The 144,179-nt window shown below is 38.6% G+C and overlaps 2 protein-coding genes across 7 annotated transcripts in view; one reads left to right on the top strand and one right to left on the bottom strand.

The window, feature by feature from the left end:
- Positions 1-32,989, top strand: part of SORCS2 (sortilin related VPS10 domain containing receptor 2) — a 612,056-nt gene extending 579,067 nt beyond the window's left edge. Inside the window, exons 18-28 of the mRNA XM_026054819.1 lie at positions 1-83; positions 1,540-1,711; positions 5,184-5,370; positions 9,403-9,536; positions 10,645-10,768; positions 12,609-12,721; positions 14,411-14,536; positions 19,421-19,520; positions 20,996-21,098; positions 30,134-30,237; positions 32,925-32,989. The exon at positions 1-83 is cut by the window's left edge and continues 46 nt beyond it. Coding sequence (XP_025910604.1) covers positions 1-83; positions 1,540-1,711; positions 5,184-5,370; positions 9,403-9,536; positions 10,645-10,768; positions 12,609-12,721; positions 14,411-14,536; positions 19,421-19,520; positions 20,996-21,098; positions 30,134-30,237; positions 32,925-32,989 — 1,311 coding nt within the window. The remainder of the gene's footprint in view (positions 84-1,539; positions 1,712-5,183; positions 5,371-9,402; positions 9,537-10,644; positions 10,769-12,608; positions 12,722-14,410; positions 14,537-19,420; positions 19,521-20,995; positions 21,099-30,133; positions 30,238-32,924) is intronic.
- Positions 32,990-47,248: 14,259 nt separating this feature from the next.
- On the bottom strand, positions 47,249-126,623 carry AFAP1 (actin filament associated protein 1). Of its 6 annotated transcripts, none has more exons than XM_026054775.1 (18): positions 126,404-126,621; positions 113,519-113,647; positions 108,774-108,871; positions 95,932-96,040; positions 89,626-89,837; positions 86,485-86,664; positions 76,798-76,890; positions 75,012-75,096; positions 71,375-71,524; positions 68,132-68,343; positions 66,112-66,257; positions 62,434-62,551; positions 60,664-60,921; positions 58,950-59,064; positions 56,934-57,098; positions 56,150-56,340; positions 55,461-55,533; positions 47,249-50,745 (listed from the first exon to the last, which is right to left on the bottom strand). In XM_026054775.1, exons 2-17 carry the CDS (start codon positions 113,643-113,645, stop codon positions 55,498-55,500), a joined length of 2,295 nt encoding a protein of 764 aa, XP_025910560.1. In that variant the 5' UTR covers positions 113,646-113,647; positions 126,404-126,621; the 3' UTR covers positions 47,249-50,745; positions 55,461-55,497. The 6 variants fall into 6 exon arrangements, with proteins under 6 accessions (XP_025910560.1, XP_025910556.1, XP_025910557.1 ...); XM_026054771.1 differs by having other exon boundaries at positions 55,461-55,622; positions 126,404-126,620; XM_026054772.1 differs by lacking the exon at positions 126,404-126,621 and adding an exon at positions 122,574-122,685 and having other exon boundaries at positions 55,461-55,622.
- Between the last annotated feature and the right edge of the window lie 17,556 nt (positions 126,624-144,179).

The raw sequence follows: 144,179 nt of genomic DNA, 5'->3' as shown, positions 1-144,179 counted from the left end.
AAATGTTTTGCTGACTTTTGGTTTAACCCAGAAGCACCTCCTGAAGACTGTGTGCTGGGGCAGGCATTTACAAGCAGCAGTGGGTAAGCTGATTTTATGTTCTACCGGCTTGCAGAGATTTCCAGAGTGAGGGAAAATATTCCAACCAAAGGTCACAAAGTGATTTTAAGAAAATTTAAGTAAGGCAAACTGTAAAAAATGGTAAATGTGGTAAGCTGTTCTGAGTCTGACTTAGATCATGTGCAGAAACCATGAAAGAGAGAAACATTACTTTACATGTTCACAGCGGTTCAAAAACTAACCCATTTGAAAAGAGGGAGGATGTTCTTGTTCCCAGTAGTTTTCTGATAGTAATGTCCATTCAAAGCCTTTTATTTTAGCACCTTGCTTTGGTTTAGACCAATTTCCAATATGAATTCAATGAATTACAGTGAGGAATAAGTAACATCTCAGAGAACTTCCCACTGCTCCTCTCTCACTTCCACAGGAATAAAGAGTTCTATAAAGAATAGATTCTTTTCCTAACCATATGGGACATGCGGAATCAAAGGAACACTTTAGAGAACCGTGAACAATAGCTCATAGAATATACACTACAGTGTAGTCTGACGTCAGTGCTGAGAATAACTTGCAGCTGGCATCTATTCTGGCTTATCATAACTTCATCTCTGTCGGTTGTGGAGATGAGAACCAAATGATGAAATGTCAAATCTGGCRATAGAACCACGGTCTCTGTGTATATTTGCCTTACAAAGGAAAATGATGCTTTTTGGGTTGTGGCTGACAGCTGTGATATACAAAGTTTGAATTCAGAAAAATAAAATCTGACTCAGATTTTAAAAGGATGCTTAAAAATAACATACCTGAGTTAAACCAATCTGTAAATAATTACTGTACACTTCGAAGTGTTTCTTTATTAGTTCTTAAAAATGCTAGGCTTTTTGCTCTTTTAGACAGTTACATAAAATAAATGCTTTAAATGTTTTAAGAAATGCATAGATTTGAGAGCAGCAGATAAGTAATTAGTTCTGGGGAAATGCAGGAGTTGCTTGGTCTAATTTCTTCCTGATCTTTAGGATTTGAGCCCACCACATTTAATGCACAAGTAGAATAGGATAGGATTAAGGCCCGAGTCTGCTAATAAATAAGGGCAGCAAAATCCAGCAGCCAAGACCTCTGGAGCATTAAAGAGTGTTGAAAGATAAGAAAGGGTATAGCAGAGAGGATGGTGGAATAGCTAGTTCCTGGTGGACTGATCAGGCATGTTTCTAAATTTGAAGGGACAGACCCTTCCAAAGCATGGAAGCAAAATCCTCATCATGCTCCATGCCCTCTTCCTTCAACAGATTTGACTTAGTAGAGGCAACATCCATCATCGAAGTTTTTGCATTACAAGGTGTGTTCAATTAGCTGCAATCTTGTCTGTTGATGAACCCAAGTATTATTCATTAGCAACTGTCACACTAGCATTCAGTGCCTCTGGAAGCATTCTTCTGCTCRTCTCCAATTCACTGTGCTCGCTGCTTACTGTTTTTGCAGGTACAGAAAAGTTGTTTCTAATGTGTGTGAAGGTGGTATAGACCTGCAACAGAACTTAGTGCAGCATATGTGTCCATTGATTGCTCCCAAGGGACTTCAGATCAGCATCAGAGGAGAAAGCCTGGCTGTTAAGCCTGGGGAAGACATCACCTTCATTGTCAGACAAGAGCAGGTAGTAATGAACACTTTGTGAAAGTTTCCTCRCTGTGTTTAGGGTTCATTGCAGACTCCAATTTCTCTCCTACCTGCTTTGCTGATGTATGAGATTAATTAGTGCTTGAGAGAAAGATGAACGAGTCTCTAAGTATTGCAACTTCTGTTCTGACGATTCAGTAAACTCAGTGAACCATGGAGTTCTGTCCACAGGACAGGATTTGTCTCCTCTGCTGCATGTCCAGTCATTGTTCCCTAAAGGCATTAAATTCTTGGAAAATCCCCGTTCAAAGTAACTGAAGTGCCAAAGTCTCCTTGGAGTGAAAATTTCACCAGTTGTATCAGAGAACTATATAGAAATGCACTTCATATTGTGGTTTAAGTGATTTTTAAAATCTGCCTTTCAAAAAGGAATCAGGCAAAGCTTTACAGAAATCAGCAAATAGCACAGCATAAGAACGTGCATTATGTATTAGTTGTGTAGCCAAAGACATATATATTTTTTCTGTTTATTAAGAGAGACAATGCCCTAAGGCCCTGACCAAAGGCAGTATGTAACTTCAGATGTATTGCTTGTCCTGGGTACGTTCTTTAATGCTTGCTTTTTAGATACTAGGTTCTAACTGTTGTGCTCAGGCGATAGGAGTATTGTACATCCTGGCTGACACCACTGATTTGCAAGAACTTGAAGTAAATTCACACATTTTGGCAAGCCTGTGTGATATAAATCAGGGACTTGGGATTTATTTCTGTAATAAAATCAATAAAATAGGGTTATGTGCAGAACACAGTACTGCTTAACACATAGCAGGTTCTGGATCCAAATGCTTGCAGTGCACTGACAGTTGCATGGCAAGTTAAACTTCCTTCTCTTTTCTTAATTAGTTTTGAAATGTGTTTGCTGTAAGAGTAGAGCATTTGATTGTAATTTGGAATCTAATGATTTTGATTGGCAATTGAACTTTTTTCCCCTACTGTATAGATTCTGAAGCTTTCATGAATCTCTCTGTCAATATGTAAAACATTTATAACTATTCAAAAATCTTCAAAAGCCAGGAGTCTGAAAGGGAATCCCATGCTTGCTTTTCTGGTGATAGCTTACTCAGTACATAGAACTGGATGGAGATTTACAAGAAATGTAACAGTTTGCTGCCCCCTATGGCTAAGAGTCAATATACTCAAATGTCCTGCGCATTGTTTAAGATTTTATATATAAAGCAGTCTCGTGAGAATTTATAACAATTAGTGAGTTTAAGAAGCAGGTCCACTAAGATAAACCAAAACATGCTATCTCTGTCTGAAGAACAGTGTTAAATTACTGGTTTATATGAATGCATGTTGCTAGGTGCAGGAATGCCAGGCATCAGGGAGTAAAGAAAGCAGGTGTCAGTTCTTTTTGGGCTCTTTGTGAAAGTGACTTCAGAATTAATAAGAATAAAATTATTTTTTCCATATTATATTGGCTGGATGTATGAATAACGAATGCCATGAAAATAACTATTTTCAGTGGAATTGGAGGGAAGGCCCAATTCCTGTTAGATTTAGCTGCATTTTTCCTATGTGACTCTTTTGTTATCTGTCCATTACTATCTTTCTTCCCAGGCCAGGGAAACAGAAGTGGGCTTCGTGTTTTGAACACTGCACTTGCATCTTTACATTAGGAAAGGAGTTAGAGCAAAACATAAGGAGAAAGTTGCATCTACTGGCTCTCAACACTATATATTGTTCCTCTCTCACCTGGAGAAAATATGCATGTGCACTTGCTGGCATAAGAAACAGCAAGCAAGAACTGTTTGCAAGCTAATGTCATCTAAAGAGATTGCACTTACCGGCACATTGCTGGCAAGAAGACATCTCTTGTGCTTTAAACTAATAATATATTGTCTCGTCTGCTAAATTCTACCCGTCTGTTGTCAAAAGAAAGATGTTATTTGGAAAAAAGATGCTCACATTAAGGCACTTTCAAGGTCCTTTGTGTATGTTGAAACATGGGGTTTAGATATTTGATAACTGTACAGGTTCCTTATTATGAGTATTCTCTTAAATTACAAGCATTGCTCTTTCATATGGAAGAAAATCAATGAAATTGCAAAATAATAAAAGTAGAAAAAAACCTCCAAACAAGTATTCTTTCCTTGTGTGATACAAGGGTTTGAAAGTTCYAGGCTTTGCTGCCTACTTTGATTTTACGTTAGTGCTGCCTTTGGGGATGAAGTTCTGATGTAGACTTGTTTCAGAGAGCAGCTCATGTGAAAGTAGTTTTTGAACACTTTGATGGGTTGCAATCCTTCTCTAGTCTGATTGCCATTCAGGTCACCTGACAAGTGTATGAATGTATAAATTCCTTTCCTGGAGGCAATGAAAATTGTAAGACCAACACTGTGTTTTCACAATACAGAGAATTTTCTACCAACTCTGGCCCCGCAACCTGTTTTAGTTGCACAACTGTGATGGCAATGTACTGTGGCATAAAGAGCAAGAACATATTATAGACAGCAGAGGAAGAAGGGAAGCATGCTAAGCCAGCACTGCTGCTGGAGCCACAGTATTAAGAAAGCATTGCTTTTGACAGCTAGAATGAATTTTCCTCAGGCTTCATCCACATGGCCAGTCCACACAGCACAGGCCTGACTTTACTCCACAGCAGCCACACTGTAGCAACATGAGTGATGGTGCCTCTGACAACAGTATCAGTCGTTGCAGTATTTTAGGGCCAACTTTTGGAAGACAGTGTCATTTAAAGGAATATTTAAAGGTATTGTGAATTATAAAGCATATGAGATGCTTGAAGTAGCAGAAATACTTGATTGGATTTTTAAGTTCTTTTCCAAACTCAGCTCAGTTCTCTGCTTCATTAAGCATGTATCTAATTTTGCAGTARAACATATTAGTTCTAAATGTGCTAGTAGTTCTGTATAATGCAGTATACCTCTGTGCAAGCGTACTAGGTTGGGTCTTAAAGGCCATATAGAGAGGCTGTAATTACAAGGTGCTGTGAAGATGGTCTAAACCAATTAATTTTGCTTTATATTTGCGTAGGTTAGAAGTTCACGGTTGGTCAGTTAACACAGGCCACTGGATGAGTGGTAATTTGCTAAACAGCAATACTCAGATGTTTGCAATCATATGAGCATAACCCTAGAACTTGGGGTTGCTTTGCACCATTGTGCTGGTTAATGTCCAGACACATTAGGCAAAGGTGGTTTCTGTGTTGYGGAATGCTTACAGCCTTGTTAGTAGTCTGGGGTGTTTTATTTTAGGACAGTGCCTTATTGAGGATGATTAATATTATCCCTATTAATGCGCACAACATCTGTTGCTCCAAAATCTTTGTAATGGGTTTCATGGTTTTACTGCAACTGTTGCAATCTAGTTAAAACATCTGGCTGGTGCTGGAAATGCTGCTGTTATTCAAGAAATGGTGATAATAATGTATCCTGTCTATTTGAGTTCTGGTCATTTAAAACACTGTTAATATATTCTCCTTTTAGGGTGATATATTGAATACCAAATACCAGGTAGATCTTGGAGATGGCTTTAAGGCAATATATGTGAACCTTACAATGACTGGAGAACCGATTCGTCACCGTTACGAGAACCCTGGGATTTATCGTGTCTCGGTTAAGGCTGAGAATGTTGCTGGACATGATGAGGCTGTGATGTTTGTCCAAGTTAATTGTAAGTCATCTCTTTGATTTCTTGCTTTTATAGCTTCATAAAAAGTTTATGACAACTATGGGGCAAAAAAAATTACTAGTCACAATTAGGAAAAACACATTTTTTTCAATAATCTCATACAGTCATGCACTGCTGTATATTCTTAATGCAGGGGCTTGTGAACCTAATGTATTAGGAGATCAGTGTTAGTTTTCTTTAGATTTGGGAGAAGAACGGTCTATTAGTCTTTGAACAGCATTAAATAGCACACATGGCTCAGTTCAAATCTCAGGTTTGACCTTTGTCTTGACTCAAGACCCCATTGGCAATCTTAGCAGCTAAAATATAACACTTCAGTCTACATCCACTGTGTGAAGCAAGTGAACCGACATACTGAAAAATGTATCTGCTCTTACATGATTTTCTAAAAGTAGGTATTGGTGGAAAAATCAAAGTTTCAACATTTCTAAAACTCAGGTTACTTATTAAAGTACTTGAATCTAGATTTAGATAGTTAAATTTATTCTCACAGAGTTTTAATGTATTACTTGAATTTAACTATATATTGGCAGGCAGTATCACTTGACAGAGAAATCTACCCCTCCCTTCTTAATTAAGATCCAAATAAAAACTATCAAGTAGATTTAAAAGAAAAGAACTGCACAGCACTGGGAATATCATGCACCATCAGAAGCTTAATGTACCTCAGTCATCTCATAATTAAAATTAAGAAGGAAACTCATAACTGGAACTGAATTTTTCTCTTCCTTCAAGATTCAAGACAACTATGGCTTTGCCTTTTTTCAGATTTGTCAAAAACTCAGAAACAAGTAACATCAAAAGAAAAGATACTCATCTTGTGTTCTCCAGGTATCTGTTTCCCACCGTTGTGAGTGGTATCTTCTATCACTAATCTCAAAACAATAGAAAGCACTGAAACCACATACAAAGCTGTGCACAAATCTGTGTGTTTTATGCCAGCCTGTCTAGTAACTGCTGATGTTTCTGTATTTTACTATTCAGTGTCCCTGAATCCAGAGTTTTTCCAGTTCTGCCTCAATTAACCGGATGGAGACCAATCCGTTAATGTTAATGGCAAAACTGCTATTGAGATCAAATGGAAAGGATCAGAAACTAATTCTCTGCCTCAGTTGCATTATATTTTTCTTTGTTGTTTATTGTATTGTGTTTTGTTTTTTAAATCTAGTAATAGCATTTTACAGCTCCGGAGTTGGAGAATTTACTTAAGGCTTTACTTTTACTTTTTAGGGCTTTACTTTTACTTTTTAGGAGCTTCTAAGTGCTGAGAGGGAGATTAAGCACCGAAGTAGTTGGTAGATCTGTACAAGCAATGAACAGCAAAAACTGTGTAACATTCTCCAGGGAGAATTTCTTCTTATTGTTCAGAGAATGACAAGCAGTAACAAGCCCTGATGGAAAGCTGAACAATTGCTTTCTCAAAATGTGCTTCCGATTTGGCCTACATCTGGATAAACAGTAAAAATAAAAGATGCCAATTGTGTTTTATGCAGTGGATTTACAAATTGCAGAGCCTGTGGCAGTTTACAAGAATAAAATGACCGCTGCCTTAAAGGACTTTGGTGTTGAAATACTCAGACAGGATGGACTGCTAAGAGCAGATTTGTTGGTTAATTTCTGAGCACATCTGGAGCTTGCCCTTGGATATTGCATACGATATAGAAGGATCATGGAGAGATTATACCCTTCCTGCTTAAATAAATGTTTGGTATTTGATTTACACAGTTTAGTTTTCTAAATAAATTACAATATTTGAGGAAATTAACTATCACTAATTAAACCGATATTTTCACATTCCAGAGAAACGTTGGTTCAAGGTAATTTTTCGTTGTGGAAAATCATGAAAGCAGAATTGTCCGTAAATTCTTAAGTTTTCACTCTCTCCTCCTGATGTATTCCCAGTAGACTTTATGAGGGGCGAATGATGAAGGCGTTGTTTTTGGCTCCTGTCAAATTCTGTCAGTATGGAATGTCCTGTATTGAAGAACAATTAAATAAACTTTGGTTTGTGATCCAGATTATGCTTCCTGATGCAGAGCACAAAATCTACAGCACAAAATCTACAACTTGGTAATAAACTGCAAGAGAAACTAGAGCAAGTTTGATAGTATAAATATGAGTAGATAACCCAGAATAAAAAAAAAACTGAAGAAGGACTAGGCATACATTTTCTTTTTTGTGTGATTGAAACCATGATCCCTGTAGTCTGTGAATGTGAAAGGCGGAGGTTGTAGGAATTGATATGGAGAATCAGGAAGCTTTGAAAAATGTACTGAAATTGTAGCTTGGTTAAACAGAAATCATATAACTCAATTTCATTCCTAATTATACATTCAAGGGCACTATCATGATTTTTACACAAAGAAACCCATTCAAATACATTCTGGAATTGTGTAACTCAGACAAATGGAAGGAGTCACAATAATTATTATTAGGTCTTTACTGTATAGGAATGGCAAACTGTAAAATCGGGCATGATTCAAGTGCCAAACAGCTGACCCTGTAAAAAATTTGAAAAAGAAACTGACCTTCTTCAGGACCAAAACCATATCTCAAAATGATCAATTTCCTCTTAGAAAAAGTAAATGTATTGCAAAATCAAAACAGTGATTCAGATTCCTTCCAGGCTTTTTTAATTTGTATTATCAGAAAGAAAACTTATTTTGAGGAATAACAGATTTAATGGAATTCCTACAGTTTCTGAATTTTCCCCAAGACACCAGCAATGGGAGGAGTGTTTTAATTCAATTTCACAAAGAAGGTGCTGAAGAAACCAATTGTTTAAACACCCAGTATTTCTTGAATTCACTTAAATGTTTAGACAGTCATCAGAGAAAACGCAGAATAAAAATAGAGTATCTTATGTTCCAGTGAAGCAGCAAACAGTCTGGTAGAAGTGAAGTGGAAAAAAGCAGGGTGTGTAGAATTCAGGCTACCTGCTCTCAGAGAGGTTTAATCTCCTAGTCAGAGTGAATGGGCAATGATTCAGTTAATGAAAGAGAGTAAGAGAAAGGCCCTGGACCAATGTGAGTACCTTTAAGTTTGAATTGAGATGAAAGGCCTTTGAATGAGTTAAAAGATACTTAGAACAAATATTAGTGGGTTAGTATTCATTCTATGTAATAAATGCATTTTGGACTGTACAGTACTTTGGTATCCTGAATAGAATCTGCAACTTAAGTTAAGAAATTCTAGTTATCACTTTATAATATTATAAATCTTTTACCTTTGGACATTCTGAAAAAGATATAAACAGAGAACTCTTGAGACAGAGCTTTTCTTTCAATAGTATTACTGTACTGTGAAGCAAACTACATGTACAACATTAAGAAGCACGTAAAAACATTTTAGTGATGAATTTCTTTTATACATTTTATATAAATACTTATAATAATGTTTTCAGCCTTCGTAGGCAAAAGTTCAGAAAGGAATAAACTTATTCTAAAAGCCCGTTTTAGTGTACAGAGGTTATCTCTTGATTTGCAAAGAAATGCTCCCACTGTACATATTTATTTTAAAGTATGCATTAATGAGAGATTATGTATGATATGAGCCTAACAGCTGATATTTTGTAATGAAAATGAACAGTAAGCAACTTTCTTTTTCAGTTTTCTGCTTTTCCCTTAGCAGTTTGAGAGGTTTGTTAGATTTCTGTTCATTTGATCTTTCATTGCTTAAATAAAAAAGCTGAGATTGCCTTTTCCTCTTTTTAACTGGAGTATATTTGATTTTTGGTCTCTAGAACTGGACATGCACACAGAAAAATACGTTGTAGAAGTACATTCATCTGTCACATTGCTCTAGGATTTTGTTTGTGATTTTTTTAAGTTTGACTGAAATGCAGTCCTTCCAAACATACCTTTCCAGACAGTTGTAGAAGGAGGAGGGAAAAATAAGTTCAGGACCTAGTGAGGTCCTTGTGCAGGCCATTATGGAGGTGAGAGGCATTTAGTGAAAGAGGCATTGGTAAATTGATGGATTCTTGTTTAGTGATATTTTGGGAACTTTTTCCAGCTCCATTGCAGGCTTTAAATTTGGAAGTGGTTCCAGTCATTGGCAGAAACCAGGAGGTGAATCTGACAGCCATCATATTGCCCAAGAACCCTAATTTGACAGTCTTCTACTGGTGGATAGGAGACAATCTTCAGGTACATGAATAGTTTGACTGAGATTATTTTCAACCTCTTTCCAATAAAGATGGAGTGACACTTTTTACTCTAACAAAAATACTCTCACCTTACATGACTTCATGTAGACCATCTTTCATTCCACGTAGCTGGTTATATTCTCTGACAAACAATACCTGAATCCCATTGTTTAATCGCATATTTTAGGCTGTTCATTTTGCTTTATTGCTACTTATGTGAAAATGGAAATTTCCCTTTTAGAATTGATTTAAATTTATGGACCATTTCCTGTCTAAAAGAGTATCAAAAGAGTAAGAGCATTCAAACAAGATAATGATATTTGGGGATAGAAAGACTAGATGCAAATACCCTCAAGCAATAAATATCCAAGTATTTCTATCTGGAATGTTTCTTCTCTAGCTGGGTTAATTCTTTTTAAGATTTTTTTTTTTTAATAATAGATAAATAAAATATTTTCCTCATGAGAGAGAGTAAGAGCAGTGTCTGAGACAGGAATACTTTCAGATAAGCACAATGAACTTTCTTCTTGTAAATGTGCTATCTACCATAATCCTGGCCTGTATCTGTTTGTTATTATTGGCTCGGCCACAGTTAGAACAGGCACGCCAGTGTTGTGGAGGGTTTTGTAATTCATCCAGGTGTGGTCAGGAAACAATATCTCAGCTCCACCTTAAAGTTACAGTAGGCTGATGAACTTCCATGGGTCATGCTGGAAGCTGACAGAATTAATCCATTTGATCTTAACTATAGCTCACATTTTTTGAGGCAAATGGCTCATTGAATATGATCTTGTAAAGCTTTGTGAGCCTGATTCAAAATCCATTTGTTTCAGTGGGATTTGAATCAAAGCCTAATGCTCTGCCAATTATTCTAAAAGAAATATTTGCCCAATCTGGCAACGATTCTGTATATAGAGAATCCATTAAGAGAAAGGAATTTCCTATGTCGAAAATTGTAATTGAGCCATTTAATAAAATATTGACTAGTGTTCTAGAAAATAATTCATGTGAAATCTTTTTTGCTGAAAATTTTTGATGAYTGCCACTTCAGACACTATTCTCATGGTTCTTGCTAAAAATCTACTTTGAACTTTTTCTTGTTTTTAAAGCCACTTCTTACACTGGAGAGCTTTTTGGTGGCAAGGTTTGCTGAGACAGGTGAAGTCAGAGTTACAGTGCAAGCTTCCTGTGGGAATTCCATGCTTCAGGATTCAAAGGTTGTCCACGTTTTTGGTAAGACACTTTACTTCTGTTCAATATTTTTGTTTGTCGCACATACTTACATTGTATACCTCTTAAACCAGCACTTAGCAAATGGAACCTGTGGTAAAATTATTTCTAATGCCATGTTTAATTTCTAAATTTAAAGGGCTGAACTGTTCTTTAGGTAACCCTGCGAAGTTGAATAGTGTGATTGTATGGAATGGTTTCCTGTGAAATCCTTTGTTTCTTTTGCTTATGGAAAATGTTACTGTAGCTCCCAAACCCTATATCGAACAATAGCACTAAAGTAGCATTTTGGCTTATGACTAGAGAATTTGTTAGAATCCCTAAGTACAATAGTTTTAATACCTCTGAAAAGAGAAAATTTAGTTGTGTATATACTCTCAGCAATAAAAACAATGTAAAATAATTGCCTTTTATCACAATGAGGGAACCTGTCCTTTGGATGTTTATCTGAGAGTCTGGATCAAATATAGCTCTCCTGTAAATACTGTGTAACCCTTCAGCTCTTGTTTTGAGTTATGTCCTGGTGTGTTTTGCTGTGTCATATAATGGGGTGACAAGGCATGATATACCATGAAAAATGTAGTGCTGAGGAATTATATCCATTTGTATTTGTGCTGTAACATGTAGCAACTGCAATATCTAAGAAAGCTTCTTTTTATGCAGATCTAAAAGCCTTCCTATATCCTGGAGATGCACGAAATGATACATCTCTATTGTCTGAACAATGAAAGAAGATTCTGTTATTTTTGCTTTTAGTATTATTAATGTAAAATAATGGTAAAAACCACACTTATGCTAAACAGAGCTTTTATGAACCCTCCCCTTTTCTAGGATAAATCGATTTAATGTTTATTCTGCCACTTGTAAGTGCATCCATTTTTTAGAAAGCTTTAAAAATATAACCCTATTAGCGTGACTAGTTCAATGACTTTGGCTTTCCAACGTTGCTTCTACTGTTAGCATTCCCAAATCCTGACACAAAGAGCAAGAAAGTAGTGGTCACGAGCAAAATAAAAAAAAATCCTTCAAAAAATCCCATTAAAATATGACTCTGTCTAAACTGTTCAGGAAGCCAGGTTTGAATCATTCATACATTCCAAAAGATCTCTTTTATTTGCTCTGTATTAAGTTCTTCAGGTGTTCTTCCAATGAGCCTATAAGGAGAAATGGAAGATTGTTAGAGGCCTGTTTACTGAGGAATAGCCCATTTCTAGCATTTCAGATATTTTGGACAATATCCACAAAAATGTTGTGAGTGTATCTTATTTTTACTTTCAAAGAGGGCAGTAGTTAGCCTTTGGCTTATCATTTCTGTTCTTATTTTCATAGCTAGCTTATAGAATACGTAAAGTATTCATTTTGCATGAAAAACAGGAACATGAAATGAGCAAAAACCAGATGTTTATGATTCAGTGAGAATAGATTCCATTGGCACGTTCCCATTAAAAATAAAAGAAACCAACCATGTTTGTGTGGTGTATTTTCTTAAGGAAAATTATTGGGAAGGTTATAACCCCAAACCATGAATGTAAATCTGTTTGTTTTTTTTCTTATTGCCTTTTTATCTTTAGGCACAAATTTGATGATGTTGAGGAAAATACAGAAAGAAATTGACTGACTGACAGGAGTGTAATCTTGCTTCATGCTGTTTAGACTGTAGACTCCTTGGGGAAGGGTTTGTCATTTTTTTCTTTTTGAACAACACATAACAATAGGTTTCCTAAGTACTGCAACACTGCGCATAAAATAATACCAAAAATATATTTTCAGCTTTTATTTCTACAAAACTGTTTTTGCAATCCTGTTTGTTAATTGTTCAAAAATGTTTCTTTTGCCATTCCAGATCATTTTCATGTTCTTTCTCTGAAGTTTACTAAGCACCTGGACATGTACAACCCCAACGTACCAGAATGGCGGGAAGACATAGGGCGACTAGTAACACGACTTCTTGCAAAGGTGCTCTCTCAAACTGCTCATAAAATGCTCCCTTTCCAGTCATAAAGCTTGAAGGTTAAGTTGGTGCCTTCTCATTTAGAAAAATGTAGGCAGCACAAAACAATAAAATGAACCCCATGAGCCACATTTCAAACAAGTTTGAGCCTAGTGTCACTTTTACATGCAGTCTGTGGATGATGATACTGTAGTACAGAAATTTTAGTTGTAACACAGCCTAATTGGCAATTAATGCTAAATATTGGTCTCTGGGATTTGGGATAGCTGTACTGGCAAATAGTGCTGACTCCAAAACAGGAAGAGTAGAAGAGTAGCTTAAATGTGATATACCTAGGGGTTAAATAAAGGGTACTGTGTAATATGAAAGACTTGGTCTCGTTGTAAAAAACAGAGCAAAACAACAAGAACATAAAATGTCATATGTGTAACTTTGAAAATTACATAAAATGCACGAGCATGTATTTGCTACAGCCGTTCTTTTAGATCATGTTTGCAAGTGAAATATGGATTGGGAAAAGTTGAATCCTGTAGATGAAATATAAGTACAAAGTCATGCAGCAGTTCTGTGGCATAAATAAAGAGCACTCCATAAAACCAGAGAGCTCTAGAACTATATTCTTCAGATACACACACTGCCAGCAATGGAGTATGCGCATGCTGACTCTCATGAGGAGAATATCACTGAGTTGTGGGTTGACAGTTTTTTTTAAAAGGTTTTAGTGTGAAGAAAGATTCAGCCTTACTGTGCAGGTTTTGCCAGTGAAGTCACTGGACTTTTGGGGAGTTTGCAGTAGTGCATATGRGAATTCAGGATCTGGAATTTTGAATTCATACCATTTCCTGCTTTTTTAGGTTCACATACTAAATGTAAAATCAAAATAAATTCCCACTTTTATCAGCTTAAACTCATTCCATAACAAGGGTCAGTCAAACAAATAATTAGCTCCCTTATAGAATTGCCTGTGAATTTTAATACCTACTAAATCATCTGCAAAAGCATATGAACAATTTAATGGAATTTCTGAGAAATGCCCAGGGTGTTGTCGTTAGAATTTTGACACTGTCTTATATAACACAGTGAGGAATATGGGACTAAAAATAAAATTCGCAAAAGCTTATTTGGAAAGGGATGCATTTGACTTTCAGTGGGGTGGGTGGGGTGCAGGTTTTCATAAAGAACAGTTTCAGGAACTGAACCTAGGTGCTTTAAATCGCTCTCTGGAAGACTTTTCTCTGCCAATTAAACACACATGGAAAAGTAGCCTCCCTAAGCTAAAGTTAGGTATAATGAATATGCCCTTTTAAGTCTACTAAGCGTCTGAATGGCCCACAAAGGATCCTGAATCACTTAGGATTTTTTTTAAAGCTACCCTAAAAATATGCAACCATTAGAGTTTTGCTAAAACTGCATATCTCTTAGTTTTGCCTCTTTCCATGATGCCACTAAAACTCTTTGATGTGATAACAATGTTTAACACTTCAAATCTGCAAAGAGCCACTCACATTTTAGTTAATTAATATTGGGCTTTATTCATAATTTATCTTCCTGTATAATCCACTCTAAAAGTTAAGGATCTGAACACCAAAGACTTAGAGACCTATATGGAATTACTTATGTATTTTACAAAGTATTAGAAGTGAAAAATTTAAGCACACTGTCTTCTAATTTACCACATACATTTGTCTGCACAGGAAACTAATATACCTGAAGAAACACTTGTGACGGTTGTGAAACCTGGTCTGCCCACAACAGCTGACTTGCATGTGCTACTACCAGCAAACCAACCAAAGAGGAAGAGGAGTGTAACTAGTGATAAGGTAATCAGAGAAATGTATGTCTAGTTAGGACAATCTTCATCCTACTTTGAAATCAATGGCTGTACTATCATTGTTTTTATTGGAATTAAGAGGTGCTCCCTAACCTCATGAAATTCCCTTCTGAAGAGAGACATAAATGCGAACAGTTATGACTGTTGTGTTTGACAGTGTATAGTGCATCTTCTGTATTCAAGGATAGATCCTACCACATGAGAAGAGGGAGAAGAAGCAATTATCTATCATCTCACTCGGTGCCAGCCTATGATAGACTTAGCGTCAGTCCCTCTTGATGCATTTGCAGACATACAGTACTTTTGCAACAGCACATGTTCTTCTCCCCAGCAGAAACTAGTGCTTACTGTTATCACTGTATTTCTCAAGAATAATTAATACCGATATGTTTTTTAAACAGAAACAACAGTGATGGCATKCCAGTCTGTGAAGATACAGTAGAACAAAAGGTGTATTTTGAACATTGGTGTTTCTAAAGAGGCAAGAACCATCTCTTCACTGTCTTTAGAAGCAAATTAGATTTCAGATACAATTGAAATAGAACCTTAATAGTTGACCTGTTTTGTAAAGAGCATCAAGCAGGTAGCTTCTGCCTTTATGAGCAAATATCMTTTTCAGGTACCAAGAAACCAGTGCAGTGAACACAGCAATGAAAATCAGACATAAGATTCTCCCTACCTGTTTCCAAACCATATCTCCTCTGTAATAAAAGACCCTAGGCCAGYAGGAAATCAGGTTACTGTTTGGCCCTTGCTTCTGGTTTGGAATTTATGATACTTGTTCTTGTGTCGTGACAGAGAAGGAGCAGATCTCAACTCTGTACTTGTATCTTGCAATTCAAGTCTTGCAAGTTATGGAGAATAACAGTGTAAGGTATCATTAATTTTAAAGGGCATTTTACCACTTTTTGAAATGAGGTCACAGTATCCAAAGAGCTGGAAAAGTAGGTAAGACAAAGCTCTTCAGATTACCGTGATACCTGTAGATTGTGCATGGAATTGATGTGGTACACTTGAGAAGGTCCAAAGGAGTATTTTGATGTTGTTCAAGTAAATGAACAGGTGTTTTATTGCAAAATACACAGAGAATGGTGTGAATGCACAGAATTTTCCCCTCCACTGCAACCCCCAAACCTTACTGCTTTCCCTCTGTAATCATAGTCAGAATTTCTGGGAGTCCGAATCATAAYTATATTGCAGGAAATAGTTGATTTTAATAGGTAATTATTTTAGTAGTAAGCCCATCATGAACTATGTGTGTATTACCACTTGAAAATTCTTTGAATCTTTCCACTTCTTCAAGAAGTGAGGTGCAGCTTTTAAAGGAAATTGTTTTCATTTATTCCAAGCAAATATGGAAAGGATGCCTTTAATAATTTAAAAAAAACAGATGATGATAGACCCTTGGGTTCTGCTAACTTTTTATTTTAGTGCAAAATGTTATGTGTATTAGTTCCCTTTAAATCTCAACTGTTATTAGTGCTGTGCTTCAAGGCAGCTTGAAGTATATCATCAGTTATATTCAATTATATTCTCAGGTTTTTTTTCATTTTTATGTAGAAAATATCCTGCTACTTATTCTAAAGAGTAAAGAAGAACAATCACATGTTGCAAATGATTTGGGAGAACTTCTGTTCAGTGGGACTATGGGGAAGAGTACAGTACTTTAGCAGGGCACAATTTCTATAATAAATAGTCCCCCCCCTTTAAGACCTGACCTTGCCCAGGGTTTCTGGAACTACAGAAGCAGTGAAAGGTGAAAGTAATTGTAATCTGGAGAAGAGTTGTACATTTCTGACACTGTTAGGTTGGACCAGGTCACACCAGTGGTCACTGGAGATTACCCATACAGAAAATAGGAGCAAATGAAGGAACAAAGGAAGCAAATATTGCAACGTATGCTATGGAATGAAAAAGTCAAGTATACTAGTCTCAATCCCAACACTGTGATTGTTTTAAAGAGCGCAGGTTGTAGAGCCAGACTTCTGAGCAAGCTGCCTAAATTTCTATTTTTCTATTATTGCTAAGGGACACTAATTGTTGACGTGCATATAAATTTGTTGATTTAGAATTGACTGGCACAAGTTTTGATAAAATACGTGTTGTATCAGAATCCACTGTGACTCAGGAAATATCTTTAAAATATACCCTATGTAAACTTACAAGCAGTAACTGGTTAAGTCAATAGAAAAGGACTCATAGTAACACTTGTTTAAAGATGAATGTAAGAGAAGACAATCTTGAAGGCCCTTAACACTTCCCTCTTCTCGTGTTTCACTGAAAGGATATTATTTATTGTGGTGCTAGTGCCAGCTCTCACATCTATGTTCTGAAATTATTGTGTGGATTCCTCTTTAACTCAGAATGTTTTCTGCACATTGGGCTGAGACGCCCTTAAAATTGTTACCTTAGACTTAGTTATGAAATGCGTTCCCTTAAAGAGAACCCATTTGTTCTTGGAAGAAAACCTTTTAGTTTTAGGATACTATGTGATTTCAGAAGGTCCATTAAAGGCAATAATTTCTAGGTCAGGCAGAGAGCACCTCCTTGGGGGAGTTTCTAGTGGCATTCTACATGGATTTATATGATCTGAGGCTATTTATTAAGTTCATTAGTGATCTGGTATAAAAGTTAATACTGATAAAAGTAGCCGGCAATACAAAGACTGTTAATAAGCTGAAAGTATAGTAGTAAAGAAGAGCCCTTTGCATAATTCTGTAGTCTGTTTCCATTCAGACAAAAGCCCACTTTCTTTCAAACATAAGTTTATGCATGTAGAAATAAAGACTGAGAATGTTGTCACCTGATTTTAACAGCATAGCAATTTCAGAATTATTTTGTTCTTATCATTGACTACGGAGGAAGACTTGGTCTCTGAATTTAAACACTTTCATTACACATCTAATATCAGGTGGGATGAATCCATTTGAAAGAGTAAATTAAAGTGCATTAAAATTATAGGAAAGCAATGACTCTGAAGAAGATTTAGGGATCTATCTAGACAAGCTACTAAATGAAAATTCCAATGAGTTGCTTTGGCAGAATGAGCAAGTAAGATCCCTGGATGTAGCAGATGGGTAAGAGTTTGAATAGTGAAATTTGTTGTTGTTGTTGTTGGGGGTTTTTTTGTTTGTTTGKTTTTTTGCCTTCTGATACCACAGTACAGGAGCCATTGCAGTTACATTCTCAAATTTTATCATTGGAAAGCATACAGAAAAAAAGATAGACAATTAAAATGCTAATATAAGTACCTTAACTTAGAGACTCTGGAGAGCTCAGAACACGGAGTTTGTTTTCTAAAAAGTTGGAGAGGTGACGTTGCTGTGCTCAATAAATACCTCATGGCATAAAAATCCCAGTGAATACTGAAACATTCATCAATGTTATACAAGTACACAAGCCTTTGSCTGGATTCACAGTTAAAAATGAGAAATTAGATTCAAATCTTTGACCTTTGGAAGTGTAATTCAAACAGGTCTGGGTGAGAACACAGGGATGGATAGAGAAATAGTGAACAAGTTTTTCTTAAACAAAAGCCAAAGCAAATGTTGGATTCCTTAAGTACCTGCCAGGAAAATATGATATATCTATAAATAAGTTATGGGGCTCAGTAATTGTGTTTAGTGCCTGAAAGTTAGATTAGCCTAAAGCAGTTGTCCCTCTTGCATTGTGTCCTATGAATGAGTGAACGAGCTTGGACAGAGACGAGTAACTATTTCAGCATCGCTTTAAAGTCTGTTAATCAATATAGTTGTGATATGTATTCTCTTTTCAGATTTTGGACAAGAAGATAAATAGTTAAGAACTATCTGGAGTAATTTTCWTGTAAAATAAGTGAGGCCATGCTTGTTTCACCCTTATGTTGAATAATTACCCCACAAAAAATGTAATAAAGTCAGTTCAGAAGTTAGATATTCCTCAATATGAGTGAGGATATTCGAATTTGAACTTTTGTGAAGTCTCTGTCTGTAATGTGAGGGATACTGCAAGGATTTCTATCTATTATACTGCAAAGGCTTGTCAGAAATGAGTACCATAATTGATAATATCATAAAAGAAGTTGCTCTTGAAGTTTTCATGGATATAAAGTATATTTCTAATTTGGCATCCTGTGGGAAGTCGTATCCTGAATTATAAGGCATGGACTATAAAACTGGCTTTGATCTTTCAGAAAATTACCCATGTTGAAGACGCAAGTGAAAGGGAAAATTCAGACAATTTGTCATCTGGGCTTAGGATATGATGGTATATTTAATGGTTCTGCCCCGTAAAAATGAGAGAGCCCATATTTTAGTATGCTCTGTCCACTGGAGAAAAATAGGAGGAATCCTAATTTTTTCCACATGGATGGAAGTATGTCTTTGTACAGAATACTGTCAAAAATTGGATATAAATGGAATCCATCCCATTATAGCTAAGGAAGTGAGTTAAATTATGACGTACAGTTCACTGTCAAATAGTTACTTTTCATAGCAAGAAATCTAAAGTGATATTGCAACTCATCTGCTGATATGGTTAGAGGAATGGATAAAGTTTTTAATATGGATTATGCATTGTGTGAGTTATGATTGAGGTAAATGCAACAGTGCATGTAAATGAGATACTGTCTGTCACATAATGGGTAAATGTAAAGGATTTAGTAAGCAGAAAGAAAGATTTGGCTATAAAGATTTGACATTTTCAACATTTACCATTTGCAGAGTTTTGCATGATTTTTAAATATGGAATTTCTTTAAGATTTCAACTCATTGTTGACAAGTGTTTACTGAGTTTCTCACCATATAATGAACCAGAGGTTTTACTTTTTAGAACACTGAGTTTCTCAAAGTAGAACCAACTGAAAGACATCTGACATTCTCTCTTATATTTTCAGAGGATAGCGGCTATAAAGCAGGCCTTGAATGCACACAACATCAGTTTCTTTCTGAGGGGAGGATACTGGGTCTTAGTGACTTTAGCTGACTCCGGTTCAGGTAAATATATAAACAAAGCTCCCAACAGAACAACCTGTGAATGACTGTTAGAGTTCTGATAGGCTAAGGAGAAAATCTCCATATCTATATCTATATATATATTTTATATATATGTGTGTGTGTGTGTGTATGTAAATATACACACACATGCATATATGCATACATATACACACACTTGGTATTTGTTATCACCGTCAAATAAATCTTTCTTACATATTTTAATTTCACCATACCTTGTGGTTTGTATCAGAAACTTCTTCCCGCTGTTTCACTCTTGCTCTTTTCTGTATAACCATGGCATTAAGTAAATGATTATACTGAACAAAACACTGCCATGAAGGAAGAGCCAACCTGGCTTCAAAAAAAGCCACCTGACGAACTTAAAGGCACTTTGACTGCATTAGCTGCCAAGAAAGCAGAGCTTCCTTACTTCAGCTGTCATTAACTCTGCTAATAAAACTCCATGCATCTGGAACATAGCCTTGTATCTCTGCATGACACCAAGCTGTGTCCCATAGACAGATCAACTGATTTGAAACTTGCTGTAGGGTCTCCACACAGCGCTGCACTGCATTGCCAATCCTATCCTGAGATATACGAGCTACCTTCTCCTGTTTAAACAACTGGAAACAGGGTTTGCTGGCATGTATTTTCTGCACCTCTGGATTCACTCTGTAGTTAGAAACTGATTGAAGAGAGTGTGTGTTCATGCGTGTATATTTTGAACAGAGATGTGTTAAAGTGATGCTTTAACCAGAAGGTTCAGCTTTAACTAGAACCTCCTATGAGAATGTCCTGTAATCTTTGTGTATCATCTCCCATAATATATTCTTGTCTGTTACTCAAATGTGTTGTGGCAGAATACCTTAGCTGACCACAATCAATTTATGTAAATGCTGATATAAGTGATATTTTATCTGTCAGCTCCCTGTAAAAGACAAAGGTATCTTTTTATCTAGCCTCATTAATGTAGTATCATGCTACAGTTTCTCTGCAGCATCTAGTCTGGTCACTGTAGAAATCACTCACTTAAAGAGAGAACGTTCATTAGCCAGCACAAAAATCTGGAATTAAAAGAATCCCATGTTCACTCCAGTCTTTCCCATTTGTTGTTCAGAGCCATAGTTTCTCCATCTGTGTAATTAATACAGCCCTGCTTTTGCATCATATATAGTTAGGGTATGTGATAATTTCCTATGATAACTTGAGATTCCTAGAAAAAACAACGCTATGTGTGCAAATAATTAAATCTTCAGGAGTTCTTTTTGAAATTGGTTCTCTCTCCTTCAGTAATAAGTCACCAATTAATTTTGTGTTGTTGCCTATTTGAAGAGGCTACAGATGGACTGAAGAGAAGAGATTACACAAATAACAGCAAATGTTTTTGACTTAGCAATTCAGAAGAAAGCCCAAGAATATGACTGGTCTGAAAGAGGATGTGCTAAGCTGTTTTTTTAATTTCTTTTTTATTTCAGACTCTCAAAGGATTGGAGGAGGCAGTGGGTACTGGGCTATTGTGGTTCTCTTTGTTATCTGTCTAGTCATAGTCGGGGCTTTCATCCTCTACAAGTTTAAAAGGCAAGTAAACCTTAATCAACAATACATATATTTTAAGAATTGGATTTATCCACACATCAGTAAAACACAGTTTGCTATTTGAAAAGGAGATTTTCTTGAGGGATTGCAAAAAGCCCACCACTTGGAAAGCTGTGTTTATCTGAACTTTTCAGACATCAAGGTACTATCCTGATGCTTTCTTTCTCTTGCTGTGTTCCAAGATAAATAGCAGCAACATGGGAACTATGGAGAGTTTGTTCAGCTTGTCTAAATAATATCATTAAGAAAGAGAGCTGAGCTAAAATATTATTACTGATTAGTTCTTGTGTCATCAGTCTTAGCAGTTATGAATAAACTAAAGCCATCAGGACAATGAGTAGATCTGCAATGCTGATTTGTTTAAAAAAGTAATTTTATCAAAACGTGTAACTGTATGGAGTTTCTCTTTGCACACATTCTAATTAGTGGGACAGTGCCACCCTGAATAAGATAACTCACAAGTGATGGAAATAGATCAGTGTTAATATCACTGGAGGGTGTGTTGGGGGAAGAAATAATTCTGCAAATGGCCTTAATGTAAAATATAGCCTCCAAATTGACCATAGATACCATGTCAGCCTTTAACAGTTCTGATAGGTCTTTAGTCTACAACTCATAGTAGTCATTGCTACTAGGATGATGTGCAACTTAAGAAACTTTGTTCTTGTTCATATGTTTGTTTTATCATTGACTGTGCTCCTGGTATTTTTGTCTTGGGCATTTGGAAGCTTTGGGTTTGATCATACTGGCAGAAACCTTTGTTACCATCAAATCCTGATATCCTCACTCAGTGAGCACTCCTATTGATTTGTTTCATTATTGCAAGATTGATTTTTGTTCAAAATGAACATAAGTTTACAGAAATGGTTGTGGCACGGAGTTTGTGGTAACAGCAAGAGTAGACTTTTAAGTGGCAGATTGTTTAGCTAAAGGTTTCAGTCAGCAGAGAAAAACCCTCTCTGCCAAGAATCTCTTCATTTTCTCACTGCAGGATCTAAGTCTCAGAGCTCATACTGACTGATTGCTCTCAAGGACAAAGCACAGAATTCTGTATCAGACTCTCTCTACAACTGAAAAAAAATCCATTTACTATTTGGGTGCCTGCAGCAAGAAAAAAAACATAAAAATGGTTGATGTGATGTAATTTTATTATTTCAGTAGCAATACATGGAGGATTTGCTGTTTATAGTGTTGGATCATAAAACTTGCTTGTGATATCTTTTGAAGGCTGTATGATTTATGCCTTTTTATTAGCTCTTAAATGAGGACAATTAAATAACAGACACAATTACTGCATGGCAAAAGAAGTATAAAATATTTAAGAAAAGAAGAAAAAATATTTTTGAGTCCTTTCTAAAATGCTCACTGAACCATTTTTTAATAAATGTAGCATTTATTAAGGAGAAAATTGTAGTACCCTTTGCAAATTGTGAGCCTTAATGCCTCATGCTTCCATATGTAGTTCGTGAAAATCGTTTGCATTGATGAATGACGATACAGTAGTATCCAGTTTTAATCAGTATCATATCTGTTTTTGAGATATGTGATAGAATTATTTTTAAATATTAGTGTTAAGATATTCTGAGATGACAGTTTTTTTCAGTTGCATCCTTTTTATGCAATATGATTTTCAAAAAATACTGAGCACTAATCAGTTCTTTGAAAAGTCAGTTTTCCCCAAGTGCTCCCTGTGAACTCTTCTCCCACCCAAATCACTAATCACATTAAAAAAAAAAACAAAAACTTTTTTGTGTTTGTAAGGAGTGATAATAAATCGCTGGATCCACCTGGAGTGCTTGCTTACAAGTATAGTCCCTTTAAAGTCAGTACAGTGAATGTATATAAGTTTACAAACTGGCCCATAGGGACAGGCTATGAAATTGAAGTGTCCTTTATTAGATACAAACTGATCTGTAATACACAAAGAAGGCTCAGAAATATTATGTGCCTGTATATTAATAATTAATTTGTTGAAAGAATGCAGTATGCAATAAAAATTTTAGGAGATAATTTCAGCAGAATAACCATATGTTAATTCAGACACCACATGCAAATGTAAGAGTGAATTATTTTCATATAGAAATTAGAGAAATGTATAAGGTGTTGAAGTTTTAATACTGCCCATAATTTTTATGTACCATTCACAAAATTAGGGAGGAGACAGAAGACATTTGATTGTGCTTTCCTTTTTCCCTGATATAAATTGATAGTCAGATACTCCCTTCAGATAAGACTTAAAATTCCTTTTTACCCTGCGTCAGAGAAAGGTTTATTAATTTTAGTTTTATCACTACACTGATTGGGTCTACGAGACTTCCAGTTGGCATCAGGGCACAGGCAAGATAGGTTTTCTGCAAAAGATTGTGTGAACATGCCTTGAATTATTCTCTCTCTCTTTCTCTTTGCCAGCCCAAAAGACAATTCCTTACTTATGTTGAGTTTGATACCTGAAAAGATGAAAGACGAAAGTCCTGGCCTGCAGATAAGGCTTAAAAATGGGATTGGATTGACTGGGAGGTTAGAACTTCATATGTGTGAACATTTCATACATTTGCCAAGAACAGAGGAATTATTCAGGATTTAGGATAAAATGTATAAAGAAATAGTGCAAAGTCCCATTTCCTAACTGTGAATTTCAGTGTAGACCATAGTACAGCCTCCACAGAAAATGGAAAAATCTGGCCCAAACTGCCTGATGATTGCCGAGTGTTGAGGCCCCTTTCGCTCAAGTTTTACATATATGTGAGTGTGTGTGTGTATATATATATACACACTGCACTCCCTGCCCAGCTTATGTCTGAAAGTGAAATTTTTTCATGTCATAAGAACTCCGGTCTTAATTTACACTAATTTTTGTCAGTCAAAATTGCAAGATAAAAGATGGTATTGATAAGACATCAGGGACTCATCTGTTACCTTTTCTACGAATCTTTTGGGGCAGGCAGGACAGCTATGATGAAACTGGCCATTTGATCTATTATTTTTTGAAAACTTCAATACCTTGAGCTTAAAACTGGTGTCCTTCACAAGAAGTAAATCTCATGAAATTAGTTTGGGGGAGGGGTAGAATCTAAAAAGAACAGTCCTGCACAAGATGCCTTTTATACAGGCAGATGCCTTATATATGCAAAAACTGGAGAATTATCTAATCAGGCAGCAGGGTGGGGGCAAGGTGTAAGACAGAAACATTTAGAGGATGTGGGATTTGGGCTGATTAGTTATATGACTAACAAAAATTATATTGTCTCCTTGCTGCTGAAGAAATGCACATTAAAATGAAAAGATTAAAATTGTATAATTTACCACGGTTCTAATTAAAACTAAAATTGTAGGGTCAGGTTGCATAATCAGAGCTGTCATGACTGTCTAGTTAGTGATTAGATGATTGTGAACATTGTTACATTGTTTCAGATAGACCGTAATCCAAAATACTTAAACAATGACTAGGAAGACTGTTGCCTTCTGTTCTTATCTACATTAAAATTGCAAGCATTTATCTTTTTTTCTATCCTTCACTTCCCCACGCTCCACACATACACACACTTTATCTAATGGCCTATTTGTGCATGCAGCCACATTGCCTTCTGAGTTCTTCTCGTGACCATGTGCTTTAAAAACTGTGATACTAGAACCCATGGAGCCTGGGACTCGTAAGCATCCCAAGAGTAGTTAGTTGCTTTAGACAAAAAAACAAAGCACAAAGAGTCTGAGAAGTGCAGGGTTTGGATCCTTCATAGTCAGAGTAAGTAAACCATTCAGATAAGAGCTATTTTTACCTAATAAACAAAAAGTAAAATTTTAATGATAAATGCTTATAGTTTTTAAAGATCAATTCTAGTCCTATACTAGTCCACTAGTGAACAAAGATGGTTTTAGGCAATTTTTTTTTTTTTAATTCTCAGTAGTGTTGTATGGCAGTAATGAGAGAGGGGTAATCTCCCAGCTGCCAGTCTCACTGTGGCTGTGAAGCAAGAGGTTGTGCAGATAACAAACATGGATATCAGGCAAGCCAAGAAGAATTTTCCTTTTCTTTGCTCTTACTTTCCGAGTAAAGAAATCAAGTCTCATGCATCATGTTAACAATATGTTACTATACTCACTAGTATGGTTCAGTTGTTTCACCAACCAGGTAAAATGGACTACAGCTGCTTCCTTTGACTAGAACAATATAGAGCAGCTGGAAGATATTTTTGAGAAATACATCCCATTTTTTAACACAGATCTGGGACCTGCATATATTTTTTCTAGACCATACCATCTTTACTAAATTTGATCAATAAAAGAACACTTCTTCCTTTCCCTTTGAAACAATGCTTATATTTGTTGTGGGTTTCAAATTGCCGTCCAGAAAAGATTTCTTCTTCCTTTCAGAGCAAACTTCCACAATATGAGGTCCTGGGCAATCATACAGAGAAGACAAATAGCACTGTCTCCTCTAAGCAAAGTGGAGGAAAGGAGAATTATATTTTAGCCACATCAAAGTTGCTATCTATTCATTATGTTACTAGCAGAAGATATGAAATCATCCTTTTCTTATTCTTTTTCTTCTATACAACAACAGGATTTTAAGATTAGCCAAACCAGAGCAGATTGTTGCCCGTGTTGCTTGTGACTGCTGTCCATGTCCTTAAAGTTGTATACATTGTTTTCAGAAATCTCCATGGGTCTACTTCAACCAAATTCATATGATTTTGTATGTACTTCCTTTTTTCCTGGTACTATCAAATGCCACTTCTGGTAAATGAGCCCCCTCCTGGGTCATTTCCACAATCTGGAGCAGAACTGTGTTATCTTTCTGCCTCATTGACTTACCATCTCATTTTCAGTCTCTGAAGAAAACCTATCTTTTTTCCCCACCTTGCTTTATACTAGTTTTATGTTCCATGAGAGCAAGTTTAGTCCCAGTCCATGCCATTTAGTTATAAAAAAACAGGCACTAATTTAATGATCCGTAATATTTCATAAAAACTTCCTCTCAAATCAAAGTAATAGCATGTAGAAAAAAATTCTAAAATGAAAGAGGCAAGTAAATCATGAGCGCCTTAAAGCACAAAGAAGTCATTCATTTGAACATTAATCCAAACACCACAACAAAATACTCTGTTTAATGGATTATTATTGTTGTTGGTTTTATTTAAGTTCCAACAGTATGCTACGTTATTCCATATCTTTTCCATGTGAATGTGTTCCTATTTTTTATACTAAACAGAACCTTAATCAAGCCTCTGGAAAACAAATGAAGCTACATAAAGGCCAATGAATATTGGCTCCACAAAGCTGGAATGAAAAGGCAAATAAATGAGAAAGTTTAAATGAGTAGGAATGAATATCTCATCCCCCTCCTGCTGTTTAAGTGCAAACAGTTTCTGGTATGAACTGATTAGAGTTTGTAAATATGAGGAAAAAAAATTGCTTTCTGGAGCATCTTCTAGAAAGGTGCGGGACCTGGAGAGCTCAGTCAGGAAGCCATGCGTTGTGACGTTCATTAGTAGTTCTGTGCAGAGTTAAGTCTCCTGTTCATATTTTTATGGTACTCAAAGCAGGCATGACTATTTTTTCTTCCTCATGATTGAAATAAAATACTACAGAGAAAACAAAAAGAACTAACAATGTAAACCATGGAGTGCTCAGCAGAGGTAATTGTCTTGAGTGATGGATGCAAAGCACATGCATTTTGCAGCTCAGGAGTAAACCCCAAAAGAAACTGTATTGTGTAATCTTTTTCTCTGTTCTTATAAATATGCTTTCAATTTGCATATTGCTGATATAAAACTCCTGGATCAAATTTCATGTCTTGTCATGTTTGCACAGTAGTCTTTTATGTAGACCCAAGCATTTCAGCTCTTCCTACTTCAAACAGTTACATTGTCCTCAACATAAATTGCTTCCTTAAGAAGAGCAAAGCACATCAGGATACGCAAAATTTTTTCCAGTATAATTAGGGGTAACAGCTTCCTTCCTACATGTTAGAGCAGTGTGGAGCAACTGGAAAATTGCCAGAATCAGACCCATCTTTAGCAAAGATCCAGTATCCACATCCTGTTTCATCTCACAGTGTGGTTGCCCCTTATAAACAGAACATCTGGCACATGTGTTAAAAATGCATCTTGAAAAGACTTGGACTCTCGTTTTTTTTGAGTCTGGCTGAATTTTTTCCTTGTAAAACTGAGTCAATATGAAACACAGAGAGATCTCTGTGATATATAAAAGGTCAAAAGCCTATAATTTATGCCTTCTTAAGACCTGTAATATTCTCCCTTCTTCCATTCATACTCAGTGTTACAGTCAAAGATACTTTCCTCTGTAAGTGTGAGGAGCAAAGGGAAGTATTGAAGAGTCACTGAGTACCCCAGATTTACACCTTCCAGAAACTGCCTTCCTGTACTTAGCAGGACTGGGCTCGTGACGTTTAGGTGAGTGAGAAACAACAGTTTATGCCTTTCTGCTTTCATCTTTGCTCCATAAAGAAGTGCTCTAAAGAACAGTATGTTGAATGGTTACTTGTGAATTTGCGAGATTTCTTCATTCAGGTACCCCTAGTATATTTAATAGTGTGTATTGTCATTGTGGTGATTTCTAACTAGTAAGTCTCACCAGAGACATGAGTTTGAAGCCTAAGGATTTACACTAAAGGACACATCTTGTGGCCTGGTTTCAGACAAGTCCTTCAGCATGGGGAAAACACCAGCAGACAACAGTTAAATTGGCAGATCTACTTAACCTTGACTTAACCATAAAGGTATGATGTGCCGTATGGTTTTCAGATGGATAATATTTTTATTATGTTAAAAATATTTTCATAATGTCATTGATGCTTCCAAAATCTGTCAGAATACAGGTTTGAGAAGATCCCCCAATTCTTTTAGCAGCGTATGTGCTAATTCCACAGTTGTGGAAAAGTGGCAAAGATGGTCTTTTGGGGTTAGTTTCCCTTCGACATTAGGCAGTGTACTGAAAGAGTGACGGATTTGACAGGTTTGGTGCAAGTCTGACTGAGAGTGATATTGTTTTCCACATGACCAGTTTCACAAGCAGACACATTATAAACTGTTTGGAGTTTACTGGCCCTTGAGAAAAAAACCATAATTAATTACCTAATGTATTTTTTTTGGTAATGAGGAATGTCCTTCCTCCCTGTTAACGCGGCTTTTTTTCCCTTAACGGGAGCAAAGTGCTACAGGGCTTGGCTTTGTATGTATGATTGTGTTGGAAGAGCCCTCGAACCTGGTGAAGCAGCCATAATAGCACAGTTCTGTGCCGTCAGACCCTCTTTCTTTTGTTGTTCTTTGCATTTAGTTAGTGCCTGTGGTTTATTTACTCCTTGTGCACAGAGGTACAGAAAAGAGAGTGTGATCAGACTTTCTTTGTGATGCTTATGAATAATGGAATAAAATAGCTGATTTCTGTGTATATGTGATTTTGTATGTGTGTGTAATACATGAACATGTATATGTGTACAAATATATTTTTGTATACAGAATGCAGTTCATTTCATGGATAGTTCAAATTAAAGGGAGAGGATCCTCTTCTGTCATGTTCCATTGTTTAGCATTTATTGTAATTATCTGGTGATGCAATGAAAGGTGCTGTTCAAAATAGTTTAGTGCAAGAACTTTTAATCTCAAACTAAAATGGTGCCACTTGGTATAAAGCCTTTCTTCTGAAATAATGTTTAAACACGAGTCATCTCAGAAAAACCTAGAGAAAACAGAGCAGCTCATGTATTTATCCAACTTTAATGCTGCTGTCAGAATACAGAAAAGAAGATGGTCATTCTTAAATGCCTAAAAATTCATGTCAGTTTTTCTGTCCATCTTCTCATTGTAGCTAAAGGGGCTTAGCAGAAACACTACAGTTCAACCCCATTTTCCCTTTTTTCTTATTGTCTGCCCACTGCAATTATCTATGATTGAGTACAAACTTTGACAGCCGTGATCAGCTGTCATGCTGATCAAGCTGTCAAGCTGCTTTTTGCAGTGTGGGAAATGGAGCTTGCAACCTGCAACACCTTAATCAAAGTGTCTGCTTGGTGAACAGCAAAGGATGTCCTTATGTGCCCAAGCAGATTTCAGAGGCATGCAGCTGCAGCAGAGGGTATGGCTCTCTAGGAATGTAAATCTTGCATTCTGTTGGAATGTTAGAAGTCCCTGTTTGGTCTCCTTGACTATACAAAGTCTAACTTAACCTAGTTAAGATCTCTTTATTAATACTTATGCTAAAGTTTCATGGGCACTGGTGTTAATTGGCAATTAAAGCTGGTAAAGCCTTTTAGTAGCATCCTTTTAATTTTTCTAGTTTCAAATCAAAATGAATGAATTAAATGCTGTCTCCTATAGAAAATTTAGTCTAATGAGTTCCCAGCAGTCCTGGGACAAGCTTTACTCTGTCTCCTTTAATGCTGTCTGCTTGTCTCTACCAAACGTGCCCTGCAGAGAACGCTATCATCTTCTTATCAGTGCCTGCTCACCATCCCATTCCTTATCCCTTGTTTCTGGGCTCTGGTTTCTTCACTCTCTGGTCCCTTTCCGTTCCCTGTATCCTGGATTTCTCCTGCTTCTTCCTCCTGATGGAGAAAATGAGTGCCATTCTATGCTACTGCTCACCTTCACTGTTATCCAGCTCACCAGGGAGATGCACTTAATGGGTTGTAATGTTTGTTAAGACACTTGGAACCAGGCATGCCTGTTGAGCCTTTTTATTGCTTTACTTCTTAAAAATAGCTTTGCTGTGCTTTTAGTAATGTTTTAGTATTGTCCATTGTCTGTCAATCTTAGTCAAGAAATTGATACTTAAATATTAAGTTAGTAACTTCATTGTTATAAGGCAGTTACATGCAGTTGTGACTTAGAATAAGGAGTTGATAATTTTTGGTTGTGAATACAAAGTTAAGGGAGGGTGTAATTGGTGCTTTTCTGTGATTCTGGTTTTACTTCATTCTGTTGGAGCTCTCCTCTGAGTCCAACATATGTGTGATGAGATGGAATTCCATCACAGACTTTCTTCCCTGTCCAATTTAGGAAACTGCCAGGCAGAAATGTCTATGCCCAGATGCACAATGAAAAGGAGCAGGAGATGACAAGCCCTGTTAATCATAGTGAGGACACCCAGAACATCATCCAGGGTGAGGAGTTTATTGATGATGATCTGGACTCTCAAACACTAGGTAACGCAAGAGGTAACTTCAATTTTAGTTTATAAATTTTTGTTAGTGATTGATTTTTAAATGCTGTTAATTTTCATTCTAGCTTTTTTTCATTTTCTACTCAGATTCAGGAAGAAGAAAATACCACTAACAAAGGATTATCTCAATTTTCTTCTTTTTGCTTGTAATTCAGCTTATAATTCAATTGTAATGCATTAGTATTGGTGACATGCCATACAGACCACGCAGTACAGAAGATAGATTTAATGTTGGGAGACTTACTTAGAAAATTTAAGAATGAAATTACATTTGGTATAGAACAGAGTATAATTGCTAACATTGGAATTACTTCAAGAATACCCTGCATTTGTGGAAAATGGAGTTTAGGTGAGGAGGAGTGGTTTGTAGAGTCAATGTTACCATGATTTCAGATGGATTGTATCTATATCCATTGTTTTATTTGCCATACTATCCCAGTGGAATATAAGGTTTTCATAATTAGAAACATTAAATTTATACCTAGGTACAAAGTATAATGAATCTCCCCTATTTTAACTGGTAGTTCACCTRTATTCATGGTGTGGTCATAAGCAACCCATGAGAGAAACTTTCTGTGACTATCTCTTAGTGCAGATGATGTCTGTATCAGATGGAAGTGTGTATCATGTCACCCTTAATGCTATCTTTAATGTAGCATACAGTGCTGATCTGTAAAGTTCATTTCCTATAAAATTTACCATTTTGTTCAGACTGCATTCAGGTCTCAGTCTGAGAAGTGTAGCACAATATAAAAAGCTCTCCAGTCCCATTTCTACAAATTTTGTGAAAATGAAACAGATAACCCAAAGTCTTTGGGATTTGTAACAGTAGCTGTCATAGTGTAACAGGCAACTGTAATGTCTTCATGAACCCCTGGAAGAAGATCTGTTTTAGCTGTAGCAGGGGTAGCCTGAGGTAGTACAGAAGTCTGTCACAGAAGAAATTTCTTTATCTTGTGTTTCTTCTTTAACTGTCTTTTGTTGTAGATGTCCTTATTTTCATTTGCTGGACCATGTGTTCCTTCTGAGTTCTTGGAGATATTAGCTTTCAGTAAAAGCGAAGAACACAGGCTTCAACTTTACTTCAAGCTTTGTGCATTTCTGTATTTTCTTTGACAAACTTTGTGTATGAGTATTACTGTGTTTTCATTCAGATTCTGCAAGACAACCTTGATTGTACTCCTAATTCTGCTGAAATTAATTCCAAAAACACCCCTGGAAAAACAAAGCCCATGTTGAAATTGTCTGATTAACTCACCTCCCGGGTCTTTAGAGCAGAATGCTGAATGCAGACAAAGTGCATGCAGACGTGCCTATTAAAGTAGAGCATTCAAAAATCTCTAGTAATGTACAAAAGCATAACTTCTTTCATAGGTAGAAAATCCTCATGACCTATTTATATGAAGCAGTTTGGGACTGTGGAATGAAGAAAGGCCACCCTGATTTGTAACACTTTCAAAAACAGTCTCCTTACTTGCTCACTGTTGGCTACCTGGGCCTGATCCTGCACTCCTTACTGAGAGAAAACTTTTCTTGCCTCTGTATAGGGTTAAAGAGTGCAAGAGCATGACGTTTTAATGTGAAACTTCAGACAGTTAGCAAATGCAGATCTCAAGGTGATCTGTGCTTCTGCCAGGTTGTCAACACCAGCCGCATTCCCAGTGGAGCATGAAGAGTTCATTTCTGTGGGTCATAATCATCTATATTCATCAGCTACCGTACAGCTTTTAGACAAAAGACTTTATTTAAGACATAAAATTATACTTCTGTTCTCTGCACTGTTTTGTTACTTGCAATACTTTCCACTAGCTCCGGTATCACTCAGTACTGCCAAGAAAATATTCCTGTTTATGATACTCTTCTATTTTATCTGGCTGGAGTATGAAGTGTATTATAATCCCTGCGTTATATTAAATTCTGTTTTACAACATTATTTACAGAAGGTTCTTATGCTATGGAGATTCCTGCTAATTCTGATGAGCCCTTTCCCTCCCTCTTAGGGAGATCACTGTAACAGCCTCCGCTCCATGCACAGCAGGGTTTTACAGACCTAGGTTTCTGTTTGTTCTCTCTCTTCTCATAACTTTTGAATTTCCACAGTACAGTATTTCCAGACTCACCCATCCACTTTTTTTGTTTTCTATATATTTTATGTTGCCTACTTTATCGCAACCCCCACGTTGGGACTCCTCAACACCATTACCTTGCAGTGACTCCTTCTGGGAGAAGTGGCAACTTGAACAGCTACAGAGTTCCCCTTTTGCTGATGCCGGTCAGTGTCCAGTCCCAGGTCAGTGGCATGTTGAATGGAAGCCTCAGGTTCCATTCTCCTCCCTCACCAGCACCCCTCAAGACAACTACACCTTTTTAAGCCACAAAGAGAACCAACTTATGCTGTCACAGGGATAGAAACCCTAGGACTTCACCACAAATTCACCATCATGAGCAAAAGCTTTAAGCAAAAGTATGCTGTAGGTACACGGAGCTGTTGCACCAACCTTCACCTGATCTGTTCTTTGATAAAAACACTCTCTTTATGTGATTGACTTATCCCTGAACTAAAAGGGGATTTATTGTGAAGCACCCAAAATATACTAATATCAGCCTTTTGTTTTTATATTTTCATAGGCAATCACTCAGGCGTGGTTTTGAGCATCAACTCCAGAGAGATGCACAGTTACCTGGTTAGCTGATATTTACAGCTGAACAAAAAAACTGAAAGACACTTTTCTGTATCGTTTTATTTTTCCCTGGTGGTATCACAAAATTTCAAATATGGCTGTAAATGCTCTTGGAGAGGAGGTTCCTTAACAGTCCTGTGAAAAAAAGCATCCATCATCAGTTACTGGGGAGAAGGATAATACATCTTGTGTTCACTCTATGGCCTGAAAACTTGTTACGATTCAAACTCAAACTAAGGTAGCAAATTTGTAGCCCTAGGCACATTCAATGCCACATTCTTTCTTTTTCTGTATATGTTCTAGTTTCTTTGTGTTTATTTTTAGAAGGATTGACTGTAACTTTTTAATTATATTTTTAATTGCGGTAATCAGTGGAAGGCTGGGACTCTTCAGCTTGAAAAATTGATTTGTAAACAAGTGACTAGACCAGAACAGATGGCTGGTTGAACACTATGATATTTTTTTCAGAAGTCTATAATTCAGAACCGGTTCTGTACTGAGAGAGGTCTTAGCAAGGAGATAAATGCACTCCTAGTGAATTCAAGTTCTTAGCTTAAAAATGTGTGAGACAATCTAATGAATTTAGGCTTAGGCCTTTCTATGGATTAAAGGAATCAAAGTGTTAGTTAGGATATCCTGAAATCATAGGATAATGCTTTTGCAAGTGTAGCAAGTCCTGACAAACCATCAGCCCTAGTATCTCTCCCAATCCCACCCTGTGTGAAAGATAAAACACCAGCTTGATGCTTTTTCCGGACCAGGTGCCTTCACTTGCAGACAGTCATTTCAGTTGCTCTCATCTTCTAACCAAGCACCTCTAGAATGATGGCAGCTGCCAAATCGGTTATCATGTAAAAAACTTTTCTGACATCCTGTCTCTTTTTAAATTTCCAGAGTGTAAATACCTCCTTTAAGTAGCTTTCTTTGTATGATTATTTTTTAAAAACTTCCTGTTCTTAGGGCAGAGGTGCCAGGTATGTCAGAGTTCTCCTCCAAACAGGATAGTGTAGTGCACCAGAATCCCCTTGCTACTTGGATTTTCCCTTGGTGTTTGCCCTTGCAGGCAGGGGTGGGAAAACTCTTACCTGAACTTTGCAGCTTGGATATGTTTGACAATGCCTTGAGGAAGATCTGTTGAGGTATAGGGGTTCGTATTTCCTTTCTATAACCACAGGGTGTCGCTCGGTCCCTGTCAGGCACTGACCCCTATTTCTGCAGGAAGGGCAGTGGGCATTTTTAAAGAACCATCTGCAGAAAGGCATGTGAGTCAGTTCAGAGTTTCCTTATCCCAACCTCCACATCCCTAGGGAATGAAAATCCAGTGAATCCACACCTTGCTGGTCATTTTTATGTGTTTTTTGGAGCTGTGTAAAAAATGGACTGTGGTGTGATGAATTTAAACATTTGGCATCCCATGTTATCACAACTGCCTCGATTTAGGACACTTCCATCAGAAACCTATAAAATCTCTTCACCTTTTGCCTTCAGTAGAGACTAAATGGCTCTTTGCTCAGTGAATGTCATACTAATGCTGGTAGCAAATTACCACGCCAGCTTGCTTAAAGAGGATACAGATAGCTGACYACATCCTTGTGAATAAACAAACACAAATAATGAATGCTGATGAGACAGAATAGAACTATCTTAAGATTATCCTATGCATTGGAGTCATTCTTCCATGTAGCTGTTGATATCCTAGAACATATTTTCATCAAATGCAACAGCCTTGGATATAATAATTCAATGTAGTACTGTAGACTCTCACAAACCCCACAGGATCTATGTGTAAAGCACAAGAAATTCTAGTGTAGAATCCAAGTGTATGGAACTAGGTGGAAAAGTTAAAGATTCTGACAAATGCTTGCAAACTGCTCAGGAAAATAATTTCAAAAAATCTTTCTAAAATTTCCACCTATGTAGTTCTAGACTGTCATGCAAACATGATTTACAGAGAAGCAATGTTCTAGTTGACTGCTGTATGCAGGACTCTGTATAAATTTGAAGTGTTCCATGGATCTGAGCCTGGGTTTCATGAAGAGAAATGTAAATACAAAATGCACTGTGCTTGGGAAACTCTCAGGACTGTTGTGTCAGAGGTTTGCCCTTCCTCCCAGCTCTTTACCTTTTTTCTAGTGGAAATGAGCTGAAACAGAGAGTAAAATAGTGTTGCAAACAGCTTACTGTTTCCCGAGAAATAAATTTGAAGTGGGTTATTTATGTAGGGCAGTTAAGTAGTGAATTAGCCTTATGGAGAAGGAATGGGATGAAAATTCTAGCTTGGGGTCTTTCTCCCATTGATTATGTGATTGGCTAAGGACACTGTAGGAACAAAGTCACACATACTAATTTATGCTTTAACAACTACCTTTATACATTTTAAGCAGTGCGATTTGTGTGTCTGATGACAGGAGTCCTTTGGAATACAGTAGAATATTTAACTGCTAGGTAATCTAATTAACACTTAGCAAACATATAGTGCCTGTAACATATTTCTCTGATGATAATTAACTTAATTCATGCAGCACTCCTGTGAGGCTGGTTTGTCATGTCTTAAAAACACTGTGTTTTCTAAAGCGAAGTCACTATTGCCATATCTGTATTAATAATACCAGCAGATAATAAAGGAAACCTTTGATTCCATAGTAAGAATAACTTCAAAATGAATTATTTTAAAATTGAGAAAATGCCTTTCCCTTTCAAGGTCACTTAGTTTATCTGTAAATAAAAATTCTCAGTAGTGCTAAGTTTTGAATCTCTTGAACTATGTCTATGGCATCTTTGAATTTTTAAACGGCATATATACATACTATTCTTTACATATATCCAAAACCCTGGTATATGTGTATACAGAAACACAGAGTTATTTATATGCACAAACACTAGGCGCACATGCATGCAGATACACACGCAGTATTTAGACATACCCCAGTTAAATTTGCTAGTGAGAAAGAGTGATTTGATGGCTAAGAAACAGAAGATGGCTATCAGGTGATCTGGATTCTATCCCCAGACTTCAAGCAAGTTATTTAACCTGTATGTGCCTCGGTTTCCCCACCTGTGAAATGGGGCTGATAATTACCTACCTCACAGTGGTATTGTGAGGCTAAATTAATTATTGCTTGTTCAGGATCTTCAGAGTGAAAGAATTATGTGAGTATAAATTATTAATAGTCTCACTTTCTTTGTTTTACTTGTTATTATTGCTGTTATTAAAGGCAGTCTAGGGAAACCAGCCACAATTATGTGTAGATGCAAAACATACATAATCTGAAAAGGTACATAACTGTTAAATCAAATTACAATTTTTTTCTCTTTAAAACTCTTATTGGGATGCAATGTTACATGATGGCATTGCAACATTAGTTGTGATTTTGCTAATTTTTCTTAAACGTATCAGTTTTCCACAGTGTTATTGGGTTAAAAGCCTTATAATAATGGGTACAATGATTTAGCAACTACATTGATACCTGTCAGCACTGATACTGAACTATACTAAAATCACTAACAGCAAAACTGGCAGTGTGTTGGCCTCGTTTATATCTTGTGGCTTAAACTGTTACATATTTGCAACTTTAAAAACACCTTTTGATTTTCAGAACACTCCAAGAAATACTGATATGAGGCTTTCTAATGTAACCATCAAGATTTACAGCTGCTGACTTTGGTTTCCCTTTTTACATAAAAAAAGGAAGAGGTTCTTGTTTGAAATGGTTTCATTTTAGCAGTAAAATGCTCCATCCGTACAATGAACTCAGAAATGCTCAGGAAACATTTAGGGAAATCCCACATACAGTATAAATTAATTCTTCAAAAATAAAAACAATATGAAACAAAGTATGTTTTTATACCCCGTAAATGAGGGTGTTAGACTATGGAGAAATAGAAAGTGCCAGCCTGAGGCAAGATCTTGTTGTATCTCCACTTCACTTTCAATTTTTTTGGACTGTTTTAGGATAGTCTCATTGAATTATACCATTTTTGCTGAGCTTTTTGCTTTCAGTGACTAGTGTAAAATGGAGTAAAGTGTTTCTTCAGATGAAGTAGATGATTTGGTAAATTACTGTCCTCTGGACAGACAAATCAATGGTCTGCCTTTGCTGGTTATAGTACAGAGCAGACTTCATCTGACATCACTATGACTGATAGTTGCATTTTAGGTCCAAAGAGAAATTCCTTTAATGGGGATACTCTCCTACTGCATGATATCTCTTAAATAAAGGTTAGTAGAATGGAGCTACTTTGGTTTCCATTCTTGTTAAATTAGCATGTATACATGCTCTAAGAAGTGTTTGTTTCATTGTTGAAAATTAAGAAATACATTCATTTGTTTGCAATATTGTTTTGATGATGAACCAATGGTTCTGATTTGCGTTGAATTTTTAGCATTATTTAAAGTCCAGTACAGTGTCACTAAGTTGGTGGTGTTGGTGGTAATTTCAGTCATAGATTTTCCTATGTTCACAATGTTTTATAATTATTTTTAAATGAGTCTTTTGTGGAAAAAGACTACAGTTTTAATTTCTTTGCAGAATCACTGACAGTGGGAGTTGTTGTATATTGGTTGATACTGCTCTGTTGTTGCCGTCTTCACTTATATTTGAGAGTTTTAGGTGAAAATAAGCAAACATTTCTCTCAGAATGTTGGCTTTTCAGTAGAAAGAAATTTGTAAGCATTTACCTTTTTAAATATGGATTTTTGAGATGCAAAGTTTTGTTGGATCTTCTAGTCCATCAAAGAATAAGTTGCTTCCTGGCTCATTTTCTCTATTCTAGTCCCAATTGAGTGTTGCTTTTACAACTCTCTTTATGAGACTGGCGTATAGCCTAATCTTACTAGTCTGTGGAATTCCTTCTAAAACTCCCGTTGGAATAGCATTTAAGTGCCTAGAAGTAGTTATAGCATCTACTCAGAGAGTTTTCATAATATTAAGTCCATATTTTCATGTTCCTTATTTCCATTCAGTATTTTTAGCATTAGTCTTCTCAGTGCTATTTAAAGTATTTATTCCTGGCATGGATATGTATATAATGTTTTTCACTTATTTTCAGACTCAAATCATTAAAGTGACAAATGTTGAAAGAACTCAGACCCACAATTAGCTTTAGCACTTAGAAGCCTGATCCTTCAATCTTTGGAAGATGTCACTCTTAGTTTTTTAATCTCTCTTCATAAGTCAGTCCTTTTACCTTGCTTGATCACCTCTGTAGCTTTTCTTTGAATTCTTTTGTTACCTCAAGTTGGCAGGAACACAGAATGGTTTTTGAATGCCTAGATGCACTAGAACAACTCATTTCTCAAATTTGAACATCAGTGTTTTATGGACTAAGTTTTTATTTTTCCTTTCTTTTTAAATCTTTTGTGTAGGGCACAGGGAACAGTATCATCAGGGAAATTAAGATCTATAGTGTACATAAATGGTACTTCAGAATGGTGTGAAGACTAAAGAATATATTTCTCACATAAATGCAATTTTTTCCTGAAATTGATACATAGAGCAAGATAATATCATTCTTTTTAATATGCAAGATCTTATTTCTCTAAGTCCTTAGTTCCTGCCTTTTCTCTTCTGTTAAATGGAGTAACAAATTGCTCAAAATATGAATTGTGGAGCCATGTAGGTCTGAATGAAGGATTCTCATTGCTTTTTTTTCCTTTTTCTTTATGTTAGGCTTGTCAGGACTACCAGTTTCAGCTAGTTTATATGCTAGTAACTGTGACAATCTTCAGGAAGAGAATATTTAAGACATGAAGTGCAGGAAGGCTTAGAAGTATGTATTCTGAAGTGCAATGACACAGCCATGTAGACAGTGCTAGGCTATGAGTATGCTGGGCAAAACAAAATCCTTATTAAAGAGCTGTTATAGTTTGCACCCAAATATTCTTTTTTATATAATATCTTTTCAAGTACATATTCTTGATTGCATACCCTTTCTCTCTTCTTCTAAATTGATTCCCTTTTTAGGGGTGACATTTATTAGCCCTGAAAAAAGTGGAAACTTGCTTTTACGCAAGTAATTCTATTTAAAATTATTTCCTTGCAACACTTGAAAGCATTGCCTACATTTGAGCTTATATTGATCTTATTTGATATCTGAGTTTCTATAGAATTTGCATCTTTACTCTATAATATTTCATTGCAATACAGTGCACATAAAGCCTTGCCAAGCAGCAATAATGCACACAGCAGTATATGGCACTGCTTAAATAATATGCCTTTCTTGTGTTTATTCGTAGTAGTGTAATGAGGATTTTAGTCACCACTAAGTCCAGGAATTCCAAATAACTTTTTTAGCATGTCTTGTATTTCTGTTTTATTTGGTGCTAATTTCAGTCAGCTTTTGATACTTATATCCAGCTCCCACCAACACTATTTGCTCTTGTAGGTCAAAACGCAAGAATTGACTTATTCTGTTTAAAAAACAAAAAGTATTAATTCACAACTTCTGTTTATTTAGTTAAAACAGTTTAGAAATTAAATCTTTTTAAAACAATGAAAGAGATGCTTTTTAATGAAAATTCCTTCATATAGGAAAACAACAGACTTGTATCAATCTGGTTATGGATTATAAATGGGAAGGTCTATGCAGAAGGAGAATGTACATCCCAAACATCAGTAACATGCACATAGTCAATTTGCAAACTATAAAACTAGTCTAAAGAAAAACTTTGCTAATACACCATTTATACGACCCACATTCACAGAAGGATATTTAAACAGTTAAGATTACAGATTATTATCACAAAGATAGGAAGATGCCCAATTTACCAGTTCCATTTGCTGCTTACCCTCCTCTGGTGTGGTTTATCCTGAGATGCTGAGCTCTTTGGGGAAGTGACGTGCACTGTTCAGTGCTTGGAACTTTTTGTTAAGCAGTTGGTGGCACTTTACAGAAAAGTTTATCTGTATTTCCATTCTCCTCCTGTTCTGTTTTTCTTCATTTCTATTTTCCTCCCTCTCTTTTTCTCCTGTTGTTTTTTTTTTATTGTAGCTGGTGTTTGTTGCTCTGTCTTGCCTGCCTTTCCACTTTTGATGACAGTTCTCTCAGTGCACTTTTTCTCTTTCTTTTGTTTTGCTTGATGTTGTGTTTCTATCTGTGTTTCTTTCCCACTTTCAGTTCCTTTAATCCTTCATTTTTGATTTTGGCTCCCATTTTCTCTAAATCTTTCTGGAACTCTTGCCTTTCTAAGATTCAACTACTTTTCTCCAGAGTGCACGTATTTCCAGTCTGAAATTTGGATGAGTGTTGTACTCCCTCTAAAAATGATAAACCCATAACTAGCATCTTCCTCTTTCATCCATATGTATATTTACCTTGCTGTCTGCCTTTTGTGGAAAATATGTATTTATTTGACAGACAGCTATGCCCATCGTGTCCCAAATGCTCCCTCTGTTTCATTTCATGTTATGGAGATGAGATACAGTGTTTGCATGAGTTTGTTGGAGCACAGCAAGGACTGGCTTACTTTGACTGTCCTTCAACTGACAGGTACAGAATAGCAGCAAGGCTGGGCAGATGCATCTTGCCAAACAGTTGATCTGCGTATGTATTTCAGTGTGGATTGCTGAGGACCAAGCTAGAACGTAGCCTTTTAGATAAAATTGTTACAATCTGAAACTGAAGAATAGTCAAGATAGAGGGTCCATTGCTAAGGGGAGAGGTTGGTCCAAGGATCCTTCCTCTTGGGAGCAGTTTGACTGTCAGGTTTGTGGGACAGTTCTGTATGTGACTTTTCCTAGAGACAGAGGTAAGTGGCTATCTTTCAAATCCCATAAAATACAGGGTTAACCAGAGTTGTTGGAGGAGCATGGAGAGGATGGGGCAAGATATTTGGAAAATTCAGAGATGTCTTTGTAGGGTAGATCCTGTTTGAAGGGGGGTGTATGTGAGATAGATGCGGGAGGGTGAGGGGCAGACAAGACTAAACAAAACAGGGAAAAAAGGAGGGAAAAAGACAGTGCTATCAGTGTGTATGATTTTGCCATGAATTGTTGATTTTATGTTTTTCTCAAGGTTCTGGGCAGCGGAGCTTATTTTAATATGCTGTGATTCTTAATGGCAAATATTTTTCATTTCGATGGTTGCGTAGAGGAAATTGAAACCATGGCCCTAAACTGCTGCAGCACCAGGAACATGCCAATGCTGAATTATCTGCAACTTCTACCTATGATTTGGGTGGATCTGGTTCACAGCATCATAACACTTGCAGTACACGGGAAAGGTTGCTTCACAGGAGCCAGAGTGCATGCATGTGGGCTTCAGAGGGGTAGCACTAATGTAGGAAGGTGAACTGCCACAGAACTTTTGCTTTTGAGCTGACTGTAGGCCGGGTTATCATTTGCTGGTGGTGCTGCCCCTTAGCACAGCACTGGGCTAGGAGGCAAGGGAGAAAAGTAATTTTGTGGAGTCTGTGTCTTGGATTTACGATGCTTGAAATATAATTTGCTAGAATCGCTCTATGTCCTGTAACTTTGCAATTTTTGGAGAGGATGAATTGATTCGTTGAGTAGCAATAGTATTCCTGAGAGTAAACGCTAGACACCGGAGTTTACTGAACATGTGACTGGAAGTTGCTGAATTTTAATTTTAGCAATAGAGAGTTCTTCCGTTTCTCATACGCACCAAACATTTGAGTGTAGCTCCTTTTTTTATTTGTCACTGACAGGTTATGATTTATTATCTCATGGGTGTATCCCATGAGCTGCACTTGCTGCAGGGCAGCAGACTGTGGAAGGAAAACCTAATCAAATGGAGAAGTATACCTGAATTCTACCCTCTTGATCCCAGTCTCTTCTGAGTTGCTTTTTTGTGACTGAGAAAAATACAAGAAAAAAATTTGTAAAGGAATAGCAGATTGGTTGAGGTAGAGAACTTGATCATCTGGCAGGGCTCTTTGGGAAGCTTCCAGTGTTTGTGCTTTATCTTACCACTTCTTTGTATAAATGTCAACAGCTACTCTGATTTCCCTTTCCATCACCCATAGTATTCCAGTACCCATACACATTCTTTGCAGAAAGGAAGGTGGTTCTAAAGAATATCACAAATGCCTGTGTTGTAAGTGTGGTTTTAAAAGACATCAGCAATTGCCCTTCCTTGCCTAAATAAAGGTATGGATAGTATCATTATTTGTATTTATGAAGCTGGACTCGGAACATGAATTCAGCATGGATTAAGTATTGGAGAAAGATTTGTAGAGATCTGGAATGGAAGAAGTTTCCATTTTAAAAGTAAAGGATGAATGCCATCATATTTACAGTACATTTTGGGCTACTTCAACACATGTGGATCCAGAATCTTTCATTCCATACTCTCATAGATAGATAAAGATTTTGCTGGCATTACCCATGTGAATAAAGGAGAAAAATCTGGCAATTAGACCAAGCCAAAATCAGACTTTTGGACTAATTAGAGCTACAGCTCTTGGTAAGAATATGAAAGCCAATAAAATAAGAACTAGACTTGACATACAACTTGTGAAGATTCCCAGAGCATTTCTCGCTACCCCATTGTTAGTATGGAGCATTATTTATTTGTCATTGCTAGGCCAAATTCTACCTTCATTTATGACCATGCAATTCCACTGTCTCATCCACTGTGAATTTGACATGTAGGTGGGGCTAAAATCAGTCTTTTTCTTGCTATGTCTGTACTCACACAGGTAATTGGCTGATTTTGACCTATAATTCTTATTCCTATGGTTAGTATGAGAGTACTTTGTACAGATGTAAGAGAATTACAATGAAGATAGAGCTTTCTTAGTCTTTTAATACAACCGCTTTTTCTGAGTATGATCAGCAGATGCTTAACACCACGTTTATAACTGGATTTCTGACAAGGGGCCGTTGTGATCCACATAAAGGCTCTTAGTGGTAATCGATATACTGTAGTATGTACCTTTAACATACGCGAGTATGTAGTCCTTTCCTTTTGCCTTTGCACATTTTAATACTTGTGAAAACACTACATGCCCTTTCCTATTTTTGTTTCAAGAGACCTTGACTTTGTCTAGGCTTCTTTGTACACAGTAATAGGACTCAAGGGAAGAATTAAATTAATCCGTAATTGGTGCATTGTCATAAATGGGGAAACGTGTTATTTGTATATTTTTTTGTAAATATGTAACATTTAATGGCAGTTTTGTAGTGACGTGCTGTTTTTGAGAAAAGAATCAAATATATGTTTGAATATGCTTAATGTAACAATTAACTGTGATTCAATTGCACAATTAATAGCTTAATCAAAAGTCTTGTGCAATATGTAGTGCACACACATAACCAAGTTATCTGTTAGTGACCCACAACCAAGTTTTTGGCAACTTTTAATGATGCTGATAAACTGTGCAATATAGTTTATCACAGTCTTTTTCAGCTTCCAAACATGTAGCAGGCAAACTACTGTATACGTACCTGTGTACTCCACTGCATCCAAAGGTATGCATTTGTCTTGAGAACCTGCACTACAGGTTTTTCTTTAATAAAATCTGGTTCTAAACTATTTGTTGCTTTGTTTTTCTTGTGAAATAGCTCACAGAGAGGGGAAAAGGCTTTAACCAGTCCCCAGAGTTTTTGTTTGTTTTTATTTGTCAGTCACTAGGAGCAAACTTACCAACTTTAGCAACACTGAAATCAAAGGCTGTAGCAAACCTTCATCCTCTACATTAGAGCAAGACCTGTCCTTTTTCCTTTTTCCCTAGGAGTAGAGTTCAGCTGCAGTATAATTGGCCTGAGGGTGACACACTGTGGTGAGGCTGAAGCCATGCAATTACCGTAAAAGAAAAAGAAAGTATTGTATGTTCTTCTAAAGCTCGGATGAACTGAATGCTTAGTATTTCTGTCCGGCTAAAGAATTAAATAATTCAAAAGATTTTAATTTTGGTGTCCCTGTGATAGAGAGCTATAAATAGAATAAAATTGCGTGTGTTGTTCTGCCCTTCCTGTGCCTTTCATTTTCATTGGCTTCTTCGTACACTACTTGCTCCTTATTTATTTTTCCTTCCTTTATTCTACTTGTTTCCTGACGAGTTGCACATACTATATGGGTTGTGCATCTTTCTTGCAAAACTGAAGGGTCTGCAAATCAAAACCTGTCCTTAAGCTAGCTGTGTGTAAGGACTGGGCCCCAGCTCTCGCAGTGTTCTTCTGTTACTGATCCCTGCAGGTGCTGTGTTTCTTTGCTAAGGTTGGTGGATTTCTAAGGTCAGAATATGCTCTGCATCCCTGCAGTTTGGAAATTCTTGCCTGGTTCAAAGTTTTGAGGTAAGCTGCTGCTGACTTAGTGTGGCATTAACTGTTCAAATGCGATTTGTGGTTCGCTGAGAGGTGGTTGCTGCTCTACAGGCTGGCCTTCCCAGTCAAATCCCGAATCTGGTAAAATAAAACCTTGACAGTGCTTTTCACTGCCTAACGCCCACAACAGGGAAGAACAGAGATGTTGCTGAGCATTGTGGCTGTGTGTGTGTAATGTGAAGTCTTATTAAACCTCACATCAGAATAGAGCAAGAACATATCTGTGCCAATTTTATAAATCAGCCATAGAAGTTTTATACACTATAATGAGGTTTTAATGGGACAAAGAATGGAGTATTTATTCATGGAGTGGGTGTATTTTGAGGATCAGAAGATGGGCAATGGAAAGGAAAATCACGTGAAATGTAAGTTTAAACTTAATTTTCTTAGACTGAATGCTCTGCCCTAGTTCAGACCTTTCCCGAATGCACCACTGAAAGACTTAGTTGCTAAAGGAAGCTGGCAGATGGGGGTATATGGTTCTATCCAGTGGCATGTCCTGCCAAATGTAAGCTTGGGTTCAGAAAAGAACTTGAGGTTTTCCCTACTTGTGCAGCTGAGCTTGAAAACATTAAGATGATTGTCATTTTAGTTTCTCTAATTCTGTATTGTGGCTAGCTGAGACTTTAAACTGCAATTTATCACTAAAAAAGCAGCCTGTTGAATCTCAAGAGACTACACTTCGCTTTCCAAATTCAGTATTTTGTGATAAAAAGAGTAAAAACAAAACCAAAAGAAACTCTATAGTCTCTCTTTTAATGATGTTCCAACAGATATTTCAGAGAAAAGCTCCCAAGTTGGAAGGGTGGGAGGGAGAACAGACACAGACAAGCTGTTGCCATAAATGAGACACCTAATCAAATTTGCTAATCTTTAATCTGAAAGGCCTCTCTACTTCAGAAACCAATTTCCATGGAAAAAGAATAAGATAATCAGTTTTCTTCACTTCTATTTTCTTTGCTGTCCTCCTCAAAACCATATTAATTGCTATGTTGTTTCAAAGCCTAACCAGTTTCAACATCGTCATAAATTATGTCTCTATAATAAAACTTCTGAGTCATAAACATCAGCCAGTAATTTTTCCTGTTTTGCATTAAGCCACGGCTTGCTTTCCCATTTTTTTTGTTTTTGTGATTTATGTCTTGAAAGACACTTTGCTTTCTTATGAATCCAGCTGCTGTGGTGAAAATGTTACTGTACTTTGACCCTCATGGTTTTCAAAAGTTGAAGTAAAATTCTAAAAAAAGCTGCTCAGTCCATTTTTAATGTGATAAAAGGAATAAAAGGATACATTCTCACCATTACAACATCATGCCACAAGCTAATCTTCCAAAAAAAAAAGTTTAAAAAAAGGTTTAAAAAGTACTACTTTCAAGAAATAATTCAGTAACAGCAATTATCAGTCTATTTACAAATTAATAATGAAGCCAGGAATGAAGCTTTTTGCATCTCAAGTTCAACTCAGGACCATGTAGCTATAATTCTACTGAGTGAAGCAAAATCTAATTGGAAAATTACTTCCTTGTCATCAGGAGAGATTATTGAAGAGGAATATCCTTGATATAATTTAATTATTTCAGTTACCTAGTCAATTCTGAAGGAATGACATTGCACTGTCTTGATAAGTCAGATGCATGCTTTAAAAATCAAATTGAAAAGAATATGATACATTATTTTATAAGAAAGAATGTTTTTGTAACTGGTGGAGGAACAAATTAAATAGTCTTTTGTGAAAGAAAGCTTCATTTGTCAGTATGAAAATGGCAAAGAAATTCAATGTAAATAATTTTAAAGAGCTGAAATAAAAGAAATATTGCCCCACAAATTGGCTTGATATAGATCGTAAGCTCAGTTACACTGTTCATACAAACACATTTTTATAGTAGCTAAGAGTAGCTGCTTGGGGAAGAGCCTAAGAAAGGGGAAGTATGTGAGGATACTGTCCCGGTAAGTGCTTCCAGCCCCCATCAGTTTGTGGAGCTGGAGCTTTCTGCTCCAGAGCTGGTAGCTTTGTATTTAGTAGCACTTAATTAATTCTTTTCTTCCATGAATTTCCTTTATTGCTTTTGAACCTGTGTAAACTTTTAGCATCCATAACATTTTGTGGCAAAGAGTTCCGTCGCTGAATTATACAGTAGGTGAAAGTACCTCTGTGTAGTTGTTTTGAACTTGCCCCATTAATTTAATACATTGGGGGCCCAGCCTTTGGTTTCTACGGGTCCTGAAGCAGGTGATGGAGGTATCATAGATGGCAGGTGGGTGTCTTTCTCCTTTTATCACCTGTTTGTGCAAGTTCTTGTGCAGAGCAGTTGTCTTAATTTTATCTTTACCATGAAGGCATTTGGTGCACTGCATGATGTGTTACTACAGCCCAGCCGGGATGTTGTGTTGCAGAAGGCATATATTGTGTCGGTTTGGTCAGGAAGGGCTAGAGCTATTTGCTGCCACTAAAACAAACGTAGAATTTTTGCCCTTGTTTGTTTGCTTGCTTGTTTACCAGCTTGCGAGTGGTTGTTTATCCTTATCAGGCCTTTTCCATTTCCCAGCGAACTGAGGACTCCAGGAGCAGATAGCGACAGTGAGCTCGGTTCCTCCTGCTGGTGTAAGGAGAAGCCACCCGCGTGGGGGCCGTGTTTGGGTGTAAGGTTGGTCTGCAGACCCTGTCAGAGCACCTGCCCGTGAACTGCAGGGGAACAGCACGGCAGCACAGGGGCCTTCTGCTATGAGCTCGAAATACACGGAATTTCCATTTCCCTTGGTGGGGCATCCCTTACATATACGGGTATTCAAGTTGCAGGAAGTCACTGCCCAGGTGAAGGGGAGACAGGCCCGATACAAAGAAACACCACTTCTCACCTAGCCTTTGGGGCTTTTCGGCATGGGAGAACCATCTCCCTTTCAGGACGGCTCTTGCAGAAGGCCTGCTCACGTGCCCGGTGCTGCTTATACTGACAAACCCCACGGAACAGGACAGAAAGGCAAATACTCCCTTTTTGACAGGTAACTTTATTAATAATGATCTCGAATCTGTCGCACCTACCGGGTGCCAGTCTTTTTTCACACTCTGCAAGACTTTCTGGAGAATAAACTAGAAAGGCAGAAAGTTAGTTGAAGCTACTAAGACACACATTTGTAGGTGGGTCTATTTTGGATTTTTTTTTTTTTTTACAGAAGTTTCCATGAATGTGTGTCAAAAAACTTAAATACATCGAGAAATACAGTAGAAAGACTATATTTACAGTCAATTATAATGGGCACTGCCAACATATCCAATAACAAAAATAAAACAAAAACTTTCTTCATGTTTCTTTCATGTTTTTTTCACAGAGATTTTTAAATATGATTTTGTTTTTTAAAAAATACAATAAGGAAATAATTACATTCTTAATATGAGAACATTATTTTACAACATACAGCCTGGGCCAATTAATTTGAAAGTGACTGAAATGAAAATTGGTACGAAAGTATTCTCCATTTGAAAAATCAAATTGCCACAATCATCTCATTTAAAAAAAACCCTTTGATCCCCCCAAATTATGATCTGTTTTTTAAAAAAGCATCACCCATAACAAAAAACAATATAAAAAGCACCTGGTACGGTAATAGGAGTTTGCTGAGGAAGCACAAGTGTAACATTATCTTGAAAGACATAGAAATGCAATGGTTTAAAATACAAGAATTTTCTTTAAAAAAAAAAAGTCATACTGCTCTATTGCTGACTTTGCCTGGTGATTCTGAAATCTAAAAACATTGAAAATACAAGTTCTGTTGCTTTTTATAAAAAAAAATTGTACAGCAATAGTACTATTCAACAAAACGGAGTGTATTTCACAGCACTGAATGTGGTCTACAGCGAGGTTATTTCTGGGAGTTTGTTGCTTTCTTCCTTACAAGACCTTGGCCATTGTATCGAATGGACATGTCACGAAACGCGAATTGCGACCCCTTCTCGTGGGACAGGAGAGACATTCGCTCACGGCTACTTGGGGCCGGGGCGACTTTCGGGGCCGGTGCGGGCGCAGGCAGGGAGCCCCACGGCCGCGGCATCGCCCAGGGTGCGCCACGCACCCTCGGCCGCGAGAGGAATTTGCGCTCGGGTGGAGATTAAGAAGAAGCCCTGTTCTCTCCACACGCTTTTAAAGGCATAAGGGGTGGAAGCTACAATGCCAATGTTAGGTAAATGAGACTGCCTCAGAATAATTTGGCTTTCGATGGGTCTGCGGTACTTGATGTGGGACCACTTGTTAATGGCAATGGTTACATCATTGCAAATGTTGACTAGATGCCTAATTTGCATCATAAATATGTACAGATATAAATTAAATATTTATTGAAATATACAAATAAATAACTTAATTTGAAATAAAAAGCCTAAATGAACTTACTTTTGCTTCAAATTTGCTTCTGCTAATATTTATGGGATACTTGATACTGTTTAGTCCATAGTCATACAGTGTAGAGTGTGCCCTCCACTTATGAAGAGTTAATAAGTAAGCAGATGACCTAAAATAAAATAAAAATCCTGTTTTCAATGAAAACCATGCTGACACTTGCTTCCTTACTGCATTGCATTCCTGAAGCACGCTGCACAAAGCAGACTCCCAGGAAGCAAAGAGTAATAATTGTAATTTTGCACCTCATTTCTGCTCTGTTAAGGTCCGTGGGATCCCTGGCACTAATTTCACTTGGAAACAGGATAAAGCCCTTACAGGTGGACCATTATGGACCTGCTTTTCAAAAGCCCTCAGCATTCACCATGGTCTGATTTAGGGGAGCTGCTAAGCGCCACGTCTTTTTGATAACTCTGCGCCATGGTCCCAGGCCTGCTCCTGCAGGATGTCCTCTGGCATCCATCCAAGCTTGGACTACCAGCGTACACTTAAACAGTTACAGATGTTTCTTACTAGAGGTAACAGGCAAACTGTAGGCCTGGATGATAACAGGATTTGATCCTTGGTAACTGCTGTGTTGCCAACTTCTGTGATTTTAAGTGCGAGTCTTGACTAATTATCAAGATTCTGGCTCTAACATCTTGTGATTATCTCAAAATATGAGTAGTATTTTAAATTTCTTAATTAAAGTCATTTTCTAGTCCTTACAGTTGAGGAGAAAAATCTTGAGAATGTGATTGAAGGCTCTCTGAAGGCTTAAAAAACCCACAGAGGATAGATTAAAAGAGCCCAACTTGTTGTTTGTTCTCTCTCCTGATTTTTAAGCTAATCTTGAGATTTTGAAGGACTTCTTTGGCAATTTACTGCATGTAGCCTCAGGAGTGACATGGATAGAGACAAAGACACAGAGATTTCTGTAATTCTACAGGCTAAAATGCAAGGCACAGTTTCCTAGTAAACAGAAATAGAGTCCTGTCTGAAAAATTCCCCAATTGTTTGTAAAATCGTTTATAAAGAGAGGCTGGAAATTATCATCCTTTCAGTCTGTCTTCCTCACAAAATAACAGCTGAGGTCAGAAAAGGCTAAGGAAACCAAGTACAGCAGTGTTCTACAACTCAAGTTTAACAATACTGCATTATAAAAAAACAAAACAAGACTGCATAAGCTATTCTGAGTTGCCATTTTCTGTTGAGGATTAATTTTTTTTCTTTTTGAAAAGTACAGAAATGAAGTAATACCTGGCTTTTAAAAAAAACAGGAGAAATCATTCTTAGAAAATATGACCTTTGAAAATGACTGGTGCTTCAAAATAGTAATAAAAAAGAATGTATTAAAACGCATTTTTAAAAGTATGGCAGCTTTTTATGTCACAATGACAAAAGCATCTGTCTAAAAAGTATCAAAAAATGCTTCACAGCTGAGTTGTGTTGCTCCATGGTCTCTAATCACCACAGAGGACAGTGGCACTGAAGAGTCCTGACTTCCCAGTTCCAGCAAGTCATGCCATTTCTGTGAACACATTTCTTCATTTTTCTTTTGCCCTGTGAACAGCTAACGGCAAAATCACTACAAAAGAACAAGTCTTCTCTCAGTGACCGCTCTGGCAGAATCCTGAAAGTCGGTATTACCTGTAAGAGTACATCTTATTTGAAATGATTTCACATTGGTCTTAAATAACGCACCAGTCCTCAGTGCTGTTCAGGCCATCTGATGCAGTATCATTAACATTGCTGGTCTAAACTGTTTCCGCAAAGTAAACTTTCCATGGCAACTATATGCTCCTTTTTTACTTACTATCACTGTTTTGGCTTTTGGTTTTCATTTTCTGTACAAATGAAGTTGGAAATAAGGAGTTAAGGTAATAAAAAGGGGCACACGTAGTTACACAGCAATACAGTAGAGGGAATACAGGCAAATGAGGGCCAAGCTACCATTAACTTAACAGAATTATAAAACCTCTTATGTTGTATCACTCGATACCACTTTACAGATGAGTCTTTTGCAGCCTGTGTCTTGGTCCATAATAGGTAAGGCCTTTATGGAAAGTGAGTGGTTTTGCTATACTTATGTTCCATTTTTCATCTCCCATTCCTGGAAGGGGGGAAAAAAAGATATGGAAAATATTAGAGAAATCAGGGTATTTCACTGATGTCATCAGCTCTGCTAAGCCAAAGCCAGCTGAGGTCAGTAACAGTTTTTCCATTGACTCTACTGGATCCAGCCTTCTGCCCACAAATTAGTTAGGGAATGCTAACAAGTAGGTCCTGATGCAGTTCACGCACAGCTTCCCCTCCGCGGAGCTATATATGGCAGCTTTTTCCTTGCGCAMTGCAAACAAGCCATGTTGGTTTGCTGCAGAGGGCACTTAGGGAGAAAATGTGCAAACTGCAGTGGGGCTAAAACAGTCGGCTGGAGCTGAGCAGGAGAGAGGCAGATCTGGAATACAGGAGTTACAAGAGAGAAAAAGAAAAACTCAGTATCTCTCATAAAGAAGAGATACCACCAAATGATTGTTAAACTCTTCAATTTTTTTATGATAAAATCACAGTGGACGCCCATTTCTATGGCTAAAAAGTGAGTCTTACTGAGGTAGAGAGACTTACAGGGCAGGGCAAAGACCTGGCACTGAAGAAAAGCAGGTTTAGTAACTGCGCATTTTTTTCCCATATACATAATCTGAATTGAGCTATTGCTGTGTAAATTAAAGACGTCACTTTGCTTTTCCAGGCCTCGCTTTCCCCACCTGGCAGACGAGGACAGGAGCAGCAGATACGAAGAGGGATAGGCGCAGCCGAGGACAGCCATGCTGTACGTGTTCACCGAGTTATGCCCTTACGGCCAGGAGGAAATGCTGACTATATGAAGCACTTTTAGCCTCCAGCCCGATGTAATCTCTGCGGAGCGATTGCAGAGCTGCTCCCTGGCCAGGACCGGGGTCTCCAAATGCATCTCCCACCCATCGCTCGGCAGAGATGCTCTGCAGGCAGCCGGCTTCTTGGCTCCCGATCTGAATTCCTGAATTTAACACTCATTCCACAATGTTTAAGAGCTCTAGCTGAAAACTGTTACTTATACAAGCAAATATCTGTTTCTGCTGCTGGAAGCAGTAATGGCATTAGTTTGGCTAAACAGCTGCATGACCATGACTGCTTTTCAACCATGGTAAAGCAACAGGAGAGATCACAGTTGGTGGCTTTAGGGCTAGAAGAAAAAATTCTGGCTTTAAAGTAGGTAGATAACATTTTAAATTTTTTATTTATTCCTATTTTTAAATTTAAATGGCACTTAAAGTTTAATTAAAAATTAAATTAAAAGTAAAATGCAATGCAGTTTTAATATTCAGTTTTACATCTCAAATTATGATAAACCTGAATTTTAAACACTATAGTGGTGGTTATTTGGATAGGTTACTTTTTAAAAAGAATATTAAATCTATATTCCCCATATATAAGCTGCCAAAGCTCTAAAGGAAGTCATTGGCTAAGCAACTGGGAACACAGTTTCTTAAAGTGTTAAGTAACCCTTGAAAGCAGCAGCTTCTTCTGCAGGTGCGGGAGGAACGTTTTCTTTGTTTCCAATTCTCCAGCTAGTTCAAGCCCATGAAAGAATCTTTAACTCAGCATTGACCGGGAGCTGAAAAACTGGAAGAGCTTGTTTTTGCCTCCAGACCCTGGACATAAGCAAAATGGAAGCTGCTGACATTCAGTGCAGGAAACTGCATTGATCATTGCATAACATTTTGGTTTTAGGAACTGATTTTAAATATGAAGCATGTTTAAATAATTGTTTTTCTTATATAGCAAGGGTATTTAAAGTATTTTACTTAACTAGCAATGCCAATGCAAATTGTTATTTTGCATATTTTAATACAGTTCCAATTTCCAGCCAAATAGAGATGAACAAAATCACAATTAAAAAATTATTTCTGGCTACTTAGAAATATGCATCATTACTTTCTAAAAAAAAAATTAAAAAATATTTAAATTAAAGTCAGGAAAGTTAAAAATCCAAATAAATGTATGTGTACATGTACAGTGTTTGCCCTAAATACTCAGCTCCCCAAACTGCTGATAACTCCTACATTTAACACCAAATCTGTCCTCTTTTTTAAAAAAAAAAATCGTTACCAAACCCTGCGACTTTATAAAAAAGGTGCAGCTGGATGGTAAGACTTAAAGCAGTGTTTGATCCATGCTGCTCTGCTCCAGCTGCATTCCCACGTCTCTGTGCCTCCCTGTCGCACTGATGCACCAAGCAGCGCCAGCCTGGTGAAGCAGCACTTTCAGACTCTGCCTTTTGAGCAAGCTGCCCCGTTCGAGCTCTTTGCCGCTCCGCTGGAGTCCAACACTGCGACACTGCTAACAAACTCAGCTGCACGTTTTGAAGCAGCCGCTGCCCTAGCAGGAGTGTGGCAGTGCTACGGGCTCATCAGCACAGCAGTGACACGAGGCTGGTGGCAAACAGGAGGTGGGTGAATAGCAAATCCACGCGCTGGGGCTGGCGAGCAAGGAGGGGAGTGCAAGGAAGAGCAAGAAAGGAGGCGTTCGATGGTTAGCAATACACATTGGAGAGAGCAAAAAAAAAAAAAAAGAAGAAAATCCAACGTTTTCAAGGGTTATACAACCTTTCATAACATTGGGAGCTTTGCCAGTTGCTGAAGACACAAGCGTTAGCATGGACATGAAATCAGCCTCACTCCCACATACTGTGCTTTCACACGCCCAGCGCCAAGTTCTGCTCTCGGGATGCTCACGTGTGACTCCCTTTGCTCAGCCGCGTCCAGGAGGCCTGGGCTCGCTCAGAACTGCAGCAGGCCAAAACACCCGCGAGCCAGATCCCACCCTCGCGTACGTCCGCTCGCTCCCGCGGGAAGCGGGGCGTGCTGCAGATGCATACCTGATGGCAGAACTTGGCCGCAGCACAGGGCAAATGGGTGCAGCACAGCTTGGGTTGCACTAGCTAAGTCTGAAAAATTTCACTGTTAACATTTAGTGCATGAGGCTTTTAGGAAAAAGCTGTTAAGGCTGAATTGGATACTTTATTTTTCCCATGATGAGAACTGTGCTTAGGAGCTCTGTATCCTTTCTGATTAGCCTCAGCTTATGCCCAAGATTCCTCTGTGAAAGAACTTGACCAACCTATCATGCCCACCAAAGGACCATCAGCAAAGTCAAGCAGCGCAGCAGTCTTTCCTATATGGTATATGCTGAGCACAGAAATTAACTACAGCTGTAAGGTATTCTTTACACCAAAATTTTTCAGGTTTTATTGTGTCCTGGTTTCTCTTTAGTCTCTGTAAAGATTAAATGGCTGGCTGGCTTTAACGTGCCTGCCTAGTGTGTAGCAAGACTGAACCCAATCCACACTCCCTTTTGCAAGGGCTGTGCTCTACCCGCTAGACTGCGGACCCCTAGTAATGCTATGCTGACACGCAAATCTAAGACAAAGTGTATAGTTAAAGATGCTAGCTTTTATGAGACAAATTATGACATAACTGGAGTTGAAGTTTTAGAGTACACAAATCCTTTTGTGGGTTTGAAACAGAAGCAGCAAGCATCAAAGTTAAATAGAGCTGAAACCAATTATTCCAAGTTTCATTATTCTGAATTGCATGAAAATGAGTCAGGCCAAGTGATGGGGAAAGGCCACTGACACCCATGGAAAAGCGGGGGGGGGGGCTCGCTGGCTGCAGAGGGTGCAAGGGTCCCGCAGATGACACGGCAAGGGAAGCAGCTCGTGGCCTGGGGGACGCAGAGAGGTTAGCTGAGGTGGGTAGGAAGGCAGGGAGAGAGTAGCATGTGCCATAAAAGCAAATCATTTGTTGACTTGATGATTTTTTAGTATCTAGCAGATTTAGGCACCATAATGCTCAAACTCTGTAAATGTGTATAATCGATGAAAGCAATGTAGCTGCTCTTAACAAAAATTACTTCAAAACAATCCCTACTTTACAGAAAATGTCATTCTTTTGAACAACAGAATGGAGCGCATTATGGAAAGCAGATGTCTCTGATTATTATTGTTTATAATTACAATTAGCAGTGAAAAACTAAAACAACAAAAGCTTGGGCCAATGCTGTTCCTGTCACCCTTGCTTACATGCTGCCTGCATGCTACGCAGGAACATTTTTACATTGCTGGCCAATTTAGCCCTCAAGAACTGTCATGCAAATCTCATTTAATGGAAAGCACAAACATTAAAAAACAGTAACAATGCTATAGGAACACAAACTTCAGCCTGGTACTTGTCAGGCTAAATTCAATTAATTCAATTCCTACTTTAAATGTACATTAAGGGTAGATACTTGCACAACACATTTTCAGTTACTATGCTTACAACTATTCTGTTCTTGCATCAGCTGATTAGATACAATATTATCTTGTTTCAGAAAACTTACTATAACAATGCTCTTAACCACTTATCAGCTACAAAAATTAGTGTACCTTTCTCAATTTTAATGGACTGGCTAAAGCACAGACCACTTACCTTGCAAATGAAATTTATAAAGGAACAGAGAGAAAAACAGGGAGAGAGAGAAAAACAGCCAAATCTTTCTCCCAACGTATTTTTCAATTCTTCTTCTGCAAATGCTTCCCAAAAGTCATTCCTGACTGGAGGATAAGCATGCAGTATTTATATAGTAATGTAAATAATTTAGACATGGCACAGTCTCTTCTTGAAGCTAAATTTCACCCACAGAAATTTAAGCAGCAGCAGTCTATCTCTCTCTCTCCACAAACAAAAAGATTTAAAAAAAAAGTAAGGAAAAGGACACAAAAAGAAAACTAGACGCAAGGCTTCTCACCTTTGCTTTTCGGAGTACGTGGCCTCGACATGGAGAATTATTTGACGAGGGAGGTCGCTTCAGAGCTGCTGCGCTGTTCACAGGTATTGAACATTCAGTATCACTAGTGTCACAGCTGGAGATAGGCGAGTTTTCCAAAGTTCGGTGCTTGAAAATTGGGGACTAATAAAGAGTAAAAACCCTACACTGAGTTGCCTCCAAATAGTCACATAGGCAATATTATCTATCTAGACTTAGAAATGCAGATTTTTTTTTAAAAAAAGATCATACTCATTAAAAAAAAGTCATAATAGAGATGGAAAAAATGAAAAAGAAGTTGAAACAAAATAAAACAAATCAAAGCACATGTGCTGTGATGACAATTAATTTTCATTCTCTGTCATTAAACAACAGTGGGTCATATGGAGGGATCAACACATCGCTCATTGACCCTGCTATAAAATCATAATATGAATAATAATTACATACATAGTGCCTATGATTCCCCTGTCTACCTAATCCCCGTTGCTGTAGAAAGTACACCAGATGCAGGTGCAGAACGCAAATAATGCAGAAAGGAATTTAGTTCTGTTCTTACTTCCTGGGTTTAATGAACCTTCTGAAAACACTCAATTCCCACTCTTTTCATCGGACACTGAGCACTCACAGCCCATGGCAGTCGGATTTGAGTGTTTACTGGCTGTGCATACCTGCGGGCTTGATGTTCCTGATTTGGGCTCGATAGCCAAGCCCAGTGTGATGCCGCCCGCCAAGGCTTTCTTCAGGCTCTCCTTCACCTCCGTCAGCTCCAGCTCCAGGTTTACACGCTCAGCCTCCTTCTGCTTACATTCCTCCTCCAGCTTCTTCAGCTTGTCTTCGAGAATCACTTGAGTTTTCCTGCCTGTCACCCAGAGCAATGTTGTTATTTCAACAAGAAGCTTAAATTAACACTTACAAAACCTATTTTCTCTAAAAGAAAACAAGGAACAAGGTCTYTAAAAATCACTGACTTCACAAAAAAATTACATACTTAGCAAAAACCTTTTTTTTCAGGGAAGATGTTTAGCAGAAAAAAAACAAACGCTTTCTTTGAGGTCCCTTCCCTAGGTTTCTATCTAGTTTCAAACCGGTAGTTGTTTTGTTGTTTTCCCATGTCACTAAAGTATAATTAGCCAGTCACAACACAACTTGTTCCCACAGACTGCTTGCGAATGAGCGGCTTCACTCCCCACCACTGTCATCTCTAGCTAACACAAATGCATCTAGTTAACCTGTGTGTATGTGCACATATGTATGAATATATATACATATATATGTACACATATATATATGTAAAAAAAAAAAAACCAACCACCCAAATATAGCCATTACAGAGTGCACTTTAATTTCAAAACCAAACCTCATGTAGTGGTACATCTTCAGCCTAGAAGGTAAATCCACTCGGGTCAGTAAATGGACCAAGTGCAGCAGTCAGCCCAGAGAGCCCCCCCATACCAGCATTGACTTCGATGGCAGCGCGGAGATCCTTTCTTTCCTTTCGGAGCTGCGCCAGCCGATTCCGGAGCGCTTCTTTCCTCTTTAGCAGTTCCTCCTCTTTGCTCTGCAACCGCTTCGCGTCCGCCTCCACGCGGTTCTTGCCGTATTTGTACTGCTCGGCATCTGCACATATTACATTGCCGTTACATATTTGATCCGGTTGTTGCCTGCCCGCTCGCTTTCAAAGGAACTTATCACAGTTTAAGACAGGAGAAAGCACAATCACAAATACATAGCCTCTGAATTTATTCTCAGCTTAACTTTGGCTCAATCAAACAGGCTTTTGCAGCGTGTGTGTATGCACACGCACACGTGCCTCCTCAGCTGTTTCGGCAGCTCTTGGCCTCAGTGCCTTGGGTAAACTAACAGTAAAACCTTAACCTACTCCCTGAAACGCAACATCACATAAACTAGTTCATGTTTTGAGAAACCGGCTTAACAGTTCTGTTCCACTGGCTTTTCCTCACATTTCGTGATTCCCGCTGAGTTCTGAAGCACAGCTACTAATGATACAAGAGAGATTTTTTTTTTTTTCTCTCTAGATTTATATGGGGAAAAAAAATGAGAAATACCAATTACCTTATAGTACTCTGGTTTTATAAATAGCCTTGTCTTTGCCTGCGGTTCAGAGAATGGAAACTGGGCTCTTTTTTATCTCTGAACCCTTGATTTTTAATTGGAAGGGGTCAGAGGAAAAAGTACCCATTTGCCCTTTTTGCCTAGTTTCCATTTCTACTTCAAGAGAAGGCTTCAGTACTTTAAGCACACATCTTTTCTCACCTGATGTAAGAGAACATGATATGCTCACTTTTTTGATACTTAAGATCTTTTTTTTAAATTTCCCACAGAAATTAAAATTCATGGCTCATATTTCATATTTGTGTTCCAATTTATATCAGAGCCACTTCTATATGTGTTCCAGTCACAGACTCAAAGAAAATAGGTCATCTAAACAGATCACTTTTTGGCCACATATCTGAAGACAGAGTCAACTGTACCTAAATCATTCCTGACAAATAGTTGTCAAACCTGTTTTAGTCGGTCTTTAGTAAGAGATTCCTTTACCTCCCACAACTATCTATTCCAGTGCCAATCCACCTGTATAGTCAGAAAAATATATATTGTTTTCCTAATGTGTAACCCAAATCTCTCTTGTTCCCATTAAATGCATGACTTCTTAAAAATCTACCTTGGGCTCCAAAACCATATTCATTCTTTCTCTAGCAGAAGTCTTTGCCATGTTTTAAGAACACAATTATATCTCTTTTCCATCTTATCTTCTTTAAACAAAAAAATCCCTGCTAGGCTTGTTTTTAATTACCCAAGGCTCTTTTTCTAGGACTGGAAATCAGACAAGTCTCTCCCCAAATCTTCCTTTCTTAGTATAAAGTTCCTTTAATGAGCTTTTATCTCAGAAAGGAAGCACTCAAATTACCTACARGCAATCCACCTGTCAAGGAGACTTCTCTTTCTCTATTATTTGCCCCTCACCAGCTGAAATCTCATCTCTTCCAGGAACCTTTTGAGCTGTGTAGTCTTCATTATTTTGTTATATCTATCTTTTTCATTAGGGATAAGAATAATTCCACTTATGAGCAACATAAAAAGTCCTTCAAGTGTCTTTCCTAGCTTCTCACCCCTCTGTCGCAACAGGAATACAGAATTACTCTTTGCTCCGAAAGGAAGAATGGTTACTGGATTCTTTCCTGCGTTGGTCATGATTTTTTTTTCTCAGCCATATTTCATAATTATTGTCCTGTGTATGACATCATTTTGCCCTCGGGAACGTCTGGAGTGATAAAGAGTCGCCAATTCACACGGGATCTCCTGTCCCAAGTGCTGGTGGCATCTCCAGCCCAGCCTCTCGGCCACAGAAGACCCATAGTGGCCTTTACCTTGTTTGCTAGGAAGAAAGCTACTTTGGCAACCTCACGACTGCTTTCACACAYGGCAGCTGCGAGGAGATAGACTTACTGGATACTGTGCGCTTCACGCACGACACTGATTCAGATTTCTTTGGTTGGCTATTTAAAGTTCTCCCTTTTCCTGTGATCCCATTAGCAGTTGCAGGAGGTTTCTTGCCTTTAAACTGTTTGAAAACAAAGCACAAATAGGATCCGGTTATTACTGTACCACTGGCATTACAGTCACCCTCTCATCAAGGGCAAAGCTTGACAGCGGGACATAAAGCTGCCTGCTTAGAGGATCCTTTTAATAGACTTAATTGATTCAGCTGGAGACAGCGCTTCCTCTAGAGATTTCGTCACTGAGCCCTGCCACTGCTACTCAGYGAGCTCCAACAACAGTAACCACCAGGAACCGCTTCCTGTTTGCTGTCTGACCTTTACATCACTGTGGTACATAGATCTTTGTTCAAAATAATACATTTACTACACATTTTTTAAATATTAGGCACTAATATACCAATTTCCTTTTACACAAACTTCAGTTAATAATTAATTTATTTTTTTTTAACTTAAAAAGGGCATACTCTCACAATGGCCAGACAAGCTCACACGATTACCAGAAACGGCCCATTTCGTATGCAGTCGGAGTGCACCCCTGCTATGAACTGAACCCAGGGAAGAGAAACAGTGTCCTCACTAACCTTAAGAGTTTCCAGCCGCAAAGTATTAGCCAAGCACGGGACATACATGTGGCATACTATGTTCACCTGCTTCTAAAAGCTTTGGAAATGTCACAAGAATAAAGAATGAACTGACAGTGCAATGAGTTGCCTGCTATGGCAGACTAGCAGTCCAGGAAATATATTGCTCGGGTCCGTCTCCGATTCTGCTACTTCTAATATTCTGATACAAAGTTTTTTGCAGGGATTAAGTTAACACATAATATGACAGGTACATTGTACATGTGAAATACTTAGCTAACTGTTCTATTTCAGATTAGACTGAATYTCTGATGTCTTCGCGATACATTCACAGGTTCCCGCCTGTGTTTCCCCAGTGCTTATACCATCCCTCAGCTTTCAGGGCACGGCCACAGCCTCCGGAGTCGGTCCCCATGAGCGAGGGATGCCCTCGCGTCTCCCTGCTGCGGCAGGCCTCTCTCCGGGGCCTGGCTGCCTACTAAGGCTGAGCACAGAGGACTTCATGTGCTCTCTGCACTTCCATTTCGTCTCAGGTCCACAAGCCTGAGCCACCCTCAGAAAACAGCACAGACACAGGCTTAGATTTTTTTTCAGGGGAAGAAAATAGCAGGCAGTTATTTAAATATAGTACATACACAGTATATATTATAGAATATGCTATACATGTATCTATACATATATATATATAGCTATAGTATATATAATATACAATTAGTCATTCTAGAGATGCTTTTTTTTTTTTTTGAAGTCATCACCAGGCCTAAGGAGAAAGCAGAAAACTAGATATGCATTGAAGTTACATTTGGAAAGTCACATGTGTTCTTTTGTTATTTTCTACATATGCAAATCATCATGAAACTGTGGGAAAGGCCTTTACAGGTACCATAAGGAGACAGTACTTCCACATTGGGGTTTACAGCTTAGCAAAACTGTTCCATTTGCAGTGGCTCATGACCAAACTCTGAGCACATCAGTGATAAGACTAACTGACTGAAACAGTCCAAGGTCCTTAAAATAACAATGAATAAACAAAACAGCCAAAAATAAGAAGCTTTGTTACAGTATTAAATAGTACAGTACCTGTGAGATAGATCCCCTCCCCATAGCAGAGGTATTAGTGACAGACTGAGCAGAAGACAGATTGGAGGAGACAGGGTGTTTGTAATGGTTAGAGGATAGTTTGTCAGCAGATAACCTATTGGCTTTTCTGTCCGCTGATGGATAGCGCGCAAAGATTTTTGGAGACGGCAAGTTATCGTACAGGCCTGCATTATCATAAAGCATTTCTTCTCCAATGTTCCTGCTACGAGAAGTAGGAAAGCCATCTTCCGGTTCCCACTGCAACACACATACTTTTGCAGTTAGTAAACAATACACCATGCAGAACCTAAGTGAAATTAAAACATTAGTAAGTTCTTTGACCACAGAAGGCCCTTCACGTCTAGCAAGCATAGCTTTATCACTTAAACTTGAGTCAGACTACCAGGAAAAGTGCAGGGGGACACAGTGTGGAAAGGAAGCCCTGTATTACATGTCTGGTAACCTCAGTCCTTTGGATCTTCTGCTATATGAGCAAGCCGGTACTATCCTACCCCCTTACTGTTTCATAGACTGTATTTTCAATTGATAACTCTAACACTGAAGGGRCACAAGAAGAAATGTCATGCTAGTTCTTTAAGTGGAATAAGTTGGCAATGGCATTCTCGTGGGCTACACAGAAGAACCTGTAGGATTTCATCTGGTACACAATTTGTTAAAAGTAATATAGCCTAACAGCAAAAGCCAAGAGTGCTTTTTCTTGTTTGTATTTTTTTTTCTTCAGGCTATATGTCTTTCCGGTGAATACCAGCTGCTGGTATGCTAGTATTACATTTTATTTGCTGGAAAATTATTATTCTGAGCTAACTATCTAAAATAGCTACAGGCCATTTCCTCTTTATTTTTTTCTTCAGAAAAATGGAAAGCTCAACAATACCCCAGTGATTCATTCAATTAATCTTAAAAGAAACCATGAGTCTGGCTGCCAAATATCCTTCCTTAATCCATCCTGGCTGTGGCAGCATACTTCTCATATGAAGGCTTAAGCACATCCAAGTACTGCAGATCCAGACTACTCACCACACATGCTGTTGTATGTTGTTCCCCAGAGAGGTTTTTCTACCATCTTTCTGACATTATTATGACATGACTGAGGACTGTACTTGCAGTCTGCTTAATACTTCGAATTTCTGTGAATTTCTCTGAGAGTTCAGCCTTCGCGAGGGTCTTTAGGAAGCAGCCCARATTGAGAGCTGACATGAGCCATAGCTCCCCTCTAAATCCTCTTAGGGACCACATACTACTATGGGCTAATATCAATTATGTGTTAAACCTTATTACACATCTGCCTAAGATCAGCTCTGCAAATCATGAAGACGGAAATGACCCCTGTGGTCCTCCTTTGGGAAAAGCAGTACGTGCTGTCAAAAGTCATACAGCCCTGGGACAGAAAGTCTTTCTTTCAATGGACATCAACAAGTGTCTGTGGTAACTGAGTCCTTAATTTTGCCAGGTCTGGTGTGATCTAAAATAATACCCCCTCAAGTCAGTGTTRTATTCAAGGACTTGGCAACAAATCATCAGCAGGCAGCTGCCTTCTAAACACATGTTGGCTTGTGTGCAGGTTAATGTACACAATATGTCCCCCACCCCTAATACTCTGTAGGTGTGAGAGAAGTTTGCAGTTCCCAATCAAAAAAACAAGAGTTCATTTGGAAACTGCCCAGTGGTGCTTTTTAGATAATATAATTTTCAGATGTCCATGCATTCAACACATGCAAACCATTTGTCCCGTGCAAATTAAATTCTTACCGATCCATTTATGCAGGGAACATCATCGTAATGAAGTGCCATTCCACTTGGACATGCGTAGCCGTTGGCAGTGCTTCCCCGATACGGATTTGTAGATATAACTCGCCTGTTCATAAAACTGAATAAAGCAAAATAAAAAATAATAAAAACCAGAGCTTGAACCTAAGTCTAAACGATGATTCAGTGGTTTGTTCCCTGTATCTGATTTTGTAGCCTGGAAGCACACATCTTCTCACTTTCTGCAGGAAAGCTGAGGATTATTTTCCTTTCTTCCTTTGCTACTCACATGTTGCTGCTAGCAGCACCATATGCTATCACAACATATGTTTCTGTATTGTATTCCGACAGTGGGGATAAGACAGCGAGAAAGCCAAGATGGCAACAGCTGTAACTACTCAGTGGCATGTTTACAGGGGAACCTGCTGATCTAAGTTATAAGCCAGCCTGCCAGTGTCCCATAAAAGTTTCCCTGTTGTATCGGGGAGAAGCAGGTGTTTCTCAGGGCATGCATGTTCACGGGGGACGTGCGCTTAGGGATCTGGAGAAACAATAATCAAATCCTGCAAAGATTTGACGAAAGTGGAACTTAGATGAAATTAAGTTAACATTTCCATCAAAATTTGCTGAATATTTTATTCCCCAAATTCTGCAGATTTTTCACGTTCAGATCAGAACTTTTGGCTGGGTAGGGTTTGAACAATGGTGCAAACCTGATTCCCAGGCTGGGTTCCCGCAATTACTTTACATGCACATTCTTGTTATGCACAGTGGATCCGAGCCCCCTGAAAACTTCAGAAGGGATATATACTTTTCTTTATTTCTTTTTTTTCTCTCCCCAAAACCAGGACTGTAGCTTGTTTTACTGGAATTCTGCAGAACACATGCAAAGTGTAACTGACTACAATAGGCTTTGTGTTGGGAGCAAAGCTCTAGCAACTGCAGAATGAGACCCAATAGCAATAACTACATCAAGGGTGAGTTTGCCTTTCAAGCAGCCTCTGAAATGGAAGGAGGTACACAGAGAGATCCCAAATAATTCCTACAGATGCAGGTATACATGAATGGGAAAACAAAGACTTCCACCCCAAACAATGGAACTATTCAGGCTCTGTGCTGACATTCATAAAATACGATAAAGCCCTCCTAAAGCAGAGGAGTGGGTTGTTTGTAGTGCTGGCCAGAAGTCAAGAATTCTGTGGTTTCGACATTAACTTTCTTTTGGCGTTGGAATAACATCGAGTCCATCGAATTGCTTGCGCAGAGGGAGACAGGCCTCATCCAGCTATTGCTCACCTGAGCCGCGAGAGACGCCGGCTCTCAAGAGGGATGAACCTGCCTAGGTCAGTGTGAGACTTTTTTGTCTGCCACATCCCAGATGGATGTACTGGACTAAGGGGGTGGAATAATCATTAGACAGAAGGTTTTCTTACCCTCTTAAAACAGACAAACAAACAAACAAACAAACAATAAAAAGCCTAGGACAGATAAAAATGTTTTTAACTTTGTCATATCTCGTACTTTATTATACATTATTAAAGGGCTGCTCCTTTTAATGAAGAACACTAAAGTGTTTCTGGTTAGTCTACATTTGCAGCTGTTATTATGTATTTTTCAGTTAAGTAGCTTCATCAAGAGTGATGCATGATAAATGTCTGACAGCTGAGATATTCATTAATGACATCTGATGCACCTGCAGTAACTACTTCCACCTCCAAAAGAAGCTAACATTTATCATGTATCTGCAAACACTGAACCTAATTTCACTCAGCCTCATTAGCCCTGTTTGCAGATGCATCCATGTAAATTAATTATATTCTAAACCTACTAGATGAGAAAGCAAATAGAAAAAAAAAACACATTTGGAAACAATTTTTCTTCAGTCTTTCCTAGATACCTAATGATTTACATAAAGAAAATTAACGGGCTTATTAATGGAGAGCCAATCACTTGGCAAAGCATTAATCTCAGTAAAAGAATAACYAATAAACCTGATGTGATTTAATGATAATCAAATTTTTAATGATAACTACAGTCAATTTAAAATACTGCTATTTATTCTATAAAGGACTGCCAATAATATTTTATTAACACTTCAGTATCACTGTCATTTCTCCTAATTTTCTAGGAGTAGCTGAAGATCAGAAGACAGTTACTCTAGTTGCTTACTGACAAGCTCTTGCAGTCTTTTTAAAGACACCCAATGATTGAACAACTTCTAAATGTGGGAATTTTGATATTTTGCAAGTTAAGTTTGACATTCCTTCCTAATATGTGGTCTAGTTGCATATGTTTTTTCACTTGGCTCCAATTAGTATCACATTTGTTCAGAAAAGGAAAGCCAAGCAGTATTTGGGGGAAAAGGTTTCCATTCTATTTCTTTCTTAAATGTGGTTAGTATTAGATGCTGACTGAAGCAAAAATACATGTCAACACAGGATGTACTTCTTGAGTCCTGTTAACTTCAAAAAAATACTAACAGAAGTCTATAAGCTAAATGCATTTTGATTCTCTCAGAATGATTTGGCTTTCACAAAACTGGGATCGTGCTAACACTGAGTCACTTTGATTTCTATCAGAAGTCATTCAACCTAGATCCTGAATGAAGCTGCATGCTTTCCCACACTAACGCTCTCTGAACGCTTAACTAAGGGAAGAGCTTTTGGAAAGCTCTGAAGCTCTTTGCCTTTTCAGTGCTTACAGTCTGCTTAAATTTACGATGGGCAGATAGGGTGTGAATCTCTCGCATATTATTAAGTCAGACGAATTACCGAGTTGTGCAGAGAGCCTCACTGCTGTGAGCGCGGAGCGAGCCCACCACCTCACGGGAGGATGCCTTAGCAAACTGTCTCGTCAGGCAACCCGCTTCCAACCCTGTGAAACCACCTGCTACGGCTGCAGCAGGAGATCCCACATATCCCAAGTATTCATCCACGCTAGATTGCTAAACAATCTAACGCAGCCAAGGAAGAATGACGGTCCCTTCCCACCAAACGCTCATTTAATGCCTAAATTGATTTGAACACTGAAATCACTGCACTGATGCTAAGTATGCTTTGCTTTTCTTACTACATGACACAGGATCTGTGATGAGGGATTCACTGTACTGATTTGCATTTCAAACAGGATTTCCGTGCTGTGCCTATATTCCACCTCCTAAATTAAAATTCAAAAATAAGTTGGACTGGTGTGATCTTGATGAATTTTTTTAATTAATCAAAAAAGAATTTCAGACAAAAACACTGAGAATGTGACTATCCAAGCCTTAAACTTGCTACGCATTTTTAGTGGTTCTGTTCAGATATAAATATAAATACAGCCAGTAGGTAAATGAATGTAATCTAGGTAGCTACAAATTTATTTAAATTTCAGCATTTTTCCAGGGACAGTTCTAAGGCTTCAGGCAAAATAGAGGAATAAAATATAGCACTGAACAAGTAGCCTTACTGAAAAAAAGAGTAAAGATTGGAATAAAGTTGGCTATCATCATCTGCATCTTTTACAGAATTTAGCAGGATGCCAGCAAGATAATCTTAAACACATCCGAGATGCTGAGACACTTCAGGAGTTCGTTATCTGGCGAAGGGGGGATTTTGATAAGCTGTCTTGGCACGAGAGTTAACATAAGGATATAAATTCCCACAGTGGTGAAACGAGCCCGGCTAATTTAACGCGCCTTACCAGAAGGTCTGTTTTGCAGCCTGGATGACACTCGCAGTCATTTCCACGTCGATGTAGTCATAGTGCAGGGCTCCGGGGTCTGTGGAAGATCCAGTTTCAGCCAGCAAAATCCCAATCCATCTGCCCATGTCTTCAGACGATGATGCCTATAAGGAGAGGGGAAGAGTGTATGTGAAGTCCGCAGTCTGCCACTGAACTGAAGGCATTTTTAACATTATTTCAAAACTGTGCATTTTTCTTGGCTGACAAAATGCTACCATATTGCACAAGAAGCTCTGGTTTCTCTCTGTTGAACTCCTGAAAAAAAACAGGCTTTTCATTAAATTTGCTTTGCTATAAGGAGTGCACTTTGAGTAAGCTATGTGCTCATGAGTTATGACGTAATACTAAGTGGACAATCTCAAGAAAAGAAGAAAAAATAACTATATAGGCTAATGGATTTAGATTCGTGTCACACTTATTTTAGATCTGAGAAAACTGAAAGTTATGACAGCATTATTTTCCTACGCTAGGCTGGGGGATTTTAGTTAGGATGACTCCTGACAAGAAAATGTTAATGCTAAGTAGGAATGAGAAAAGAAAATAATGAAATACTAGAAGGAATATTAGGGCTTTTTTAAATTTCAATATATTTTTCTGTTTGATAGTATTTATTTTCCTAATGGCACAAGTACAAATATGATTACTCTTACAAATAATTTTTGAAATTCAATTCACCAGTTGCAAAGTTAAACAGTAACAAAATAAAAAATGGAAAAAACAGGGTGGGGGGGAGGAAAGTGTGCGGTTTCTATAGGAACTGCTTCTAAATTTCCATTTTCTTTTTTTAGTGTCTTACCACCTTTCACAGTGCCTTGAATTGCCATCTAGTCTTTCAAATTCTCTGAAGCGCTCACATGTAATAGGCCTTGTTCCAAGGACAAGAGAGTAACATGACCTGCACTTGGAAACCCAGCACGTTCAAAGTGTCTGTCCTGCCATTGAGAATGAAAGGCTGCCTCCTCCTGTAGTTTCATTATACTCGGCTTTGAGTGTCTTCTCATTTCATCTTGCCAAATAAAATGAATAAAGGCAAAAAAAAAATAATCATGGACAACTTTTCATAGTCCAACTTTAACAAGGTCTGAAAAGGAATACATTTTTTCCCAATTTTTAGTTTCATTTTGACTTGTCAGTTACATCACGCCCTTGAGTTTGCTGCAGAGAAGTTAAATGCAGCAATTAGCCATCAACAGAGCCACTGATTGCAGTTTTCCAGATCAGACTGGTTTCATATACCAGCTTGCCTGTCACCAGCAGCCACCATCAGCTCTTTGAACTGGGATCCCACCAAAGTTGTGAGTATTTTCCCAGCTTAGGTTATTAGTTGTCTGGGCTGCATTGGACTATAGCTGTCCTCTTCTCTGTTCCCATTCCTCCAGGCACAGAGTTACTGTGCATGTAATGCAGATGATGGTATGACCCTGGCAGTGGTAAGAGTGTGTCCATGTGTTTATGGACATCTCTCTACCCATGTGGCATGTAAAGAGATTCACCAGCTGGCTGGCATACCAGTTTTTTACCTTAATACGGATACAGAATGAGAATCCTAGAAGTGACTCATATAGGTAGCAGACATAAATGAGAGTTAAGAGCCCAAAGAGTTTCCATCARCAGTGATCCATTAATTAACTACTGCTAAGGTATTTACCTAAAGTAGTTATATTATCCCTGGTATGAGAGTGTGCCTAGAGAAGGAGCACAGATATTTCAGTAACAGGTCAAGGGAAGGTCAGAACAGAGATGCATGGTGGAAACATCTCACTGAAGAAGCTTTCTGAACTGCAGTATGCGACTTGTCCCTAAATCTCAGTTCTTTCTTTGCCCACAAATCTTAATTTCTTTTTCCTCCAGTATTTATTACCCAGCTCTGCAATAATATTATTCCAAAGGTTTTTTGAAAGGTCAGGTTGTATGAAAGTGCCCTTCTAAGTTAGCTTGTGGGTGTCCAGAAGAGGCATAGCATTAACAGCCACTGCACCTCGAGCACGGCGACCTCCTGCCCGTTTCGAAGCAGCCGGAAGGTCAGGGGATGCTTGGAGTCCAGCCCTGGAATGACCTCGCAGCCGCGGAGAGGGATGGAAACTATGTGGGTCTTCAGGTCTGTCCTGTCCTTGTGGAAAATGAGTTTATTGTCTTTCACTCTGCACCAGCGCTCACGCCAGCGGTTGTTTGAGAGCACGTTGAGATATCCTGCAATAAAATGAAACAGGAGATATTTAGTTTTGAGTAACTGTGACTGCCCAAAATTTTCTGGGGGAAATCACGGCTGTTAGTATATGATTTGATGATGAGCTAGTTTCTGTTAACACCCAAAATCAGTTTCTTAAAGACATAATAAACTTCACCCATGCAATACCAATCCATTCTGCTTTGCCGGGAGGAACAGATTAGCACAGTCAGTTTCCCATGTTGATTATCCCATTCTAATTTCATTTAGAAAGAAGAATGCACTTTGCATTTGCAACTTTCAGGAGCATTTTTAAAGCAGAATTTAAGAGATCTCTATTGATGCCAGTGAAAATAAAACAAATATTGTTTTAAAAATCAAGACAAATATATATGAAATTTAGCTAAACTTTAGAACAAAAGCTTTAAGTCAAGATTTTTTTTTCTCAGCGATAATACACTACCTTTATAACAAATCAAAATTTCATGAATAAATTGCCTTTTAAAAAAAACCTTACTCTTCTTATGTTCACAAATACAGTGTCTAGGCAAAAAATGTCAGTAAATGGGCAGTGTTTTTCCTCCTCTGTCCCACAGCAACCATCATCCCAGACTCAAACTTTAAAATCAAGACAACGCACAATTTTGCTGTCTCATTTAGTTTGGAAATAAAAAAAAAAAGATCATTTAATTTTGGTTCCCCTTTACAAATGGTACATGAATTCAGCATATTGATACGACATAATATCTTGCACAGGCCAGAATTTATATAAAATATTTATCTTCTTTCTCATGCCTGACTTTTATTTAAGCACTTAATCACGCTGGACAGCTATCTCTTTGGTTTTCATTAAAACTATGACTTGTCTCCTAATTTTTCTGGGCTTCCCTTCCAACATTATGGTTCCAATGTCAAAGCTTGATCCAACAGGATATGGCAGATCAGAATTGTGCACATCCTAGAAGGTGCCATAAAAAAAGAAGGAGGATGTGCATAATCCTGTGATTTTGGCTCCTTGTGATGATCAAATTCTCCAGCCTTCCTCCCTCCTCCCGTAACAAAACCTGCAGAGCTGTGCAATATAACMTAATCCCGAGAAATGGAAAAGCGTGTGCAAGCCAGCTGGCTTGTTTTGGAGGGATAGTTCCATTTTTTTTCAGGCAATATTTTTTTTCCTTCTTCTCCCATTGCACCTCTCAGAGAAGCTCTTCCAGGCCCTCATACTTCCTCTGAATTAAGCAGGACCCCATGCTTTTCCTCCCAAATATCCCTACTTAAAATTTCAATAGCTGACACGCCCAACACGCCTTGTGTGTGCTGGGGCATTTGCAGCTCAGCTTAGCCCAGGTGGCCAAAGAGAAATGCTGCTGTAGTGAAGAGTCTTCCTTGAGACTCAGCACACAGGTGGGTTTTCATTTCCATTCTGGCTGTGTGTCCCCTGCAGCCCCCACTGCACTTTTCCCTTTGTTCTTGGGAGGCAGAAAATTAAGTGAAAAAGCCCTTAACTATGCAGCAACCTCCAGGGCATTGCACTGAGCCAGTTTTCTGATCTTGAGAAACTCCTTCTGCAAAGACTTCCTGCAATGACCAAAGCATAGACACTTATAATATATATTTTTCTATAAAATCTGCAAGTGGTGTTGAGTAGAGCCAAATGCAGACCACAGTAATAGCTATACTTAGGCCCAGATCCTAGATAATGACAGAAATATTATGAATTGGGTTGTACAGCTGAGGTTAACATCTCACATAACACAGAATAATCAACAGACCATGAGACCCAGGAAGTTTGAGCTTTTATGGAAGCCAGATGCTTCAGAAGATGTATCTGGCTGGACACAGGTTTTCCCAGCTGTTCTTTTGGTTGATAAATCACATCTGTATTTAGCTGATGTATAGACATGTATATGCACACTTATTTAATCAAAGCTTGCTTATGTGAATGATTCCCAAATTGTGGCTTGAGAGCCACCTGTGATCTCTGAAGTTCTCACTGGTGTTCCACAGATCTGCTCTTCTCACATGGGCAAGCATCTATTGCACTTCACGCAACTAAGAGTTCTGCCAGCTGCTGCCTAATCACAGCTTTCTGGATTTCCCGAAGTTTTCCTAATCAATTAAAAGGGAAAAAGTAATCCCTGACTTTATTCAGAATCCTGTGCAACTGCTTCACAGCTTTCTTTCTATAGGATTTTTCTGGGGGGTCAATAGGTTGGCAGAAGGGTGGGTTCAACCTTGCTCACATAATAGAAGTGTTAGTTAATACTGGAGCACCAGAAGGCATATCAGGGAATGTAACAACTACATTGCATTGTTTGAAAACACCAGAGCTGTGACAACACCAGCTATCTGCATTACACAAAGTCCTGAACAGTGAGCAAACATTAACAGCTAAGATGCAAAATGTAAGCAAGAAGGTTGTATTTTCTGCGTGCCTTTAAATATATGTTCTTGGTGTTACCAAGCACTACAGTTGTCTTAAGGCGTGTTTAACACTAGTAGTTGAAACAGTCTACAAGAAATTGGTTTTGTGCATATGTATCAGTTTAGGAACCCCGAGTTAAATGGGATCACTTTGGCTGAGGCTGGTCCACTGCTGTCATGATTGCCATCACATATAACCTTAGCAAGAGCCATCATAAAAACACTTCTGTCAACAAGAAATCTTTTCTGTTTTCAGCCTAAATTTATTTTATAATCCAGCCTATATTCCTCTTACATCCATTTGTTCAAAAATTATCCTTGTGCTTAAGTAGCTCTTGTTTCTCTCTGTTGTTGGTCCACATTTCTCCTCCCCCTCATCTTTTCTACAGACAGCAATGATACTCTTTCTTAGCCTGTGCTATCATTTCATTAAATAATTCAAGCTCTTTAAGTCCTTTCTCAAATGATAGGCTCTTGATTACTCTGCACCTCTTTCAGTCTGAGTGCATCTTTCTGATGTTGGGGTAAGAAACAAAGCAGTTAAACAAATTTATATGAATTTCTAGGCTACAATTTTATAAAGTTTYAGTTGCAAAGTGCATTTAAGACTCAAAGACAAAAATCTCTTACCACATGTAGGAACATCTTCTTCAGCTGATGAGGTCTGTTCATCTGTTGATGGCTTTTTCTTTCCTAAACCGATGATCTTTGTTATTTTTTTCCCTGTTACTTTGGTCACTGTGCCCTTGGCCTCTGACTTTGAACTTTTTTTTCTTTTCACTATCAAGAAAGCAAAAGTGTGCATTTTAGTGTGTTTGAATAAACTGGTGAACAGGGAGAACCTGAATTAAAATAATAGTTCAAATAAATAAACAATCCTCTGCAAAATACACATTCAGACAAAAGTTGCAGTCTGCAATGAGATATACACCCTCATATGCCTTATATGCCCTCATTAATACTGATACCTATAAATATCTTTCACCCTGTTAAAATCATGGCATATGAAAGGATAAGGAAAACAAAAAAATTAGGCTTGTATTTTATCTAATCTACTCAATCTGAAAGTCTCTTCTACAGCAGTCATCATCTAATTTATCAATATGACTGAGCTACCAGCATGTAAATTTACCTCATATACATAAGAATAAAAATCCAACTGGATGATCATTCATTGGTCCTAAACATTTATCTCAAAATACTTCAATAATTAAGTATTTAACAAACAAAGAATATGCCTGCCTGGCAAAAATGCCCCTGCTATTTACATTAGATTAAGATATCTTATCACAACAGACCTTTTGGAAAGACAAGTGGTATAAATCAGCTATTAATAATTAAATTAGTGGRATCAGGACAATGATTAGAAGTGGGCACTTTTTATGATCACACAGACTTAAAAGGAAAAGCTCTGCAGAAAGAAGAGACTTTGCTAACATCTAGTCCAGGTTTTCACAAACTTAGTATGTTACTTGCAATATTATGGCTCTATGCACTGAGGTATATTGAACTACTGAAGGTAACAGGATCAAGACTGGGGATAACATTTTTGCAAGTGCCTACCTGAGTAAAATCCTAACTAACTCATTGAAAAATAAGAAAAAAAAAAATTGCTAAGACTAAACAGAATCAGAAAGAAACTTATTTGCAAAACAAAATAAATGAAATGAACTTCCTTTCAGAAATAAAATTCAAATAAGTGGTTTGGATTTTATCAACAGAGCTAAAGTCAGTCTATTAACTGACTGAACTGTGAATTTATCCATTAACTTGCCCTGATAAGTGATTTTGATGAAAAATACAATTTTAGACTAGTTACTGTGATTGAGCTGCTGTAAGTTTTGCCCTGACAAAACAATTCCTTTTGCATTTTCCCCAAAATAGAGTATTTAGTGGTTGTGGACTTGAGTAAAGTGAGGAAAAAAAAGGACAAAATGTTTACATGAAAAATGGCTATGTGAATTGATGAACTGGGATGAAGAATGCTCTGAAAACAGAAACAGTCTGGAAGTCACAATGGTGTAATTTATCATATTTAGTTTAATTGTTAGCAAACTTGGAAAATTGTTAGAAATTGTGTCTGCAGCCAAGCCTGGACAAATCTGTCATCTGCCACGTGCAGTTCTGAGCGGGAAAGGCTGGTTTTCAGGTGTGGATTGCAGTTTATCAGCAAATACCAATACAGCGATGAGTGTGTGCAAGCGAAGGTCACATCTTCTCCTTCCTAAAGGATGGTTGCTTACAGCTTATGTTGTGCTCTCCAGACATGCAAGGAGCCCCCAGGCTCTAGGGAGGAAGGACAGCCCAGCGCTCCTCACCCTCAACCGGAGGGAGCCCCTGAAGGCAGCACGTGGCTGGACGCAGGTTTCTGGCCCACTCAGCCGCAGCCTAGGGACATCTGCAGCTGCGGCGCGGGGAAGGGCAGAAAAGCACCTATGTCAACTGCAGTTTGGGACCAAACTATGCTCTCTATGCCCCAAATAGGGCAGATCTTTCTAACTGGGACAGACGACCAAAGGAGGTTTTCTCATGACCATGCACAGGCAGGGGAATAAGCCCGTTCTTTTAYGCCCTGTTGTCCAGTTGCACGTTTGTTTTCATTCTGCCGTAGAAGAGAAAGGCAGCAGAAATGAGGCCTTTATGGCTTAAACTTTGGGAGTCTAGGGAGTACACTGATTGCATGATTGGAAGAGATTTTTGTCACAAAAACCTTTTCTTCTCATTTCCTTCCCCACAACAAAACAAGAAGCTGGTGAAGAGCAGAGCGAAGGCTGCCTGCGGGTAAAGCACGGAGATAAATGCTCTGTGGAGTCTCTCTTCCCATGTACAGCTAAGTGAGCTCCCGAAAGCATTTCCTTTCCATTGTTTAAAGCCAATTCAAAATATCTCATCCAGAACCACTTAAAGCGATGCCAGGCATATTTTAATCTCCTTGCAGTCATTAATGCCTATTATTATTATTATTACTACACAGTTGAAGGTCAAGATTTTCAAAAGCAACTGGTATTTTTAATTACCCTACTTGAGACATCTTAAGCTGTGCTGGTTTTCCAACAGTGTATGCTCCTTTAAAATGCCTCCAGCTGGGCACCTGAGTCGCCAGGCACTTCTGGAGATCCTGGACTACAAAGGCTCAGCTTTTGTTTCACAGATGTGCTCAGCAGGTTTCAGAGCTAAAAACTGTACTGCGATTCGTTTCTGAAAGCTTAGTGGAAGATTTTACAGTGGGAAAATTAACCATATACTGCAATGTCTAGAAATCACAATAATTGACCAGGTTGCATACTGTTGGGTACATCACAGAGATCTGTGTATTCAGGAAACCTTGGGAAAGGACACAAGGAGAAGGCGAAGGAATCGAGTCAAAGAGAGAGACAGTGCTGGCACCAACGCCAGTATCGACACATTGTGCTCACTACAGCTCACATTACCCTTCTTCTTGGCTGCTGCAGAAAAATGCCCACTCTGCTCAACTAAAAATACTGTTGCTGCATGGGAAGTTAACTAACTGATTCATGGGATTTTTCCACCTTTGGGAGGAGGAAGTGGGGCAGGGAAGAGAGCGTAAGTGTTGATTTTTTTAGAGCCAACTCACACAAAAGTCCCATTGGGTTTAGGAAGTGCCTTTTATAGATTTATAAGGGCTAAAAAAAAATTCACAGCTTCACAGTAACATACATACAATTTTATACATATATACATACACAAACCCACTAATATTACTTGATTATGTATATATTAGTGTGTTAAAGTATATAATCATGCATAATATTTAGTTATACATGTATGTGTGTGTGTATACAAATATATAAAAAACTATATAATATGCATGGTTCTTTCATTTCCTTTTAGCAGTCAGTGATAGTTTTTTGCTTAAAAACTACACACGTATTATGTATGTTGCCAGTATACAGTTAGCTACTCTACACAACTGTTAGTTGCCCATAGTGGTTGCCCAAGTTGCCCTGAAAAAGAGTGCAATTTTGAACACAGAAAAAAAACCAAGTCAAGATTTCTATATTCTGTGTCCTTACACTCATTATATTTGTTTCACCTGCACAACATTGAATGATTTCTGTCACTGAAAAGTTTTAAGGAGTCATACTTGACATAATTTAACTTTCAAGTTAAATAGAACACTAATAAAAATATTTAAAGGCATTATTGCCTACTTCTTTAAAATATAAACACCAAACCTATTTTACTTCCTATCTCTCTCTCTCTGCACATATTTTTTACACTAAGCACCTCTACCTCTGAGATGTACCTTGTTCTTTGCCATTGCACACCRTAGTGATGCCATTTTCCACAGCACCTTCCCCATCCGAGCTCGGTCTCTCAGACGACAACTTCTGCATGGACAAAAAGATTAGGTGACATATCATGTGGTCACCTGAGCCAAAAGCAGTGTCATGAGCCCATTTAAAATTATGCTTACTATGAAATAAAACACATTTCAAGCTCTCATCCACTTGGAAGACAAACAGAAGATAGTCAAAAGTTCAGTTTTAGAGGAGTTTTTTTACAGTATCATATAAGCTTTAGAAAGGCACAGTGAAAGCCTAACCCCAAATTAGGTCTATATTTGATAGTATAATCAAAATATTTTAAGTTAGATAATCGTAATTCAAAAGATGTTATTACACATTATGTATTTGTAACGCATTTCTAGACTCTGCAATGTTGCTGTTTCTTAACCTGCCAAGGAATGATAAACAATTACATGGATCAGATAAGACAAACTTTAAAACTATTTCTTTAAAAAATACTTCAGATATGCATGTACAATTACAACGTATCAGAAAACAGTGCATTCCTACATGGTGTAGGAATCAATCACTGCAAAGAAGATATTTGTGAAAGAAATTTTTAGCACCAATTATTCTGTAATGGTTGGGTAAGAAATATGTGATGATGTGGTATAAAGTTTATGCTGGCACGGTTGTGGTAACCACGTTACTCATGAGTGGTGAAGCCATGAAGAAGATATGCAGATTATCCCCCAAAAACCAATGAGAAGTTTTGATATACAACATCACTTTTTTATGGCATGCATTTCAGAAAGTAACTATTTTATGACATTTTTAGTTACTTGGTTAATAATGTGCAGATGTGCAGAAACACACAAGCACAACAGCTTTTGGCTCGTGAAATCAGAATATCTGAGCTATCATGGAACATATTTTGCTCTTAGTTTCCTGGGTATAATGCAATGTAATACTACTGACAGCAATGTCCTTACATCAAAAGGATAGAATTTGCCTGCAGGAGTTTTGAGATAAAACCTTTGTCAGTGGGACTTTTAAATAGGGCCTTCAGTAAGGTCTGCTCACACGGATGCCTTTGCAGAGCAGGGACTTAAATAGGTGCCAGAAACGTACTGTTCATTCACTGCAAAGATGCTGTCCTTTCTCATTCTTGCTCTAATATCTTGCTGAGTCAAGGGAGCTAAGACAACTGTATCCGAATAGCCAAGTTCCTGTGTGTTATGGCACAAACGCTTGGAAGGGTCTGCCAAGACAGTGACCTCAGCATGCCCAGAGAGCTCTGTAAGAACTAAATTCTCAAAAAAAAAGGGAAAGATTTTCCCTTAAAACTTCCTCACAATCTCCAGCCATTCTTCTGTGAGCGTCACATCCCTGCCTGTTCTTTGCACTTAACAGAGGGCCATCTCTGTGCCGCACCACGCGCATCATACACACTTAGTGTGTATGAATCTAAAAAGAAGCTGCTAATGGGTATAAGCCAGTCTGCTGGTTTTTCTTGACCAAATCAATAGAAGATGGCAGAAATTTCAGGTCTGTAGGATCTGTGCAGAAAGCCAAACAAATGAAAAGGACAAAGAGGCTAAACAGTAGCACAAGTCAGCAGATACTTGCTGAGAATATCCCCAGAAAATAGTGTAACAAGATAAAGTTAGTGCACCAAATCCAGAAACTAAATTTAATTTCAGCTTTGGGATCTGAACAGCCCCTAAACCATGTGGTGTTTAGTGGTGCCCCATAATAAATAATCATAAGGAATTTTGCATTAATCATTCTTGATAACTTCACCTTTTCCAGTTCAGTCTTGTGCACCGGAGAACTAGACAACGGCCCATCCGAGTCCACAGCTCCAGTGCAGTTGCTGCACACATCTTTTATAACCTTAAGAGACAATGCAAAACTTATTAATTAATCAACAAACACAAATCAAAGAAATTATATATGAATGTTAAAGAGAACTGGGAAGGGTAATCATACAAATATTTACTACTCCGAAAGTTAAAAAAAGCAGCAGTGCAAACATCTCTCTGCCCACGGGCAACGTGTTCGGCAGGCTGCCACTACATGAGCCTCTCCACATTGCCTCCTGCAGTCATTTCATGTACGACCTGGAGGAGACATGGTGTCTAGAGGTGGAAGGTTTCAGTTTCTAGACAAGCTAAGCTCCAGACATCTCCTGAGTAAAGAAACCAACAGAACTGCTAATTTCTATGGGGTAGTTTCGCAACATGAACTCAGCTCACACCACCAAATTAATTTCATTACGATGACAAAAAAGTGGGATTGGATCCAAGGTCCCGCGAGTCAAAGGACAATAGTTTTGCATAATACACTACCCAGCTGCTCTTTTTTTTTTTTGCTGTTGAAGAACTAATGAAGTGCTGAGCGACTTACAGTTCATACTAAGCAGTGGTATTTTGTGGTATTTTCTTATTATACTCGCACATTGACATAACGGTATAGGTCAAAGAAATCGTAAATGTATTCTTGGAAATGGGAATGGCATTACATCTGCTTTTAAAATGTTAAATAAAAATTCAGAACCTGGAATTCACTGAGATTTTGACAGAATTTAAGGGAGTTCAAAAACTGAAACTACATAAAACAGAAGAACCTATGATAGGCAAAGACATTCACTTTTGCTGATTCTCAGTGGACATCATTAAGTTTGTTTCTTTAATGAGGTTACCACCTTCCAATTATCAGCCCCAAATTGCTCATGCTGACTTGAATAGGGCTTGATTCTCAATGCAGATTCATGCTGAGCGTGCGTTCGGCTTCACACCACGGCCAAGAGCCTCGTTGGACACGTACGGACAGCAGAGCCAGGCTGCCTAAGAAAGGCATCTTCTATCAGAAGCATTGCAACAAGGCATGTGAACTTTTCTCTTTACATGTTTCTATGTTCCTGTTCATGTTTACATACGCAACTTTTCCATTTACACTGTTTATCTCAGGTATGGTTAGCAGAGAGGAGGATCCGACCTGCAGAACTCTCAATTCTGGGGAAAAAAGCAATTTTCTAACTTGCTTTAAATGGCGAGAAAAAGCAAAGCAACAAACAACATCTTCTTAGTTTTAAAATGAATCAATCTGATGTGGAAACCACTACAGATCTAAAGATGGCACCAAATGTGATTTTATAATTCCTTTCACAGCACTGAAGTTCCCTTTAAGAATAAAACTAAACAAACCAAATGTTTATGAGATTACAAAGACCCTATTGCTACAATTCACAAGCACATCATAAATTAAATGCACTATATCCCATATGGTAAGATAGAGCAGCAGCCCCATTTTACAGATGAAGAACTCGGGAACAAAAGCAAGATTAAATCATTCGCCCAGTGTCCCATAAGAAATCTGCACCGAGCATGGAAATGAAACCACATTTTTAGCCCTGAGCTAGTATCTTAAAACACTTCAGTATCCTTTCTTGCCTGTCTGAACTTCCCTGTATCTTGTCTCAGAAACATAAATGTAGTATTATTGAATTCATGGCACTTGGTGTGCTTTGTAAGAGAAAACTGATACATATCTGTTGGAGCATTTTATTGCAGAGAGGCAGATATTTGCATCTCAGACTTAAACTTAGCCCTACATCCCCCCAAATGCACGAGAACTCCTTTCTGAGTATTATTTTTCCTTCAGCTGCTGTTGTTCAGTTTGGTGGAAGTACACTGCTGTTTTCTGCCTAAAGAAATGTGACCGTACAGCTTCTGGGAACATTCATTTCTGTCTCCTGCATGACCCTGATACAACGGCTCATGTTTTCAGCATCTGCTCACACCACACAGTTAGTTAATTTTGGCAGAGGCACATAGTAATGGGAGTTACAGACAGAACAGAGGGAAATGATCTGGCAGCAATAACTGAGTAGTATGTGCAAAGTCATGCACTCAAGTAAATACGGTTCTTATCATACCTCACATATTTAAGGAAAAGTTTTCCTGAAGAGTTTAATTGGGTTGTAATTAAATTTTGATTCGAGAAATGACACAGTATCAAATGGAAGCTCATGGCCAGATCTCAGGTAAATGCATATTCAAGGATTCAACACTTCATTTGGGTTCAAGGGATTCACTGGCAGACTTGCACATCACCTTCTATGTGCAATATAATTGTGTTTGATACACAACATAAAACTCAGATTTTCAGAGCTCCGCAGGATGAAATGGCTTTAATATATAATGGTTGCCTGGATGCACTCTCTTTAATTACGTTTGCAGACAGCTGCCATTATAAATGTGGTTTTCACATGCTTATAGCTTTAACTCAAAACTTTAAGGATAAAACATTCCACCAGTGCTGCCAACTTGCATAATTTTAATCACAAGACTCTTAGTTCTTGTCATTTTTTCTATGTTCCATCTCCTGGAGTCATATGAATAAAAAATAACATTATTTTTATAAAAAGAAAAGTTGTGAGCGAGAGTGGGGAAAAGAGGTGAGTAAACTTTTATCCATTGGAATGAAATGTATGAAAATACAAATAAATATATCTCAATGGTTCTACAACTAGAAAGCAAATAAAAGTGTGTTATATTTCAATGATGTGTTATATTTCAATAAGATGGAACAAATTGGAAGGCTGTCCTGAGTATATTAGTATTAGTTATCTGTATGTTTCCAAACCTCAAGAAAAATGACCAATTTCATTATTAGTTTATATTTTCACACATGTAAGAAAAAGAAAATCATTCTTTTTTTCTCACCACAAATACATTGGTACATAACACACACACACACACACGGTCATCTGTCAAGAAAATCAAACTGAGACTGCAGACAGGATATATATTAACCTATTTAAAATATATGAGCAAACATAATCAGAAAACTGTAGGTCTTTCATTTTTTCATTTTTTTGGACAGATTCAAAGCTAAATACATTTAAAATAAAATCCTGTTATTCCATCAAAAGAATTTTAAATACAATTACCATTGTAATATTACAATTATTAGACTTCAGAACTGCCTCTTCTGAATGCAAACTTGGAAAATGCTTGTGCAGCCTGAACTATACTATTTTTCCATATTTATATTATAGAAAGACCTCGAATCCCCAGATGGATCAGGATATACAAAAGTGTATTGCGTCGACTTCGGTGACATGAGGAATAGAGGGGAAATATTTGCAGTTATAAGGCTGGAAAGATTCTCTGCCCTAGGCAGTTGACAAGGATGGGTGAAGTCAGTGGAATTTTCGCCATGTGGTGTGTCTGGAATATTTCTCTCTTTACAAATATCTTACTATGGAATCATCAACTTTTACTATAAAACCTTCATACCTACACTCATCTACAAATTTCTGTAGTTATTGTATTCTATTTTAAATGACACAGCATGACTGGAGGCAAAATACCTGCCCTAACTTCATTTCTTTTACATGTGAAGTCATAAGGATCAAATCATGAGAATTTTCTAGCTACCTTCAAAGGCTCCAGATAAAAGCACTGGCTCTGAAGTAAAATCAGAAAGTCAGCTCCTTGCTATCCCGAATCTGCCATAAAGGAACCCAACAAATTCTGAGCAGAAGACCTCAATTATGGCTGGTTACTTGTGGTTGAACTCTCTGGTACCTAATAAGGAATAAGAGTGGCTGAAACTCTTCCTGCATTTGAGGAACATGGAAGTCTCTCTCCTGGTGGATTCCTTGGGACGAGTTCAGGCTACCGACTTGTGCACTATAGGGACATGATTATAGTGTCCTTTCTTCTACCCAGAGCTTGTTTTCATGARACTCATAAGAATTTAATGCCTGTGAGACTGCCACTGTCTTCCAAATCAGGCAAGGAAAGGATTAAGTTTAAAAATGATTGACTTCAAAAGTGATTAGGGGGAACACTGATGGTTTGACTGCACAGTTGCTTCATTTCTTTATGAACCTGGGCTAAAAATCCAACCAACAAACCAATGCCTCCCATCTACCCATGTGTTTCACAGAATATAGAACCTGCTTCTAGTGGGAAGAACTAAAGTTCTTGTCACTTGTCTCTTCTTAACTCTGAAGATAAGGAATGTGGTAAAGCTGAAATCTGTTATGCACAATAAAGCAGAAGGAAAAGGACTGACTTCAGAGCTAACCCAGTATTTTTCATTTCTGTAACACTCCTTGCTGAGTGCCTGAGAAGTAGTGACTTTCTGGGACTCTTCACCATTCCTGTGTAATCATAGTCTCATCCTGTCTCTCTTCTGGACCCCTTGCTCCACATATATTTAACTATGCCAGTTACAACCTTCTCCCTAACAGAGCATCGAAACTCTACTAGTACTTTGCAGAACAGCAGAAGACATGCCCCAAGGAGTTCACAGTCAAGCAACCCACATTAGAGGAAAAGCAGTCGTTATCCACAGAACCTATGCTGTGAGTTCTGAAAAGAAACTCCCTTTAGCTTGTGTACTGGAAAACCTGATTCTCAAGAATACCCCAGCCTGAAAAGATTCATCTTCTTCCTTATTGCTGTTCATCTGAGCAAAGTGGGGGTGAGATTCTGGCAGCCAGCAGGCCTATCCTTACTGCTTGGATATCCCCTTAAAAAGGCCTATCTTCAATGCCTGTATATCCTCTTAAAAATTATTTTCTGACATACTCAACCAATACAACCCCTACATCCTCTCTCCTGCATTATTTGCAAGAAGTCTATTGTCATATGCGGCCATATRCAGCCCAAGTCACGTGGACGGAGGCGCTGGGGAGCGCGGCGGTAGGCACTGCTGCCGCAAAGGGAGAGGTGCCCCTTGCAGGGGAAGCCGACTCCCCAGCCCTGACAGCAGCGCTTTAGGCTGCAAACCTGAACTGGGCACGATTTAAATACCTTTCTACACATAGCTGCAAGTAGAAGAGAGAAAGCAGTTCAAGCCATGAGCTCAGAAAGAAGGGAAACAGCAGTAGGAAAGCAATAACTATCTAATGGTTAAAAAAGGGGACCAAGTGTCAGCCCTGCTCGGTTCTGTGCTGAGATCTGCTGCAGCCTGGATTTGTGATTTTAGCCAGGAACTTAAAGGAAAATTCATCCCTGAGCAAATGTGCAAATAGGATGTTTGCGGTTCTGTATCCACCACTTTTTGATTTACATACTGCATCTGCTCTTTTTAAGTAACATATTGTTTTTCATAGTACCAGTCGCACAAACACGTTCTGGTTCATGGCAGAGCTGGGGTCTTTCCACGTTGTCGGACCACGCTGGTGGGGACTCTGCGGCAGGATGGTCAAAGCTCCCGCACGCAATTCAGTCCTTTGGGTATCCACGTTATTCCTCCAGCAGCTCTTAGGCAAACATACTGACCTCTCAATGGCTTGAAATGAAGTAACTAAAAACATATTATTAAGAAAATGGGGGCGTAAGTCCTGGGAGGTTCAATTTGCTTTGCAAAGCCTTTACTGCTGGAGATGATGTGTGGTACAGAAAAAACTCAGCCTGACTGTCTTGGGACACAGTGTGTTACTGAAGTTACTTAAAAGCTAACAAATGCTGTATGGAAATCAGTTATACAGAGTACACATCCCCAAATGCATTTTTTTCCAGTCAGTTTTAAGGCATGATCATTCAGCACTTGACTTTACTCTGCTACAAAATGGAGATAATAACCTCTTTGGGGAACATTATTTAATATTTGAAGTGTTTTAAGATCTTTAGCTGGAAATTCCCGTAGAAAGTAAAACTAGCCACATAATGTTTACAATTACAAAGTCAATTTTGTGCTAATTTAAACTGGTAAGCTAATAGCTCTGTCAGGAGCTTATTCCTTGGTAAAACCCAGTCCACATGAAGAGTGAAGCCCAGAAGCTACTTTACTCCACTCACTAAGCTCAGGGCAGTGAAAAAAATATGTTTTCAAAGACTTTTACTCAAGGCAACATGCAATTATCAGAGATGGAAACTGGGTAGGACAACTGTATTAGCAGTCTTATGAGGAATGTTGCCGAGTCTTTAAAAGACTGTATGAAGTCACAATCCTAATTTTTTTCTTTCTTCAGGGAAAAAGCCTCTTATCCCAGCAAGTCCAGAATTAACTCAGCATTGCCAAAATGATCCAGGTATACACCTATTTATGCCTGGAATATTCTCTGTTAGATTCTAGCCCACTTGGCTTATGAAAACTGAAGACATTGCAGCAAACCATGGCTGCATACAGTAAAATAAAGAAAAGTTAACAAAGGGAGGATAATGTTAGGAAAAAATGAAAATGAAGTCCAGTATTTCAAAATGATAGATTTCCTTATTGCATGATAAGATGGTGAAACATCAGAAATACCTGTATGCAGGAGGCAATGCTAGGAGGAGGGGAAGGCCTCAGGGATGGACACTGTGACCATTCCATTCCTTTACTGGTCTTCTACAAGAAGCTACTTTAAAACTTCATTTCTCTGGCATACACTGATTTTTAATTTTAAGCGCAGTTTTTTGTGGTCTAGTTTGAAGGTGTTGCACACAGAACACATTCATCTGTATGAACGAAGCCAGTAAACAAGCATCTTCTTGTAATGTCATGTTCTTAGTAGTCCTTTTATTTTTCATGCAGCATTTCTCAGGGGTGCTGACAAGTACCTAGTTTCAATGTAGGATGTGCTGAGACAAACAGGCAGACTTTAATACCTTACCTGACCACAAAGGCACAAAAGTGCACACAGATGCACATATACTCAAGCACGCATGGAAAGAGCTCCTGTTTGGGTCAGAGTGTATAACTGCAGACATTTTTTCATGTACATTTTTGTGGGTACATTTTAGGACTCAAGTCTGGAAATTTCCACCGCTTTATGTTGCACACTGTATTACTGCTATGATCTCAGCTGTAGCCTGGAATTTGTACTGGTTACGCTTGATGCTCTGCAATCTTGACAGGCTTTTCGGTGACATCAGCTACCTCTTTTTCATCAAGCATTTGTAAGCTGGTAAACCTGAAACTCCCCTTGTGGTTTGCAGTCTAGACTTCAATTTACATTAGGTTTATCAGCTGTTTTTTGGTGTCATCTTTACAAAAAAAAAGTCTAAAATACTCTGTATTTACTTCAGCTCTACTTGTTTTAATACCACTTGTGTTCCAATTGATATTTTAAAATTGTCTGCCAAAGTAAATATCTTTTATACCGATTACATCTTACTGTTCAAAAAAAAATCATCTGGTTTAGCTCTCGTGGGAAAAATCTCCTGAGTGGCTCTGGCTTCCACAGCCATTTTGAGCTTTCCAGGCTCCAAAGGAAAGCCCTGACCTGACAGTTACACACGTGTTTCTTCAGGAGAACCTGTTGTGCCTGCCTGATAACCTGGCTCCACTGCCTGCCATATCTTTGGTAGAAAAGGTGCATTATGATTAAAAAAGATGGCTGCAGAGACCTTCCTCTATCGCCAGAGTCTCTAAATCTGCCCATTTTATTAACTACCGAAATCATACGTTGCTGACAGAGAACTTGGGTGGGAGCATGCCTCGGACTGACAGGCAGGAAAAGCTCAAACCACTTCTCCCAAGATAATACAGTGTGGTAACTTCCTACATAAATCCACACAAGATTTCCAGAGCTCACTGGAAGTGAGGGCTGAATGAGCAAAAAATAATTATTTTCACAATAAAAAAAGCCTTGAATGCTGATGTATTTTTAAAAATGCAAAACCACTGCCTTTTACTGAAAAGCTGTACTTTCTGAAAACCTTGGAGTGGTTGCAAGAACTGCATAAACCATGTTAGGTTTGTTGTTGGGAAGGTAATTTGTACTGTACAGAATGGAGGTGCTCCAGCAGCACTGAGGAGCTGGACGTTGAGCGTACAGTTGCATTGCCATGTACCTGAAAGAGCTTTATTAATAGAGCTTTGCCATGTGAAGGGACTAAGTAAAGTGCTGCCAGTCTGTGTCCAAACACTTTGCAGATAGCACACTGCCCAGCCGCTCATCCTCAGCACATAGGAGTTTTGCTAACATACAATATACAAAATCAATTTTTTTAATTAGTAGCAGGAATGCATCTGTGATATGGAAAAAATCTAGCAGTGCTCTGTCTGTCTGTGTGGGGAATGTTTTATGTATAAATAAGAAAAGAAAAATATTGTAATGAAAGAAAGTCTGGTAAGTGCCAATGTATTCAGCATTACCAAATCCAAGTTTAGAACAACGCAGGAAATAATGGGGTAGTTAGTTACTATGATCTAATTGCAGTGGAATTCCCTTGGAAAAGAGTAGGACCTGTGAATGCCATTTCTTTCCAATCAGTGTTTTTGAAACACTAGGTGAGTTAATAGACCACTTGGATGGTGTTAGGAGATAAAACAAGATAATGATGTTAGAAAAAGCCTATAAAATTCATGACTGCCTTTAGCTTCTATTAAAAAGACAACACTGCATTTTCTAAGATACAAACTCTCAGTTAAAAATAACACATACACAGCAACCCAGCACAACCCCAAAAGGTATATTCAAATATTGCAAAATAGGAAATTACAGATTAATTTTCCATTTGTTGAATTAGCCTTCAGCATATCTCATACCTCTTAAGCTGCATTTTACTTCTCCCCCTTCTACAGAAAAACTATCTGTCATCAGGAAATTCCTACGCGTTTAATTCGATTGTGTTTGGAAAAACACAATTTATTCTTAGCAAAATAAGCACCATATAAGGTTAGATCAGAGCACAGCATGGAGATTGCCTGATGAGTCTTATGCATTCAGACTTTTACATGCATTTAAAGGACTGGATTTTAAGGCCTTAAAACAAGCCACTGAAACTGCAGTGGTAGTTTCCCACACTACTTCACTGACCCCCACATCTGAGACTGGCAAAGTCCAACATAAATACTAGCAATCTGGTTAGGATCTAAAACTGCAGCACTTGTGCTGGGATTTTCCACATTTTTAGACACTGAACAGAAAGGAGTGGAAGATGACAAAACCCTGTTTCTCAGAAGTCTACATTCCCAAACAAACCATAACAGATGATATGCTGCTAAACTAGGATTAGCAGACTCTATTTAGCAACCAGAAGCTGAAGGATTTTTCTCCATTCAGAGTCATTCGAATAAGTATCTCCTCATCTTTTAAAAAAGATGACTGTGGTGGTGCTATGCCCTATTTCTTCATAGTAGCCTTGGTGGCTACCTGTACACACCCATCCAACAGCAACCTGAACCTGCAGCTCACTGAGCATGTGCCCTAACCAGCAAAGCCTTCTGCAAAATCAGATGGAGACGCAAGAGAAGGGAAATTTACACCTTTTGGTGCAACCAGGAGTGAAAAACATCTGCACCAGCAGCAGCTGTACAGTACTGAACTGCTGGTTGCCCAAGGAGCTGCTTACAGTATCCTGGGTTCCTCAAGGCCTGGACATTAAGTCTCGAATTTCTGCAGCCCCAGTTTAGATGGGATGTAAGTGGTCTGGAACTGGCTGAAAGATTCTGTCTGAATCTCAGTTTTCAATAGAACTTGACCAGGGAAAAGGAGTTTTGTCAGTGGAAAGCTTTGGGTCAGCAACCCTACCTTACCTTTAGCCACTGTTCTGCCTGCTCTTTGCTCTGTACTGCTAGAACCAGCGCATCCGCTCCTTGGTGAGTGATTTTCAGCTCATGCTTCTTCTTTTTGCTGTCTTTGGGAATGTATGTGATACTGCACTCATTCAACAGCAGCTCCATCTGAGGTTGCTGGTCCTTGGAACTTTTATAACACTAAATAAATATAAGGAATGTAAGTTAAATCTCACCTTTCTGAACTTTTGGTGAAAGCTATTATTACATAGAAATGGTATTTTTAATTTTTAATATTTTCCATGCATCCCTTTATGACATACCACAAAGTTTACCCAACACTAACTTGCATTCCTCCTCCTCATCCCCTTTGTAGAGCAAAATTACTTCCAGACTGATATTAATAGAGGTTTTTTATTGCACAACAGGTACAACACATGGAGGACATTAAGCTTCTCTATATTATCCATATGACTCAACCTTGATTTTGATCAGGTAGGCAGAGAATGGTTTAGGATAGCTGTTCACATGTGGTGGCAGAATATGCTGGCACAGCTGAAGACTTTAAAGCCCAGGAGCTCACCCTGCCCTCTTGACTGTGGGCTGAGCATCTTGGGGATCATTTCTGGCAGTGACAGTCCGGTGCGTCCAGGTAAACCTATGTCAGTGCCTACACACTGCAGAGGAGCAGACATGGACTTACTCAGCTCTTCTTTTTGCTGAGGTAACAAAATTTGTCAGAGAGCAGAGAGGGGGCAAAGTCGCAGGATGGAAACTTTTCCAGATAATTCAGTTTAATCTGACACTGCACAGCCCAACCACCGTGTTGGTTTACTCTTTAGGGTCCTGGCTAAAACCATATGAACTGCCAGCTGTTTTTCCCTCAGTAGCAAGTACTGTCAACAAACAGCCATTTCATGTTGGATCGCTGATGACCTGCTCTATATTTGAACTGGTGATCTAAATATGAAAGGTTTCACATAGCATTACCTGTCCTACAGACCTACTCCCTATTCTCAGCTACTACCTCAGTATCTTTCAGTTCCCTAAAACTGTCATCAAGTGCCAGACTGCAGAACAATGTTTCATTGTGTAGGTGAATGTCCAGTTACTTTATACACATACACAAATGGGCTTTTGCTCAGATAAATAAGTATGAAGGCTAAAAAGATATCTGATATTAAAGACGACTGATTAATAGGTGCATACATAGGAGATTGAGCATAAATGTGAGCAGAGAAAAGCACACAAACTCTTTTGTGCCTCCTGGCAGTATTCATTTCATGATGCAACATTCAAAAACACAGTAGCTGTTAAAAGTGTATTATAAACACTCCAACTTAGGCTGACCAAATACAGCCACTCTCAACCAGTCTTTGTAAATCACTCATTATCTTTCCTTCCTCTCCAAGGCCCATTGACTCAAAATTCCTCTAGCTTAGTCACAAATTTAAAGAAGTTTGTAACAGTAAAAAAGTTAAGTTTTCAAGATATGGAACCTTGTAAAAATACATTATTATTCACTTTAAGAACCATTACAGAGCATATGATTTCCTTTACATTAAGTTAAAGATTTTACTTATAATTATACACTACTAAAACTTGAGTACTTATATATTAAACAACTTTACGTGAAAAGCAATTCCCTATTAAGAGCTATTTCTAATATCTAATTCTAAATAAAATACTTTGGTCCTATGATCACAGCTGTATTTATAACATAGGCAATTACTAATACCTAGGAACATATATTTGTTTTACTTGCATATCTCATAAGTTACACATGAAGTCCTCCTTCAAACAATAAACTAATCTCATGTAACTTTGTCATTTGACTCCTATTGTGATTTTTATTTTCTTAATCCCCATTACAGAATTACTGAAAAACAATCCCTATAAGAAAAAAAAGCTCTTAAGACCACACATGTAGTTAAAGGAAAGGAAAATGGAAAAAACAACATTTTTATATAGAACAACAAACATAATTCTAGAATAAATATTGCTTGATTTCCGAGAAAATCTGTTTCTTTCCTTCTTTCTTTCTTTACTTCAAACTGTTATCACAGGCTCCTGAAATCTGATATGATTCTGATTTATGGTGATATTCATGTGGACTAAGGATAATGGCATCACAACAATATAATACAAACTGAATCAGAATCAACATTCTAAAAATCCTCAGAAATCATGGAGAACCAGCAAATGAATTCCAACTATATTTTCAGAAACCTCTTATCTAGTTATCTCTCTTTCATATGCTATTATTTCCTATAAAGCCATAAGCATAAATGCACTTGGAAAGTGAACACAGATAAGCTATCTTGGATCAGTGTAATAATGATGATCTGCAGAAAATGTTCTATCACATGTTAATCAGCTTTTAACATTTGGGATATTGCAATAATTATTGGTTACATAATTAGTTACAAAAGTTGTAAGCATCAGCTTGGAAGATAGGGAGTGTCTAAGACCCCAACTGATCTATTACTTTAAGCCTTAGGTGGCTTATAATGATACAGAAATGAATGTCTCTGTCAATTAGACTCTCTTTTCAAAAAACAAAACCATATCTATGAGCGGATAATTTACTAACTTATGGAATCTTCTACTGGCGCCTCCAATCAGAAAAAAAACATAACAGATTTACTAAAGGAACAAATACATCCACTTGTTTCTGTCCTTTCTATAATGCAGCTGTGCATCCTGTGAATGCTGCATCTGTAATTACTGCTGAACAGATGGCGAAGGTTTAGTTTAAAGTGTATACATTACAGCGGCATATGCTGCCAAGTGAATTCTCAACAAGGGACTTTTCTCTCTAACGGTCTGATCCAATAGTTCATACACAAAGTTCCCTATGAGATTTTTGCTTCCACAGGGAATGAAAGACTGGATTTACAGTTTCAGCGATTTTTTTTTCAGATGAAATATGTTAGAAACTAATAGGCCAGACTTTCTTTCATATGTCAGGCAACTGCCTGAATTTAAGTTTMAGTGCAATAAAAATCAAAGTCTTAAGTGGCTAAATGATACAGTTACCATTTCAGTGGTTGTCTGCTTCTTGGATATTTGCAGAATATTACAAAAAACAGTTTCCTGTAGAAATAAACACATCATCTAAAAGGTACAATGAAAATATAGCTAGATAAAAATAAAAATTACCAGTAGTTTGTTTTCTTTGATAACACACAGTAGTTTTGTCCATTGCCCAAATCGTTTCTTTCTAAGGAGGAAGGCACAGATTTTGGCATCCTTCACTAGATCCATAGAGGCCTCCTCAGAAGGCCACTGATGTCTCATTTTTTTCCCTTTTCCATCTTCCTCCTCTTCATCATAGGATTCATAAGAGCTGCTCATAGCATCCGAGTCATAATCTTTAAGGAAAGCAAAAAAGTGCCAAGTTAATACATTTAGCCATGAAAAACACTGAAATAACTTAACAATCTCAGCAGGATTCATTTTAAATAAAGATTTTTAAAGGTCAGCTGCAAACAAACAACTGTTTCAGCACTTAGCAATACCAAAACACTTTTTGCTGAATAAGAGATGCTACAAGATGAAAGCTGTTCCATTATGAAATTTTATAAAAGACCCATACTGACACCTTGGGAATTTTAATTAAACAAGTGAACCGGGAATAAATACACAGAATTTTAGGTAGTGCTTTATCTTCTTCAAAGTATTATTTGGCAGGTACCTTCATCTTTTGTGATTCTTTTACAGAAGAAACATTTTAATCCTGCCCTGTTGCTTAACGCAAAATACACATAGGCACAGAAATATAAATATTAGTACAGCGTATTAAGAAACAAACACTGAATATGACAGAGGTCACAAGAGTAAAGCACAGGGCATAAGATTTCATACAACTCTAAAATACAGCACATGCAGTGATTAATGCTGAATAGATGATGCTCTTCTTTGTCCTACAGACTCTGCTTGAGTTAATAGCATTCTGCAAAAAAGCGTCTCTTGTTATGTGCTCAGCCTAAACAGTTTAATCCTGCTCCAAGTTTGGTGATGTAATGGCAAGATTCCTTTCTAAATAAATGGTCTTTGGTCAGGCCTTTCATTTTCAATAAAGCAGTCAGTTCTGTAGCAGTGGCCTTGATTACAAAACTAATTTGTCATTATCACAGAACCTCTCTTCCCCCATACATATATGTTTCTTTGTATATATGAATCAATAGATACATACATACATATACATACATGTATATAAAGCCCCTCAGATAATAAAACTTGAAGGCATGTCTGTCATTCAGTGCATGCAAAACATCCTGGGAGCACATACTCCCATGCAGGAGAGTTGATATTTTTAATATTTTCAACAGGAAATTGAAAAGAGAAAATTTTCAATAGAAATATTTTCAAAAGTTGAAATTTTGTCCGAACACTTCAAGGAGACTTTGATATATTTTTAGGCTTGAAAAAGGAAGAAAATCTCTTGCTTCCTTTAGCATAGGCACTTAGGGCACAGTTTGGGATATGGCAGTGAGATCTGGGGAAATTGGGAAGAGCACAAGAGAGCGGATGGCTGCAGAGCTCATTCTAAGCCACTACCTAGCCACAAGCAGAGTCAGAACGCAATACACCCAAACCTCAACGTCCCCAAACCAAGACTGGACCCAATTTGCRTTTTTACAAACATGTTTTACAAATTTTTATCTTCATTACAAAGGGAAATGAAAATAAAATTTCAAGCTCTTGAATTTTTTTTGTGAAACTGAATTGCTGTCTTCTGATCAGTTCAACCATGGAGCATTTGGCTCAGGGGCAGTCCCACGCAGGCTAGCGGCAAAAGCCACAAATGATTATCAATGGGAAACCAAAGGGAAAATGGGAGCATTTTTTTCATTCATTTTAGGAAAAACAAGAAAAAGATGGAAAAATTTAGGGTAGATGATTAACCTGACAGATTTTGAAACAGTTATTCTGTAGGTTTGGTTTTTGTTTTTGTTTTGTTTTCATGTTTGTTTAAAAGAACGTGCAAGATCTGGTAGAACCTGCCATTTCATCTGTCTCTTCTGACTTCCTCCCTATGAAGCAGGAAAAAAGCCTAAACAAAAAAATACCAAAACCAGAATCAAAACACAACTTCCCCCTGCTCCCCCTCTTTTGGAGAGGCTATCCAGAACCTTTCGCACAGATATATCTGGAAACGCTTGGGAGTTCATTGACCAATCTCAAATATACAGTAGCACACCAACCTGTTTGAAGTGGAGGCAGAATGATTAATGTGGCCAAGTTACCAAATACGAAAATGCAAGATCCATCAGCATTTTCAAGAAAGCCTTCTCTCAGAGACACAGGCTAAGGGAAAAGCTGCCATAAAATTGCTGTCTCTTTGGCAACTAGTGGTCTTTCATGTAAAGCATTTCACCTTTAACTCCACTTTCTCCCCTTTCAAAAAAGCAAAACTTTGGTGTCCATAACATATCTTCCTCATCCCTTCTTTGAATTTAATAGTACTCTTTGTTGCAGCTAAGCCCTTGTCACAATGTTCACTTAAATGTTCACTCCCTTTGTACAATCTTTCACATCATTTGTGATTTTGCTCTAGTATTGGCAATAAGATTATTTTGAAACTTAAAAATTTTGGAGACCTGGTAAGAAGCAGAAAAGGAGATAAGAAATCACTACTCAARTAGTGAGATAAGGCAATACTATTCTGATAGCAGTTTTCCACTTAATTACAGGTAAAATTTTTCCTCCAAAATTAAGAAACCACCTTTTCAGTATAAGAGTTTGTGGTGTTCATTTTCATTAGATCAGTTTGAAACAAGAGTGTACAGAAAGGACATTCCTCATATATAGTCTTCATTAAGACTGTTGAGAGTTGAGCCATTTTTCTGTATTATGAGCATACACTGAAGAAGGGTTGTCTGCATAGCAGAATCAAAGACCTTCTCTGTCTGAAGATGGCCTACCAAAAATGCCTTCTCCATCTGCATTTTTAAGTGCATCTGTCCAAAGGATGTAAAAGGCAATACTGAATCTGTTTTCACTGTTTTAGCAGATCATTCTTCTTTCCTTTTTAGAATATGTTTTAACTTTCTCATATTGCAGGAAAAAAGGTTTCACCTTGAATACAATTATCAGTCATCTCTACCATATAACAGAGCTGCTTTCTTCTTACCTCAAACTCCGTGCAACAATCTCACTTTCTTTTCAGCAAGATTACTGGGTTGAACCATTGCTTTTTCTTCACAACATTCAATCTTATAAAATTTTTTTACTTCACATTTTATCAGTTTCATAAAAATTAGTTGCAGGAAGTGAAGATTGTGACTTTGAAGTAGAGACCGAAAAGCTGCACCTTAAGTACTTCTCATGTGGCTCACAAGCAGTTCAAGGGCAGATTTCATGTTGGGGATAAATTGTACAAGCAGCAATGGGCCTCTGCTGGCACAGCGGTCACAAGATTATCCATATCTCTGTTTATAGAAGAAAGGAAGCCAGTAGAAGCTTCTGAGACTAACATTTCTGGACTCCCATCATAGCACAGTGTTAAGGGGATCTCTGGGGAGTCAYTGCCATCTCCTGCCTACAAACCTCTGAGGTCTTTAGGCTCTGAAGATAGAAACTAGCTTCTGTTCACTTTGTGAAGCGACTAGTGTATTTTAACATAAATACCATAGGCATTCTACTATCCATACATAACCGACGTTTAGCAGACGTTGGGAAAGATACCCTGAGAAGTTCAACATGGATGTATAATTTCCAAGGGTTTTGAAGCAATATTACTTTCCCACTGGAAAGCAGTAAACTGCCTATTAGAAAATGTTAAATTGTGGAAGGCTAAACAGTGAAAAGGTACGTTGTGTAAAGGCTACTAGTGACTAAATCCTGTCATCTACTATTGTCTCATCACAACGGGTAATGAAATAGGCTGAACACGAAAACATAGGCAAGATGTGATAACGTCATGTGCATACTTTCAAATCAACACACTCTTTGGGTCTCGTAGAGGGGAGAGGAGAGAGGGATAACAGAGCATTCACAGTAATCAAGGGAAAAAAATGAAAGATTCTTACAGTGTCTCTCCAAAAGAAAGAGGTTTTATTAGGTCTACTTAAGTCTCAGTGACTTAGGATGCACTGATACATGTTTCAGTGTTGCTATATGTATCTACATCTTTTGCATCTTCTACATTTTTTGGTTATTCGAGCTTCTTCTGACAATGGTTTTTCACGATTATCTGAACGAAAATTTCCTAACGTTAAAGGGTGGGTACCACAGTAGTCTTTCACATTATTTGTAATAGTGTATTCCAAAGATTAGTCTATTACAACTTAGACATATTGTACAGATGAGTACTTTAATAAACGGGGAACAGAATTATCAGTCAAGCCATATACAGTCTTGCTTTCACCTACATTCAAGTGTTTACAAATAAAGTACAGGGACATTGGGAGGTTGTAGATATTTCATTTTCATGAACTATATTCCTCTGTAATTCTCTGCCATTTCCATTCCCCTTAATAGGTTGGACATACGGGATGTGCACCTGATAGCTATTAATGATATTAGAAAAATATTCTGTAGGAATATTTACTCAAGACAATTATATCTATCATCTCAACAGCTATTTAACAGCTTACTATTGTGGGTCCCACACTTTAAGCACTTCTTTGTTACGACCTTCTCAATCTCAATTAGTCTGAAAAACTACAGGTTCCATCTTTAGTTAATACAGTGCTTTGATGGTTTATTTTAATTGCCTATATTCATATTATTCACAACCCCACAGAACAACACACTGGATTTAGTGGAAGTTTTGTTTGTGTGGAGACATATTATGAAAAGYATATTGAATTTTAAAGCAACTTTATTACGGATGAAGAGTGAGTTATTTTTAATATGTAGTAAAAGACTACAGGACATAAAATATAGCAAAATCATGGCAAGACAGATTATGAGTTAGACTAAAAAAGTTGTATATCTATGGGTACATATATATTTAAATTATGGAATTATTAATGAACTTTTAAGTCTGATCTTCTAAATATTTTCTTGGTTTTGGATGGCTAAGTAAAATAAAAGCCTAGTTTCATATTCTGTTATGTATTTTTTTCCTAGGCAATCCTTTAGCAGTACTATTAATATTTTCCTGCCTGAGCATGGCTCTTGTTTAATGACCAAACACAAATCAGCAGTTCACCAGATTACAGGGTGTAGCAGGACCACCCTGCAGCATTTCAAAGGAGGAAATGAAGACAGGAATGATTCTGCTGCTTTGCAAAACTACAYGTTCCTTCATTTATTTTACATTTTACAAAACTCCTTCTTACCTTGAATTTGCTAGGTAAATTAAGAGCTGCCAGATACCCCAATCTGGTTTTTATTTTTAGAGCTAATGCACAATGATAAACAATTTTCCCTGACATACAACGTACAAACTTAAAATTTAATGTTCTAAAGTGTCTTTTATGCATGTGTTTTAAGAACGGAGTTTTTATTTTATTCTTTCATTCTGATTCAAATAATAAAAGTGTCTATAAAAAGCGGGCAGATATCCCTTTCATCAGTGATAAATGAGACATACACAAGTAATAAATTATCTCAGCCAATAAAAAAGAGTAGCAAACAGGAAAACGTTTGCAATTTTTTAGTACATAATGTCCTATTCACTGACCCTGTGTAAATGCTCACAGCAGTCACTTCATCGTTCCATCAGTGTGCTTTCATCCTATTGCCACTTAAGTACAGTCAGTCTCTGGCTAAGTAGTTGGATGCAATAAAGAGCATTTGTGTGTTGCAGCAAGAAGTTTTGGTGATCGGTTAGGAGGTAGCCCCCTGCCTTTTGCACTAAATGAGTAGTCGAAATAATACTGTCATGTGCATCAAACACAGCTTGGAGGATTCAGTATGAATGACAAATCCTTGTCCATAATATGTCATCAGAAATGCTGCAAATCACACCTTTTTTATTCTTTGCTTTAGAAAAGGCCCTGTCTTTTTTCTTTAGATGTTTATCTGTCTACTTTAACAATTAATTCAGTGCAATAGGAAGTTATTAGTAGATCTGCAGATCAGCACCAAATTTTGAGGCCTCTACACTATCTGCAGTTTGAAGGGGTTTATGTTGGACTGTACTTAACTCTGGAGCCCTGGTCTGAATATCCCCCATCACCTTCACGGTTCAAAGCTGTCCAAAGGCCCAGTCGCTGATTTGGACTCTCTGTCCCCAGTGGGGGCTGCAGCAGGTTTGATGTGCACCTAAGGTGGAGCTCTGGGTTTAGTTTCCTCGAAAAGGAACCTGGTTTGTGCACACTGAAACATCTCTACAAACCAAACCAATGTATGGTCAGTGAGGACAATTACACAAGGCCAAAAATGGTCAAAACCATGCTTACTGCACATCACCAAAGCACTAACAGAGATGTAGCTTTCGAATGCCAAACATACTGAAGGGCATTGGAACTAGCAGTTGCTCAGAAACAGACCCGAACATGTACTACTCACTGGAAGTGATATACTCAGGAGCCTTTCCAGGACTAAGTGGCACTGCCTCTTCATAATAGCCTTCTGGAAGGGATGATGTTGGTAATGGTGGAGGCCCGTTATCTGGTGGCTAAATGAAGAAAAAAAGAAAAAAAAAAACAAAACAAAGGTGATTAAAGACCAGCAAGGTGCTAAAGCAAACATGCTCACAGCATCTGTTCATGATCAGTGCTGATATTACCAGCCTTATAACCTTAATGGCTTCTCTGGTGACTATTTCTTATGTTAACCATATCTAAAGGTAAGGCTCTTGAGGGAGGAATTGGTCCCTTAAGTAAGAAATATTCTGCAGGACAGCAGCTTTTAGAAGCGAAACAAGTCTAAATCTCAAGCTCCTCATCTGCTGCTATAATTAAACAACACCAAGTAGATGTTGACATTTGCAAAGCAATGAAGTGATTTAATTATGCTTCACACCATAATGATACATCTTGAAATGCATCATGATTGTCAAGTCTTTTCCCTCCACTGATGATAATGAAGCAGAACCGTACTGTGTGTACTCCAGCTGAGTCCTTTGGGGATATATGAACAGGTGAATCATACTTGCCATTGCTAAAGACGGCAAAATCAAGACAGCAATTACATTAAAAGAAGTCCTTTCTACAACAGCAGTAAGTGGGAAAAATGTTGGAAAGATAAAGTTCTCTATTTAAGAACTAGAAACTTAAAGGATCTGTGTAGGAAAGAGATTTCCATGTATAGACCATTTTACAGTATTGAGGCTTATTTATTTGTTTTTACATATAAAATAATTTCTATTACAGTAGTAAACTAATATGAACTCCCTTAACAAAAATCAAATGGCCTGAGTTGGCAGAGATTAAGGATAGATAATGTAGTCCACATTTTTGTGATGCATTTTGCTTTTCAATGGCAGATCAATTCTTAATATCAACATTAATTTTTAAAAAGCTAACTTTACATAGTGAAATCTGAGCTACAACTAACAAATAGTTCAGAACATCACGAAACTATTATATGATAAAATAAATATTTCAAATACCAGGTCAAATTTTAAAATGCTTCTTTTCTAAATATAAACCTGTTTTTAATTTAAAACTGACTAACTGCTGGTATGTTGATATAGTAACAAAGCAAATTTAGTACTGTATGACTTCCACCATATAACTTTACTGTTCTATTTCCTCAACAAGTACCAAAACAACTGTATTTTATAGAACTCATTCATATTTGCCACAAGGTTTTCACTCCGTATTTTCATACCGAAGGAAACACATAAGCCTTTTTCCAACACTAGCAGTTTATTGTATGATGACAAAAATACAACTCGCAAGCAGAGTCTCATTTCTGCAGCAACAGTTTTCAGCACATTTTTCTCTTTTTCATAAACGGAGGTAAATGTAACTGAGCATTTGTCTCCGTTGGACTCATCCAGTCTAAATTCAGGGAATGAACAGAGGCACCTAAGGAAGAAACTAGTCAGGGCAGGCTTTGCTCATGGTCAGATCCCAGGTGGGCTCAGTAGCCTAGTAGAGGCATAAAGCCTTTTTCCACAGAATACAGATGAAGCCAGAGTGACTAGTTTCCTAAGCAAGCCTCTTTTTAATAGCAAATGACGTCAGAGGGCATTAGGTGGTTTGCAAAAACTTCCATGGGCACTTTTAGGCCTGGATTCATCTTTGCATACTTCAGAGCTAGACATCCCCAAATCTCATTACTGGTTGCAAGCCTACACTGGACTCCCAGTTCTTAACAACTCAGCGAGAAGAGTCCCACCCTTAGTGTGCTCTGAAGTTACCTTTACATAAAGTAGGTTTTCCCACCTTGAAATTGTTTGCATATTGGATATTACAGATACGTGCAGAAAGATGAGTGGCTAGTGAAAAGATCAGCCCTCCAGCCCTAAGAGACCTCCTAGTAAAATTAGCAACTTCCTCACGAACAATGAACTGATTTGGGACTGAACACAAAAGATTTGGTCAGATTGAGATTTACACTAACATTACTTCTACATCAAATGATGTAGCCAACTTTAATATTAGTCACACTCAATTACAGATAAGAGATGGCAATTACTGTTATCTCCAATGTGAACTGAATGAGTTCTCCTCACAGAGCAGTTCTGCTACAGAAATTATCTGTCAAAGAACCAAAATAATGAAAAAATAAAGCTTTTAGCACAGCTTCTCTGCAATTTTGCTGAAAAAGGCAAACTGCAAACCTGCACATCACCACAAAATAAATGAATCTTTCAAGTTTATCTGCCGCTGTGCAACAGGCATAAAGGACACTAAAAAATACTAGATGCTCGTTAATATTGGAAAACTGTCAGCACATTGTGAATCTTGCCCTACACACCTGCGCTTGAGTGGTAGCTCTGTGCGGCCTGAACTGCCAGATAAAACAGGGAGAAATGCCTCGGCGGGACTTGCATTTTCTCCTTTCGCTCAGGTGGGCAGAGAGGGGCAGGGTCAGTGTTTGCTCCCTGCCTTGCTCCCGCGGCAGTGGGGATTCCCACCACTCCTTTCATAAGGCAGATATATTAATGTTGCGGTCTAGCCTCCAACTACTTTCCCCGTCAGGTGCACATAAGATATATGAAATTCCTATCGTTATTAAACCTAACTCACCCAGGAAATATCCGTCCTGAAAGTCATTCCCATTTCAACTTGATACAGTAACGAGGTTTCAAAGCTATCTTTTATCCAGAAACAAATAAGAGGTTCCAATAAAGATCCGGGGGGGGGAAAAATGCTTGTTTTTAGACAAAATGTTATTCCGAAAGAAAGAAAAAAGGAAATGAAACACAAATGGCGCTTGTCTGAATTCGACCCTGCCGGAGCAGCGGTTACTGCATGCAGCTGGGGCGGGTAGGGCTGCGCAGCCAACGTCAACACAGATGGAAACCATTGCTGCCTCCACCGGTCCTCGCTTTCCAAATGTGTTCTGCAGCGTTTGCCATAACAAAGTGGAAAACAATTATAAAAGAGCATTTTTTWWAAAAAAAAAAGATTATTAGTAGAAATAAAAACATCCAACTGATTAAATACAAAATAAAAATGCCTCACTCAAATCTGTCTCATAAACAACTACATCTTTCGGGAGCTATGGAATATGCAATCCTCCGAGCATCGAGAAATCTAAAAATGTACATGTGAACATGCTGATATTACTTATTAATATCTACAGTGTTTACATTTCTTTACTATTGTTAGTTGTATAGTTTAATGCCTTCAACTTGGCAATTTTTCAACAGAAGAATTTTGATGAAGTTATGAAGTATGAACTGAAATAAATCTTGATTCAGTAACTCCTCATTAGTTTACCTGAAAATAAAAAAGACCATTAAAAAAGCACAAAACTATTTATATACTATATAAAAGGAATCAATCTTGAAAAAACCTGGAACATGTGTATTTTGAGTGGTATCACAGGGAAAGACATGGCAACCTGAAAAGAAAGCATTAACACAGATTTCTACCTTTATTTTTTCAGAAGAGGCCACAAGGAAGAAAACTAGGGAATGATGCCTTTCAAGACAAATAACCTTGCTCAATCACAGGAATAAGAACCAAGTTAGACAAAAACTCATCACTATTTTATCTCACTGGAGGAAAAAGGACAAAGATGAGTCACATATTGTTGCCCAGAGTAATATCAGTAAGCCTGAGACAACTGATAAAGGTGTTTGACAGGTACTGGGTCTAAGATAAAATGAGAGATGCTTTATTTGAACCCAAGAAGCAGAAGGTTGCTAATTACCCTGCAGAACTGAGAACTCAGAAGACACTAAAGACTGAATTGTTCATGGGATGCCCAATTCCAATTTACAGGAGGGATTGTTGAGAGAAACAAATACCTGCAAATAATAAACAATATTTATCTGGAAATTAAAACTCCTGTTTCCATTGGACATTAAAAAACAGACTCGGCGGAGATATTACTTTGGGGGCGCATTATGGTCTTTCTCTCCACTAGCCACTCTGTGTTCCACAGAGCAGAAATAAACTCTTTCTCTCTGCATCCTAGGAGATAAAACACTTAGCCCTTCCCTCAAAAGGTACCTACCAAGATAGGTAGCAACTATCTTGTCTTTCAGGGTTGATCTTGCTCATACTTTCTGAGGATGTGATAGTGTCTAGTGTGGAAAGCAATATGAAAAGCAGAGGAAAAGAAAGGACATCCCACAGGGGCCTGAGAATATCAAATTGCTTCACATCACAGTGAAGCGTTACACCTTGTAGGAAACAAAAAGAAACATCTCAGTTCATGCAGTCATTCAGGACGTGGAGACTTCCAGTGAAAACGCATGACTTTTGGAGAGGTAAAGCCTGCCAATACACATGCGCTGCCGCCGAAGGCTGCCAGCAGTTCAAGTGCCATTCTCGCAAGGGTGTTATTAGATCAACCACCAATTCAATCCCAGCCGGACTGCGGAACCAGCTGCCATGTAACCCCACAACACTCAAAAGCAGCAACATGACACTGGAAAAGTGGTCAAACGCTTGTGGTGTACAATAAAGCTACTTAGAGGCGAGTGGGCAAATGTGGGCTTTCAAGAAGAACCCTTGTCACCTACGTGTGCCATCYGCTTGGGAGCAGAGCTGACCTCAGGGCAATCCTGCCATTCCCTGGCCCGAGGGATCAAAGACTGCTCTCGCATTTATAATCCCCCTTCCTATAGTTCATAAAAAAATGGGTATTACTGACTGCACTATTCAACTTGGCTTTGTAAAGGCTGGAAATTGGGCATCAGTACTCGCCACACACTTAAAGTTGTTATGAAAGCTCTTGGTAAACTCAACATCACCAAGATGCTAAAAAGAAATCTCTGTTTATTGCCAACAGTTGAGGACCTACTACATGGATTTATTCAGGACAAAAGTGCTGACTGTATGGGATGTTAAGAGCAATTTCTGGCATATTGAGCTGCACAGGAGTGAAAAATTAGCCTGAGCATTGACAAGTAGAAGCTGAAAAGAATTCTTCATTTGACCATTATTAATTTCTCGGGTTGTCAGCTGGACCCTAAGAAACTGGGAGCCAAATAATGTGAAAGAAGTCTAGCAAATTCTCTTTTCAGGTTCTGAACACATCTGACTGAAGACAGGGAACCTGCCAGGTAACAAATGAGCCTTGCTCATAGGAATGGTAAGAGGCTCTCACAAATATCTCCAATACATGAGAAAAAGGCAGAGTAGTGCTGCAAAACTATTAGCCACTGGCACTTGAGGGTCTGGTTTTAGCAGATACAGAAAAGAGACTGATACAGGCAGACAGAAAAGCGATCGGGTACAGGATTCTTCCAGCCCAATCTACTCCAGTCCTTTTGCTTAGCACTATTTGAGAGACATCGACTGAACTTTTTAGAACAGAATAATCCTGTCAGTCCCTATCCACGGCCGCAAGGTGGACAGCACAGTCGCACAACAGACTGCTGGCACAGCCCCACACAACCACCACTAGGTAAATCAATGCAACTACAGCACATGCTTCTGGGGAAGATGAACAGGAGCACAAGCTAAGCTTTTGTTTTGAGTGATCTTGATCAGTGACCCAAGGAGATCTAAGACTAACAACAAAATCAGTACGCACTTTATGCACTTTACTCCAGGGAATGAAGATAACATTTGACACGGCCAAAGAGTGTGTGTTCTGACGCAGGAGTGACTGCCTAATTAAGTTATCTATGCAGAAGTGTTTGGTATGTAGACTATAGTGACCAAAAAGAAAATGCAGGCTCAGACAAAAAAAAAAATCTGAATGGATTTGTTCACTCTTATTACACTCCACACTTTGATCTGAAGACTATCTGGAGAGCATTTACACAAGGACCTCACCAGCAACAGAACTGCCATTTCCTCAAATACAGCTCCTCTGAGTTCTGCTTAGATAATCCTTCATCTAAACAATAGGAAGGGAATAGGAAGGAAAAATGAAAATAATAAGAACCCAGCACAATACATCAACTGAGCTCAGAATGAGATATAGAAAATAAAAGTGACAAGCCTTGAGCACCACTGAAGTAACAGATATCTGGAGGGAGTTACAGCCAAGCTCTATGGAAGACAGAAGTGGAAGTAAACTCCGAACTCCAAGGAAGTTACAGGAGATCTGAGGCAAGAACTCAGAAGTAAAAAAGAATGAGACAGAAACAAAAATACGATATTTCTGTCTCATTCAGATTTTACAATAGAAGATTATTTCACAGCCATTTGGAAACACTACTCAGACAAGAACAACAGAGCAGGGTCATACCAAGCAAAGGGTCTGGGGGCAGCGAGAAGAGAAATGGGCTTTAATTAATGCTGGGAAAGTCTTTCATACATATTACATGATGAAGATGAATCTGAATTTTAAGCAGCCTGGGCACCTCAGAGGTAGCTATTCTAGCTGTGCTTAAAGAGGTGTCTGTATTCCCCAGTATAGACAGATTCACCTTCCTATTCCAGGAGTTCATGTATTGATGTACATGACATGACAGTGGGGACAGGACAAGGCAGTAGGGTGAGAAAAGTGCAGACAACACCATTTACGCTGTAACAACATTCTCTAAGGGCCTGAACACTGCATCAAACTAAAACAAGAGAAAACTTTGGTACTTAAAAAAATAGCAAGTACTTACAGGCCTAATTCTTTTCCCATGTGTTTGTAAACAGCATCTTAATCAACATGCTTAGAAAAACAAACAGGCTGGTTCCTCATTAGCAGCTTAGGGACAGTGTTTTATGGACAGGTATAGCATGGAAACAAGATACCAAAAAACCTGAGACCACAAATATGAACGTGATAAGAATGATGACAGGACAATATCCTATGAAATGTGTGGCATTAGTAACCTAATAACTTTCTGCTATGAATGTCAAAGATCATCAACATGTAGTAAAGGCAGGAAAGAGGACAAACAGCTTCACAATAATCATAGAAAGAACCTGGTAAAGCAGTTCAGTCCCACTGTAAGCCCAAACTGACGTTCATCCAGTTTAAATGCAAACTGCAGAAAAAGGTAGTCCAAGACAGTTCACTCCAGCAGCTTAGACATGAAAAAAAGCTTTGATATATCGTGGTGCACATTGTTATAAAGGTGCATTACAAATGAACTGATAAGGAAATTAATTAAAAGTTTTCTGTGATATCATTTGCAAATATGAAATAAGAAACAATAATGCACTCCCCCAAAAAACTGGGGAAAATGGGGTCAACTACAGCATCCTGCAAGACATGATGAACATAAAAAAGAGACTGCAAACATTTTATTGTCCTTATTTCTTATGCAATCACATATGATGACTGGAACAACTCCACAACCAAACCATATCCAGAAGACTCTCTGATGGTCTGGTCACTCATGATCAATCTAGAACATGAAACCAGAGCAGGTGCTTAGGAGAAATACTGCTATGAGGAGTGGACTAGCTCAATAGAAAAAACTATAGTTCAAGAGGAAATTGATGGAGCCTGTCTGAATTTAATAGAGTGAAATGAAGGCTGAGAGAAATATGATTGCAATTCCAAAGGAAATCTGAGGCACAGGCTCAGGTGAGGAAAATAACTACTTAAATATAAGAACAATGGCTGATATTGAACAGTGAGATGGTGGAACAGCCTTGCAAACTGAAATAGCAGGTTAAAGAAACCTATATGGTGGTAAATTGATTTTGATAAGTTTCTGAAATGGTTAATGTTTTATAATTGCCAGCTGTAGTAGCGACTGGACTCAGTGATCAAAAAGGACCCTTTGGTTCTTCCTTCATTATGGAAGAACATGCTAAGATTTGTTCAAATTGAAGCCATTGGCCAGCTCTGAATGAAACAAATGAATTTTTGTTGAATTTATTTCTGTTGGTTTTAAACATTTTCTGCAAGGGAAACCCTCCAAGGACAATATTACCTTAAGTTTATCTTTTAAGAAGAACAAAGAGTAATGACTGATTTTCAATGTTAGCAGAAAAATCAAGATGAAATAAAAACTCCTAAGTACCTACCTGGCACACAGCACCCTTGCTTTTGTTATATCACAAGCCTAACTGCACAGTTTAGAACCTCTAAGGCTGGCTTTTTGTTTTTTTTCCAAAGAATGGTTAATGTAATTGKTAATGTATCACCTTAAAAATTCCTTTGATTTCAGAAATGATTTTTTTCTTCTCCAAGGACACTGTCTCCTTTCAGCATTTTCTAATAAATACCTGAGAATATACCTGACAAGCAGCCAGATAAAAGGAGGCTGTCAAATCACTTCTCCACAATAGGAAACCCGTTTATATGAAACACTCCCACGGAGTGACTGTGTATGTATGCAGGAAAGGGTTGGAGGAAGATGACCTATTCTTTTGATTTATATCTACAGGGTTTCCGGCATATTGCTGGACACTTGTTATGGTTAAATCATTATTGGATTGTACTCTAGGAAAAACAAAACATATATCCAGTTTTATTGTGAAAATCATGCAAAATAGCCAAATGTGCTGTTTGCATTTCATTTTGTTGGACTGCACAGTGCAATGTCTCTGAAATCACTGACTGTCAGATGTAATATGACAACCAAATGCTTGAAGGTGGGAAGTGCTCTGTCATTGTCACGCTGTGTATAATTTATGCTGGTCCTCCCCAGGCACATCTGAGCCACAGGACATACTGGATGTTATTCTGACGCCTCAGCGTAAAATGTGCTTTAAGGCAACTTGGTGTTACTGCAGTGATGGGATCACAGGCATTAAACTGCCAGCAGCTGAGGTACACACAGAGCACTGGCTCTATTATTCTTCCAAACYCATCCTCTAGCATTGCTTCTTGCCTGTCCTTTCAGCTCAGGGAAATACAGAAGTAGGTGCAGACTGCGAGATGTGAAAGCAGGCTAAAATACACAAGTCTTCATAGTAAGTACGTTCAAGAGGAGACAACCAATATGACTATTTCAAACACGAATGCTAGACCACCGTGACCTCCTCTGCTCCCACCCCAGGCAAAGGTTCGTTAGCTGCTAGCCTTGCAGTCATGCTGGCAATACATTCCTGCATTCAGGCAAATGGAGCTGCACTTCTGCAGCAGGACTCGGAGTAGCCCTTACGCTTACATCCTTCATCTGCAGCTTTTACTTTGCTGGCCATCTGAAGGAGCTGTATGCACAGGACTTAAGGCAAGCGAGGATTTGTGCTTCATAAGYATGATAGAAGAAGTCTGCTAGACCAGATGTAGGCAAGGGAATGCAGACAGACACAGAGATGGTGTGATTAGCGATTTGCTTCATTCAAAGATGTGYAAGGTCCACCTTTGTCCCTGTGTTTTAAGACCTGGTCCAAATCCCACTGCGTCTAGGAAATCTCTCTGGGCTTTAATGGGTTTTAATAATTGGAGATTTAATTTAAAATATTAACAATATGCCTCTAAATAAAATGAATTTTATGATGTTCGCTCATTTGCTGAGGAATAGTAAAACTGATACAAAATCTGGCATGAGCAAATATGCAGGTCTATTTACAGATTTGCAAAGGAAGCCTTGCACAGCACCTGCCTACACATAATTCTGGCTCCTGGCACTACTTTAAGGAGTATTGAATTCCTTCCCACCCACACATCTTTACATAAGTAAAAGCTTAAACATGAGTTCAGACTAAACATTTTTGAATGCAGAATCCCTTGAGTGCCATAAAAAGAAACAGCGGTGTAAATGAAACTTTAATTTCCATCATGCTCAGTAACTGATGTGCTAAAAACTTAGATTTTAAAACAGTGCATAGTTTATTTAAAGTTATTGATTCCTACTTCCAGTAAATTCATGTGTTCCAGCAGCACACTGTGACTCCACTGGAGGTTGAGACCACCAGTAGATGTTATTCAACAAGTGGAAAAACTTGGTCTCTGTCCTGAATAGCTGACAAAAAGAGGTGCCATATATTATTGATTTTCAGCTTGTTATGTGACATCCTAGAGCAGAATTTCCTATCATCTCATGGGTCTGGTGGATTTCTTCCACCAGACTATGAAAGTGAGGTCTAAGAAAAGTGATTAGGAAAGGCAGCACATTTATGTTACTCAGCAATGTAATTATGTACAGCTTCTATAGAGCTCTGCATCACCATCTAAAAGTTTTTAGGAATCAATTGATTAAGTGTAGATTGAAAATCACTGTGCCAGAGCATTAATGAAGGGAAAATTACTTAACCACTGACACTGATATCCAGCTTTGCATAATAAGGGAGAAAATATGACAGTCTGATCATATCTAATGATAATGAGGATCTAACAGAAAAGGTGTCTCGCAGACAGGGAAAGGTTTCTAAAAAACAACTAATGATAAATACCATTAGTTCAAGGTGACTGCAGGAGAAGTTTTTAAACTGCCGGACTGGGGTTTGAGCTGGCGCCAGTATTCAAAGGTCAGAAAGCTGATGGTTTTGTCCTTCCCTTCTGACTCCACCTGGGCTTTTGCAGGACAGCAGCAGTCTGTCATCTTTTTCACAAATTACGATGTGCTAGCATCTTAAAATAACGTCACTGGTAACCCGTACTTGGATAGTGCAGGACCAGGACAGGCCTGAAACGGCTCCTGGCTGATCTCAAAGGGGCACTGAAAGCATAAAGGGAGCCGCAAACCACTGCTGTCCATCAGCATCAATGGAAAGGAGGAAAAACTGGCAAAAAACAACTTCCACCCTGATGGAAAAAACAGCTCAGCTCTGTGACTTGACCGAGAGGCACGTGTCAGCAGTGTTACTGGCAGGTCAGGGAGGAGAGCGGTGCTCAAATCCCGCTTTGCCAGACTTGTCACAGCAAGAATAAGCTCCAAACTGACTAGCGCTAACTACATCAGCGTCCAAGGCACTTCTCGCTGTATCTTAGAGAAATATTATTCTTACTCCAGAATCCAACCTGAATACAGCTACTGCAAAACAGTGGTGACCTGCTGGGCCTAACTCATACTTCACACTGTTTCACTCCAAGCAGCTGCACCAGCTTTGAGGGAATTTACACATTCGTATACGAGAAAGGAAGAGCAGGTCTGTTTTTTTTAAAAACAACTTGCATCTTCCAAACCAATTTATCAAACTGAGTCTACATAAATAAGAAAGAATGACGAATTCAACTGGCTTGAGTTTATGAAGCTAGCACCTGAAGTCTACATTTCACAGGCCTGTGTGTTTTGTTTAATTTTCTCGCCTCTCATCAACCATTTCCCTGTAATTCATGCTATACGCATCTTGAATTAAAGAAAAAAATCATTTTCAGACACTGTTAACCATGAGATGAATTCTCCAAGTTTCACTGCATATTAACATGATCATTTTTTTGCATTCACTCAAATCTATTGCATAATTATTTTATAGCATGCATTTTAATTGAATTTTGCTACCATATATATACTGACTCTGGATATGGATGTTTCTAGCATAAACATTCCATTTCTATAATGATTTGAGAATAATTGATGACATTGTATAGTATTAAAATAAAAAGAAATCTTGTTCTGGGTTATAAATTAAAAGCTGGCAACGTTTACGGAGAAACTATGGTTAAGCTATTCGACATAATTTTCTTTTCTTTTTCTTTTTTTTACTTTGTTCTGCAACTTGTAGTACTAGTCACCATTAAAAAAGTTTMTTAGAAAAGGCTGACCAAGAGTTTAACCTGATAAATTAGTTCTTATGTTCATAGGATGCTACTGTCTTGTAAAATAAGTATGCTTGCCTCTTGAAACAGGGCATAAACCAGATAACAAAGTAACATATTAAAATGAAAAAGCATGTTGGTCATCCGGTTGTTCTTTCTCTACCATGAAAATACAGACTGCTGCCTTGTAAACTATATCTGTACTTCACGCTTCAGGCCAATGAACACAGGTCTCTTCTGTAGAGACTTAGGATTATTTGTATCACTATATCTAACATTTACCACAAATGAGTAAAAGGACAGATAATTTGTCAATATTAGAGCTAAGACTCTGTTTACCTTCAAACAAGCTAAACCATTATTTGCTTATGCTTCTCAAAAAATGCTGAAAATGTTTTTTTCAAATCTACTGTAAAGTCAGTAAAAGGGAAGAATTATAACTTGTTTATGGCTTATTCTTCAACAAGACAGCTGTTTCCAACTGGAGGAATTGAATTGCAGATCTCAGTTAATATCTCTTCTATAAACATCTCTGAGAACTTAAACATCAACTTGTTCTGCAGGGAATTTCTTACCCTGACAGTGAACACAGAAGGGCACTAAAGCTTATAAAAAAAAAAAAAAAGAARTGTTCATCCTTCATTTCAGATCTCTAGGCTTTCATTTTGGGAGTTTGTTGTCAAGAGGCAGTTTTTTCGTAAGATATGCTCCAGGGAAAGTTGTTCCTACGAATCATGAGACAGCTTAGGCTGGGAAGGACCTCCGGGTCAGGCTAGCCGACCACCCGCTCGGAGCAGGTGACCGCTGCAGTTAGAGGAGGTGGCTCGGCCCTTCGCCAGTCAACCTTTGACACCCTCCAAAGGTGGCGATCGCACAGCCTTGGCAGGCAACCTGCTCTAGTGCGTAACCACTTTCCCGATAAGGAATATTTTTCCTTCTCTTCTCCAAGCTGCACGAACACGGCTCCCTCGGCCTCTCCTCATGCACAACGTGCTCCAGCGCACTAAGCACCTCCGTGGCCTGTTGCTGGACACCTTCCAGTTTGTCTCCACCCCTCTTGCACCAGGCAGGGAGCGCGACAAAACCGGATACGGCATTGCAGATGCAGCCCCCAGCCCGGAGTCAACGGGAATAATCCTTTCCCTTGACCTGCTGGCTCCTTCTTCTTAAAACCCATTCTGTTAGTGGTTATCACAAAAATATCATATTCATATATTTAAATTAGCACTCACCAGCCACTGCTGAGGTATTTCCGGTAGAGGCATTTGAGGAGGCGCAGGCAAACTGTTGGCAACTTCCTGTTTCTGGACATGTTCTTTTATTTCAAAACCTGCGGGAGAGGGACATACACCACTTAGCACTGCAAATCCTGACGGAGGCTAACGGGGCCTCGTTCCACCACACGTACACTACGCTCAACAGCCGCACGCTGAGCTCTGGCACACGACCCTTCCTGAGAGTCACTCCCAGGCTACCTCCAAAGTCCTGCTGCTTCGGAAAAACAGGAACCACCAGGAGGAATGCTGGGAATTAGGAATTTAATCACGCAGAACAAACACATACTTATGATAGAGGCTAAAAGCTGCTTAGATCAACAAATACCAGACAGAGAAAGAATTTACAGGAAATCATTCCAAACTGGCTACTAATCTGCACTGAAACATCTACACAGCTAAAACTGAAAGGCTTTATCGCATGGATAAAAGCATTTATGAGAGGAACATCCCTGACTCGTGACCATCCCAACGGCACCGTACGGCAAATGAAGCACCAGCCGCCCATGGACACCGCGTGGCCCGGGCCTGGTGCCGGAGGAGAGGAGGGACCGTTGTGCAGCCACTGGGCCTGAGGTGCTGCTCGGTGCCCCCCAGTCCAGACCCTGCTGCCACTGAGGTGACAYCGGCCAACATTGCCTTCTTCCTCTCATTTTCGAAACGAGCACTGTGGTTTCTCAAGCGAGCTGGAGAAGGGAGAAGAAGCTAAACGTAAAGAGCCGCTTTGAGGGTCCTTCCTAGCAGTATCCCATATCGCTCCCCAGGGAAGAGGAACAGCCCATCACTTCCGAGTTTTTGGCACAGTGATTTAAATCCCCATTGAACTCACTTCACGAGAACATGATGCTGTTTATTTTTCTAAATATCAAAAGGGAAATTAGGGTGCATCTCCTCAATGTTTTGGCCAAAATTCAGTCAAGGGGATGCACTCTGCTTACCCCTAGACTGAATTCAGCTCCTAGTGTTTAGTTTAGTTTTTAAAATATATATTTACATAGTCAAATGGATGTCTTTTGGTCAAGATCATATAATTCTCAAAAATGTAATCAATGATGAAATGTTTCTTGTCATAATAACCCAGTCCCACTGGCTGTGAAGTCATGGATTGAAAAACAACACTGATAAAATAAACTGTCTCTAAGGGCCACAGATACTTCTTTCTTCCTACAAATTGAGAGGGGGATTATTCTTGGGAATCATTCCAATTCTTTTTAAAGTATAACTTTCACTTGTTCCTCTTTATATAGGACGAATTCATATTATGACTGTCATCCATATCCCAGTCTCCTATGCTTTCCGTAACAACCAAAAGTTAAATGTGAAGGGTCTTTTTACTGGAAAAAAACCATATTCAAAGTGAATGATATTGACTCTGTAAAAGCAGGTTTTCCCCAAAGTTTGAAACAATGTGAGTTTAAGCAAGAAAGTGCTCTAATATTTATCTTCTTCTACAAAATTATACAGCAAAGTCAGCATTATAGGCTTATGACATTACAGTCCCTTTAAGGAAAACAGGCAATGACAGTCATATTAAACAACTGAATTCACTAAAGGTTCTTACTCCAAAATAAACTGTTGGTGTCTTTGTTTTTTGGAAGTCTGAGTTTCATAAAGAAATGCCAAGTGTTTTGTTCAGATCTAAAATCGAATGGGAATGCCAAGATTCAGAAGAAAAATAAAGTTTATAGCCATTTCCCAGTTGCACAGATCTTTCATTACCTTTCCCCATTATTCTTAAATGGTTTGCTTCAGCAATAGAAATATGCTGGTCAATTCACACAGTTGATTTTTACAAATGCATATAAAGAGCCTGAACTCAGCATAATCCTTGGGCCCGTTAAACTATGCCAGCATTCCCAAAGTTCATCTCATGGATATTACGTGGGTGGAGTAAAATAACATTTTAAAAAACAGATTTGTAATGACAGCTCAACTTAGTTACAGCATATTGTAAGTTTATGCATTTTTTATTGCTTTTAATTTTAATGAAGAGATGAATAGTTTTGAAGGGATGGGAGTACTGAATGTTATAGCAGATGAAAAAAGCAGCAGGGTCATCTCCGTTAAAGTACACGACTCCCTCTGTAGTTTCCCATGCACTTGCAGCTGCCGTGAGATGGCACAGCTCCCGCACAAGCCGCTCAGCTCTTCCCTGCCCTGTTCCCATCCCGGCACCAACCTCTCCTTTGGGCCAGCAAAAGTACGTGTGTGGCCTCGTGTTGAACCAGAACAGGAAGCTGACACAGGTTAGGACTAACCCATCAAAAAAGCAAATAATGCTTGTGCTAGCAGCAAGCAGGATGCAGAACATGAGCAGGAATGAGTAGCCCAGGGAGAGGGACAGCAGTGCTTTTTTTAGAGACTGTGCTGGCTTGGACTCTAAATATTTAAACTACAGTTCTGTGAACTGGAGTTTGTAGATCATCATAAAGTATAGTCCCAGGAGATGTCCACTACCATCTTTAATAACTTCTTGCTTAGCTTAACTATAGGACTTCCCTGAAATAATTTGTTTGAACTAGAGCATATCTTTTAGCAAAATATTCCATCTTGATAAAATGCCAGCAATGGCATGCAGACTTTAATAAGTTCTTCCATTAGTTAGTATTTTCAAAGCTCAAAAAGTGCTTATTTCCACTTTGAAATAAACATTCAGCCACTGGATACTGTTACATTTTGTTGTGCAAGTTTAAGAGGCCATTCTCAGTTGTCCCTTTTCTATATTGAGATTAATTATGATCCCTCTTTTAGGGTAATTCAAAGGCATATTCCTGGATCCTGTAATCGTTGTTTTGACTTTTCTTTGAGACGTCCAAACTTTATCTCCCTGAACACAGGAGCCAGAAGTGGGTACAGTCTTCTGCTAACAACTGCACTGAACCAAACCCAGACACATAATATGCTGATCTTACATGGATCTTGTTAATGGATGGATCCTGTAATAGGATGTTATGGATTTTGTAGTAGGCACCAAAAGCTAAAAGGTAGGTGCTGAAAGGTGGAAAGCTATGTTCCTTGAGTCCTTTAATCCTTGGCCACATCTATAGTGGGAAGTTTCCCATGCCTGGGATGGTTCTCTGGTTCTGAGAAATCCATATCAATTTTGTTAAAATCTCTTGCCCCTAAAAACCAGGGTGGAGGGGAAGGACTTTTGAACTGTCTGTTGGCAACAGCTCTTTGYCCATGCTAACTCCCAAATCATGCTTAGGAACTGATGGGAGGGATGAGTCAGCTCAGACCAAAACCATGCCAAGGACCATTCAAAAAATTTAGCAGTGCAAATGGTTGAGTTCCGGGACCCAGAAACATACCCAGMACTGTTTGATTTACTAGTACAGCTGTAGTTTTTGTGTCCTGAAACACCAACCACAATCTAGAAAAAAGGATATGATGACCTCTTCCTATGTTTGCAAAGCTGGCAACAGAATGCTGTCTGATTTCTTGAGAAAGTCAAATGTCTTTACAATAAATCTAGTTGAAAAGATTAAAAGAACAACATACAATTTAAGACCAGTATTGTATGAGGTTATTTTGAGTTTCTGTAAAATATAGCTGTTTCTAAACATACCAAATTGCAAATACTCAGATACAGATTTTTGTTTTGGGGAGTTCAGTATATTTTGATTGACTTTTGGAGCATGAAGCCTCCTTCCACAACACATGAAGTTGTTACTTGCCTACTTCTCTCACTAGTAAAGTAAAAATAGTGATGGATCTTCAAGAAAGTCAAAACTGAGAGCAGGATGATCATTTTCAAGCTGAGCTCCCTGGGCCTGAATTCTGTGGCAAATATGGTTTCTTTATTGGAGGGACAGGACCATATTATTTTTAGCACTGGAGAATAAACAAGTCATGTGAAATACAGCTGCTCACAATGTGACATTTTTCTATTATTTTTCAGAATCTAAACAGTGGGGGTTTACACTGACAGTATGTCTGTCAAATGACAGATCTTATAGCCCAGATGCTTCCTTATACAGAAAGGTGCTGTATGGAAATAGAGGACTACTATTAGGAAAAATAGTGAGGAATATTCTTTGTAAAAGCTCTGTAGAAGATTGCTGTATATGGTCAATCAATTTATATTGCATTCGGTTACATAGTCTTGATGGAGACAAAAGTGATTGTGCAATTAAAATAGTTTTAGATAGGAAGAGAAGGGGAAAGTGAGCATTACTCTAATTACGAAAGGAAAACCAAACATGCTGACTGTCGTTTCCTGGCTCTGGCTGGGCACTCCTGCATCAGCCATGCACCAGAGTCTGCATCTAAATTAGACGTTTTGATGAATTTAGGTCATATGACAGACATGCAGCTTGCAGCCTCCATGCTGCTTAGAAAAGGTGTGGTGGCCAGCATCCCCGGATGACGTATTGCTTTTCCTTCAAAACTAATAAATAGAATTGCTGCCACAAATAAAATGAAGTAACTACTGCAACAACAAAGTGAAAACATTCTATTTAGTGCATTATTTTGTGGCTAGGTTCACCTATGTGCAGTAAGTTATTACTTTCAGTAAGTCTTTTGCTATATTTTATTGCTGAGCACTGTGGAAAGCACTCAGAAAAGTTACACTTAGGCTTCACTCTGTCTTGCTGCGTTGCTTCAGTTTAGGGTTTGCCTTTACCCCTTAAAGCTATTTCATTAAGCACSGACTTATTCTGTGCATTCTGCAAGCAAGAAAACACAGCCCTGACACTGACCTTTTGATGCCTGTATCCTCAGGAGGATGTTAGTTATTACTGCCTTCTTCTCCCTGACAGTAGAAGTGAGATATTCGTGGTCCAGAAGTTCAAGAAACAGACGCAGCTCAACTATTAACTCTTCCATGGCTGAAAAACAATCAGAGAAAGATGTTTTCTAAACATGCAAATTACCACTGAAACAAAGACAGAGTTAATTCTCATTTATTCACATTCAAATTATTCTTTATCATTTCTCAAAAATGTATGTTCCTCCCTGCTGGAAACACACTGCATTCATTTGTCAAACCAAGAAACTAGCACATTACTGAGCACTATTGGCATGTATAGCAGTCACCACAAAATCGATGCAAAAAAGACACAATTCTTTTCACATAGCAAGTCACGGAGTTGGTGCTAGATAAAAGTAAGTGCTGGCGTACTAGTCATCTTTTCTAGCAGTGCCACTCCTGTTCCTCTCCCTTTAACAAACAATTCTTAACTGCAAAACAAAATTATAGTTTGATACAAATTTCTAAACACACTGCTATTTTCAAAAATCCTTAGGGAAATCGCTCCCTCTCATTTTATTTCTTCCGTTTCCAGTGGAAAAAAGAGCAGGTGTTCCTTTTCTACTATGATTCCTATTTGTTATAATTTCCAAAGACAAGCTCCCAACTCAGCAGTGTAATTTCTTATTACTCCCCAGATACCTGATCTTGCACCTCTTATTTGGTCGTATTTCTACTATTCCAGATGTCAAGGCTTTCCAATTCTTTCTATAAAAGTCACATTCCTTCTCTGGATTTACAGTGCTTCACAACTTTATGTCATCCAAAATTTTTGTAAGCACATTTCCACTTTTTTTCTTTTCAAATTAGCTCTGAAGACTGACATTCTCTTGATAACCGCAGTGGCCCAGCCCATATAGATAAACGCATCTGTTCCAGCCTAATCTTATGATATCTACTCAGCAGATTTACGAGACACCCGTAGTAYTGAACCTCATTTCTGTGCTTCAGCTCACTCATGATTCTGAGATTTTCTTGTCTGTTCACTCACATGGGCTCTCTATTTTTAGTTTTGCTTTCATCTTGCATGGGATAGTTTATACTTTCATACTTTCCTGTATCTGATGACATTATCCTCATCAAAAGATGAGGAGAAACATTCATTTCATTTCAGGGCCACACCTAAGATTAATCTCAATTCTATCCTCATTCCAAAAGACCTCTACCTAAGTTTTTCTCTATTTATATATATATATATTTTTAATAGTCTTTTCAAGATCTAACAGGCCAACCTCTGGTAGGTCTTAAGATCTCTAAAAAGTACCTTCTTTGCTGCTCACTCCCTTGCCAGCTCTTCGCTCCTCCCCAAACCCTTTGTGATATGGTTGTTCACCCAACTGAAACTGGAATCTTTTCTTCCATTTGTGAGAACATGCCTGGATATTTAAAYGGTTTTTGATCCAGATGCATTTGTTTTATCTGACACTTGAAATCAATATTGTGCTGGGCAACCTGCAGATGTCAGCTACGCTCCTGCAAGCGGCTGGTGGCCCTTTCTTGTCTCCAGTGGTTGCAGATTGCACCATTTATTTGCAGACTGTACCTGCGAGTATGCTCAGGCTACTCTGGCAAAACTGACCTACTCCTAGCAGGCAATGGAAAACACGGCAGTTTGCAATACTCAGGCATGATAAAGTCTTTATAAAGAAATCAATCCTAAGAAGTACACGTGGGCAAATCTTTTCTGAAAGACACTGTATATCTATACTATCCTGTACAAGTTTTTCTCTTGGTGAATATGTTCTTTTATTTAACTGAGCAGTATTACTGCCATTACATAAACTATCCACATTTTCAGGAAATATGTTCCTCCAAGATTTTTACAAAGCCATTTATACATAGGCAGAAGGAGGGGATGCAAGATGACAGTAAATCTGTCTGCATCACTTCACAATGTAGTCCATGAAAAACTGCAAACAGCTACAGATCATTTGTTCTGTCAGAAATTCAAAAGTATTTCAGGACAACCATATTGCTTCCAGTGTAGTTCACATTCTGGAGGAACATACAGCTTTGTGAAGCAAAAAGGTACAGAATCAGAGGGATGATTCAAGCCTGATTTGCAAGTGATAAGTGACCATAAGATACAAGCCTTAAGAAAAAAAAAGAGCCTCTACAACCTGAAAACTAACAAAATAATCCCTAAAATATCAACCATGGGTTATTTTTTAAATGATACATTTTAGAAGTAAGACTTGGATTCTATTAAGTGTATATAATACACAAATTCTGATTACAGTGGTCTGTTGCTTTTTGGTCTGCTTTAAATATAAGGTTTTTTACTATTGYAGTTATGAGCTTTATTTTAAGAAATTATGGAATATATGCATCTTAATAGTTACTTATTATATTACAAACATTTCAAAAGCAATCATTACTGTAGAATCTAGGCAGTCACAGTGAAATCTAATCAGTACACAGTGCTAGAAACGTGTCTTTTTCAAGTACTTCCACAGCCATATCAATTACTGCCAGGACATATCAGCACATACGCACTTAAAACCGACATCAACATACAAAATGTGCATAATTTCAATTTGCATATATTACCGCACTAACATTTCTGTTAGAGTGGCATGTTTTCTGGATTCTCTGAAGCAAGAGACCATAAAAAAGCTGAAAGGGAGCCCTCCCTGGTCCTCTTCACCAGTTAATGTAATGTGCAATGATACTCCTTTTTCCTTCCCTAGAATCTGAATTTCCACAGCAGAAGAGAGAAAAGAAYGAAAGCAAAAGATACCATTGATGTGCATAGTGTGCCTAGCATTTTGCAGCTATTAAAAAGGGTAAGATCCTTGCACTCAGGAGCTTATAATCTAACATGGCTAGACAGTAAAATGAGAAATGAAAACCAACCATGAGGGAGTTATGAGGCAAAGAAACCAGGGAAGCAACAGAAAATAAGAGGAATGGGAAACCACTGCTGGAGAGACTACTGGGATCTGGCATTGGTCCAGCTCTCTCCTGCAGCCTCTTCACATAAACCCACGGACCTCTCCTCCTCACGTCTTCAGAGTAAATCTGCATTGCAGTCACCGGTGACCACAGTTCATGGACCTGCAACGGCCAAGCTATCTAAGTTACTGGGTGCTTTTTAACAGCACCCAGCAGAGGATCTAGCAAAAGACCTTGCTTAGGACTGACAGAGGAGGGCAAGCAGAAGATGGTAACAGTGATGTAACGCCTAAAAAAGTCTAGAAACCACTGCCTTAGATAACACATTCACCATAGCTGCTTTTATATTTGGCCTGGTGTCTGGCAATATGGTTCAAATATATCAAATAATATATTAGAAAGGAATACAGAATGTGAGAAGACTTTTCCTCCTGCCTTTATACACTTACAGGTATACTACACTGAGCTTAACTAAGCAATAGTAAAAGCTATTTTAAGATTTTAATATGAAAAGAGAATAAAAATATTAGCAACTGTTATAAATTGCTAAACATAAATGTTTTGATATTTCTTCTTTTCCTACCAGGATGAAATTGGAGTTGTATTTTCTTTTGCAGGAATTAACAGCATTACAAACATCAAAGTGTAAGGACGGAAGTTCTGAACTGCACTTCAGATATATATGTAATGATGTTAAACATTCAAACAGAAAAAAGTGAAACAGTGTTCACAGCTAATAAGAAACACTCTTTCCATGTATTTAAAAATGCATTTACTTCCTTTTTAATAATTTTGCTGCTTAAGTGCGGAACAGAAAATACTGCCATTAAGTGTCTTGGAAGTAATTAAAATAAGGAACTGTGAACTCTTTTCTTTAAGAGAGCAACAAACAAACTTATACATAATGAGGAAAAACTCATTTTGCTCAGTTTTCAATCCTTGGCTTATTTTCTGGATTAAAGAATCTTTTCTTGTCCTCCCTAGAAATGTAATGATGTGCTCACAGAGAGTAATGGAACTGAATAATAGAAAATCCGCATAATACATATTTTCAGGAAGCAATCATTACTTCTGAAATGGAGACCAAAAATGAGAGGGTGATGCAAGTCCCAAAGAAAAACATACTCCTCTAGTGAGAGATGACCCTTGGAAATCTGACATCACCACAAAATACGAAGAATAATCAGAAGGCTCTCAAAAAGGGGCCAATTTATTTGACAGTTTTGGCTGCATTCTTATTGCCAAAGGAATTACTTGTAAGTGGCAGGTGGTGAAAGCCGGGGTGGAGCCCAGGCACGGTAATCACAACAGTAAGCAGATTTTAGCTAGCCTGAGGAGCAAAATCACATTCCTTATTAAATGATGAGAAGTCCACTCTCTACTCAATAGGAATTATAGTCCCCCAATGTGCTGCTGCGACTGCCATGCACCAATAAAAAACAACGATACATCCAGGAGGGTTTCCAGCTTTGGCTCTCTAGGGTTTTAAAGTTTTTCAAATGACAGCACATAAACACTATACACACAAGCCAGCAAAAGAATACACCAAGGTAAAAATAATCAGAGAAAGACAATTACATCACATTGTAGCGTTTGTTCCAAACCAAAGCTAAAACCAACTGGAATTGGAACAGCATAATGATGTAGTTATTCCAAATCTACACTTATGGGTACTAGTCTATAACCATTTTTTAAGAATATAAAGTTTGCATTTCAAATAGATTTAAAAATTCTTTGGAGTCATGCCATATCAGACACATGATTTCCAGTTTGCTCAAACCAGAAGCAAAAATACAAGTATGAACTCACGAAAATAAGGTTCAGATTGTTTTTTGTTTACTCACAGGAATTACAGTATCCCTTAACCCTGCCACACCATAAACATGACCTGAAAGTGCTTTTTAACTAATATCAAATAATCTTCTGAAGACTCTTTAAACAAAAAGAAAGGCAAATCCAAAAAGGATGGCAGGAAGCTTTTTTTTTTTTTTGTCTTATACCATACAGTACAACCCCTCACAAGGTAAGTGAACTTCCATGCTTCCATTCTTATTCTAAATGCATGTATACAGACCTACAAGTATACAAATCTACAATAGAAATATGAATTAAAAGTGAGCTTCCAATTATTAGACTATCCTCTTGATGAGTTGCCTACACATTGCTGAATCAAATTTCTCTGGGCTTAAATTTTCCATTCTCAGTTTTAGTTCATGATTTATAGATGTTTAAGGCCAGAACAAACCATCTAGATGAGATCATCTAAAACAGATCATCTAATCTGACCTTCCATAAAACATAGGCCAGAGAATTTCATCTAGCTACTCTTTTATTAGTCTAGAGACTTGTATCTCCTTAAAGCACATCTTCCAGGAAAGCCAAAAATCTATGCTGCCACTTTGAGCTCTAGTTTGATTAGAGAGAGAGAAAAAAAACACCTCATTTAACTTTCTGAAACCAATTTGATTAGATTTATGTATCATATCAAGGCCAGCCTTCAAGCTACATATAAAAATAATGTACTGAGAACGAACATGCTTGCATTCATACAGAACCCCATACAGGCATGCATGCACGTGCACACACACACACGAGTGTTTGGGAATCACTAAGAGGTTTTTCAAAGTGAATGTCTCAGTCTTAACCTTGTTTAAATGGTCATTTTTGCAAAGCTATATTAAATTAAATGCATACCTAATCCTACAATAGCATTCATTTCCAGAAAAATGCTCATAGTGAAGTTTTATATTACATGAAGAAAAATGTTCTTGAACTCTTACACCATACAGGACAATTTCAATGCCTCTGTTCTCAGCTCTTAAAATTTAAGCCTTCATATTCTGTTAGCAGCAAGGTACTTTGGGACAACTTGTTCGAGCTGGAGATGGCTGGCTGACTGATTAAAAATTATTCCATACCTTTCTGATAATGAAAAATCATATTAAAACCAACTAAGATCCAACATCTAAAAGGTCCCTGAAGCATAYAGACACCCCCTTCCCCACTCCCAAAAAAACCTCACTGGCATTTGTGTCTYCAAGTGACAATGGAGAAACCAGACATATAATCCAGTTTTGAATCAAAAACAGTACGTGAAGTTGGTGTTTATATCCATTTCTGTTGAAAGAGCTTCATCATCTTAACTGTTACATGCCTTTAGCTTTGGATCCTTTCATTTGAATATTTCATTTAAAAAGCCCAAAGCTTAATAGGTCTGGAGAAARCATGTCTGTATTTTATAAAGATATTCATATCAACCCTTTGTTAGACAAAAATCTTTGAACTATCAAGAAATGTACAAAACCACTGTGACTTGCTTCCACTCAATCTTACAATGCAGTTACAAAAACTTAGTAGTTAATGAAAAAGTTCCTCTCATGACTACATTTTGATTTTGGGGGAAAAGAATTTCACACAGAAATGCACAAAATCTGGAAGMAGGTAGCAATAGTGCATTTGGCACCAGGAAGAATTTTTGCTTTCTTTAGTATGCTACCAGCAATTACATGATACCCACCAACAAACAAAAAGACATGTTGTTTGAAATCACGGTGACGTTATTTGCTTTCCCTTCTTCAAATAATAATTTAAAGAAACCTTTAAAATGCTCTTTGACTTATCTACAGAGATGTCTTCACGCATTTGGATACATTTTTTCAGATATCGTAAATAATGTAGGTGAATTTAATATTTTCATTAGTGACCTGGATGATGGCATGCAGGCATCCTCAGCAAGGTCATGGACAACCCCAAACTAGGAGAACAGTTGATACATGCCAAGGTAGGGCTGCCATATACAGGGATCTCAACGGCTTGAAAAAATATCAGAAATCTCTTGTAATTTAACACTGGGGATGGAATAACCCCAAGAGACAGTACTGGCAGGGGCTTACTGGCTAGATAGCAGCTCTGTAGAAATGGATCTGGGGCTTCTGATGGACAAGCTGAGCACAGGTCAGCAGTTTTCCCATGAAGTCATGAAACACACACTGGGCTGCATTAGCAGGACTACAGCTGACAGATGGAGGGAAGTGATTATTTCCCTCTACTCAGCACTAGCGAGACCACATCTGGAGTAATGGCCTCCCCAGTGCAAGAAAGACATTGATAAAGTTGGGCAAGTTGAGTGGATGGCCACTGAGATGGCTGGGGGGCTGCAGCACATGACAAAAATGAGGAGGGACTGAAGGAGCTGGGTTTGTTTAGCCTGGAGAAAAGAAGGCTAAGAGGGAATCTAATTGTGGTCTTCCACTACCAAAAGGGGGATGATAAAGAAAGCAGAGCCATACTCTTCTCAGAAGTGCCCAAAGAAAGCACAAGAGATGACAGACAGCAGCTGCAGAAAGAGAAATTCTAATTAGAGACAAAGAAAAAAATTTTCACTGTAAGATTGGTAAAATGAACCAGCTGTCCAGGAGACTAATCCCCATCCTTTGAGAAATTAAAAATTCAGCTGGACAAAATCCTGAACAACCTGACCTGACTTCAAAGTTAGCCCCTATTTGAGCAAGGCATTGGACCAGATGACCTCCACATGTCCCTTCCAACCTAAATTATTCTGCAATTCTCTAAATAATGTTAGAAAAGTAAGAAAAATTCCCATTACTTTACAGATGAAGAACTGAGGTTACATGATTACACATTAGCCAAGATCACAGAAGAAGCCTGCATGACATAGAAAATAGATCTTAATCCTTGAGGCTCGTTCTTCTATCCTATCCACAAGACTACTCTTCCTATAAAARAAATGATAATTATAGACAGACAACAGATCCATAGATTATAAACAATGAATAAAGATGTTGTGAAAAGTGAATTCTCGTTCCTTATACTCTGTAGTCACCACAAAATTTGAATAACTGCAAAATCTGCAGAGAGAGCTGATAAGAAAGAAAGTTTTAAAGGATACAACTTTTTCATTGCATTACTATCAAAGAGAAAAAGTTAACCAACTAAATTCAACTGGGATGTTCTTAAACCTTAGGACAAACACTATGATGCTTGGTCTGTCCGGAGACTTTTCACCAGAAAAGATCTCTCACAGTTGCACTTTTCCCCTTTGCTCCCCTACTGATTGCAGTATATGAAATGTGACATATTCACAGGTTATACAAAAAGGCAATGACCAACTTACTCTATCAGTTAAGTATACTAAAAACCTGCTCTGTAAAGTAGAGACGATCATCCTTGGAGGTGTATGGTTATTATCGGAAAGAATGGGAAAAGCGCACAAAAAAGGGGTGAACCCTAAGTAGCAGATAAAGCCCTAAAGATGAAGAATTAGCAAGGATCAAGTAAAACATATAGACGGTTTGTCATCAGGATGCTTTAACATAAAAGTAATTATATCTGAGCCTCTCTAAAAAAAAAAACCAATGATCTTTTGTTTAGAATCTGGAGCTCTCCAGACTGTCACAAACTCTCTTTCCAGACAGCTTGGGGCAACAGAGGCAAAACACAGCTACTAAAAAGTCCTCCTGTCTCATACATATGTATGATCAACCTCAATGAGCATCAAGGGATCATTTCAGCCACAACCCACATGTATTCCTCTTTTTTTTTTTTTTTTTCCTTCTGCTCCAGTTTTCAAGGAATTGGCTTTACAAAACCAGCTTTCCAAAAAAACTATCAGAGCTCCAAATGCTGCTATTGCAGTACTTGGTGATAAAACAAGAGGTGGGAAAGCATTAAGAAATGTTTGGACAAGAAACAAGCTGCCAAAAATCCTATTCAATCAGCTACAGCCATGCAATGAGTGACAGCAATGCGGGAGTGTAATCCATTAGCATGAGGCAGATGGATAAAGAGTTTATTTTTTAAAGTACAGAGCCATGTTTAAGCACTGCCACAGATTTTGGAGAGGAATGCCTGATTTTAAGCAAGTTCACAGACTCATAAAAAAAAAAGTATTTAATATTATGGGCATTTATTTTTATTTAAGCATTAATTATCTACATTTAACTCATTATAACAATATGTTTAGCCAAAAAAAGAAAAACAGCAATGATTGGCTACAGAAACTTAAAGTGGAGTCTATTGAGTTGCTGAAGGTTTTCTCTAAAAGCATACTTCCCATATGAGGTTTTGTTCCCAAAATAAATATAACCTACCTTGTAAAGCCAAAGAACATGGATTTCACTCCATCTGCAGGCCCTGATGCCTGGGAGAGGGTCTAACCCTCGCAGTCTGCACTCACTATGGGCATTCAGTTTCGGTTTCCTTTTCAGACTCCCATTACCCTACTAGGGCAGAAAATGAAAATTTTTTGCATTTAAGCATCTCCAAATGTATCAGCTGACATCATCTTGTCGGGAAAAGACATTCCAGGTCTYGCTGCCTGGCTCCTGCATTCACTCAACTCCTCCATTACTCCAAACCACAAAAGATAAGCAGCCACTACAGTATTCATAAATAGGCTCAGATTCCACAAAAAAAAAAAGGTCTTCTTATGATGCAAAAAAGAGACAGGCAATCTGCGAGAGGAGGGGAAGTCTGCCCCGGACTCAAGGTCCCAAGAGCAGATGGGGCTCAGTTAAGACTGAAAGCACAGAAACAGATAACCTGCATTAGTAAAAACAAAACAAAGCCCTACAATACACCTTGGAGTTCACTTTCACTCAGGTCCTCAGCTGCACACAGATCTGCTCTTAGGTTAGGATTTCTTTTGAAGCTAGGAACTGATTACATATCCAGCAGAAATATGAGACAGTAATTAACTCACTCAATAGAACTGAAAAACTAAATAGTAAAATGATGACAAAGAAATACAAATATGGCAATGCTGGGAACTGTACAGTAGTATTCGGTATTTTTGTATGCAGCAATACAGTTTTTATTATACGTTAAAAATTGCTCAATTTTCAATTGTTCAACATATGATTGTTTCAGCCATACCTGCTGCACAGTCCAAGAATTGTTTGCACTCTGTAAATATGGYGTTATAAGCTTCCAGTTTGCAGCTAATTTAAAGGCAGTGTAAGATAACACTGCATTTTATCAGAACAGATCCAGAAGGCCTCACATTTGTATGTGAATGGAAAAAAATCAATTTTTGAACTCTACAATACTTCTTTATACCACATTTCTCACTGCAGTGTCTATAATGCAATGAGTAACTTCCACCATGTATTGCTTATTGTCTTATCTTCTTCTCAAGGAGAGAAGCATATTCTGCTTTTTCTGTCAGGCTTTTAAAAATTCCTTTAAATAGATGTACACAGTGTTACAGATTTATGTTAAGAAAATAAGATCAAAGAAACACACGTTACATTAACGTGTCCCCCACTTTACATCAATCTCCCAAGACACTTCTGTGTCCTTTATAGACAACCCTTATTCTTACTTTGGAGAATTTCATTATATTAGAGCTACATGCAGTCAACAGAAAAAAATCTTAGAGCTTTAGGTAGCTGGGAAATTCAAGACCCATAGGTAAAGCGCCATTAACATAAAAATGGAAATCTTAATTTTTTAAAAATTCTGGGGAGAAGGGGCTCTGAACAATGGTGTGCTGTGATAACGGTGCTCTGCCCTGCTGAGCATGCTCTACAGAGGTGTGTGGTTTCCTGGGAGCTGAAGATTTACTCTGTCAGTGGGCTCCATTGATGGCACTTCAGAAAAGACTAAACCATAGCTTCTATCCAGAATGCTGAGCAAATTAAATGCAAGGAAAAAGCAAAACAAAAAAACTGGCATAACAAAAGTCCATAAGCCCTTTCTATTTCCAATTTCCTATCTCCTCTCACACCTCACAAACATTGCATTATCACAGTTGTCCAAATGTGGCAGGAACTCCAAACTGAACCTGTATTGCTGAGCATAACGGTTCTCCACAAGGCTTCAATAAAGCCTTCATAGCTAGGAATATTTGAACCCTGTGAGTACCATGGATATATACAGCATTCCTTCTACAAGCAGTTATTTCTCATCTTGTGCATTCTGCTCCTTATGAAGTGGTGGCTCAGGGCCTTCATGACTTCATGCTCTTCAAGCGTTGCTTGGACTGCATAAGTATTAGTTTTCTCCTGAGCTTTTCCATGTCATTCACCCTTCAAGTATCCAAATAATTCACAGATCAAGTTAGCTACAAAGCACCATTGTACTGGCAGGATCACCTCATTTTAGATAAGGAACTAAGATAAAGGAAGACTAGAGATAGAAGGAGCTGCTGATCCCAGATCCTCAGTTTGAAATAACTGATTTTTCAAAGTACTTGGGATGATGCAAAGCTTTACTCATCCAAGCACAGCTCTTCCAGACATCAACTGATTCAAGAGCGCTCTGCTCTTCGATAAGATAGGTCATGGGATTTTGATTCGTGTGTATAGGGAATGCTGAAGACCTAGTCACTGCCCGCCTCTGAGAAGTCAGGTCTAAAATGCTTGGCTCATTTAATGAGAACTCTGGAAACACTGAGGATCCAGTGCTTTACGGCAATGTTAAAACTGCCAGAAAAATGAGAGTATCCTTTCTCTGCTGCAATCCTTTGCTTCATTCAAAAATCTGGAGAACACACAGGTGCCCTAAAGCCAACACCACCTCTGTGCTGAATAAGGAGGTCATAAACCCAACAGAAGTTTGATAAAATCCCACCATCATAATGATAAACATCACCATAAAATTTCCCGGCTAACTAGTCAGCACCTTCACCCAGTTTTTCCGGGCCAGAAAACAGGTGAGCTCTGCTGTACCCCAACATAGACTTTTAGAGACCAAAGGGAGAAAACAGTTCTCAATGTATGGGACCTTAAGGGAGAATACCTTGCAGTAAGCATCTTCTTTTGATTACACTCGACCTCCCTCTCAAGCATCCATCCAAACTGTATTTTTAAYGGCTTCACGGAGTGAGATGCTCAAAGAGGAACAACATCTTGGATATGCTGCCCTGGGATGTATGCAGTTTTAGGGAGAGAGGAAAATCAACATCTCTAAACCAGTTCACAAACTAAGATAATACCAAATGAACTGTTCACAAAGAAACACATGAAACATAGTAAAAAAACACTAAGTTCTGCACCCACTGAAGTTTCCACATGGATTCAATGCGCCTTGCATTGGAATTATCTGATACCCATGGAGCACCTTTTTGGTAACAAAACCAACACTGGTCTGCAGTGGGAGACAGAAAGCAGGATCGGAGGCACCAGGCAGACAGTGAAAGGGAGGACTCACTGCTTGCTGATGCACAGGGGGGGTTGGTGGCAGACCTATCTGCTAAGCAAATCAACCCATCAACGAATCAACCCCCCAAATCAACCCATGAACGGATGACAGAGAGCAGCTCTCCTCCCATGTTATGCCTTGCTAGTTTTTTCTCCAGCATGCATGCGCACAACTTGCATCACTTTGCAGAACTTCCTCAGTGTGCAGGAACAATTCTTATGAACGGATTTAGACCCTGCAACTCTGATCTAAGAAGCTGGTGTGACACTACCCTGACACCAACAGCCATCCAACAAACTATATGCAATAAATTAATTGTAAATCTATATGCTTTCAATAATCTGAGAACTGATGCACTGTGTTTGTCTCCAGTACTGATCAGACAGAAAACAATGCACCAGAACATTAGATTTCAAAAGACATTAGCAGTTTGTGGCATAAAATGCAAACCATGAATTCCTCCTTTAAAAATCATAAAGTGGTATATTGTTTTAATTACTGACTGTATACTGTGGCTCTTTATAAGATGGACAGAACCATTGAAATTAGTGAAGTTATTTCTTCATGGAAGACATAGTCAAATACCTGTATGTTACAGAGATCTAATTTTAATAGATGTGCTTTGAATTTATCAAAAAAACAGAAACCATATGTTTATCAAACACTAAGAAATTGCTGCCAACACCCTTCTCTCCTGCTGATTTCTCTCCTCTTCTACCCGAACATGCTCACTGCGCTCGCACCTCTTTGCGATACAGAATTTGTCGAATAGACTTACCCACAAGATCTTAGGTACAATTCACCTCCATGGCTTTCACTCTCCTTGGCTCCTTTCTGTTTTCCGCACATTATCCATTTCTTTTGTATCTGGTTACGCTGCCCCATATGTTTGGAGCATGCTCCCTCTTCCCTGCCAAGCAACCTCACTCTCTCCTGTGAAATCCCTCATGCTTTCAGCAGCCTCTTCAACAGTAATCCTCACATTCGCCCGTGCCTAGCAGTTGYGCTGCGTCTGGTCTTGCAGCTGGTTTTATTATCTATGCCTTCAGGCCAGACCTTGCAAACACTCTTCCCATGATAAAAAGTCCCACTTCTTCCGATGGGTTTCACGAACCGGAACAATAAGATGGGTTCAGAGAAAAATCCATGTTTTAGTTATTAATGTTTAAAAYGGAGCAATTTCACTTATGTGCAACAGGAGCCAAATACACAAACAGTTGGATGTCTGTTCGTCTTGCCAAGAGCAGATGTAGTAATGAGCCTGACAGAACAGGTCCGCGGTCGGGAAGCAGGGACCTCACCCCCTAACCTACAGCGCTCTGCCGCAACGAGCACAGAGGCTGCCTACCACTTGTGCCTGCTCCTTCCCTACTCAAAGCCAGCCCCTTCCAACGTATAGGTGACATTTAAAAGAATTATTCTCCTGTGGCACAATAGTATTTCAAAACTCTGAGGACATATGTCCAACACGTTAACTTTCCCAGACTCGTAACACTGCACTCCACATGGTATTTATGGCTAAAGAGACTGAGACAGCAAAACACAGGGYGCAGTTCAGTCCAGGAGGACTGTGACAGATACCACCTGCACTCTAGCTCCCCGTGATTCTCAATGCGTTTTCTAAGGCAAGCTCGCCTGAGTTAATTTAACATTTGTAAATTTAACGCTTGTAAAATATGCTACCACAGAATGAGGACAGCATGAGCAATAGTAGCTTCTCACTTTTACAGTATCTAAAACTTCCTATCTGACCATACCTTCAAGAGAGAAAAAATGCACTCTACACACTGATCTGATCCTCAGCATAGTCTCCTCATGATTGCTAGCTTGTATCAAATGAGCTGATGAAGATAATGATGAAGATAATGAGCCCATGAAGATAAAAACTGACCACTGGATCCAGAACAAAACTCTCTACACACATTATACAGATACCACTGACTGCTTATTATGCAGATAATACTGACCATATTTTAGCAGTATCACCCTGGCAAGGAAGCTACGTTTTATGACTAGGAGGATCACTTGTAATTTCGTTTGTGCACATCAGACTCCTCTCTGTGCAGAGGGAAAAACAGATCGACACGCGCTCCAGCGAGGTGTGGGTGCGCCATCAGTCCCGTGCATCGTGTACTCGCTGGATAATTTCTTGAGTGGCTTGTTCAACAGTATTTGTCTAAAGGTGCTTCCCAGTTCTTCCTGTATTCCTAAGCAACAAGGAAGATGCACGGCCAAATAGCCTCCCACTGAGATCTCACAGGCCAAAAAAACCCCCCTCAAAAACAAAAAAATAAGGATTTCAGTTTATAGCAAGCTAGCTCATTTTCTGGGGTTCATATGCTTTGTTTTTCACAGACCCATAACCTAACTGGGAAACCACAAACTGCTGCAGCTGTCGGTCTCAGTATTATCAAAAAATGTGCTGACCCTATGTAAAAGTCATCCCGTTGCATCATAGCACAACCAGGACGTGTCACGCCTGCAGCCGTGCAGCCGGGGCACGGCTCTCTGCACCCAGGCTGGGACGGACCCAGCTGGTGCGGCCRGGGCTGCAATCAGGCCCCCGTGGGCGCAGTCTGGCCGCAGCCACCTTTATTGCACAAAGGCAAAAGCTACCGATGGCGAGCATCTGAATGCTTCCCCCATCTCACCATCTGCTTCTGCTGCTGCTCACTTGGAAATTAATACGGCTGTTGCTTGAATCAGAAGCTAATGCTACATCTGTCTTGCTTAAAATTACAGATAATTATGAGACTGCGCATGCAACCGTTTTTGCAGCTCAAATGGAGCAACATCGGCCTCTAATGTGACAGGAGCCCTCCTTCATAAAGGCAGGCTCAACTGCTCCATTTGCAATTACAGACCCTGAAACAAACTGGACTGAATCTTCCTCCTCATACTTTGCTCCCTTTTCTTTCCCTCCTCTTTCTTCCCATACACACTTCGATGAGTTAAAAAGTAAATTCATTAAGTTCATAAAGAGAATCTCTTTCAAAGGACATAAAAAGGTCTTTTGCAAGCAAATATAAAGAAAACTCAGACCTGATCTTGCTTGTGTAAATAACAATCTCCTAGCCCAATTTCTAGAGGCTGTTTGCCAGTCTTGGACATTAAGGAAACACTTGAAATTGCATTTTATCCTCCTGAGTATTTATTCCTAATACTTTCCTATTTGCATCTGATTAATGCAGTACTTAAAAGAAAGGGGGAAATATGAGAAGAACCAAGCGTATACTAAGTCATAAAAGGCCTTGAGGTTAGTATTCTCATACAAAACCTAATACTGTGGCCTTTAATCCAGAGAAAGTCTCAAAGAGGTATTCCCTACACAAAAATTGCAACCTAATGGTTTTATAGACGAACTAATCTCACAGACTTCAGGGGAAAAACTCTGAGATAGAAATCTGTTATCTTTATTCCCATGTAAGCCACATTTGAAACTTCTTATAGGAACAYTATCAGATTAAATATTTTTTTAAAGTCTTCTGGCAGAAACATTTCTACCCTACAACTTGTGCTTTTCAATATTAAYGGCCTCTTTTTATGAGTTAGAAATTATTTACAATAAAGAAGAAAGCAGTCAAATCCACTTTTAGAGGAATTCTAGAGAAACATATATATCCAAACAAAACAAAAAGAACCCTCCTGCTCAATGCTGTTTGAAAAAACAATCAAGATATGTCTTCCAAGAAAAAAGTTTGCAATCTTTTTTTTTGCAAGATATACTTTGAGCTCCACAGTTACAGCAAATAAGAGGCTAAAACTAACAAATGGTAAAGGATAAAATACTCCATTATGTCCTAGTTATTTCCAGTTCTGACTCCCTCTTTGCAAAGGCTCGTAGGGTACATGCACATTAGCAGTAAAATAACACACGACGATCTCTGTCACACCCTATCAGCAAAAAAATGACAGGCATCTGACAAAAGGCAGAAAAGGCCAGTGGAAAAATGGAAACTACTTAAATACGCCTTTGTTTTGGAACATTTGACAATAGTAGAAAGGTGCTTTAAAAATGCCAGACTGTTACATGAATGAGGACTTAAGAAAGAAAAAGAAGACAGAGATGGGTCATTTGGAGTACATGAACCTTAACAGTATTCCTTTAAAAAAAACAAAAAGGTTTATCTCTGTAAAATGGTTTGTTTGTAGGAAAGATGAAAGCATGCACTTGCGGTAAGAATTTTTTTCTGTTTTCTGTCCTATGCTGCTTTAATCTGTTTTTCCATGATCATGCTTTTTTTGCCCCTAATTTTTCTAAAGAGACCTACAAAGAAAAGAGAAAAACAGCTTATGCTTTCCTTGCACTCCAGATGCCAAATTGATGACAACTGACTAATAGCCAAATTAAGAGATGAATTATGATGAAGACACTGATTCTAAAAAAAGCCTTTGCAACGTTTCAAGTGAGAGAACTGGGACAGCAAATATTCATCATGTAACTTCCAGAAGCAATTTACATTCAAAAAGTACTGTAGATCCATTAACTATTTCATTTTCCTAGCATTGTTTTGAGTTAGTGAATAGGACTCTCAGGTTTACAGCTGGGAAAGGTGAGGCACGAGGCATGAGTCCTTCCACAACTGCTCCCGGGCAGGATATGGCAACTTGTGGCTAAATTAATGCTCCAAATCACATTGTGGCCTTCTCAAGAAGAAGCAATTTAGCTATTTTTGACAGTTTTATCTATTTTTGCCTCTGGCTATTGTAATTAAAATGTTCATCTAAGTCATGTGACCTGGGCACAGGGCAAAGTCCTTAAGGATTTTGCTGAAAAGTGATAAGCTTTCCTCAAACCTTAAGAAACTCCAAGTCCCTATAATTTCATAAATGGTTGGGGGTGTGCATTAGAGAATTAGATAAAGTGGTTTAAAGCATACAGAAATTGATTTTGTTAATAACTGTAATAAAATGAATATTTTAGCCACAAAGTTCTACATCACTTTGCAGACCTAACTGATGTTGCGGGGCTTTTCCAGGGCCCCATCTGGGAGAACGGGGGCAGAGCAGCCTGGCAGGACCCTGTCTCCCCGCGCGCTGCAGCATGGCTTGACCAGATGTGCAGCTGCCAATAAACAATATCGATGCTGCTGATGGCAGAACCATGTAAGCATGCACGATTTTTGGGATTCCAGCCTGTCTTTGGTCTATACCGCCAAACCACCTCCCCTCGCTGGGGAGCAGTCAGAGGCTGACAGCCCTCCTGGCAACGCTCCAGCCCCGGGGCCCTCACCGAATGAGCCTGCCGCGGAGCGCAGCGCTGCTGCCCCGCCGCCAAACGGGGAGGCGCGGGGCAGCGAGACGCCCCGTCTCAGCCTATGATGATGCTCTGTATCGCATCCAAGAAGTGCAGCCTGGGAGGGCAATCGCGGGCCGCGTCTGGCCCCCAGAAGCACATCCCTGAGTGGCATCAGCCTGCTGACAAGTTGCTCACCTAAGCCCAGGAGCAGCGAGGAAGAGGACTGGATTTCAAGCCAAGCCAGCGATCATTTGCAGCATGGATTAATTAAAACGGCTTGGATTGCACATTTTACCCTACACACAGAGAAAGAATAAATCCTTCAGAATAAAAATGTTACGCCATGCCAACACATTCCCCCCCACCAGCAACTGACTGCTGTACGTGCCAGGGCACTGCCTTGCCCTATGTGGCTCGCCTAACTCTCCRCAATGGAGACACTTACAAAAATTATTTCACAGGCTACACAGCGTAACTACATCCCACTGTATCAGCTCAGCCTCCAATTCTGAAACAAGAAGAACGCGGAGAAGGAAAATAAGAGGGGAAAATTGTCATCATACACACACGACACGCAAACCACACGCGCAACTGCGAAATGGTCATTTTAAAATTCCAAGTAATGGTCCAAGTTCTGCTGCACTGCATTAATTCTGAAATAAGGAAAGAGCAAGGGTGGAAAGGGGCTTGGAAAACAAGGTGGTAGGTGTGATTATTATTTGGAAAAGTCTCATACCCTTGTTTTTCAGYGCACTGCATGAATATTCATTAAGCCTTCCAGCTTAGGAGGTTTCAGATGGAAGTGTTGGTATCTTCTTTATATGGAAGAAAAAACATAAAAGCCCAGCTTCAGACAGCTAAGRGGAACCTGAGAATTTTAGCTTTTCCATGGTCTACCACAGTTCTTTTACCAATTATCTTTCTTCAAGAAAAAAAGAACAACAACTAAGTGACTGGGGAGAAAAGCAGTTGCCTAAGACCACAACAAAAATAAATGGCAAATCCAGGACTGAATTCAGATCTCCTCAGGCTCAGGACAGTACCCTGTCCCTTAGGGAACCAGAGCCACGGGTGGCAAGTCATGAGCTAATGTCACTCTTTTGAGCTCCGGTGGCAGTTTCCTAAAGTGCATGTTGTGAGGCCCCAGTTCAATGACCCAGCAGGCAATCAATRGAGCAGTGCTGTCAACAGTTTCAAGTTCAAAGTGAAAAGAAAAGGGTTTGCTGAACCCCTGTGATAAATTCTAGGTTCAGCAACAGTGCCTTAAAAACGTTGCTCTCTGACAGTTATCACAGTCAGATGGCATTTTTCAGAACATATCTCAAGTTTGGAAAATAACATTTTGTCAGGAAGCGTCTTGCAAGCCCCATATATCGCAACTTGCAGTGGAGGACTACCATACCAGACACTTCCCTGAGTGTAACTGCTTCCGTTAAGATTAAGTTAGAGAATCCACATTCTTAGAAAAGCTGTGCTCTTCAGCCAAAAATTGGGGCAAACAGTTTTGCTCCAAGAAGCTTCAATAACTCCTCAAAAATGTATTGAGACAGAAAAAGTCCTGCAAAGTCTATGTGGAAAGTCTAGGGAGTAATCAAATAATGTGTGTGCCCGAACACCTTAGCTCCCGGGACACAGAGGACTACAAGGCAGTGTGACCGACGAGAGGACTTTGTGAACCAGCCTCTGGTTCCTCCTGGACCTGTTAGRCGAACTGAAGCAAGTCATATTTCCTTTAATCCCTTTTGTTTTGTGCCTTGCAATCTACTGAAGAAAGAAACTTATATTAGATATTATTCTACAATGTTCTTTGAACTACACATACGAAAGCAACGTAAGATTTCTTGCATATGCTATCTAATGGTTTAATGACTTCCCAACTAGACAAAGCTGAAATCACGACAATAAGAAAAAGTGCTGCAGGCAGAGTTAACCAGAGTAAGACCCCAAAGGTCTGCCAGGGAGCAGCCAAACATACCTGTCATATTTGTTCAGTCATTTCTCACTTTCCCAGCATTAGAACAAAAGAAATTGCTATTTACCCCCATTTACAGTATACTCCTTTGGAGTAAATGACACAGAARAGGTCAAGGGTACTCATGGTAGGGTTTAATCTTCCAAGTGATCTAAGAAATGCTGAAGTTTTTCAAAGTAAATATGTATCTTCAAGCCTTTCCCACTTAAACAAAATAGAGCTAATGAATCTAAGAACTTTAAGGAGAGTAAAAGCAAATCAAAGAAAAAAAAAACCCTGTGAGGGGGGTACACATGGTAGAAAGCCTAAAATGTTAAGTCTGTGAAGGGAAAATGAAGTTTATGGAGGGAGCAGCCGGGAGAGGAGAGATACAGCAACATAGGCACGGCAGTGGCATTCGCTTCCCAGGGCACACTGAGATACCTTGGCACCTTCCCGGTCCCTCATCCTTCTGCCCCTTCCACCTTCATTCCTCCTTCCATCCCCAGTGACGTCTACTCCATGTACCACAACCAGCATCAGAAGAACAGGGAATGGAAATAATAGAACAGAAAAACCACCAAGTCTTATAATGCCACATGCTGAGCGCAGAACCCAGACATAGGCGATTAAAATGTTTAAAAGAACAGGTAGACTTGATTCAGAGAAAAACAAGAAACATGGTCTATTTGTTTTAGGAAAGGCAAAAGTGTAATGATAATGGTGTAAAACTACACTATTAGGGATACTCCTGCATACTCCTCTTTAAAGAGCAAGGAGATAGTCAGTAAAACTGAAAGACAGAAAATGGATAAAAGGAATTTTTGTTTAAAACAATACAATTTATTTTTTTGTGGAATGTATGAATATAAAATATCAGAAGAATGCAGAGAATAAGTTTTTTGCTAATATTTCTGGATCACTGGATAAAGGCCAAATAGGGATATTGTTTTATCAGGGGTTAAGAAGAAACTTCCTGGAAGGGCAGGTTATGCCAAGAACACCAAACAGATGGACTGAGGCATCCTCATTTCATGCATTTGTTGGTCTAGGTGGCCCTCTGGCAACAGTGCACTCTGACAAGCGCAGATATGAGCAGAGCTTTGCATTTGCCCTGAGAGCATCTTAACGATATCAGAAATATTTGATTCCATGACCTCTAATTGTTCCTATTACTGCCTTAATCTTCTTGGGCCCCTACACTTAGAGCAAGCTTTGGTGCCACTGAATCAGCAGAGAAAAGTGCACGCAATTGTCTGGGCTGTAGTTTATTTGTTTATTTATTTATTACTTTGTCTTTCAGAGAACTCTGAAAACCATGAAATCCTTTTCTAATTTGTGCATGTTTTTCGAGAGCATTGCATCTTTGTACTCTCTTATGTTTTGCACATCTTAATGAGCTTTGGATGGTCTGCAGCCTTMTCTCTCCTTGCAAAACCTGATTTATGGTGGAGCGCTGATAGGGAGGTTAGCCCTCTCACAATCCAGGCGCGGAGACGCTCCGAAGCCCTGCASAGCGTACAGTCCAAACATTCACTCAGCAGAAAATCCTCTTGTTAGCTCCGTTTCGTCCCTTTCTCCTACCCCCTATTTATTTTGGCATTGTGGAAGAGTATGCTGCGCTCAGGAAAACACAAGTCTCTTCTGTAGCAGGATTTCGGTGTATTAAAGCAGGTAAAGTGTAATTTTGACAAACATTTATGCAGTAGCATGCTGTGAGCGTACCTGTTCAGCTATGCTCTTGCCTAGAAGGAGACACTGCACCACGTACTACGGCCACCAAAGCTTCGCGATAGCAGCAAGAGGGCTGGCAGAAGGGGCTGAGCCCCTGAAGTGCAACGCTGCCCAGCTTGTCACATGCCACCTCCGTTAGCTGAGCAGTTGCGAGACCTTCCGGTGTAACAGAGTTGTATTTAAACACATACTTATCAGACAGGTCACAGCCAAGGAGTCAGGATCAGTCAGGGAATCTAGCCTCACGTCCCGCTTTGACGGAGGCAGGTCCTTCTAGTCGCCCACCGGAGGCAGGAGGCTCCACGTGGTCAGACAACCGTTTCCTCGGCAGGAGCTGCGTGCCTCCGCGAGGAGCAGCCTTTTATCCGTCAGAAACCRGAAGGTCCCACCAACCTGAGCTAGGGCAACCAAGTCCAACCCTGGCTCCAGAGTTATTCCTTCTGGCCTTCAAGGCACAGGAACAATTTTTTCTACCTCAGAACGATACAGTATTAAAGATTAGAAAAAGATGCTCTGGAAACTGACTGTACACATTACCAGCAAATATCTGCTTCCTGGCAGTCCCTTTTGTATTTGGAGAGGTCTTTTTTTCTTTTTTTAATGTTTTTTTCACTAAATAAACATGCATACATTGTTACTCATATCCAGAAGGAAGTGTGACTTTTTTAGAAAAAGTGAAATTTCTGCTCAGGCAGTCTCCAATGAGACCCCAGAAAAATGAGTGTGCTAAAAGTCAGATTCATTAGAAGCAAATTAAAAGCATCTGTTATCAGATAAACTCCATGYTTTACCCTCAAAACTTTTGTTCTGAAGCAGAAATTAATTTCAATTGTACTTCAAAATAAAATAAATACAAGATTTTTTTTAACTTGCACTACCTCCCTAATTTTAGTGTTTATACTGAATAGAAGTTATTTATTTTTGGAGAGTGAAAGAACGAAAGTTCTGGTATTATTTTTGGCTGTTTTGTGCCTTTTCAACAGCAATGCATTTTGTTCTTTTCAAAGACCTATTAATTTTTGGCATCACAGTGCCTTTATGAAGCAGATAACAATTTTATGAACAGAAAGATACTGAAGTCTGTATCTTTACGTCACTATTTATATACATCTTTTTAAAATGAATCTCATTGATTCATTTTGAAATTCCCAAACTGATCAGCGTTCTCAGCACTTTTAAGAACTGGTCCCTAATATCAGTTAATATATCATTATGTATTAACATGTTTGGAAACCAGAGCCTATCCACTTAATCATAAACACTCCAGCTAAGTCTGACCCAAGTAATCTGCCAAATGCTGTGCAGGAGCTGGTGCCAGTTAGGAAGATAATCTAATTCTCTCAGTTTCCAGAGCTGGGCTTTATCCAGGAGACAATCTTTTCTTTGGGTTGTATTTTTTATAAGCTAATTTGTGGCATCTTGCCTTTGGCTTGGAACATTTTATAAATAAAATTAAAAAAATTAATTTGAGCATAGTATTAGCGCCAATACCATAAAGTACTATTTTTATATGGTTTAAAATTGAAAAAAATCCCCATTATGTCACAGAGATAATTATAATAAAAGATATAGTCTTAAAGAGCCTCCTCTTTCTTTCAGACATGTGGGAAATGCTGCTCTGAACAGATCTGCAGAACCTATAGCAAAACTGCAAGTTAACCTGAATCATCCTCCTGGGAAATCTACCTAAAGATGCAATTTCTTGTCGCACCRGCTCCAGCGTCACTGAGGGCCACCGGGAAAGGGGGGAGCTGCTCTGCCCCCCACGTTTTGCTGTGCCCTTCTGGCTTTCTCCCTGAATCAATACCTGGATTGCTCAGTTCCAGGATGGCTCGATTCAGCTCACCAGGAAGTTACTGAAGGGGTTTGGGAGGATTCATTTTCCTCAAGTAAGAGCCAGCTCACCCTGCAGCTGCACAATTGCGAGATTTGACGCACCCGTGACAAATCTAACCAAGACAGGGGTAAAGCAATCTAGTCAGGTGCTGTAAGCTTCAGGACTGCTCACTTTAATTTTTCAGTGATTCTGCACCTACTGCGTTCCCAGCTTCATCCTGCTCTGCTGGCCAGCACCGCGCTCGGAGTCAGAAATGCAATCTTCCACTGGTCAGCTTTAATCACAAAGAGCATTTACATTTAAAAGGACGTTCCTTCAACATTTGTTCAACAGCACTGACCTGAATTTCATTAGATAATTTACAGCAGAGGGCAGATTTAAATTTTGCGCCAGAAGTAGTTCAGCCGGTCATTGTTATTTTAAGAGAGTGTTTCCTTAACACAGAGAAAATTATGAACTGTCTTCATGGAACTGATTCCTAAATTTTTTATTAAATATTTCCTGCTAGCAGTTTTACATTCGGTCAGTATCTGTTGGAAACTACAGTGCTGATCCTGGTAGAAGCTGGGTCTCCGGAGGCACAAAACGACTCCCATCAGAGGCTGCGTCTCTGCCCTCCGGACCTCTCCGCCTCCTCGGTGCATGCGTGCGCGCGGGTCCCTGCCCAAAGCCCTGCTTTAAAACCAGCCTTCTTGCTGCAGGGCCAGGGCTTGCTTTTTTCCTAGTAGGGAAGTAATAAAGGAAATAAAAAGATATCTGAAAATGGAAAACAAGGTTTCACATTAGAAAAGGAATGAGACCTGAAATGTTTTGGGGGAAAACTGCTGGAGGCAGCAACGCAGCTTGGGAACCTTCTCAGTTTCCCTCTGCTAAGGTTTGCTCCTACCAGGTACTGAGCAAAGGACACAGGACATGTGCACAATTTATCTGAATTCATGGCACTAGCCACTTGTTTAAGTTGAGCACATGCCCAAATGCTCTTTTTGGAGTCCTTGAAGATTCAACCCTCATCCCCCTGGATCCTCTTAGAGCCGTGACCCACGGCCCTGCCTAGGAATAATCGCATTGGACTGCGTGGAGCCCCTACGCTCATGCTCCAGGAGGACGGTGAAGCAGGGCAGCGTGAACCTTTTTGCATCGTCTGGCACTATTCCCGTCCAGTGAAGCCAGGAGGCAGAGCTCAGTGCTGCAAATCTCCCCCATCTCCCCTGGCCTGGCTGGTGGAAAACGGCTGCAGGACTCTTTGGGGTGGTTCAGCCCTCCCACCCACTGCCACGGGCAGCCCACAGATCGAACGGGCTGTCTCTACAGCACTTCTACTAGCCTGTACCTCTATGTAGAAATTTCTCTGTCAGTTAACTGAAAGGTGCATCCAATTTGCAAATCCATATGCCCCTCTACCATCTGCGGCTGTAAAACATCACATCCTGTTAATTGGTCTAAAACTTCAAAAGACTTTTAATTCTACCTTTCTGCAACATTTTTGCAATGGCAAATGCATTTTTCATTGCTTTAATCTGCTTAAATTCATTCAACTCAATGCCAGTGCCTGGACTGCAAATTAACACACACAGAGATCTTCTTCTTGCAGAAAGCCCATGCCCTCAGGATAAGCCGTGCAACGAACAGCCACAGTCCTCAGTAACATTTACTGACAGCTACAGTGTGTCGACAATGCTTTTATTATTTTCATTATGATAGTTCCCCCAAAATTGCAAAACAGACTGAAATTAACTAAGACTTTAGTGTCCCCGACAAAATGCTGCCAATGCTTGTAAGGTTGAATGGTTTCAGATGCTCAGGTTGGTTTCTCCATGTATAATCTCATTTGCCTGTCATACTAACTTTAGTGTTGGGAGAGATTCAGTGAATTTTCTTATAGCCTTTCCAGTCTGGATCAACATTACATGCATCTCAATATAGGGTTTTTTTAGACTCATTCAGGCATGGATACAGTAATTAAAATGAGGGTTAGCTTACTATTTCCTCAGTCCTGAAAACTGAAGTCTTCTATTTATAAGCTCAGCAAGTACAGCATGATAAAGTAATGGAAAACTGCRGAGGATGCTCCACTAACAGAACTCAAACTTGATTTGGAGAAAACATTTTTCTAGGTAAAAAAGTTTTCACATTCTCAGAAACGGCATTATTTTTATAATTTATGTATTTAATTATATCCACTGGAAATATATTTTCTGCACCACTTGTAGCAAAAGTATTCTATTATAGATGTCTATCAATAACTGGATGAGACTTTCAGCATGTTTCACACTAGCTACAAGCAGCCTCAGCCATGTTAAGGGCTTTGATGTTGGCTGGATTTCAACTAATAACCTAAAAGTGAATAATCCTATGTATCCAAGTACTAATCGAGTGCCTTCAGATGGACATTAATTAGATACTTATCTTTGTAATAAGAAAGGAAAAAAGGAAAACTTCTCAGCTGAGCTGGCAGAAATCATTTATTTGGTAACTATCTGAACTAAGTAGTAGCTCTATCAGTTTAAAGAATATTTTAAAAATCAGAATAATTTCCATGAAGTCAAACACACATAAAAATTTAATCTCATTCCAAATTTGTGACTATAATCTTTCAAATGACATGCCTGACTCAATTTTCAAGTCTTAAAATTTCAGGGAAGGTTTGGTGTCCAATCAATCCAAAAAATATTCAGCAAGAACAAGTTATAATACATAATAATAATAACAGTTCCAAGTGGTAGTTGTGTGGTCCAACTTTCCTTTCTTGTTCTTGACTTCTATTGAAAAAGTACATAGACTATTTCATATTCTCTTTTGACACAAGTAGATCAATTTATGAGTAAAACCAAAATTATTTCATATTCTCTTTTGACACCAGTAGATCAATTTATGAGTAAAACCAAAATTGTTTTAACAAAAAAAGCAGTATTTGGTAAACCTGAATTGCAAGAATGAAAAACTTGTAGATTGCTTATGATGTGAGTGCTAGTTAAAATTACTTCCGATTATATGGCACAAAAAGAGAGTAATCAAAGTTAAAAATACAACACAAACAGAGAGAAAACTGCATGATGATGTACTATTATATATTTTAAATGATAGGTTTTGAAGTAAATATAGCTTTCTTTAAACTCTAAAGGTTAGTCTAAGTCTGCTCTTTCTTCTGTTTTCCGTAACTACTTTGTTTCGAACTTATGAAAGTCTTGCTATTACTGGACCTATTCCCATCTTAATGCTCCAGTGATAAGGTGCCTAGTATCCCATAAACAAACACACTTGCAGAAATGAACAACCGATGAAGAAACAAAGAGTATAAAAAAATAACTAATTTATTAGATCATCTGGAGAAAATATGTGATAAAATAATCACAAAAATAAAATAATCAATAATTCCTAACTGGAATAAAGGAGTTAGCAATTAATGACAAAATATGAACATGCTGGATACATTCGTTTTCCAAGAAGTTCTGTTAACTTCAGGAAACGTGAAGGAGAACCCACACATCCTTTTCAAAAAGCTGCAGTGCCACACATTTGGTGCTCATGAACTGCAGCTGTTTGCCTGGTGGCTGTTCCAGGCCAACTGGAAGCCTGTTCTGCACACTGCAATGCCACCAGGGTATTTTAATCATGGTAGCAAAGGTATAGGGGAAGGTATATAAAACCTGGGGCAGATTCGGCACACGTCCCCGTGGCCTACATATCAGAAAGCTACCAGATAACAAGGAGGTCAAAATCTCAAGGCAGAGCATGGGTTTTTGTTGAGTCTGAAGGTCTAATGTAGCCAAATGAGGATCGTTTCTCCACTGCTAACTAAAAAAAAAATCCTCAGGGGCTGGTAGGAGACAAGCATTCAGTGTAATTGCAGCTCCACTTATACTGATGTAACGATGGACTAACACTGCTGAGTTCCTGGTGCTTTTCAAGTTTTGTTCCTTTATAATGAGGAACCAGTGGTTTCAATGGTCAGATAAGGGAGGCTGGAAATTTCGATTGCAGCATTTTAATCTCAGGTTCTTCATGAACTTACAGTATAGCCAATATTAACATTAATTAACTTCTCTGAAAATATTAATACATTGCCACCTTCTTTTCACTAATGCTGCAATACGTTGAAGTCCTCTGAGTAAAACGATAAAAGTGCTCAGACTGTCAGACTCCCTTCTAACCGTCATATCAAACACTTTAGCATTTAAAACAGTCTGGTCTCAGAACGGACACCAGAGCCAGCTTCTGGATAACATCGCTTCCGCAGACATGAAATTACGCAACAGCTCCTGTACAAATTGGCCCTAAGGTGCCAAATTAGCTGATGTGCTGCATCATGGAGTAGATAACCCAACTCCTTTTACACACTGATTTTAAACACTTAGGATTTTGCTAACACTGATGGATTTACCCCTTGCCTGTACCTGAGAGAAGGTCCAGCTATATTCCTAAAATCCTAAGCACAACACAGTGGCAGCCAGAGAGCAGTTACTTGTCCTGTTGCCGGTGCATGTTCTTTCATTTCTCATCTCGGCACTACTGGGAAAGTGCAGAATCAGGGACACTTTCTGTTTGTCAGGAATTGTTAAAACTTACAGCCAAAGGACACATACCAAAAAAAGCCAAGGAGCAAATTTAATAGAGAAAGCGCAATGTTACTTATGCCAAAAATCACGTAGGCCACATTAAACACTTGGACATGGCTGTTCACATTCACATTTAAACATTTAAGAAAGAGTGGTGAGATTTCTTTGAAGTTATTATGCTCCCACAATTTCCAGGGAAGTCAGTAACAGCACTTTGTACCTTCCTGACCCTGATATTAAACATACAAACTCTACCCTCTCCCACCTCTCAGTTACTTCCCCTGAAGACTAAGTACAGGATTAGAAAAGCCGTATATAGCTATCATTATTTATTCTAATTTTTACAAGTAAAGATACCACAAACTTTTGTATTTTTAAACAAACTTTTCTAAACAAAGATACGAAGAAACAGTTCAGTTAGTCTGCAATCAAATCATCCATCCCCACTTAAATGTAACAAAAATTAAGAAATCTCTGCATGGACCCCTCTAGCATCACCCCTACAGAGCATCTATCATTTGAAAGAGAAAGAGAAACCGCATGAATCTCCTTGAGAGTGAACAGCCTCTAAATATTCAAATAAAAATTAGAAAGAATCCCCTTTTTGCAACACGGTAAGATTTATTACTGTTACCTCATTACTACTAAGCCATTAGCACAGATTTTGCCCAACATTCCCATGGCCTTCCRAACTCTAACACATGCCAAGTTCTTTGACTCAGTTGCCACAAAACTTTTCTAAATTGCTGGAACCAGACCCAAAAGTAAAAAAAGGATATGAGTAAAAACTGTGGGTTGATTCACTGTGGATGTAACATATGTTAAAGAGGTTCCTGGTCCTGTTGCTCATTATGAGAGAACTGCAATCCAGATACGCAGATATATTATGGTGGCTCCACAGATTTAGACTCATCCTATTGTTTTTGGTAGTTTTCCCTTTCATCTAATCATCTGCATCTGGATTTTCCCTAAGTAAATCCATCTCTTCCAAAACCAAGTAAACTAAAGCAGTGCCATCCACAGCAGTGTGCACTTTCTCTACTAGTGTTAACCACACACCTGCACCTTAGTCAGAAGAGCAAATTAGATCACAGAGCAAACAACCCTTTGGACTACTCAACTATTCAACTATATTACTAGAAAAACTGCAGTATTTTTATCCTTAAAGAAAATAACATAAAGAAAAGAAAATTTGTATCTTAGTTGATACTTAGGTTGGTTGTACAAACAGCTAGAAGAGAACCTGCCTCCCCCCCCCCCCCAATTCTTACTCAGAATGTTTCAATGAAGTTCTGCGTTGGGTTTTGCAGGTCAAACAAATTTTTAGAGATTGTTCAGCTTTTAATATTTTCTGTATAATAAACCAAACAGGGCATAATCATCATGAAACTCATACTTAAATATCTGTTAAAAAATATCTTTTGCTGGAAAAATTTCTGATTTATTGGTAGGTGGACCAAAAGTTTCAGGTGCATGTAGGGTGCCTATCCAGATGTGTTTTGCAAAGGCTTCTGGGAGCATATCTCCACAGGTCCAGCATATCCTTTTGGGCAAATATAGGAACTTACGGAAACACACAAGAAGAATAACTCTTCCAAAGCCTAGCTTCCATCCTCACTGGGTAGTAAGATTAGCAGCAGGAATTAAAGACTCACTTAACCGTTAGCTTATTCATTAGCTCATATCTACCAGCTTGCCTGCACTGAAAGCAGCACCAAACTCCACACTGCGGTTCAGAGGTTTTAAAGCGTGTATGGGAAGTGAATTAGACAAGTTCACAGCTGCGTAAATTGTAGGATTTAAGTCTACAGAGTAAGAAGAAGCTAATTCACATCTATCAGTGCTTCCTAGAGTTGGAATAACTCCAGAGCTGCAACTTAATGTGAGGTAACACAATGCTAAATATTAGTTTGTCACAGTTGGGTTTTTTTGGTCTAAACTGAAGGCTAGAATTACGAAGGCAGACACAAAGCACGTGATATTCTTATTCCTGCTTGTGATGTTCATGCAATGYGCCACCAGTAGAGTTTTCTGAATTTCAGGAAGCTTCTTTTAGCAAGTTCAAGTTTGGGCAGTGCTAGGGGAGTGATGAGTCCGTTCTGAGCTCATCTGTAAGGAAAATAATATTTCCTTTATTTAGTGTCAGTTTTCAAAAAGCAGAGTTTGGGTGTTTTTATTTCTTTTTGATAATTATTTAAACTTTCAAACAAAGAGTAAAATGATTCATTACTTTGGAAGACTGTGTGGAAGGGAGGTGTTTTTAACAAACACACCAACATTCTTTTTAAAAATAAACTGTAACGTCTTCTCTCCCATCACTTTTCTTTGCCCGCACACTGATTTTTTTTATTATTTTTAGTTGCTGTTTTTCTTATTTCACTCATACGATAAACCAAACATTTACTGTCAAACATCACTATATGGGACACATATGCTTTGAAGGGTTTTGTTCATGCATCGTGTCCCACACCATTTTTTCTTTTTAATACTCACCACTCGTATCACGCTTATTCTAGACAGCAGCACACGGAACTTCAGGATTTGATTTAATATTCAGCATACTTATCCCTAAAAAGCGATGGTGTCATATTTATTTTTGCTTCACATTTCCTGTTGCCATGTGTCTCTGTGTTTTTTAAGACATGATTCTGTGATCTGTTTCTGTAGGGTTGATAGTAGTAGAAATGCATTTTTAGCAAAGACAGAGAGGTTTAGGATGACAATAGGGATAGTTGTGAGAGCTAAAGAACAAAGAGGGAAAAATACTTGTGAGCAGTGTGTGATTGCCACTCTAAATCATCATTTTCAGCCCAAAATGTTTATAAAAAAAAATGGAATTTTGATCTTAGTTGTTATCTGTTTTTTGTTTTTGTAGCTAAGTGATTATATTTAACACAGCTTGAAGTCAGTTATGTTTATACAAGTGCATGGGTCTAACTTAGAGAACYGAAGCCTGCCAAAAGTAATTGAACCATAAAAGTCACTGAAAGTTTTCAGGTCACACCAGAGGGGGGAAAAACATAGATATTGTTGCATTCTAACAAGATAGTCAGAAGAACAAAAGGTTTGTATTTTCTTAGAAATGATATTTCCAGAACACTGCAAATAAAACCTTTTTTTGAACTGAAGCCACTTTAGTGATGCCTCTGTAGGGGCACCAGTCAGAGGAAGCAGGATGAGACAAGAGAGCAAAGGGGGAAGAAGGAGCCACCAAAAAACCAGAATGAGATGTTCCCT

Source organism: Apteryx rowi, unplaced genomic scaffold (genome assembly GCF_003343035.1).
Source record: "Apteryx rowi isolate R43461 unplaced genomic scaffold, aptRow1 scaffold_97, whole genome shotgun sequence".
Lineage (NCBI taxonomy): Eukaryota > Metazoa > Chordata > Aves > Apterygiformes > Apterygidae > Apteryx > Apteryx rowi.
The sequence above is the reverse complement of the archived record's forward strand: the minus strand, read 5'-3'. Positions and strand labels throughout refer to the sequence as shown.